Below are 142318 nucleotides of genomic sequence, written 5' to 3' on the forward strand. Positions count from 1 at the left end.
AAAGCTCAGACACCTGGACAAACTGTCGGACTGAACCTTTAGTTTCCCTCCTCACACTCTGAGCTGACGACAGGAAACAGAGCAAAGGTCAGGAGCTGCAGCTCTGCTCCAACCAGACCCCACGGAAAAACATGAGGTTTAAACAGCTGAGACAAAGAGGAGCTGCAGGTGAACAAGTGAGTGAAGGAATGAGTGAATGAATGAGTGAATGAATGAGTGACAGGTGATGGAGGGATGATTAAAGAGAAGAAATAAAAATGAACTCACCCATGTCTGAGCAGCTGGTCTGATCAGTTCCTGCAGGTCCTGTTGTCAGCCGGTCTGGGTTCCCTCAGACCAGATCCTGTGAAAAACCAGGAGGGTGGAGTTTAGAAGTTTTCACACCAGCCAATCAGAGAGGAGATGTGGGCCTCACACGCTGGTCGTACAACCTGACTGTTAACCCCGTGAGGCCCAGACAGAGTCTCACTCCTCAGTCTAAAGATGGTATTAAATGTGAATGCGGTTCTGTTGTTTGATCTGAAGAGCTGATTTTAATGGACTGTCAGTGAAGGGATCACACACACGCACACACACACACACACACACGCACACACACACACAGAGCTGAAGTTTAAAGCATGTGAAATTAAATTTATGTGACAACCTGACAATTCAGTGTGAGTAGGGAAACAAAACAATACAAAGTCCATCAGAATCATAAAGTGTGTGTGTGTGTGTGTGTGTGTGTATGTGTTTGTGTGTGTGTGTGTGGGGGGGGCGTTTGTCTTGCATTTAAAACAACAAAAGGAAAAGGAAGTTGTTCACTGTGAGATAAACACATTTTATTTTATCATTGTTATTACTACTGTCATTGTAATTTCAACTTCTTTGTAAGACACCCAACCTCCAACCTTCTCACCAAGATATCAGACTTTTAATTGTAATTGTAAATTGAATTCCTTTGCATTTCAACTACCTGAGACACCCAACTTCTCCCTTTCTCGTCAATAGTCAAACACTTTTGTATTTTAAATTGTGTTAACTAGACCTCTTTACTTCACACTTCAGGGGGTGTGAAAGCACACCATGGGTAAGAAGCCGACCCCACAGCAGACAAAGGACGTGAAACACATCCCGGGGGGGGGGGGGCCCCTTTTCCCTCAAGTATAAATGTTCAAGGTTCCCCATGCTCGGGGTCTTTCTTCATTTTGAACCGCTCGCATGTTGATTGACCTTTTCTTTGCAAAGAAAATAAAACCTTGTCGGCCAACGGAAGTCTCTATTTCATTCTTCACCAAGAGCAGAAAATTTCCACGACACTACTATTCCTTTATTCTTTGTTTATATGCTAATAATCAATATTATAATTATTATAAATTTTTAATATTTAGATAGTACTTGTATATGGGGGGGTGGAGGGTGGTACTGACAGATGATGAAGGATGTAGAGTTGTTGATTTTTTCCTGTTTGTTTCAGTTTTATGTTTAATAGGAAAACAGGAAAATGCAGAAGAGACGTGTGAATATCATGTTTATGTTAAAGAATCCACGTCTAATATTACAGGTGTGTGAAACAGCTGATGCTCTGCTGTTGTGATTGGTTTAACCTCCAGAAGTCGAGGGAAAATAAGAATAAAAAAACTGAATGAGGGTGTCATCAGCCTCATGAAAAATTCAATAATATTAATAAACTATGATAATAATTTCTTTATATTATTAATATCATAATTAACAGATCTAATAAGAGAATAATGTGACAGAGGAATCAGACTCAGCGGATCGTCTGTCTCAGAAGTCATGCTTTTACTGTGGAAAATGAGCTTTTCAAACTAAAACACGTTTTGTTTCCTCGTTACAGTTTCTGCATTAAGCTGGTCTCAGGTCAGTGATTTACTTTATCATCATGTGATTTATATCATCATATCATTTCAAATTAAAGAATCTGTCGTCACATTAAATTCACGTCTAATTATTTTAATTAAAGCATCAAGTATCTGAATTATGTTTTTATTCCCCTCCATAAGGTTTCATGTATTAAACAGTGTTGATGTTTAACACCCCCCCCCCCCCGGAAAACAAACAATGAAAACAACCCTGCAGATGGTTTGTGTTTTATTTCTGACAAACCACATCAGACATGTAGAAATCAAACATCTTCATCTTCATCATCATCATCAGCTGGACAGAAATAAAAACAGCTTCCTGTCTGGTCCGACATTCATCATCATCATCATCATCATCAGTTCAGGTCCAGGTTCTTGTCACATGACTTAAGTTTTCATTATTAAATGAATTCACTCACCGAAGCACCAACTAACTCCAGACCGGCCAATCAGCTTCCAGAACTCGTCTCCCGACAGTCCGACATGTTGTCGACGTGTTGCTTATAATTGTTATTATATTATATTATATTATATTATATTATATTGCTGGTGGAGAGAAACGGCCCAGCAGGTGTAAAACGTCAAACTCAGTCTCGATTTTTTTTTCCTAATCATTGATTCATTTGACGAATCATTTTCTGACTAAAACTAAAGTCATATCCTGGACATTTGAATGTTTGTCTGTTACCATCACAGACTCTCAGCCCGTCCACCCTGGGCATGCTGGGAAACCTCCCACAACCCTCTGCAAGTGTAAACATGTGTCTGTCAGACGGATGAACGAGGACGCTGATTGGCTGATTGGCTGCTCTGGAGGCGGGGCTTTAACGTTCTCCTGACTTGAAGATTAAGGCAGGAAAAAAACAACACAACTACAACTTTAAAACTACAGTTACAGCTGAGAGTGACCAGCTCCAGCTACACGATCGTCTCCAGTTTGTTCATCTGTGAAGATCAATGACACAACAAACCGTTGACTCTGGCGTCTCCTGAAAGTCCGTCAGTGACTGGATCAGGATGAGGAGATGACTTCACGTCATGTGGTTTCAGCCTCCATCTTTAAAATGAACACCAACTCCTGTCTGCTGGTTTCTGTCAATGTGACACACGATTAACTTCCCAAACAAGCAACGACCGGCGCAGCGTCGGTGCGTTGAGCTGCAGTTCCTCTGGTGTCCACTAGATGCTGCTGCGCTAAACCAGAACACAGAGTCAGAACATTAATGCAGCTTCTTCTACTGTCCACCAGGGGGCACACGCTTTCGCTTCACAGTCTGACCTACGTCCATGATTGTGGTACATAATCATATCTACATTATCACATCCACCCTCCACCTGGACCGGGAAGAAAAGGTGCGTTTATGGGCGGGTTTTCTTTGATTGACACCCTCAGCTTGGCTGGTTGCTGCTTGTTGTCCCCCCCTAACCACCCACATTTGGTTTTCAGGGTCCAGTAAATCTCAGATGAGACAAAGTCCAGCAGTAAACCCAAAAGTCTCTTCAGGGACGACTCAGGAGCTAATGGTCCTTTACAGACTTTAATCCAGGTCTTCGCCGTCTCTTCAGCTTTTGTCCATCCTGCCTTCCTCCTCTACGTCGGCCTCTACACCTTCTGTCCTGCTCTTTATTTTCCACTCGTCCCCTACTTCCTCTCCTATCACGATCCTGGTCTCTCGTCTCTCCTTGTTAGCCTCCTGATTTTCCTCCTCTGTCTCCTTTCCTTCCTCCTCGCTGTCCTCCTCTATCGTCTTGACTTCATCTTTTTTGTCCCGCTCCATGTCCTCCTGCCTCCCTTCCTCCTCTGTTTTCTTCCCTTTCTCTTCTGTCTCCTTCTTGTCTTCTTTCACCTCCTTCTCTGTCTCCTCTTTGTCCTCCTGTGTCTCCTCTGATGTCTCCTGTCCCCGCCCTCCTTCTTGTTCTTCCTTGGAGTCGTCTTCATCTTCCAGCTCCAACATATCAGGAGAAAAGGCTTCCAGAGCTTCAGCACCCAGCAAGGCCTCCGACAAGGTTTTGAGGAGGTCCAACTGGATCCCCTCTGGTTTCTGACTTGTCATCGCCTCCTCCTCTACCTCCTCTTTAAGAAGAAGACCCGACAGCCTAAAAGACTTCCTCCAAAGCTGAGGGACTTTGTTCAGGTGTGTCAGGGCCTCGACCACCCAGTCAACCAGCAGCTGGGCCACGTTTGCTTGGAGCCGGTGGGGTGACGTCTCCTCAAGCTCCTTCGGATTTCCGGCAGTGAACTTCGCCCAACGCAACAGAATGAAGCGCTGCAGAGCCGGCTTCACACAGACCTCCAGAGGCTGAAGACAGAAGGCGCAGCCTCCGGGAATCACTGCTGGGAGGGTGCCCGACCCACTGATGGAAGTGAGGAACTGATCTCCCATGTGTTCCCGGTGTCGGTCTGAGACCAGCATTGATTTACTGGGCTGGGTTAGACCGGACGTGTGCTGCAGCCAGACCTTGTTAGTCCAGAGGTCCAAGGCTTCTTCCACTAAGAGACTCTCTGGTCCGGCCTCCAGCAGGATGAACTTAGGCAGGACTTTCTCTGCCAGCTGCCTGTTGGCCAGCACCAAAGACGGCAGCATGGTCCCATCTGCCAGTACTGTAAGGTACACAGTGACTAGAGGTAAAGACCCCGTGAGCTCCAGGGCCTCTGAGCGGCGACACTTGTCCTGAACTAACCTCAAATCCACAAAAAGACACAGCTCGTCCATCGCGGCCACAGCGTTCTCCGACAGCTTGTGAACCTGGATGATCTTCTGGGTAAACTCCCTGAAAGACTTGACTTTGGCCTCCAGGGAGGCTGGCAGGGTGCGAGTCAGTGTGGCCGCCGTGCCGATGCTCCGCACACCCAGCCGGTGCTGTAGCATAAAGCTCACCGCCCAGTCGTAGGAGATCCGGAAGGAGTCGCTGAAACCTCCCTTCTTCTTCAGCGTGGAGGCTTTGTGGAAGAGGTTGCTCTCTGTGATTGGAAGCTGCTGCTCACGCATGGACAGCACCCAGGCCACCATGCGATCCTCTCCGTGGACCTGATGTTCCGCTTCAGTTCGCTTCAAACGCCTCTTGGCCTCTTTCAGCCACTTCCGGATGAGCTGGGCCTCGGTTGAAAAGACCCTCGAGGCTTGGCGGAGTCCGTCACACAGAGCAAACAGGGCGATCCTCAGCTGACGGGCGGTGAGGAAATCGTCGCGCTCTTTAGAGGCGGGCAAGATGGCTACCGGCTGAGTGTGGCTGTTTTTTGTTGATGGCGGGTGAGACGTTGGATGTTTTACTTCTTTGATAAATTCGTCTTTAAGATCTTCACTTCCTTCATCAATGTCATCCAGATCGTCCATCCTCTCGTCGTCAGAGAAGTCCTCCACGGGGGCCATCGCCTCATCCATGTTGTCCTCGACCTCGTCCACCTCGACCGCCCCACTGCAGCGCAAAGAACCACAGAATCAACACAGTAGATGAAAATCAATCAATCGTTCAAATCATTAGAGCCAAACCGTTAAAATTCAAGACAAAAAAGCAGAATTGAACATATCATATTTAGTGAATTACCTTATTCTGTCCTTGAGAAATCCGACTTTTGTTGGTCCTGTTAAAAACATCAGACGTGCATCTTTAATTATATAAAGTTTTACAGTGATAAATCAACTTCTGATCTGGATCTTCTGAAAGTACAAGATACTGACCTTTGTTCAGAGGTGAGAGGCCGTGATACTCCCAGAAGCAGCTCGGCTGTTTACACAGGTTGGCTTTACAGGTGATGCAGCCGTACACGCTCTCATGGCGGATGCTCTTCATGTTGCAGTTCTTGCACCTCTTGGAGATGGCGCTGATCTTTGCCATCCTGTGTCTTTGTTTAACCGGTTCATCGGCCACCTCCACCCTCATCCCGCGGGAGCTGGCGATCTCCATGGTCTCAAAATATTTCTGGGCGCACTTGGCGAGCTGGTTGCCCAGACGCTTGCGGAAGTTGACCTGAGTAAAGAGACCGTCTTGCACCCAAGCAGGTGGGTTGTCTTTGCGACTCTCCCGCAGCACGATGAAGGCGTTGACGATGCTCAGGTTCACCAGAAACCAGAAGACACTGCGCCAGTGTCGGTCCTGAAGGATTCCTCCCAGTGGGTTACAGGCCAGCAGCTGTTTGCAGATGTCCACCCCTCGCATGTTCTCCTGCAGGAGGCGGAACGCCATGGGGCGGTCGATGGGGTCCAGGCCGCCCACTTTGGTCTGAGACCTCCTCCAAACAGTGTCCATTTCACCTGGAGCCGCATTAGTCGACAGGCAGCCCATCTCCTTGGTGTCCCTCCAGCGGGTGGCCATCAAGGGGCCAAACTGCCTCTGCAGGAAGTCCCCGGGTTTCTCCAGCTGGCCCTCCTCCCACAGCTGTCTGGGCAGGATGGGGTTTTGTGGAGGGAAAGAGCTGGAGGCGTAGATGCCCTGGTCCAGAAGCTTCTGCATGAGCGGGACAGAAGTAAGCGAGCTGGCCAGGTAGAGCTGGTGGTGTTTGTCCTCCAGACCCTTCATCAGCTCTGGGACCACGGTGAAGCCCGGCTCCTGGCCCATCTGCTCCCCCACCTGGATGAAGAAGCGGTGGCAGTAGCCTGACTTGGAGTCACAGAGCAGCCACACCTGGGGCTGAGTCTTTGGGTTCCCTTTAGTTTGGCCGCTCTCCTCCTCCAGGCTGGGCAGCAGCGCCCTGTCAATGGTCAGGCAGCAGTTTGGCCGGTAAGCGTTCCACATAGCTCCACCCACGATGTCCAGCATCGGCCTGAAGATGTGCAGCGAGTCACTGGGGTTGTTGGTGCCGCGAAACTCATCTGTGGTGAAACTGCCCATGCGGACGTTGGCAGCAATCTGCTTGAAGCGTTTGAAGCTCATGGCTCGGTAGAAGGTGTAGCTGTTGTCGTAGTGACTCCAGGACCAGTAGTGTGACGGGTCGGGCAGGTTCTGGATCCCCATCAGAACCACAAGGCCGATGAAACCTTTGATCTCGTGAGTGGTGACGGGGACCCAGTCCGGGTGGCAGGAGCCCAGGAACTGGCAGGTCTTGGCGTGGGCGTTGGTCTCGTTGGTGATCAGCTCCACCAGCTCCGCTGGGAAGAGCAGGTTGAAGAAGTCGATGGCGTCGCTGTTCTTGGACAGGAAGTTACGAGGCCCACTGCTCTGCATGAACGGGATGATGTCGGACATTGTGCCGTCGCTCTCTGCTGGCTGTTTCCAACCCTCCGCTGACCTCCAGGACGGATCAGGCAGGTCCTTGTTCTGACCCGCCTCCTTCTCTTCTGGGGAACGTTGCTCGTCATCTTGGCAGAACTGGATATCAGGTTCAATGTAGGCTGAAAAGAAGCAGGAAAATAACTCTTGTTAACATTTGATTAAACAGTTTAATTAACTAAAAATTAATAATTATTTCTAGAAACATCAGAACTGGGATTTCTGGCTCTACTTCGCAGAGGAGGGGAAAAGAGTCACAATCTCTTCAGACTGAACAAACACTGCCGTTGTAACTTGGTGAGTTCGACCTTGTGAACAGCTGCTGCAGCCGGGTCCTGAACCACACCAGGAACCACAACGAAGCCGGGTCACCACGAGTCCTGCACTTTAAGCAGTAAACAACCAGGAGAGCTGAAGGACCGGTATCTGAGATCACTGATACGGTGGAGCCAAACTGTGTTCAGCCCTTAAAGTAAATATAAGGTTTTGTAATTCAGTCCTAAATGTGATTAGGCCAGAACCAGGGTCAGAGGGGTATCTGCAGATGTATTGATAAACGGATGATTGATTGGAACTGTGGAGAAGTGAAATAAGCTGAAGGACTGACGACAGACATTTTTAAAGATGTTTTACATGTTAATTTTGTCTCCGACTCTGGACCACTGAGATTCAGACTCACAGTGTTTGAGAGTCAGGAGACAGATGTTGGACTTCGTGCTCCTGAAAGTCTTGAATTTTAGAAGTCAAAGATGGGATCACGTTGGAAAACATGTTGATGTATAAACCCATTGTTCCAACACCGTCCCTCTGCTGTTTACACGTCCTCCGTTTCCTCGGCTCTGTCGAGGAGGGAGAATCAGGTCAGTTTTATTTACTTTGGCTCCTTGTGACGCCGGAGCGGGACGCTGTGTGAGCTGTGGAGCAACAGGAGGGAAACAGCTCTGAGGAAACCTCCAGCCCTCCCCGGGGAGACGTTTGATTTAAGAGGACGATGCAGAAAAAACCCTCAGCAGCAGCAGCTGAGTTTTTATTTACACAAGCAGAGAGAGAAACTGAGGAGACGTCACTTCACTGGAATCTGTGGATGTTTCACAGCGTCTGTCAGACTCGCTCTTTTGTCCTTCATGTTTATTTCTTCTTCTTTTAAATCATCTTTATCGGTTAGATTCTGAAACTCTGTAACACTGATTTGAAAAGTGCTGCACAGATAAACTAAAACTGTATTATACGTAAAGATGAATGCAGATTCAGAACGACGGTGGTGACAGAGGGGGGGGCTCTGTCTCACACCCGGGGGGCAGAGAGCAACACGAACGTGTCTTTGACAGTTGTCATTTTCCCATCCAGTGTCTACGTTGTTTAAATACCTGGCTTTTTAAAAGGGAATGGGAGATCGCACTCTGATTGGTTTATTGCACGTCATGCCTGAAACACTCCCATGATCAATTAAGAGATTAAGTTCTACCATTAAAATAACAAAGGTGATATGAACACACCCTAAATACACTGGCTCCTCCTGTGTGTGTGTGTGTGTGTGTGTGTGTGTGTGTGTGTGTGTGTGTGTGTGTTGTCTTACTCCTGGTGCGACAGGTGGCGCTGTGGTGCTCCGGGTTGCTGAGCAGGTGAGCAGCCATCTGATCAGCGGTCTGAGGCCTGAAGTCACAGTGAGAGCACTGCAGCAGGAAAACACTGATGGAGCAGACAGAGACGTCGTTATCACATTTATTTATTCACCCTAGTCTCATCATCATCACACCCAGATCAACTTTGGGCTTTTACTTTGTAGAACTGCCTGTTTGTTAATATGTTCCACTTGTATTTTAATTTTTATTTCTGTGTATTCTATAAAAACCATATCGTATATATACGTATTTTATATATACTGGGTATATGTTATAAACTCCTCCTCAGGTCATTGAATTCAGAGAAGCATCAGAGAGTCAGTCAGTGTTCTCAGTGGTTTCTCTCGCCAGATTATTTTAATAATATGATTTTTTTTATCTAAAATCTTGCTAAAATAGATCTCCGTCTGAGCAGCAAGTTACCCGCAGAATCACTTCCTCTTTAGTGATTTTTCTTAGAAAATAAAAGCACAAGAGAGACTGTCTTTTGTTGGTTTTTTGTTTTTTTTATGCAGCAATGCTTTATTAGCTTTTATTCTGAAAAGTTCTGACATGAAGTTCTAAAGGTTCTGTTGCACGGTGGAACTATGTGTGACATGAAGAAAATAACAGAGTTCAGTGAATCACAACTTCCTGTCAGGACTTTCAGAATAAAAATCAGAGCAGAAACAGAATGCAGATGATGAGCATCACTGTTAAACAGAGAGGTGCCTGTAACATGTTCACCTCCTCTAACTGTTATCACTGAGCGACACCTGCAGGTCAGACTCAGTCACTGCAGCACAGACGAGCCTCAGAGAACATGTGACGCTGTGATGATGAAGAAGAAGAAGGAGAAGAAGATGAGGAAGAAGAAGAGAAAGAAGAAGAAGAAAACAAAGAAGAAGAAGAAGAAGAGACTCCACTCACATGAATGAATTCTCTAACTCTGTATGAGCCTGTGTGTCTCAGCTGGTCACCTGGTCTCAGGTGTCTGTTCAGTGTTTGATTCAGCAGCAGCAGAAACAACAAGTTTCAAACCTGATCAGATCAATAAGTGATCAATGAGTCTCACCATGGTGGAGGAAGTCTGTGCAGAGGAAGAACTTTGTCTTTGGAGCGCGGCACGTGGTGACTGAAATTCACAACAAGAAAAACAACAATCAATCACAGTGATCAATCAGCAGACTCCTACTGTGAGTACTGCAGTATTGTGAATATTACAGTACTGTGAGTATCACTGCAGTGCTGTGAGTATTATAGTACTGTGAGTATATCAGTACTGTGAGTATTATAGTACTGTGAGTATTGCAGTATTGTGAGTATTACAGTGCTGTGAGTATTATAGTAGTGTGAGTACTGCAGTACTGTGTGTATTATAGTACTGTGAATATTACAGTACTGTGTGTATTATAGTACTGTGAGTATTGCAGTACTGTGAATATTATAGTACTGAGTATTGCAGTACTGTGTGTATTATAGTTCTGTGAGTTTTATAGTACTGTGAGTATATCAGTACTGTGAGTATTATAGTTCTTTGAGTATTATAGTTCTGTGAATATTACAGTACTGTGTGTATTATAGTACTGTGAGTATTGCAGTACTGTGAGTATTATAGTACTGAGTATTGCAGTACTGTGTGTATTATAGTTCTGTGAGTTTTATAGTTCTGCAAGTATTATAGTACTGTGAGTATATCAGTACTGTGAGTATTGCAGTACTGTGAATATTATAGTTCTTTGAGTATTGCAGTATTGTGAGTATTATAGTACTGTGAGTACTGCAGTATTGTGAGTGCTGTTCTTACTGGATCATGTGAGCAGCGTAGGCTCTGGAGCAGCAGCTGCTGTAGGGACACAGCAGACAGTGGACGTGGGTCGGGTAGTGGGCGGAGAAGTCGGAGGCGTCGGTTCCACACTCAAACACACGAAGCGATCTCCGTCGTACGGTGAAGTCCTGCAGGAGACGAGCGGGGACGCGTATAAACGTGTGACAGAGTCTCCTGTGTCTGATTGGACGTCTCAGACGGGTTCGGCTCTGCCTGTCTTACAACATGTCGTCAGACCGCAGCTGACCAATCACCGAGTGAAGAGGGGAACACCTGGACTCACCTGCTGACGTGGACTCGGCGGCTGACCGGTCTCTTGGTGGGGGACCGGGTGGATTTGGAGAGCGCAGGGTTTCTCTGGATCGGACGATTCTGCATCTCTGTCTTGATGATGATTGGCTGGACGAGAGAGGAGGGGGTCTGGAGAAGCCGCCCCCCTGCTGATGTCATCGGAGACCTGAGTTTCCCATAGGTCCTGATGGTCACCTGGAGACACGGGGATCAGGACTAAGGACAAAACGCTGACAGACAATTAAAATCACAGTACCAGACTGGGGGTCAGGAGCTGACCTTTGACCCCGGCGGCAGTCCTTCCAGCTGAGCAGGTCGACGGAAGCTGCGGTGGTTTTCCAGTTTGTGCTGCATCTTGTCTTTGAGGAAAACGAACTGAAGACGACACCTGTTACAGTGGAAGGCCTGGTTGATCTGAGACACAGAGGACGACTTCCATCACACACAGGAACACACAGGTGTGGGTGTGGTTACCTGTTGAGTGGGTGTGGTTACCTTATGTGTGGGTGTGGTTACCTTGTGTGTAGGTGTGGTTATCTTGTGTGTGGTTATCTTGTGTGTGGATGAGGTTACCTGGTGAGTGGGTGTGGTTATCTTGTGTGTGGTTACCTGGTGAGTGGGTGTGGTTACCTGGTGTCTCAGAAGGTGCTGCTGGTAGTTGGTGGGGTTTCTGGTCACCTTCAGACAGAAGACACACAGCAGGAAGCGAGAGTCTCTGTGGAAGCTGGCAAAGTGCTGCAGGATGTCTGAGTAGAAGGACGAGCGATACGAACACACCTGCAAGTCACACCTGAGTTAACACTGAGGACTGAGGACAAACATGAGGGAGGTCACAGGTCAGAGGTCAGACTCACCTGGCAGATGTAGGGCATCTCTCCTGGTTTGTGGTTAGACTTCATGTGGTTCAAGAAGGCCGGCTCGTTCTCAAACGCCCATTCACATATACGACACATACCTGAGACAGAGGGACACAGGTAAGTCCAACATTAGGTCCAGTGTTTCCCCTCAACTCAAGTCCAACAGGTACCAAGTCCAGACCCAAATCAAGTCAAGACAGGTAAGTCCCATGTCAGGTCTAAATTAGTTTGTTTTTCAGGTGTGTGACCAGGTGTGGTTCTTACTGGAGGAGAGGGTGGAACCATGCACCTGCTCCTGGTGGGTCTGCAGCTGAGCCGGAGACGAGAACTGTCTGTAACAGAACCTGCAGCACTTCCTCTCATCACCACCTCCTCCTCCAATCAGCTCCGAGTGCTGGAGCATGTGCTGCATCAACCTGCACACACACAAACACAGGTTAACACAGACACCACTGCACCTGCCCCCAGACCGCCCAGGTGTGCTCAGGTGCGTTCAGGTGCATTCAGTTGTGTTCAGGTGCTCAGGTGTGTTGAGATACTTAGGTGTGTTCAGATGTTCAGGGGTGTCACCTCAGGTTGTTCTCGGCCAGGTGTGAGCAGATCTGGCAGTTAAAGGTGGTGGTTTTGATTCCCAGTGGGTGTGGCTTCCTCAGACTCAGGTCGCCTTCAAACGTCCCATAGTAGAACTCCTCCACACTCATAACCACCCTGGGGGGATCGGCAAGTGGCGCTGCGGTCACGCTGGGCGTTGTGACAACAGAGGGGGCGGGACCAGGAGCTGCAGGACCAGGTGACACAGAGAAACGGTTAATGTGGGCGCACAGCATTGACTCGGCTGAGTGTGACGGTTGGGACCAGGTAAACTCAGCACTTCCTGTAGCTCCTTCACAATAAAGTTCTTCCAGCAGCTTCTAACCACAGACCATGGAATGAGTATTGATCCAGTATTATGATAGATTCAGTATTGATCCAATATTGATAGTTGACCTACTCAAGTTGCTGCTGAATGTCGTGACTCTGGTGACTCCATTGGCCGAGCCGGAGGGAAGGGCGGGAGAACCTGCCAGCTTCAGGGAGTTGGCCCCACACACCTGAGTCATCTGGAGGTTCACTGAAAAAAAAAAAAAAAAGATAAATCAATGAATCAATGAATCAGTACATCAATTGATGAATGCTATCAATTCTGATCAGACCCTTGTCCCAGTGTGTCTGGTGTACGGACCGGGTCCCGGCGTGCTGGTGCGGATGGTCAGTGTGGCCGGTAGCTGCATGGCGGTGAAGGCGGAGCCAGGCTGGGCGGGGCCTCCCGAGGGGTCTGGGACTGGTCTAGTCTGGATAGCCTGGCCCTGAGGGAGCACGGGGGACACACCCACACTGGGCCGTACCAACTGCCCCAACGATGAGGCTGCGGGGACAGGAAACATTAATGATCAGCTGGGATCAATAATCAGATCAGATTTTCTTACTGATTATTATCCGATGGAGTGGGCGTGTCTTACACTGGATAAGGGTCAACGGCTGGACCGTCTGACCTGGCTGCAGGTTAAAGAGCAGGGGGGTACCGCGGTTCATCACCGTCTGCATCGGGAAACCCTGTACAGGAAACATGTGACATCACAGTGACATCACAGACAGTGGACAGAGACTCGCCGTGTCGTGTTGTCCACTACTGATGGTAATAACTGAGGGTGTGTTTGTTTTCTTTACCTGGGTGGTCAGGAGGAAGGGTTGGGTGTTTCCTGTCCCGTGGGCTGCTGGGAGGAGAAACGTCCCACCTGCCGTCTGTGTCAGGATGAGGGGCTGGGCATGAGTCATCAGTGAGGCTGAGACAACAGGTGTGGAGTGGGTGGCGTGGAGGCGTGGGACAGAGGAGGGGGTGGAGGTGATGGAGGGAGGAGGAGGAGGAGGAAGCATCACTGAGGTGGTAATGATGTGAATAGGTGAAGCTGAGGAAGAAGAACACAGACATTAATGATCCTGAGCTGAAGAGGCATAGAGACTCTGTACCTGTATATCATGGTCCAGGACACCTGACACACACACACACACACACCTGTTGGGGCAGGTGTGATGGATGGAGGAGTTCTGGGGGGCGGAGTCTCAAAAGCTGGAAGAGGAGATGGTGAATCTTCCACTGGAGAGAGACAGATATTATTTTAGAGGATGTTGTGTGTGTGTGTGTGCGTGTGTGTGCGTGCGCGCGCATGCGTGTGTGTCACCTGGCTCGCTGTAGTTGTCAAAGTCCATCTCGTCTTCCTCCACGCTGTCGTCCACCTGTTGCCATGGCTCCAGCTCCTCCTCCTCACACTCCATAAACAGCTCTGTATCCATGTTGCTATGGAAACGAAAGACACAGGTCCAGGGTTACTGCTGGTTCAGTCGGGATGATTTGGAATAGAATAATTAATTATCATAACGCCACTATAATTAGTAGTTTCATTATCATTAAAATTTTTAATTGATGCAACCTAATAGATAGACTATAGATAGATTATTAAACAAATAACAAGTGATTCATTCATGTAAATTTAAACCGAAATCTTGACTTGTAAAGTGGCAGCAGCAGCAACACACACGCCTTATAACTGCCGTTACTGTCCACAACTTTTTAAAGGAAACTGAATTAGCCCTCTTTCATTCAACATCACGGATTATTTGTCTGTATTTATCTTCATTTACAGCTGAGACGAGGAAGGAGACCAGGACCAGCCTCAAACTGAAACATCAGTCCGACAGACTGATTCACTCCCAGTCATCAGCTGTTATAACACATGAATGTTGATGTGGAGATTCTCTTTGTTGTGATGATGCAGTCTGAACCATGATTAACACCTTAACACATCTCCTGTCACTGTGTGAACATCACCATGTGTTTTAAGCTGTTACACTTTTTATTTTATTTTAACGTCTTTGTAATATTGTAATAAACAAACAAACAGCACGTTTCTGAATCACCATGAAAAACAAACACAAACGTATTAGAATTAAATATCTGGATGAACTATGACGTCTTTGTTTCTCCTCAGTTGTTTTGTTTCCCTCGCTGTTGTGTATAAAGTTGGACAACAGCAGTAAACAGGTGTAACAGACTCAGACAGGTGTGTAGTTCCGGGCTCCGGCCGCAGGGGGTGCTCCTTCTCGGGCTTTCTGTTTCTTTAAACCCGGGTCAAGCGTCTCTGTCCCGGCGCGAGGAGACTTCCAGTCCGAGCGGGTCAAGAAAACTCACAGACACCAGTTAAACCAGAACCAGCTGGACCCGGGTCAGAGCGCACACGGACCCGGACTTAGCCCAGCTCGACCCACCGCCGCTCACACGGAGCACCGCGGTACGTTTGTTTTACTGCCTGTCTGCACCGCCCCTCCGCCAGCAGCTAACTGCAACCACCGAGCGCTTCCTGAGCCTTCCTGCCAGGCACTCGGGACGCGTCTGCGTGTTAACCCGGACCCGGACCGGGCCGGACCGGGGCTAGCTTACCTGCTGCTGGAGCGGCGGAGCGGGACAGCGAAGCACGGACGGGTTCTCACTGTTCTTCTCCAGGCGCGCTCCGGTTCGACGGGAGGCGGGGGCGGGACTTCCGCCTGCTTTCCGTGTCAGAGCCGGGGATTGGCCCACATCGGCTGCACGTCACTTCCCCTTTCTACAGCGCTGCCTCTCATTGGTCGGTGTAAATTTTTCTGGAGGAACTGAAGTGCGGTTTGCTGCGGGTTTTCAGGCTGGAGGCGGTGAAACGTTCCGTAGCGGCCGGTGTGATTCCGGTGAACCGGACTGACGGCGACAACGACCGCAGACAAACTAACAAACACAACAACAAGTCAACACGGAGACCGAGATGCACCAAAACAACGCACCAGTCTGACGGCAGGACGCCATTTTGTTTTTGTTGTTTTGTGGCGAGGCGGGGCTACAGAATCTGACGTCACAGGCGGAGGCAGGAACAAAAAAACAAAACAAAGAAAAACGCGTTAAAGTGAAGAAAACAACAGAGTGAAACCAGAACTTTATTAATTCACATGTTTCTACTATTAGATTTTAATATGTTGCAGCAAAACCCAGAGATTCAGACTGAAGACTTTTCAGACCTCTGAGAAACTAAAACCAGAGAATTCAGAATTTTACTCAAAAAAAAAAAAAAGATTTAAAATGAATAATCAATTATTGATATGGCTGTCCATTAATTTTAATCAATCAGCTGGTCAATGAATCGACTAATCCTTGCATCTCATAGGAAAATAATAAAAACAGTAACAAAGTTCTGTAACTGAGTATAATTTTTATGTACTTTTACTTCTAGTTTGATAACCCTCTTATACTGCTTAATTTTTATTCATTTAATTAATTATTTTTATTTTAAAAAAAGTTTTTTGGGGGGGGGTATTGTAGACTACTCTTTTTTACATTTTTACTATATATTATATTATTTATATTAATAATATATTTTACATCTAAAACTAACTACATGTTAAAAGGCGTTTAATTATTAGTGTCAGATTTAGTTTTAGCTGAAACCTAAACCTTGTTAGTTTTTATAATGACTGGGTCAGTACCAGACCTTTCATCCGACCTTATTACAGAAGTTATAACCTCAGAAATAGATAAATATAGATAGATTTGCCACTAATCTAAAACACATACTTTTCTTGTGTCCTGGAGAACATGTTGGAGATACCTGGTTTTCAGTGGACAGTGATCCTTCCTGTTTCTGACTGATCCCAGAGCAGCTCTGTGGTGGATAATCTGCTCTAATCTGTTAATCTACCTCCGCCTCCTCCGTCCCTGCTCGGCTCCGTCTCTCCTCAGTCTGTTTGGACCTGCAGGGATGAGAGCAGCGGGTCCGGGAGGATTCCTGATGCTGCCATGGCCCGGGGGCAGCGGCAGTGAGTCGGAACCGGAGATGGAGCCGGGGCCAGGGGAGGAGGGCCGGGGAGGCCTGCTGCTGAGATGTGGAGCTCTGCTGGGACTCACTCTGATCTGTAAGATCTCACCTCTACTTCATAATCATTAACTTCCGGTCTGTGGAGAGTTTTATTTTTTATTTTTTTACTTTAACCTCCTGCAGTGTCTGTTCATGTTCAGATTAATGTCAAACATTATTGATTTATTCTCTTTTGTCTAACTGCTCATCTACAACCCCCCTCTGTTTTACATTTAGATTAAAACAGTTCTAATAATAATTAATAACTTTTAGATTAAAACAGTTCTAATAATAATTAATAACTTTATTTATAGAGCAGTGAACACTAAACAGATTTACAAAGGGCTTCAAACTGTAAAATTGCAAATTCATCGGATTACAAAAATAATTAAAAGTATAATACAGAATATAACATAATAATATGAGCATCATTTATCATAATTTCTTTTCTTTAAATTCACTGAACAATCAATCGACTATTGAAGAAAACTGTCTGTTCATCACTGAAAACTTTACAACAAATAATCAAAACTGAACCAGTTCAGGTCTTTAAACCAGGTTCTGACAGAGTCTCTGCACGAGAACAGAGGACTCGTCAAACCTGACAAATCTGATTTATCAATTGATGTAAAACGATATGAGTAAACCTGGGACATCACGGGTCCCTGGTTCTGATTGTGTTGGTGCTCCATGATGAAGTCAAGCCTGAAACATTCCTCTAACGTTCTCCTCAAACTGAGACGGAGAGAAAAGAAGCTGCTGTTGCGGCGGTCTGAGTGCAGATGAAACTAGTGAAACTCAAAGTTCCCACACTGCTTATGACACTGAAGTCACATGTGCGCGCACACGCACACACACACACACACACACACACACACACACACACACACACATAGGTCAACAGTAATCATTATGAGACATGAACCAAATCTACAAACTCTGTGTGAAGCATGAAAACATGAAACAGAGTTAAAGCTGCTGCAGCTGATTATCAGAGGATTGTTATTAACGCCAAATTCCTGCTTCCTGCTGACTCGGCTCTTTAATGAATGAGTGACGTCGCCGCCTCTTTGATTCTTATTGGTCGGTTGGACCTGGTTGATTCTTCACATTCTGCCGGTCTATAGTTTTACATCAGCCCCATGTTTCCTGTTTTTATTGAAGTTTCAGCAGCTCAGTGAAAAATCTTCAACAGGTCAAAGGTCAGTGGTAAAAAAAATAATAATCTTAATTCGGCTGTAGATGTGACAGAAAACAGAAAACATCATCAGGATGAAGAAACTGGTGAACTGATGATGACAAACAGTGTCACTACACCCTGTGATCATCACCATGACAACACTGTACTGCAGGAAGTAGGACTGTGTCCTTCTGACAGAGTGGAGGGAGACAGACAGACTGGTCGGTCAGGACCAGCACAGTCTCCAGACCTGAACCACATGGAGCTGGATGAACTGGACCAAAGGTGGAAGTGACACGAGTGTGAACTTCTGAACGTGTCTGATTTCTGTGGTAGAGAGGACAGAGTTCTGCTGCTGCAGGAGTCAGACATAGAAGGTGCATTTCCACCGCAGGAACTTTCCCCAGGAACCAGGAACCTTTTGAGGAACTATCCGCGTTTCAACTGCAGGAACCAGGGTCCAAATTTAGTTCCAGGGTAATTGATCTACCCCTCAAAAAGTCCCTGGTCAGGGGGTAGTACTTTCCAAAGGTTCATGCAATAAAGCACGATCAACAGCAGCACAGGCTGAATCTCCTCCATGTTAACAGGCTGACTGTAGTGTCACACAACCGATCATGCCGGTCTTTTTGTGGAAACGCAGCTTGAGATTCAGTTTAGTTCAACAACAAGATTCAATCATTCTACAAAACACTGAGACACTGAATTATGTCAATTTAAACAACAGCTGGAAAAACTGGGCTGTTCTAAAATCTTTGACTTGGGGGTGAAACAGGTTTCTAAAATCTATGTTTGCTCGGTAATGCTCGGTCAGACGGTAATTAAAAGAATGATGTTCTGCATGTTGTGAAATAGACACATCAAACTCCACCTCCACCACCAGTCTGAAAGAAGTTATGTAACTACTGGTACCTTTTGGCTCTGATTTGAACCAATGGGATGGGTGGTGAACCAGGGAAGAACCCGTTTGGGTCAGATCCAGATCGTTTACTATGAATTTGAGGTTTTTCCTCTGAAGTCTGGCGTGTGTTGTTTGACACTGGTCCTGGTGGAAGTCTGTTCTCCACTGATCATGTGTTCTAGTTAAAGATTAGTTTAAACTGACTCCCACGTCAAACATCTGAGGGTTTAATAAAAGTTAATTTGACTGGACGTGAGTCTTTTAGATAATTAACAGCATCATCAGCGTAGACGTGAACATCCCCAACAGAACCAGACTCACTACGTACAATATGTCCTGCTGTTGTTGCTAATGGTAACAGCTGTTTTGTGTGTGTGTGTGTGTGTGTGTGTGTGTGTATACACAGGTGTGGCGGTGTTGAGGAAGTGGATTGCAGGTGGAGTTTGTCGTTGTTCGGTTCGTCTGGACGGAAAGACGATTCTGATCACCGGAGCGAACACTGGCATCGGCAAAGAGACGAGCAGAGATCTGGCACGCAGAGGTCAGAGATTGTGTGTGTGTGTGTGTGTGTGTGTGTGTGTGTGTGTGTGTGTGTGTGTGTGTGTGTGCAGGATTACTCAAACAGTCCTGAACCCTCTCCAAACTCGGTGGAGGGATGGGGGAGGGGCCAGAGCAGAACCTATTACATTTAGGGGCAGATCCAGATCATTAACTCAGAATTAGTTTTTCTCTCTGCAGTCTGGCGTGTGTTGTTTGACCTTTGAACCTGAGTGGAGGTCTGCGCCCTCTGAGTGCTTCTAGTTATTAGTTCTTTTCACCTCCATGTTTAAGTTTTCACCTTTCAGCAGTTCCAACAGTTTCATTTGACACATTCAACACAGTTGATTGTTTTTACAGTGTCACAGACTGGATTCTGTTTCTAATGCTTTGTTAATGTGACTCATTCAACACACACACAAACACACACGGAGGTCAGAGGTCACTGTAACGCTCAGAGAAGCTGAAACCATCTGAGCTGATTACAGGGATTACTAATGACTGTGTGTGTCGAATCAAACGCACCCATCGGGCCCCTGGAACAATCTGCTCAGTGACCTGGTGTGTTTCTTTTGTTGACCAGGGGCCCGGGTGGTGATGGCGTGCAGGGATCTGACCCGGGCAGAGCGGGCGGCAGAGGAGATCCGACGGACGACAGGAAACGGTAACGTGGTGATCAGACACCTGGACCTCGCTTCGGTTTACTCCGTCAGACAGTTCGCTAAAGACTTCCTGGACAGTGAAGACAGACTGGACATTCTCATCAACAATGCAGGTGAGTCGACCTGTCTGTCCCTACACCTGTCTGTATGTTCACCTGGCTGTTTACCTGTCTTTGTCTCTCCATCTGTCTGCAGGCGTGATGATGTGTCCAAAATGGTTGACAGAAGACGGCTTTGAGACTCAACTTGCTGTCAATCATCTGGGTCACTTCCTGCTGACCAATCTGCTGCTGCCAAAGCTGAAGAGCTCCGCCCCCAGCCGAGTGGTCAACGTGTCGTCCATCGCCCACCGGGGGGGTACGACCTCTGACCTCTGATGTTTGTTTATAATATCTGGAATAATGTTTTTACAGTTGTTATTTGTCGTTGTTTCTTCAGGTCGTATTGACCTCGACGACCTGTTCTTCAGCAGGAGGACGTACAGTTCTCTGGAGAGCTACCGACAGAGCAAACTGGCCAACGTCCTGTTTTCCAGAGAACTCGCCCGACGACTCAGAGGTCCCCGCAAACACCAGAAACATTGCTCATCACAATCAGAATAACTCAAAATTTGACTATTTTTGCACTAAAGGAATTAATTCACAGTAATTCAGCAGGTTCTCCCATTATAACTGTTCAAACATTGAACTTTTACGTACATTGTAGTGAGTTGACACTGACCTCAGATCGTCCTTGTCCTTCAGGTTCTGGAGTGTCGTCGTTCTGTCTCCATCCGGGTGTGATCCGGACTGAGCTGGGTCGTCATGTTCACGGCTGGTTCCCCCTGCTGGGGGCGCTGCTGAGCCTCCCCTCCCTGCTGCTCATGAAGACGCCCGCTCAGGGCTCCCAGACCACGGTTTACTGCGCCGTGACGCCGGGCCTGGAGGAACGGTCTGGACGATACTTCAGGTAGGCATTAGGGGGAGGGGCCTGGAAATACAAAAGCACACCTGCAGGGATGTTTGTGTATTTGTTTGTGTAAATAACTCACTCATTCATCAATTTGATGTCTTCATAAGTCACAGAGACGGGTTTATTGTGTTTGTCTTCAGTGACTGTGCAGAGAAGGAAGTAGCCCCAGAGGGACAGGATGATGTGGTGGCAAGGAAGCTGTGGGAGGAGAGCTCCCGATTGGTTGGATTAAAGGACACATGCTGACCTCTGACCCTGATGTCTGCGCGCAGTAGAAAAAGAGGAAGGGAAGGATCTGCAGATGATAGCGCCCCCATCAGATCTGACAGAAGAAGAGACGACAACAAGCATCAGTAAAATGTTCACTGTGGTTGACAACGACGAGAGCCAATCAGAGGCAGCCTGCAACAGAGTCCAGGATCTGAGCAATACCACTAATATTAATATTAATAATCAATATAGCTTTATTTCTTTGCATTAGTAAATCAATATTAGTGAGTGTGTCAGAGTTGTGTGTTATTGTTTGAAGAATTAGTTTTTTTCTGTCAATTTATTTTCCATAAAAACATGGAACTAAAACTTTATTAAACAGCTGTGAAGGTGTTATGTAAAGAAAATAGAAATTCATAGTGATGTTATTGAAAATACAGTCATCGAGTGACTGGACTGAGAACATGGTGTCTGACTGGAGAGTGTTTTACTGTGACCTTTGACCTGTGTGCAGGTCGGAATGATTGTTCTTTTATTTTGAAGATACAGCTTTCTCAAAATAAAATTCAAACACCAACATGTTTCCTTCCTGTTTTATCGTTTCCTTTTATCTTTCTCTTGATTTTAGATTTAGAAAAACGAAATAAGTCTATCTTGTGATGAGATTGTTAAATGATGTGAGTTAAATAAAAGTGATTGACTCAAACCAGAGTTAGATTAATTCTATATAAAGACAGACATCAGAAGTGTATCTCAGTTTGTTTTATAAATCAAGATATGTGAGGGTGGTGGTCCCCACAAGTATTGAAGACTGGAAATGTCCCCACAAGTCACTTAAAAACAGTCAGACTGCAGGTCTGTCAGTTAAGGGTTCAGGTTTAATTGAAGTTTAGTTCAGTCTGGTTCGACCAATGAGAAGAGTCCTCACATGACTTAACAAACACCTGGTCCCCACAAACCATAAACACTAGTCTGTGTGTGTGTGTGTGTGTGTGTTGGAATTTAAAGTCTGATCATAGCGGTTACCGTAGAGACCAACAGGTTACATGGGCTGTCAGATGTCAGAGGTTGCGCTGGTTCTGTTGACAGGTGGTTAGCATGGTGGCTAACTGCTGTTAGCTCCTGATATTATGCACACACAGCAGACAGGTGTGTGTGTGTTTCAGCTGTTGTACAGTCAGCAGAGTCGTCGTGGAGATTTCTCTGCAGCTGTTACACACACACACACACACACACATGCACATGCACACACACACACACACAGAGTTTTCATCTCACACACAAACTAAATAAAATCAACCAGGGAACGCTGTGAATGATTTTACATTGTTGAAGATCTTTCTCATATCAGATCATATTTTCATTCACCTTTTCGTGCACCTACGATAAAATATTTATAATTCTTACATCTGTCGACCGTAGCGAGGTCAACGAGTCTGACTGAACAGCAGCAGGATGTGAACGTGTTTTCATCCACACAGCTCCTTCATCTGAATGAATTATGTGACCTCAGCTGTCACTCCCTGTAGGAATATGTCAGGAGCTTCAGTCTTTATAGAGCTGAAACAATTACCTGATTAATCAATCAACAGAATACTCTGATATTGATAAATCCTTTAAGTTGTAAAAGTGTCTGTTTTTCACTGTTCCTCTCTCTACAACTAGACTCCACGTCGTGAGGTGTCCGACATCTGTTACTGACTAATGAAGAAAATAGAGCTGATGAGCCGATGAGTCAGCAGGTGGCAGCAGAGTCACTGTATCAAGGTAACGAAGGTGAGCGTCATGTGACCTGACTCTGTGAAAACCCACAGATGTTTCTGTTCCATGAGTCCTTGTTCCTCTTCAGACGCCGTGTCACAGGCCTGAGGAAAAACACCACGCCACATTTACGGCGAGGACAACGAGACGGATCGAAACACAGAGAGGAAACATGAAGCGAACTGATTGAGGAATTAATAACCAGATTATAAATCAGATTACAAGATGAGGATGATGATGTGCAGGTAAAACAGGTGTTTGACCAACAGGTAATCCCAGATGTTAAATCTGTCTCCAGGTAAACACACAATTCAACATAAAGATATGAAGAATAAATTCCCAATAATAAATTAACGATCAATAAATATTCACTTAGATCTAAAGGGGTCTTCATTTAAACCTCAATTCATTCATTTACACTGAGTCGTTCACATGTTCAGCTCCTCAAAGACATTTAGAAATTGATCACTGTCCAGAACCAGAACCAGAACCAGAACCAGGTCATGTGGTTCTGTCCAGGAAACAGTGTGCTGTGTGTCTTTAGTGAAGCGTGTCAGTAGATGTTGTGTTGTTGTTGTTGTGTCAGTAGATAATCTCCAGATCAGCCTCTCTCTCTCAGTCTGACCCAGTTTGAGTGAAACTGACTCCAGATCAGAGTTTAGCCTCAAAACATCTGCCAACATCCAGACCACACTGAACCGGATTACACTGATCCAGATCTGAGCTGAGGATCACAGACCAGCTCCAGACTGATCCACCTCATCCTCCACTCGAAGACCGAGGACAACCCCCCCCCCACCACCTCACCCCCCTGGTCCTGCTGCTGCAAACCAACACCAATCTGTTCCAGAACCACAACAGACCCGTAGACCTGATGGTCCAGGTCCAGCCCTGATGTTCGTCATGAGGCCTGGCTGATGTTGGATGGTGTTGAGCAAAGCTGGATCACCAACTGGGCGGAGTGGACAACAGCCCGGGGGTCCAAACCCCCCCAGATCCACTTCATACTGTACCATCATATAACAGGCTCTTGATCCTCCACCCTGAGGTTCTGGTCTCGTAGAGGACTCTCAAGATGTTCTAGTTTAAATTCTCAGAGAAAAGACTTTGTTCTCCCTGAGACCCAGACCCAGACCCAGACCCAGACTCAGACTCTGGACCTGGTTTTGTCTGATCAGCAGTGAAGAACATGATGATCATAATAAGATGGAACCAGTTTGACTTTAAACAGACTTCAGCGGTTAATAACTAAAATCGTTTTATTTAATCAATAACCATTTAATTAATTGCTGGTTCTTTGGTGTGGTGGGGGTCAACAGCCCCCCCCACCCCACCCCAGGAGGGTGGGCTGAGGTCAGGACTCAGACAGCTGATGGAGGGACACAGTCTGCATCATCATCATCATCATCATCATCATCATCATCATCATCATCATCATCATCATCATCATCCCTGTGTGCTGCAGTCGGTTTCTGCCGGTGGGGGACGCTGTGGGGCTGCCGATGAGCCGCTGAGCCAGCGGGGAGTCTGGAGGAGGAGGAGGGGGAGGAGGAGGGGGAGGAGGAGTAACCGGACACCGACTCCCTCAGCGGCTCCTGGCCGGTCAGTGCGCAGCGGAGCCCGGCGACAGCAGCACAGAGCAGCGGGGCGACGAGCGGAGTCAGACCGAGGATCAACAGCTGAAGAACGGCGGAGGCTCCGGTCTCCCGCCGGACTTTTACCGCTTTAACCCGCTTTTATCTTCTTCTCCCGCCGCTGTGCCGCGCTCTCAGGAGAAATAACGGAGTTACCGTGAAAGTGGGTGAAGTACCGACACCGGTCCGCCGCCGGCAGCCTGACAGCCGCCAGCATGAAGAAGAACAACTCGGGGAAAAGGGTGAGTGTTAACGGAACCGACATGGGCCACCGGCGGCTCGTGACGGTCGGTTTTCTAACGTTAAACCGAAGCTCGAGGAACAAAAGCCTCTATGATTACTTCTACGCCTTTATTCTGAAGGCAATAGCAGCAGCGAGTTGGCTGAAGACCCGACTTCCGCTTTTCAGAATAAGGGCGTTATTGATGATTTAAACGGTTTAAAGTGAGAAAAAGATTAAATATTATGGACAAAGATGATTGATGAGAAGATGGTGGGAATCTGACCGAGGATCTAATCATCCTGAGAGCCGAAGAGAAAACAGAGCAGATCCGGTTTCACTCCGTTACCGGGAGAGCAGCTGAACTCACGTTACAGCCGTTAAACGGACTCACACAACAAACACAAACACGATCAGACAACAGATGAAAACCTCTGAGAACAGAGGGATTACAGCCTTTTAACAGTTAACACGGTTTCATGTTGTTTGTCTGAACATTTAACAGCAGCACAGGAACAGAAGGAATTTCAAATTAAATTAAAAAAATTAGGAAATCACTTAAAAAAAATTGAATCTAATTCTATTATTTTATTAAAAAGCTAAACTTAAATCTAAAGATTTAATATATGATAAAATATACAAAATAATACTTGAAGTTTGAAGTTTAGCACAATGTACTGTTGTGACCTGGTTGTGACGCTGTTACCACTCAGTAATTAAATATGATTATATCACAAATAATAAAACAAATAAATGACTTAACAAAGTTCAGTTTAAAACATGTCACAGTCTCCTTTAGTTTGAGCTGAGTATTAATACTAATACTACTACTAATGATGATGATAATAATAACAACAACAACAACAATAAAAATAGTAATAATAATAATAATAATAATAATAATGAGTAGGAGGTGCAGTTGTATTGTTTGATTCCTGTCTGAAGGTCCAGACACAGTTTATTGTGTATTTGATGGTTTGTGTTTTTAGTTTCTGTTCTGACATTAAACTGATTTTTCTACAGAAAAAAAAACAGATTTTTTTTAACCTCTGAATGTAAATGAGAAAAACTCTGAATAAAACTGATGACGATTGAAATCAGAAAAACTGACAGTTTTCTGTCTTTACTGTTTCACACTCAGGATGAGCTCAGATGTGTAGATGTGTAGTTGTGTACAGAGTTGTGTAGTTGTGTATAGAGTTGTGTAGTTGTGTATAGAGTTGTGTAGTTGTGTATAGAGTTGTGTAGTTGTGTACAGAGTTGTGTAGAAGTGTAGTTGTGTACAGAGTTGTGTAGAAGTGTAGTTGTGTACATAGTTGTGTAGATGTGTAGTTGTGTACAGAGTTGTGTAGATGTGTAGTTGTGTACAGAGTTGTGTAGTTGTGTAGCGTGTTGTTGGTCAGGTGGCTGGAGACGCTGAGGCTGCAGGAATGTGATGAATCTCCATGACAAAAGACTCAAATGTTTGAGTGTGAATGAGAGAGAGGAGCTTTATTCTTCTCTCTGACTCACAACAACAACACACAACAACACACAAAACAAACACAAGTCTCAACTTGATCGGGATAGAGGAATATCTCCTCAGCAGGAGCCGTCTTCACTCTCACATTGTCATTAATGATCTTGTCAATAAAATTTGGTTCAGACTGTATCAGCTGATCTGGTTTGTGATTCTGATATTTAAGTTTGTTGATCAGAATCTGCTTCATGTGTAAAAACAAGCGTCACATCAAATGTTTCAGATATTTAGAACTAAATCGGTTTTTATTCCTTCACATTAAAAGGTGAATTTAGTTCAATCAGCTGATGCTTTGAAACAACAGTAAAATATTATTGAACAGTTTGAAGATCAAACTTTATTGATCCTCCGGGGGAACTGATGACAAACATGTACAGATAATAAATCAAATGTTAAAAGTTCAAGTAATTAAAATATTTTACAGACTTCATTTTATTAGATTTATTTTTGAGTTGTTATCATTTTTAATGTTTAATGTGTTTGTTTATGTTTATGTTTTATGTTGTATTTGTTTTATTTTCATTTAATTTATATTTATTTATTATTTATATTTAGTATTTTTTATTATTCATTGTATATTTATTCATTTGTATATATAAGGGAAATTCATTATTTTTATTATTATAATTATTATTATTGTTTGACATCAAACTTTTCTCTTCAGTAAAAAAAACTAAAGAATTTGGTGAAGATAAAAAACTGAGAATTTGCTCTCAAACGTTTCAACTAAAAAGACAGAAGAAGAAGAAGCTCAAGAGTCTGAGCAGCTGAAAGCACCGGCTGTTACAGTCTGTTTCAATAAAGGGTTACATTTTTCACCTGTCCTGACTCTACTTCCTGTTTCCTGTTTCCTGTTCAGGGTCCACAGGACTCGGCGTCGCAGAACCTCCAGCCAGATAAAGTGGGCTGGATCAGAAAGTTCTGCGGGAAAGGGATCTTCAGAGAGATCTGGAAGAACCGGTTTGTGGTTCTGAGAGGAGATCAGCTGTTCGTCTGTGAGAAAGAGGTAAGTAAGGGGGGGCTAAGTGACTCACACCTGCCACTCTGTCAGCTGACTGATTATTGATTTATTGTTGGAGATGATCAGCAGCAGATAACTGACTGCTGTCACCTCGTTAAGAGCTTTAATTATCGCCACGGTAACGAGTTGTCACGTGATGCTCCACATCATGTGAGATGATTTCTTTTGCCTGTTGTGCAGCCCTACTGTCAGAGTTCTAGTGAGTTCTCTGTCGTGTCTGTCGGGTTCCTCGATGTTCTGTAGTTGCTTTGGTTCTGACTTGAAACAGAAAGTTTCTCCTCGATTTTCTACAGTCGACGTTCTGCAGGAGTCGAGTTTCAGTCCGAGCTGCAGACACACAGAGAGCTCCGGTTTCACTGCTGTAACACAGGACGGAACGTCCTCACAGAACCTTTATCATAGACAGAGCATGCTGATAGAACCTTTATCAACTACAAAACAAGCTGATAGAACCTTTATCAAATACAGAACAAGCTTATAGAACCTTTATCAAAAACTCAGCATGCCGGTAGAACCTTTAACATACACAGAACATCCTGATAGAACCTTTATGTAACACAGAACAAGCTGAAAGAACCTTTATCAAACACAGAACATGCTGATAGAACCTTTATCAAACACTCAGCGTGCTGATAAAACTTATATCAAACACAGAACATACTGAAAGAACCTTTATCAAACACAGAACATGCTGATAGAACCTTTATCAAACACTCAGCGTGCTGATAAAACTTATATCAAACACAGAACATGCTGATAGAACCTTTATCAAACACTCAGCGTGCTGATAAAACTTATATCAAACACAGAACATACTGAAAGAACCTTTATCAAACACTCAGCGTGCTGAAAGAACCTTTATCGAACACAGAACATGCTGAAAGAACCTTTATCAAATGCAGAACATGCTGATAGAACCTTTATCGAACACAGAACATGCTGATAGAACCTTTATCGAACACAGAACATGCTGATAGAACCTTTATCAAATGCAGAACATCCTACTAGAACCTTAAACAGAACATCCTGTTAGAACCTTAATCAACTACAGAACATCAGAGAACGTCTCAGAGCGTCTCAGCTGCAGGAAAACGAAGCATCCAGATTTTTTCAGGAAGTGATCTGTTTAATTTCTTGCTCAGTTGCTCTCTGACATCACTCAGACCTCAGCGTCACATGACCATCGAAGATCTATGAAAACTGTCTCAACACCAAATACGGACTCGTCTCAGTCTCGTCCTCTCAGGTTTCTGTTTCTGTGAAGGTTTGATTCGTGTGAAGCGTCTTCCGTCACCAGATTCACTTCCTGTCCGACCAAGAATAGAAACTCTGTGTGAGACCAGAGAAACCACACACACACACACACACTCACACACACACACACACACACACACACACACACACACACACACACATGCATTGACCACGTTTGTTGTTCCTGACAGAATTAAACTTCCCCTTACAGTCGACAGTTTGAGGTTTCTCAAGTCTCTTCCTCTTCAGGCTTCAGCAGAAGTTTGAGTTTATTATTTATTTTTGATCATGTCATTAATCAACTGATTAGTTGACTAATTGTCTCAGGGCACTTTTGTCTCTAGTTTTTTTGTCCATCGTGATCAAACATTCGTTTCTTTAAAGGTGAAGCAGAGTTTTCTTTTCTTCAGCTCGTGTTGTCTTCAGTTTTAAACCGAGACGTTTCTTCACCATGAGGACACTGTCTCCGTCCTCACCACCTCACGTCGGTTTGACAGTTCAGATTTGGTTTTAAGGTTCCGGGTAGAAGCAGGGTCTGGTTCGGGTTCTGGTTCTGGTTCTGGTTCTGAGTTGGGGGCCTGGGAATGCTTTATGTCAATGAGGGTCGACACAAGTACAAGGAGATGTGTGTGTGTTGTATCAGTGTTAATTTCGGACTCATTTCCTGGGTAATGACATCATCAGTGTTAAAGAGTTCGTCTATGAAGTATGATTGTGACAGGCGAAGAGACGGAGACAGATTTTATTGATCCGAACTGTTTGAAGTTGCAAAAGTTTACAATCCTTTATCAATAAAAACCATAATGAGCCACAGACTTTCAGTCAGTCAGTGAACACACCTTAAAGGACTGCGGGTGTGGCTACTGCGTCTTTATCACCTCACAGGTAACACTGGGTTTTATCTGTGTGCAACGTTCACAGCCAACAGTTTGTTTGTTGTCGCGTCATGTCACGTTACATGTTGAGTAAAAAGTAAGAACGAGAAAGTGAATAAAACAGTATTTAAATAGTAATTTTAAATAAAAATGTGTAAACAACATAAAAAGTATTGACATAAAAGAATCATATGATAAATAAAACAGTTGACGCTCTCATCACTGTGGGTGTGTAGTTCAGGAACCAGGTGGCTTGTGGGTAAATACTCTCTGTACCTGCCAGTCCGGATGCTCCTGCACCGTGAAGAGTCTCTCAGTGAGGCCCCTCCCCCTGCCATCCAGGTCCTGATGAGAACACGACATGAAAGGGTTAAAATCCCCTCGTCTTACTGTCAGCTGTTGTGTGTGTCACATGGTGATGTAACATGAGTGACAGGTGGTCCAGCCAATCAGAAACATGAAGCCAGAAACACAGTTTAACCTCCGTCTGCTGAGGCTGCTAATCCAGTGTGTGTGTGTGTGTGTGTGTGTGTGTGTGTGTGTGTGTGTGTGCCATGTTAAGCCTCAGTAATCCTCTGTCAGCATCAGTGTCACACATGATGATGATATGTACATACATCTGTCTACATGTGTGTTACCATGGAGACGTCTCTACGGCCCATAATAAGCGGTGCAGGTAAAGTCACATGATAAATCCAGATTAGACTGATGTCCAAAGGTCAGAGGTCACAGACTCGTTATGTAAGAGGCTCCTCTGAGACTGAACTGAATATTGATTATTGATCGCCTGACTGGTGATGCAGGCAGAGTGACATCAGCAGGAGGAGGGAACAGCCCGAGGCGGCGACTGACCTCACTGTGTGGTGGGCGTGGCCTCTCTCCCAGGAAGTCTCAGTTTAAAGCTGGTGAATAATGGATGGTGTTTCCATGGAGATTAATGAGCTGAGGTTTACCTGCTGCAGGAGACACACCAACACCTGCTGAGTGTGTGTGTGTGTGAGTGTGTGCGTGTGTATGTGTGTGTGTCTATGTGCGTGTGTGTGTGTGTGTGTGTGAGCCATTCACCTGCAAACTCCAGATATCTGTCGATGAATCTTCAGGTGGATCATCTGGGTCAGTGTGTGTGACTGTTCTCAGTCAGCTCTGCTGGTCTTCCTCTCTGTGTCTCAGACCTAGAAACATGAACCAGAACAACCAGCTGATCCACCGCTCACTGTCACACACCTCCAGAATCCAGAATCCAGACCACGATCCAGAAAGTCCACAGAGACTGCCCAGAACCTGAACGAGAGAGAGAGAGAGAGAGAGAGAGAGAGAGAGAGACAGCTGAAGATGACATGTGTTGAAACCAAACCCCCTGTTTCTACCACACACACACACACACACACACACACACACACACTCCAGCTCTGTTCTTTTAAATCCGAACTAAAAACTTTTTAGTTGAGCTTCTTCTTGAATGGACAGACTGTGTGTGTGTCTGTTTACATATGTGTGTGTGTGTCTGTCTGTTTACGTGTGTGTGTTTGTGTGTCTGTTTACATGTGTGTCTGTGTATCTACACACAGATTTAGTATTTGAACGGACACAGTACGGTGGCCCAGACAGCTCAAAACACTGAGACTAAAAACACACAAACAAATTCAGAAAACATCTCTGACGATACGAGCTGCAAATACAATAACAAACAAATCCACAGACGCCTTGAACCCGGGACACGGTTGTTTCGTCTGTTTGCATTTTGTGTTCTTCGGTCACAGGGAGTTGAGCTCTCCGGGCCATCGTACACACTGACCCAGGAACAGGATGTCCGTCCCAGACTCGGATCAACGTGCATCAGTAGGAAAATGAGCCGAATGTTGTTTTTCTATTTAAATCTACTGAAGGACGTTTCCATGTCCGAGTGTTCTTCTACTGGATTTGACTGGATTTACATTTAGTTTGTTTCTTTAAAGAACCTGCAGCAGGATGAGGAAGGTTCTCATGTCTCAACACTCAGGACACATTTAGCTTAGCTTAGCATAAAGACTGGAGACAGGGGGAAACCATTAGCCTGGCTGACACTGATTAACATGTTTTATCTTGTTTGTTTGTTAAGTGTAAAAACAAGCTAGCGGTTTCCCCTTGTTTCCAGTCTTTATGCTAAGCTAAGCTAACCAGGAGCAGGAAGAACTATAAACCTTGAGCTGGTTCTACTTTTCTTCTTTAATCACCTTTCATCTCTAATATCTTCATCATCATCTTCATCATCTTCATCTGACAAGAAGAAGATTCATGTAAATGTTGAACTTGCCCTTTAATGAATTATTGTTGCATTTTTAACTACATCTCCCATGAGTCTTAGTGAGCTGGAGCTGTTGAATGAAAACAATGAATTGTTTAAATGTTGAAATGTCTTAGATATTGACAGAAAGCTCAGGAACATGTATATTTTCAGAAAGGCACATTGAGTGACAGAATCCATAGAAGAACAGGAACTCACCTGGAAGTGGGCGGGGCTTTCCTGCTCAGGTCAGATTAACATAAATTCACAGGAGATGTCTCAACGATGCTCCGCCTCCTCGCTCTCTCAGGACACCTGACTCAACTGTCATGCTGGTGAGCTGACCTCTGACCCTTTACCTGTGTGTGTGGTGCAGGTGAAGGAGCTGGGTCGGGCTGACGAGGTTCTGGACCTATCGGACTACGAGCGCTGCGAGGAGATCCGCAAGAACAAGAGTCGCAGCAAGAAGAACCACAGCAAGTTCAGACTGCAGCGCTGCAGCTCGCCGGGCAACACGGTACACCTGTCTGTCTACCTGTCTGTCTGTACACCTGTCTATCTCAAAAACACGACGGACATTGAACTGAAGGAAACATTTTCATTAACATACAATAGATATCTGCAGGCCCTCAAATACCCAGCATGCTCTGGGGGAGAGGATCGGGTGTCCTTCAGACTGGGTGGCAGTTTACACACATAGACATAGACACACACACACACACACACACACACACACACACACACACACACAGTATGTCTTTCTGTCCTAATGAGGACCTTCAATGACATAATGCATTTCCTAACCCTGAATCAAACCTTTCAAGGTCGACCTAAAACTCAGATTGGTCCTCACACACACACACACACACACACACACACACACACACACACACACACACACACACACACACACACACGGCCATCTGGTGATGTGTCTCCCACTGAGGTTTCAGAAACTGCAGTGTTGGGGGGGGCTGTGATAGGTCATCCAGTATTCTAATGTGTGATGTCAGCAATTTTATCCAATCACTGTTCATCTGTGAAAACCTGAAACGTGATAAAGAGTTTTTTTGTCCTTTTTCTGTCATAAATGAGAAGAAAAATATGAAATTATTTTAAAATAACATGTGTCATCAGACAACAACTACAACCCAAACTATTGGATGCTAACAACAAATAATCTTAACACCAAGATAAATGAGTGTTACAAATATCTAACACCTAACACATAATATCTATCACGCTATAACAAACTAACGAGGAGCTAGCATGATTAAAGAAGCTAACAACAATCAAATAACAACTTAACCACAAGCTAACACATGCTAACAGCAAAAAACAATATAAGCTACAACTAGCTAAAACAAAAGAAGCTAAATACTAAGAATCAATAGAAGGTATGATTCAAAGATGAAAACAGTAAAACAACAAGGTAAAAAAAGGTATCAAAAATTAGCCTAAACCTCTGAATAACAGAGAAACAATCTAAAAACAAGTTAGCAACAGGCTAAAACAAGCTAACAGCTATCTAGATAACATGCAAAAATACTTGTTAATAACCACAAAGAAACAAAAAAACAGAAAGTTATAACCAAACTCGTAAACAAAAACTACTTATTGGCAGTTAACACGTGTAAACAAAGCAACAAGCTAAAGCTAAACTATAAGCTAACAGTGGTGTAGCTGAGGGTTCATCTGTATGTGTTTGTTGCAGGTTCCTAACCTGGTCTTCCTGGCTGTCAGTCCGGAGGAGAAGGAATCCTGGATCAATGTCCTGAACGCTGCCATCACCAGAGCCAAAAACCGAATCCTGGATGAGGTACGTACATAAACTCATCTTCATCATCATCATCATCATCATCATCATCATCCCTAAGTGGCCTCCATTAGTCTGTTACAGCAGGTCTGAGGACTGACTGTTTAAAAGATCAGGTGTTATTCTACAGTTTTCTACTGTCAACAAATCACGTGTAACACAAAGTGTTTGTCCGTCTCTCGACCCTTTCTGACTTCCTGTTTGTCTTAATCGAACAAACAGAGGATTTGTTGGAGACTATTTTAGTCTGTCACTGCTGACAAAGTGCAACAGCTAACTTCCTGTAGTGTTGAACCACCCGTGGTTATGTTGCAGTTGTCTACATGTCTGTTTTTTAGAACGTGTGAGTTCCTTTTACTGCGGTGTTGTCGTGTTTATTTCAGTGTGTGCGGGCTGCCGTCTGCTAACACAACATTCAGTCAACAACCTTCCCCTTTTCCACCCGTCAATACTCCGATCAATAATCTGATCGATCATGTTTCTCTCTCTCTCACACAGTGTTCCAGGCTGAAAGAAGCCTCTCATGAACCTGTGCCACATTCATGTCGTATTGATGTTGTGGTGTTTTCCATGTCGACAGCACCATGAAGCAAACAGTATTAATATGTAGGTGAAGCAGCAGCTACAGCCTGACAACAAGATGACATAATCACCATGACAACTGGTGAAGACCATGTCATGCAGCTAAAAGCTCAGGGAAAAGACAGTAAATGAGTTTAGATTATTTGTCAGAGCTGACTTTGTACCTGTAGAAGCCAGAGTTTGATCCCAGCAGCACCTGGTGGACGTTAGAGGAACTGCAGCTGAATCATGTCAGCGGTCATCAGGGGTCAGGTCGGAGGTCACACAGCAGTCAGTCCCAGGCCCTTTAACATTCACAGGTCACGTTGTGAACATGTTTTCTTTGTGCTGATGTTCCAGGTGACAGTAGAAGACTCTCACCTGTCTCACCTGACTCGAGATCGAGTGAAGATTCCTCACAACCGCCGGCTGCCGACCAGAGGCCATCTGCTGGCCGTGGTCAGTATAATGCTCCTCTTCATCATCACCTCCTCTTCCTCCAACACTTCTTCCTTCCTCTTCCTCTGTGGGAAGCTCCTTCATCATAAAACCACATTACATGGTCTTCATCAGTAGATTCAGCACTCACCGGTTCATGCTCAACCAGAGAAACAACATCAACTCAAGGTCCACTTACTGACTCCCTTCTGGAGCGTTGGTCCTCCTGGTTGAGAGTCGTTTCCATGACAACCGAGCAAACTGAACATGTGGACATATGATGCAGATTTATTTATATAGTGTCGTCTGCAGCAAAATGATCATATATCGAATCATCTAATTAAAGAGCCCAGTGGTAACTAGAGCTGGGATCATTAGTTTAATCAATTTATTGATAGATTGATTGACAGACAAATAATCTACTTAAACTGTTTTATAATCAATTATCATTAATTATCAAAAATACTGAAACAATTAAAATATTCTCTGACTCAAGCCACTGAAATGAGACGAAAATAATAAACTGATCATGAATAATTGAGTTGCAGCCAGAATAACAACAGTCCAGAACAGAGCCAGTCAGTCCAGAACAGACACAGACCCAGTCCAGAACAGACCCAGTCCAGAACAGAGCCAGTCCAGAACAGAGCCAGTCCAGAACAGAGTCAGTCCAGAACAGAGTCAGTCCAGAACAGACCCAGTCCAGAACAGAGCCAGTCCAGAACAGACCCAGTCCAGAACAGACCCAGTCCAGAACAGACCCAGTTGAGAGTCAACAGTTGTTCATGAGAACCAAATAAACTGAACTGAAGCACAGATAAATTCATGTTGAAGTTTCATACAAATGTCTGAACGTGTTGTTAGTGATGTCACTTCCTCCTCTTCCTCTGTTCAGGCCTCGACGTCCTCCTCAGACGGGATGCTGACTCTGGACCTGATCCAGGAGGAGGACGCTCTGTCTCAGGGAGCCAACAGCTGCAATGGTTTTAGGGCCGACCTGGACAAGTCCCACCTCAGTCCAGACTGTCCCAGGTCCAAAACTGATGGTGCTCTTTCTACCAGGGCCGCTGAGGCTTCTGGGAAATCCCAGAGCCTTCCTCGTGAGGTGGTGGTGGTGTGGGAGAAAACGGGTCCTGGACAAACACCTCAGCCAGGAAGAGGTTTGACGACGGCGGAGAAAAACCGCTGCGCCTCCATGGACGAGATCTTGTCACACTCAGAAACTAAAGCTGCTAAGAACAAGAATACGCCACTGACCCGTTCTCCGGCCTCGACACCGCCCGGCGCCACAACCCCCATCAGCCAGCTGCAGGAGCTCATCAGCCAGAAGCTGGAGAAGACAGAGCAGCTGCTGACGGAGGTGCGGGGGGAGGCTGACGGGGAGCACGGGAAGGTGAAGCGGAAGGAGGCGGCTGAAGTGGCGCAAGGCGAAGTGGAGAGACTCCTGAAGGAGGCGGCGGCGGCCTGGAGTCAGGCCCGCGAGGTGCTGGAGGAGGTGAAGGAGCTAAGGGCGCTGTACCGACAACTGGACTCCTCCTCCTCCCCCCTCACCCCCTCCAACAGCACCAAACTAAACCCAGACCACAAGAGCCTGATGTAGACCGGAGGTCCTGACTCACTGGTACGACCCGGTTCACGGTCTGGTCCCAGACTTCACACGAAGCTGCTGAGAACTTGACAAACCACTTTTAAATTATTCGGAAAAATGCAGGTTTAGATTTTCAGGAGGAACCAGGACCAGGACCAGTTTAGCTAAAGCCACGCCCCTGTAGGAACCTTCAGCTAAAGCCCCGCCCCTTATAGGACCCTCATGTAGCGTCTCTTTCAGTTGCACAAAGGAAACACTTGGTTCCTTCTCAGAAACTCTGACGTCTCTGATTGGAGGGATGAAAATGTGCCAAGGAGAGTCAGAGGATGAAACCTTTAAATACTTGATTGTTTCTGTTCTTTTTCTCTGGATCCGTTTTATTTTTCTCAAACATTCACAGTTTCTCTGTGTTGTTGTGTCTGTAGAGAAGTGTACAGATGTTTTATGCAGCTGGACTGAAGGATCAGATGACGGTACTGATGCAGGTTCATATGAAGGAGGACTGATCTGGGTGAGACGGTACACGACGTCACTTTCGTCCAGAATCAGCTGATGATTCCTGGGATAAAACTGTGGCAGGTCTCTTATTTTGAAAAGACATAAAAGAGATCAGCTGAACTGATAAGAGTCGGGAGCGGGGATGCAGTGTGTATTAGGGAATAAATAAATGTGATTAAATATTCAAACCTTTAGGTTCAGGTACTACCTTTTTCCAGAGCTTTTGACTCTATCTCATGGCCTTCTTCTTCCTGCTCAGTTGTGATTAATGAGTTGGCTCCAGCTTTGTTTGTGCCTCACCTGGTTGGTGCCTCAACACCTGGTTTCTGGTCTGGGGTTCAGTTTCAGGACCTCAGACCAGAACCAGAACCAGAACCATCTGGAGGAAGATCATGGAGGCCGTCCTCATCATCAGTTAGCATCTCCTGTTAGCATCTGACAGCAGCACTATACCTAAAGACACATGAGGAAGATTCAGTGAAGAAGACAGTGAGATATGGTTGAAAGCTCTGGGAAAAGCTGGTGAGTAAAGGTGTTGTGCAGGTTTGTGATCAGCAGGATCCACAGAGACCCTCAGACCCCTCGTCAGGTCGACTGACAGCGTGTGAACCTCCTTTACTCTGTCTGATCAGGATCAGATTCAGATTCAGATTCTGGACCAGGATCTGGATCAGATTCAGGATCTGGATCTGGATCAGATTCAGGATCTGGATCAGGATCTGGATCTGGATCAGATTCAGGATCTGGATCTGGATCTGTCAGTCTGGAGGTGTGACAGTAGGCGGGGTTTGAAGGTCTCTCTCAGACTCTGTTTAATCACAAACGACGATGTCATCATCAGTGATCTGAGCTCCGTGGATGACATCATCATCAGGTCTCCTCTGAACCTGGCCCCTTTGGTCTGTGGGTTTCGTTTGGGTCCAGGTCTGGTTCAGTTGGGGGTCCAGCTGCTCGGGTCCACTCCTGCTCAGATCCAGTTTGTAAATACAAACACACACAACAGTTCGTTTACAGCAGGTGACAATCTGTCGCTGAGCAACAACATCCAGCAGCACAGAGGCTGGTGATGTCAGCAGAGTCCGGTTCGCCGGGTCCATTAACTGCTGGGCTTCGTTCAGGTTTTGGTCTGAGCACAGAGATCAGACCTGGTTCAGGTACGAGGTTTTGGAGCTGATGAATTCCAACAGCTGCTGTTTCCTTCTCAAACCTGCAGAACCAGACCTCCTGGGTCCAGGTCTTCTTTGTGAGTGTGAAGGTTTTGTCAGACACTGAGGTCTGGACTCGGGTCTACCTGAGAACAGGTGACAGCAGGTCCTGATGAACGAGTGTCACCGCCATGGTTTCACACACGGATGAACATCATTGATTATTGAACCTCCATCAGGTCTCTGATCATGTGTCGCTGTGTTTCCTGTTTCTGGGTGAATCTGGTTCTGAAGGATCTGATCTGAAGTCAGTGAAACCTGAGGATCAAACTGTTTGTTACAATCACTGACTTTAATGAGGAGACTTTTATTTTTTTAAACCAGACTTTTGTACTGAACTGGTTCCTGTTCTGTGTCGATGAAGATACTGAAGGAGACACACACACACACACACACACACACACACACACACACACACACAGTATTTTTGTAACTGATGTTTTTACGGTGTACAACAGACATCCTACAGATGTTCTCAGCCTCTCCAGATGTTGCTATGATGCAGTTTGAAGAAGAAGAGATTTACCTGTGGTCCAGGTGTTGGACTGTGACTCTTCATGGTCTTAAAGGAACAGTTCAACATTGCGTGACTCCTCCCAGTCAGGTGTGAACCCGCCTCAGGTCCATGTCCAGGTCCAGGAGGCGCGGGCAGTCCACCACAGACCAGCACCTGTAACCACCACAGAGGGAGCACAGGTGTAAGACCCCTAACCCCGCCCCCCACCTCTTAAATGAATTCACACATCATGTTCCTGTGTATGAACTCACTTGAAGGTCATGAATCACCCAATCAGAGTAAAGTGTTGTTGCCATGACAGCAGGGTTCTACCAATAATCTAAAGTGATAATGACTCAGACTGAGTCAGGTCTGGTTCTTGCTCCAGACCGGCTGTCTCTGTAGAACTGGACCAAAACCACAAATTTTGAGTTCTTCTTCAACTGTTCCCCCCTGTGTACAGTCTTTATGCTAAGCTAAGCTAGGCTAAGCTAAGATAAGCCAACCATGCCCTGACTCCAGATGTGAGTCTTTCTCTACATGTTGAACTGTTCCTTTAAATCACAGATAAAGAGTTTCTATTCCACTGATCACAGATCTGCTCTGTGGATTCTGGTCTTGTTGATCCCGACCGATCTGGTCCGGACTTAAAATGGTGGATTGCTTCTTTAAATGTTTTATTCTCAGTCTTCCTGTTTTTCTGTGGCACTGAACAGCTGCTGTAGCCTTAAACCAGAGTGGATGCTGGGGGATGTAGTCCAGTAGTGATGTGAAGCTGGTGATCAGTTCATGTGCTAAAATAAAACCTGCAAACTGAACCTGGATCAGTGTCTCATTAACCAGGCATTAATTAGACACTCTGTGTGTGTGTGTGTGTGTGTTGTTGCTAGGCAACCAGGAGTCCTAAACTGACACTCAGCTGAGGTGTATGACATTTTCAGTTCACACCTGCAGACAGAACACTCACCTTTCTCTGTTAAAGGAGCAGTCAGCTACTTTTCTGTCGGTCCGTCTCTCATCGTCCCCACATCTGTGTCTCTCAGCTCTGAGCTCATTGGTTCCTACCGAAGACATGAATCTTTAAGACAAGCAAACGCACGCACACACACACGCACAAACACACGTCGTAACTGTGCTTCAGTCTCTGGTTCATTGAGAGATTTACCTGTCGTCATCTAATCCAGGCGTTGGACTGTGGACACAGGTCTCTGCTGAAACCACCTGGACGCAGCCTGAAGGCGGGAAACAGAGAACCTCCAACAGAACAACAACAATAACAATTATAGCTGCTGGCAGCAGTTATCTGGGTCCAAGCAGCTAGCAAGCATTTAAATACCACATGCTTTAATTGCATGTTTGCTCTACACTTTACTTTTAAAAGTTTATTTTAGATTAATAAGATAAATAACTTGTCATCAGCATTGTCAGTGGATGATTTAGACGGAGTTCCATGAGCATCAGATGAACTTGCACTAGTTTGTTTTGGGTTTACGTTTAATCATTTGAAAATGGCTCAAAGAGCAAGTGTTTTTAGAGCAGAAGAGAGAAGATGCAGAAGATTTTAGAGATCAAAATGACTAATTAATTTTGGCAGTAGTTCAAGTTGTTTCGAGAAAATTGCACCAACGCATATTTCACTATTATAGCGCCACCTATCGGACAATTAGTTTAATTTTTGGTGCCTGAGTAGTGGGTAGAATCTGCAACCAATCTGACAGTTTTGATGAATTTTTCTCCAGGAGTTTTTTACAAACAACTTTAGCAGAGAAAGAAAGAAAAATACTTTCTTTGCTACTTGGACCCCTAATAATAAAGATTCTACTACTGAGAGTGGGAGTAATGATAATAATAATAATAATAATAATAACAGTATCAGCAGGTGATGAGCTGGATCAGGGGGCAGTAAATGGTCTCGTCTCAGATCCAGAGACCTGCAGAGAGGGACAGGAGGAGAGAGAGAGAGAGAGAGAGAGCACAACACGGACAGGTAGAGGGGGCGGAGCTTCAGCGCCTGTGTCATTGAGCTTTGTGTTTGTTTGTCTGCAGCTGATTTGTTTGTCAAATCAAAACAAAAATATTTACATGAAGAAGAGAGGCTTCGTCCTGCAGCTGTGATTTACTCTTCACTGACACTGAGCACTGTGTTAGGAACAGAGTGAACAACCAGTGTTAGTGAGGTGTTCCTAATAAAGTGATCACTGAGGGTTTCTACAGAACTACCCAGTACTGAGGTTTAATACTGTAGTCCTCAGTAGTGTGTGTGTGTGTGTGTGTGTGTGTGTGTGTGTGCGAAGCCCCGCCCTTCACAATCTTGTACTTCCATATAAGGAGAAAAGAAAACCTCACACACACACTCCTGCTGAACATGTGTGTTAATGACAGCAGCTGGTGAGGAGTGTGTGTCATACTGACTCTCTCTCTCTCTCTCACACACACACACACACACACACACACACACACGTCAGTACATTTACAGCACGGATCAGCGACATGTGTTGCTGACTGTAGCAGAGTTTGAGCAGAGACATTGAGACTGATAACACTGATTGATCACTGATCACACTGATCAGAGGGATTCACCAGGTTCAGTTTCAGACTTTTGTCGGCAGCTCTCAGCTGAATATCACAATAATTAAATCTTAATCATTAATTGACCTGGATTAACAGCTGAGATGAATCACATATGAACAGAACACATCAGCAACTCTTCAGCTGTGATCAATCAGTTTGATTAGCTCAAAACACTGATCAATAACCAGATTCACTTCAACTCAGACGTTAAAGGATAAAATATCTGAGTCACATGATCTCTGAGCTGATGACCTCAGAGTGAAGCTGCTTCATCATCGTCAGGGTCAAAGGTCAGAACAGATTTTATTGCTAAAATATTAATGATTAATGATAAAAATAAAATAATAAAAATGATCTCTAACATGTGGAAACGTTTACACACAAACTAAATAAAAACCAAAAGATAAACATTTTTGATTTAAAAAAACTAAATGTTTAAAGTCAAATTAATAAATAACTTCTGAAATATGATCAAACTACATTTAAATAAATCATTGCAAAGAAACAAAACTTTCACATATTCAACAATTTAAAAAAAAGACGTTTGGTTTGAAAGAAAAGAGGAAAAATCAAACATCAGCTGAGCTGCAGCGCCACCGTGTGGTTCACACAGGAACTGCACCTGGAAACACTGATCAAACTGTCAGTGTCATTTTACATAATTTATATTTACTTTGGTTTAAATGGAACGAAAATTGATCTACAACTAATACATTTATATTGAAGTGTTTTTGTTAAAAAAAAAATCAGCTGATCCTCATTATTTTCTCTGTAAGAAACATCAGCTGATCCTGAGTTTCTGTTCCACTTCCTGTTCAGTTCTCACATCAGCTGATTTTTATTTTTGCTTATTATATTGATAAACAGGAAACTACTGTCTGTCTCTCTACTTCCTGTTTCTGAACCCATTCATTTCTGTGTCTGATATCTTCCCACCTGAAATCATGATGTCACGATGACATCATTAAGTGTTTGTTACTGATTCTGAATCAAATGTTTTCTGTCTGTAACTGAATCTCTGGGTTTTGGACACATTGTGACAGTTATAGACCAAATGATTGATTATCAATAACTAATCAAAATGGCTGCTGTTAATTGACGAACAACAGAAGAAGAAGAAACAGAATTCAGTTGTTTTTATTCAAAAACACGACACAGCAACACGATCAGAGACAGGAATAAAAAAATAAAATCCACTGAGGACGAGCGTCCGTCAGTTTCACGTCTCAACTCAACACGACACCACGAAGACCTACACAGACCAGTTCACTTCTATTTACACAGACCACAGTCAGGGCCCACACAGACCAGGATCCACAGGACCGGAGAGACCGGGAGGAGCCGGGCCCGCCCCGAGCAGAGGGCCGCAGACCGACAGGTGACAGGTGAGGGGGGCAGGGCTAAAACTAAGAGCTCATGCTGTAACAGTCATTTTTGTTAAAAAAACAACCAACAAAAAAAACATGAACAGCTGTAAAAGTGATCCAATCAGAGAGCTGCAGACTCTCCCTTAGCAACAGCTGCTGAGGCTCATGGGAATTGTAGTATTTAGAGTCACAGAACAAACTTAAGAAATTTTTCTACCTGAAGTTCAGGTTCAGAAAACATCAAACCCAGGAGAGGAAACATCTGGAACATCTGTTACTACCTGTCACTGATCTGCTGCAGGTGAAGCTTCAGTGATGTTAAATCCACAGGTTTGTATCTGACCTCATCCCCGACATCAATACATACGAGGTCAGAAACATGATGAGATCCAATCAAGGATCAATGAACAGATCATACACACGTCTCAAACTCGTTTCTCATCATGTGGTGACATCATGGAGCTCACACCTGCAGCCTCATCACCGCTACACCTGGACCAATCAGCTCTCAGCATCGGCTTATATCAGCTGAGTATTGATCACATGTTACCAGGTTGGTGATGACATCATCAGTGTTGTTGTGGAGGACTGACCCTGGACCTGGTCTCACTGCTGTGTCTTTGTCTGTCTGCGGCCCAGGGGCGACACCCGGCGGGGTCAGAGGTCGGAGGTCACCGGAGGAGGGAGGAGGGAGGGGGGGTCAGGTGTTACAGTGTGTGAAGGTGGTTTATCTATTCGTCGTCGTCATTGTCACCTTCATCCTCTGCATCTCTCTTCCTCTTCTCCCCCCGAACGCCAGCTCCGTCCTCATCTGATGAAAACACACAGATCAGGTTCAACAGACTGCACCTGAACGCCTCACAACCTGCGTGTGTGTGTGTGTGTGTGCGTGTGTGTGTGTGTGAGAGATCAGTTTCCCTCAAGGAAAATAAAACCTCACAATAATCTTCACCTACCTCCATCTTCCTCTTCCTCCTCATCCTCCTCCTCCTCTTCAACATAGTCTCCATCATCTTCTTCATCCTGAGGAAACAACAACACATCAGGAAACAACGACACGTCAGTAAACAACACCACACTGGTGGCTGATTGTTAAACTGAGTGAATGGCGCCTCCTGGTGGTCAGAGTGGAACAGCTGATTCAACATGAAGGCTTTTATTGAACATCAGCTGGGCCCTGAACACACCACACACACACACACACACACACACACACACACACACTGGACAGCTTCTTTCTACTGCTGCATCACCTCCAGCTGATCATGTCCCTCACACACACAGTCTACAGATGAAAAACCAGCTGACAGGTGACTCACCTGGATCCCCTCCTTCATCAGGTACGACAGGCCGACCTCGTCCCCTTCAGAGCCGTCCTCGTCCTCCTCCTCGTCATCATCATCATCATCGTCATCGTCATCATCGTCTCCAGGTGGGCCGGCCTCATCGTCCTCATCTGGAACACAGTCTCAGGTCAACACAACAATTCCTCTGGTCAAGACTTTAATTAACAACACTGAACGATTAACGGGCAGACAGCTCCTCCCCCTCCTGTCTGGTCTGAGGGACCTCACCGTTGTCGTCCTCGGAGTCAGGGACCTCGTTGTCCTCCTCGTCGTATCCGTCCAGATACGTGAGCTGAGGCAGCAGCTCGAAGATGCTCTCTCTGTAGTCGTCCAGCGTGGTCACCTCACAGCTGTACAGGTACAGACTCTTCAGGTTCTTCAGGTTCTGCTGCAGGGATAGACCAGAAGACAGGAGACCAGTCAGTCTGAGGACCAGGTGCAGCTCAACAGTCCACACTGACATCACAGCACGATGTTCAGTCTTTGATAAACCAGGAGGTCTAGACCTGGACCTGTTACCCCTCAGGTTCCAGAGTGAGTCCACGAGTCCAGTCATGGATCAGACCAAAGAAAATGATTCCGATTAGAAAATAATCATTGAAGTTATTGTTCAACAAACAGCAGCAGATGAGATGGGACCAGGTCCAGGTCCAGGTACATGGTCTTGTGTTATAATGAATGAACCTCTGAGTGTCGGACAAAACCGGAAATTCAAGCACGTCACACTGGATGTTTTATAATCCCAACAAACATTAAACAGGAAACAAACAAAGACTGAAAGATAAACTGGACCCATCAGTGGCGAGCAGTCAGACAGTAACTAGAACCACCTCCTCATGGTTGTATCCCTCCGCCACTCAGACTAGTTCCAGGTCACATCCTGTTTATCTACAGTCATTTAAAATTGTAACCATTTGCTGTGTGGAGTGAGTTATGACTAAAAGTGTTTTGTGAGGTCACAATGACCTTGACCTTTGACCACCAAAATCTGATCACTTCACCCTTGAGTCCAAATGAATGTTTGTGCCAAATTAGAAGAAGTTCACACAAGCCGTTACTGAGATCCTGTGTCCACAAGAATGAGACGGACAGACAACCTGAAAACAAAACGGCTGCTCTGACGCTGAAAATGATGAAGTGAATGTTCTGCTCGTTGTAGTTCTACCATCAGGTTTCATGAGAGACAAACGGCTGCCGAGCAGAGACCAGGACCAGCTGACGTGTTCCCGCCTCAGCAGCGGAGTCTCAGGGACTTACCAGAACCTCGATGCTGCTCAGCTCTTTGATCTTGTTCCCGCTCAGGTTCAGGTAGGTCAGGTTGGGACACTTCTCTGCCAACGTGTCCAGACCTCCTGAGATGGTGTTATCACTCACCTCCAGCTGAAACACAGGTGAACACACAGCTGTTAGTGGACAGGTAGCCACACGCCCGTCACAGCAGAGGAGAGACTGAGACAAAGAAATGACTGAGTCCAGGGTCAGACCGATGCTGGTGGACCCTGCTGGACTCCAGAACACAGTGAGGGACTGACCTTACGTAGTTTGGGCAGCGAGGGCAGTTTGGAGAGCGAGGTGAGGCCGACGTTCACCATGCTGAGCATCTCCAGCCCCGAGTACTCGTCCGTCAGACCTTCAACCTCCCCGTCACTGGAGCGACAGTTATCCACCACCAGCTCCGCCACCTGACCACAACAGACCATGGATGACGTGTTCACTGACGCTGGTTTAAAACATGTCTATTATCTGTAACATGTGCATCCACACTGTGAGTACAGCACAGATCTGTCTGACATGTCTGCACCACATCAACAACATGAGACTGAGGAATCTGGGGCTGGTTTCACTGATGAAGCTGCTACTCTCAGTTTAAACTTGAATACGACAACATTATTCTCAACATTGTTCTACTACTGCTCTGTGGTTCATAATGTCACAGTTGTGTTTGGTCTGAATGTGTTAAACTGTCACCATTTTATCCTCATCTCTTATCTGCACTTTAGAAGTCTGAATGTTTGTCTAAATGTTGTGAAGCTGCTCTGATTGGACCAGTCTGAATGAATGAATGAATGAATGAATGAATGGATGAATGAGTCTTCTACCACTCCACTGTTTAAAACTGTTCATATCTGTGAGGTTTATTCAGCTGCAACGATTATTCCATCAACGGAAAATTAACCAGCAACTACTTTGATATTCTAATAATAGTTTGTCATTTTAAGCAGCAGTGAAATGAACATACACAAAACAAGACAGACTTCTTCTTTCTACTCATTCTTAACATTTTCTACAAAATAATTAATCAACTAATAAGACAATAATCTGCAAATTAATCAATAATGAAAACAAGTAGATCAAGGTTTAGGATCAGCACTGAACCGGAAGGACGAACATGTGGAGTGATGCTTCTCCTCCAACAAACACACTTTGATCAACTGCCGTGTGTGGTTTCGCTCGCGCGCGTACACATACGTTGGTGTGCGTGTGAATTAACAGAACAAAAAGCCGACAGATAAACATCTGTCGTTACGACCCCAGCGGTCGTCTCGATTACAGCGCCGTGTTTAATAATGGAGGGAAATGCCCCCGATAAATAACTCGTTATTAATCAAACTGGTTCCGTGAAAACGTCAAATCTGGATAAAACGTTCCGCCAGTCGCTCCAGAAAAAACCGCTCGACTCTCCGGCGTTTTCTCAATCGTTACATGCCCTTCTCCTCCAGGTAAATCTGCCACACACCGACCGACGTAACGTAACGTGGACTTTGGAGCCGTTGTACTGTGCTTGTATCCTCACCACCAAAACAGAGCTGAGTGGGCGGGAACGGCACAGTGAACCAGCCTTAAAACTTTACAGTCTAACCCGAAGGAAGCAATGTTATTGTGTTGAACGTGAACCGGACTGACCTATGATACCTGAACAATTGTTCAACGACGTTAATCGCGTCGAGACTGAAACGCGTTTTAGTCCATAAGCAAGTAAACTTATAAATCCACGGTTTCAGAATGGAGTCTGGCCTGACGCGCCATCAGATAACAAGCATAGTGGATAACCAACTATTTAACACTGAAGGTTAAAATGGTAGCCTGCTCGGCCGCGCGCTGAACCATGACCGTTTAAAACTGAACCCGAATCAAACAAACATGCGCGGCTGTGCTCTTTCTTTACCGCCGTGTATCAGCACCGACCCCCCGGCCACCTATTCTCTGCCGTGTGTCTCCATTATGAGGGCTGGGCACTCGCCAGGTTAGCTCGTTAGCCTGTGTGCTAACGGCAGGAGGCTCGCGCGAGGCTCCGGGGAGTCCTCACGAGCGGGCGAGAACTGAGAGCGCGAGAGAGAGGGGTTGCACGCGGCGGGCTGCTCCAGGACCGACCGCGGGAGTTTCCTCCATGTTGGAGCGGTTAGGGTTAGCGAAGTTGTTTTTCTGGGTCAAAATGTCGGAGCTGAACGGCGGAGACTCCGCGGAGAAAAGTCGACGTTTTCAGCATCGTCATGTCGGTTTGACTCCGCATCCTTCATCATTTCTCCTGGAATTAAATAAATTAAATTCCGCGCTGCTGTAGTTACACACCTCCGCGGGGTTCTTGTTCCTCAGCTCCAGACTGATCCTCTTCTTCATCTCCATGTTGAAGCCGAGCGGAGTCCAAAAAAATTAAGTATATCAAAGGAAAACTGAAAACAAAACACGGTTCGGCGAAGCGCCCTCCTTCTCCAGCGGATACCAGGCGATAACTAAACCTCCATGTTCGCCTGCGCCCGACCTCCACCAAGAGACCACGCCCCTTTAACAATGAATATTCATGTATTTCCCGATTCTGGTCTCCTATTGGTCCAAGGACCAGTCATTCATCAAACCCATCCTCCTCGAGCACATTATGCAAGACTCTTCTCTACCATTGGCCAGAATTGCAAAGGCGTTGATTTACTTTGACCAATAACAAGGCGAACATGAAACATTTAAACTTTACAGACGCTCACTCTTTGTCCTTATTGGCGCCATGTCTTACTGATACCTTCAAGTTCGCTCGGTCTTTCATTCATAAAGAAAGAACAACAGCCTCGAGTTTATTATTGTTAAATTAATTAACAGGTGATTGTAGAACACGTTCTGTTTTAGGTTCCTAAGGAAAATTTAAAAAACAAACTATCAGTCTTATATTGATCTTAGCTAAGTATCGTATTAATAAATGTAAAGTTACCAAGACTGAAAGAGAATAAACATTAGGGTAAACATTCTGACAATAAAATGGTCCTGACAGAAACATCCTTAAAGTGTAATGTCTGAATGTGAAGAACAAAGAACAAGAACAGTCATGTATAAAATAAAGAAGCAGTGATTGTTTTATCATAAAAGTTTATTTTGAATAAACAGCAGATGTTATAGAGTTATAGACCTTTTCAGTATAAAAGCCTTTAAAATGTAACGCCATAAAAAGATGAAAGAGAAAAAAACCCGACGACAGAATAAATAATCCGACAGATCAGAGTGAAGCTGAATCACAAAGTAAACAGTATATGATGTCACTAAGAGCAGGAAATCAATCTTTGGTGGATAATCAATAAAATGAAAATAAATAAACTGTCAGCGAGATGTTAAAGGAGCAGTCCCACATCACTGTGTGGAGACGGCTGCTGCTGAGCAACAGGTTAAAGAGTCAGTTCAGTCAAACTACAAACAATAGATTTTCTCCCTCCTGTTAAATTATATTGTGAATATTTTTGAGACTCAAACAGTGATGTCTCTCAGGTCCGTTGTATATGTCTTAAGATTCACTGCACGTCTGAAAACTCTGAGCAGCCACACTGAAAGATACAAAACATGTGACTAATTATGATCCGCCATGTTTAGTTTGTCTGTTTGTGTTTTATGCTGCAGTGTGAAACCAGGGTCATGGTTTGTCCAGTGTCAGCACTATAATCTATAGCCTGTCAGAGAACAGCATTTTTAATATTGATTTATTTTTGATGTACTGATGTATTACTTTACAACCTCCACAACTGGATGGTAAATCTGATGAAATAATAAAATCGCACAACAAAGCTTTGGTTTCATGTGTCTGAGTTCAGTCCCTGTCACTGTGAATGTCAGACTGTGGGACCAAGAGAAATCTGCAAACCTGAACAAATAAAAGGAAAATCATCTGTGGCAGTTAAGTGACGACAAAAGGTTTGCAGGAAACGGGGCGGAGTCAGGCTGGATCAGGACTGTGGCTTAGATCTGGTTCTGCTCTCACGTGTTGAGTCATGTGACTGAGGACAGCTCAGGATTGATCGTTCTGTCGTCCCTGTTCGTCCATACGTACAATTTTCTCCTTCCTGATTTTGTGTGAACTGACCCTTTAATGGATGCTGGTATCCGTGGAAACTCATTTGATTGAGAGCAATGAGATGCCGTGATTGGCTGATTGTCTGAAGCTTGGAGGTCTGTACCTTACTGATCGACCAATGAGCAGCGTTGTGTTTGTTTAGACAGGTGTCTGTAGGAGGACTGGGTGGGTGGGGCTTATCAACTCTGACAGCTTAGATCATTCAGATGACATCACAGCTGTGGACGAATCCTCTTTTGACTCAAACACACTGCAGCCGACAGAGAAAACACACACACACACCTGCTGCAGTCTGTCAGAGTGTGTGTTCTCGTGGCGGCAGTGTGTGCAGCACCTGGTCGAGCAGCTGCAGCGCTCGGTGCAGGTGAACCTCCAGCCAGCAGGGGGTGTCTTTGATGCTCTGTCGTGGGTAATCACACCCCCAACCTTTAACGAAGCTCAGACGCACAATACACAACCTGCGAAGGTCGTCCACCCCGAGACCTGCCGCTGAACACACACCTGTGACACACAGTGAGAACACACACCTGTGACACACAGTAACCTCCATACTGATTCACAGCAGACAGACAGGTACCCAGGGAGAGGGAGAGAGAGACAGGTGGTACTCACTGACAGCAGGGGCGATCCCTCCCACACTGTTTGGTCCGGGAATCGCACCGGCAACTGCAGCCGCCTGAGTCGCTACAGCTGCCTGAGCTGCTGCTGCCTGCTGCTGCATCTGTCTGTGACACTGCCGCAGGTCAAACACCTGGAGACACAGACAGGTGAGAGAGAGACAGGTGAGAGACAACCTGAGATTCAGACAGCGCTTCATGTCCGTGATGGACAGAGACGAACAGCAGAGAGTTGTCTGCGTATCAACACACTCACCTTGATATAAGCTCCGGGGTAGATCTTATGGACTCCGTCTCCAGGTGCTCGGCCGGCCTCTCGGTCCAGGTAGAAACTCTGAACGAACACCGAGTGGTCACTAAGGCAACGCATCCAGACGTCCCCCTCCCCCCGACACTCTAGCTGAACCCCCCGACCGATGTGGAGCCTGCAGGAACAATTTCAAATAATAAAACTATAATGACATTACAACATACCGCCTCCTGCTGCCGCAGTACTCTTACTGGTCAGACTGGTCAGACTGGTCAGACTGGTCAGACTGGTCACCTGGCACGGTGGCTGGCAGCAGTACGGTGGACATTGCTCAGCTGTCCCAGACAGAAGCGATCTCCTCCTGAAGGATCCACATATCCGTCCACCGTCACCAGAGGACAGCTGGACTGGACCTTAAACATCTCCCCGACCTGAACATCCAACTCAAAGTACGAGATTGAGCACCAGAACTCTGGACCTGAGAGACCCGGAACAGAGTGAGACCAGAGACATAGAGAGGCAGGTAAAAGGACATTTTTACAAAGTTTTAGAAAGTGGAGACATTTATTTTGAAAGTTTTAGAAAGACAGGGCATTTTTGTTAGTGGGGGGATCCTTGAACAGGTGTTTTACCTGGGTGGTTGGACACCGGCTGTGGATACGGAGCGGTGCTGTGATGCTGTGACCCTGCAGGAACAAACAGTCAGACTCAGTGTGATGAACCACCTCACAGAACTACACTACTTTCATTTCACACGAGGTCGTACAGAAGTGAGTATTGGGGGCGTGGTGATGATGATGTAATGGAGGCTGCTGGTGGCTCCGCCCACTCTGTTGAGGTCCTGCAGGGCTGTAGGGGGCGGGGCTGTTGCCTGACCAGGTGGCTGCAGAGACACACACAAGGGTAGTGAGGTCACCATCACAACATTTGACACAAATTGAACCCCTCCCAGTTCTTCCACAGTTCATCTCAGTACAGGTACAAACCAGTTTTGGGGGGGCTGCTGTACTCGGGGTTCTGCTGATGTGATGAGGTGGGAGTGGGAGGGTGGGGAGGCTGAGGGGTGTGGGGGGGGTTCGGGTGAGGCGGCGAGGCCTGAGCTCCATGGTTCTGAGGCGGGGCGATCTGAAGGAGACCTGGGCCCTCGCTGCTGACACCCCCACCGACACCACCTCCACTCCTGCCACAGACCCCTCCCCCTCCGCTGGCGGACAGAGCTGCAGGCGTCATGGAGCTGCTTCCTGCGGACAGAGTCAGGGTCAGAGGCCATCTTTACAACACTTTAATTAATTAGAAAACATACGAGACAGAGACCTGGAGGAGACAGAGGCATGCTGGGATATAAGCTGACGGGGTGGGGCTGGTTGTAGGGGTCGGGATGGGGGGGCAGGTCGATCTGCAGACAGTCCTGAATGAACTCCTCCTTTATGAGAGACTGAGGACCTGTGGAAGACAAGAGCTGTCAATCAACAGGTGTGTGTATACGTTATGTCGTAGACTCATGTCACATGTGAAGCTACATGATGTTACTTTACGCAACTTTACATAACTGTATGTAACTGTGTTACTTTAAGTTGTGTGTGACTTTACGTAACTACACAACTTTACAATACTTTACGCAACATAACGTAACTTAAGGTAATTATGTAAGTTTATATTACTTTTCGTTACTATGTACCTTTATGTAAATTTTTTCAATTTTATGTACCTTTATGGTACTTTACGTGACTTTATGTAACTTCGCGAAACTTCGCAACTTTACTATACTTTATGCAACTTTGTGTAATGTTATGTTACTTTACATAACTTTATGTTACTTTACGTAACTATCTTACTTTATGAAACTTAATATAACTTAATGTAACTTTACGTAACTTTATGTAACTTTACGTAACTTTACATAACTTTATGTAACTTTACGTAACTTTATGTACGTTACATGAAGCTTGGTTATGTGAGACCATGAACACCGACGCCATCTTGTGTTGCCCTGTGTGATGCTGCAGTAATGTGCTGGTCAGTCTGTTGTCAGGTGCACCAGGTGTTTCCTCAGGGCGACTCATGAATATGAATGTGGGTGTGGAGAGTGTTTACCTGTGGGCGGGGACGCCACCCTCTCGTAGTGGTAGGGATTCACACACACGCTGTCGTACTTCAGGTCGAAGGCAAACTGACAGAACTTGACGTGCTTCAGCTCGTTCTTATGGAGGTCAGGCCAACGCCACAGACGGGCATAGATCACATGAGGGAAACCTTTCCTACCTGCTACCTGTGGGCAGAAAGACAGGTGAGAAACAGACAGACAGGTGGGAGACAGACAGACAGGCAGACAGACAGTCAGTCAGACAGACAGGAAGAGCAACAGACAGTCAGAGAGGAAACATCCTTCATGGAAATTTAAATAAACTCTGTGAGAACAAACTGAGTCACGGCGAGTAGAGGTTACCACGGAAACACTGTGTGTGTGTGTGTGTATGTGTGTGTGTGTGTGTGTGTGTGTCTGTCTGTCTGCCTGTGTGTGTGTGTGTACAAGGTGATGCAGAGTTAACCCATCAGGCCAAACCACGACCATGACATCATGTCTGACCTGTGTGTATGTGTGTGTGTGTGTGTGTGTGTGTGTGTGTGTGTGTGTGTGTGTGTGTGACTTCAACACACTGTGAAATGATCCTGGTTGTTTTCTAAAAAGCAGCAGACTGAGTCGAGGGTGTGAGGAAACAGGGGCGGGGAGTCATATTCTGTAAAGATTGTTAAACAGTAAATGAGTGATTATTGATTATCGGGCTGATTAGATATTTGATTTGACTGATCCACTCGTTGCTCTTGTACAGTTCAGGACGTGACGTTCAGTCCCGGTATCAGGACTCATGTTGACTCAGTGATCTGGTGACGAGTTGATGTGACAGTGATGATGCTTTTACTCTTCTTCATCACTGCAGCTCAAGTAACACGAGGAGACTAATCCAGATGACGACCAGTTCATCTCAGTGGAGACAGACGACCCAGACAGAACCAGACAGAACCGGACTGATCCGGACTGAGCTGAACTCGTGGTCTGGGTCCCTGAAGTTCTCTATGTAAATGGATCTCAGACAGTAACACCCAGTGAGGTCAAATCAGAATCAGAGAAGAAGAAACTAGAAAAACTGTAGAAGAAGATTTGACTTGATTCATGAAGAAAGTTGATCTGAGTCATAAACAGGTGATTTTTTTTTTACAGTGCAGACACTGAGGCAGCCAATCAGAGCTCTGTGTTCTGTGTGTGCACAGGTGAAGGGCAGGGATAAGACTCTGCAGACAAAACATTCACTCACACACACACACACACACACACACACACACACAGAAGAAAACATCCATCTCTCAGTCAATCAGCTGCATTTCTTTCTTAAAACCAGAAAAATGTATCTTGAAAGAAAACTGATTGCAGAGGATCTGACGATACACCTGACGACACACCTGACGACACACCTTACGACACACCTGACGACACACCTTACGACACACCTGACGATACACATACTGACATACTGAGGTCAGTCACAAATATCAAACATGATTAAAGCTGAGAGCATTAGTTTACTAATCGATTATTTATTGATTCTGAGGATTTGCTCTGTCTTTACTCATTTGACTCATGTAAACTAATCACTCTTGTGTTTCTAACCTGTTCACCGGACTAAAGCTCTGACGTCATCTGGACTTTATTCACTATTTTATTTCATGATCAAACATTTAACTGGGAAAATACCGTCAGATTAATTTATAATAAAAATAATCTTTAGTTTCAGCTCTGAACATGTTTAAAAAATCTTTAAGATGAGAGTCAGACAGAATCACACACTATAGGATTTTATCTTTAACATCAGCTGACCCAGACTGTTAATAAACCAACAGAACCAGAACCATGGTTCTAAACAGGTCCAGGTTCTTGAAGCAGAACCATCTGTCATCGTCTGATTCTTTCCTTTTAAATAAAGATCTGATTTTTAAAACTCAGGAACAGACTGAAGGAGCCATTTTTTACAGTGTACAGACTGTGTGGTTTGTGATCCAACGACAAAACTGAGACGTGTACACATTCCACACACACACACACACACACACACACACACACACACACACACACACACACACACACACACACACACAGTCTGGCTTAACTCTTAACCCAGCCCCTTTCCTGTGTTTCAGACAAAACAAGCCAGCCTGCCCTTCCTCCTCCTCCTCCTCCTCATCCAGGCGGAGAGAAACACACACACACACACACACACACACACACACACACACACTTGTACTTCTGTCTTTGTGAGGACACTCACTGATATAATACAGTCCCTCTTTACCATGACCCGAACCTGGTTTTAACCTGAACCCTAACACCAAGTCTGATCCCTCACACAGCCAAGCTGTGAGGACAACACACACACACACACACACACACACACACACACACACACACACACACACACACACACACACACACATACAATGTCTGTCTGACACTGTAACATCAGAGTTTTTCTGTTTAGATGTGGAACCAGCCGAGGTTCTGCAGGAGGTTCTACTGATCCGTTAAAGACCTCTCAGGTTCCTCTGAAGATGTTCCAGTTCTCAACGAGGTTCTCAGGTTCTCAAAGACTAATTTATTCTCTCTGCTCTCTCGTCAGAGTGAGGATCCACCTGGTGCAGTGGAAACCACATCAGGTTGGTGGTTTAGAACGTCTCATGAAGTCTCTGGGTTCTTTGATCAGGTTCAAAGGGCTCATGTGGAGTTTTCAGGGTTACTTAAGGTCGTTCTCGTGGTATCAACGAGTTCCTGAAAGGGCTCAGGTGTTATTGATAGAGGAAGAGCTGATGAGTTATTAATGGGTTTAATGGATTATTAAGAATCCAGAAGATCTTTTAAAGGTTCTGAGGGTTCTGGAGGATGTTTCAGGATTTGTTTGGTTCCCAATGAGAGTCTTTATGGGCTGCACAGATTTTTGTTTTGAGTTCAGGGGGTTCTAGAGGTTCTTAAGAACTGCAGATGTTCTTCGGGAGGTTCCAGGGTGTTCTGGGGATCTTGTAAAGGTTCTAGGGGTACTGGAGGAGGTCTTAGTGGTTCCTCAGGCCATTTTCAAAAAATGTTTTGGGTGATTTCTGTGGTTCCAGAGAAGGGGTTCCTAAGAGGTCCAGTGGGTTGTTGAGAGGGATTCAGGGTTCTGAGTGATTCTTGAGAACATTTCAGAGGTTCCTGGGGAATCACTTCTTTGGTTCAGAGTGTTCAGGAGTTAACCCTGATCCGGTGCTGGTGGCCTCAGATGAGCTCGGTCAGTCCTTAAAAAGGTTCCTGGGGTTCTTGAGGTGGTTCCGGCGGGTGGATGTAAATCTGAGCGGAGGTCTGTAGAGACTGTGTGAACGTGGGTCGGTGTCAGCTGAGAGCAGACTGAAGTGTGATCCATGTTTACGTCCTCTGGTCTGATAATTACTGAGTGACGGTCTGAGACACACCCAGTCTGCTGCTCTGTATTATCTGAACCACAGGCAGCAGATACAGGACACAACACCACTGAGCACCGGACCTGTCGGAGAACCATCAGGACGCGTCGTCATATCAACACATGAAAGAAGAAAATCATCATGTGACTCAACAGGTCGAGGAAGTAAAACGCAGCAGCACAAACAGACAAACATTTAAACTGTGTCCAAATGAATCAGTGTGAATGTTTTATGTTCATGTGTTTTGTCTTCGAACATCTTGGGACAAAGTAAGAAACCAGTGTTTTCACTTTTACATGTCGTGTGTTTTTTATGATGTCATCACTGCTGCTGCGAGCTCCTGGTCTGTTTGAATCAAACTAAACTGACAGCTGATCATCAGCTGCTTTAACTCAGCTCCACCTGACACTTCAGCTCCTTTCAGCTTCACCTTAACATAAACAAAACTTCTTCCACTCCTCAAACTCACTTCACTCCAGCTGACGTCTTCTCCCAGTCTGAACTGAAGCTGTGATAAATTCAGCTCCTCTTACAGTCAGTCCTGTCATGTGACCATACCAAACCTCACATCAGCAGCCCGACCGTCGCCTTCCTGTGAGCGCTCCTACCTGCAGCCGTCCGTCCAGCGTCCTCTGGATGGTCACGCACTTGCTGGGGTGGACGCCATTGGTGGTGACGGCGGTGATGAGCGAGTCCAGCTCGTCCTTCTTCTCCTTCAGCTTCTTCACCAGGCTCTCGATGGCGCGCTTGGCGAAGCCCTCGTTCTCTCCGCCCTGCCGGTGGCACATGAGGCTGTGGACGATGCTGAGGCAGGCGTCGCTGCTGCTGGGGGCGGGGCTGAGCACCGACATGGTCATCTGGGCGCAAATGAAAATATTATTTATGAGCCCATTAGATAACTGAAAGAAAATTAACAGGAAACCATTCAGATAAATTCTTTGTTTCAGTTTCAGTTTAACAACTTTTAAATAGTTTCCTCTTCTGTGACTTTAAACTGAGTATTTTTGGGTTTTGCACCTAAAGTCAACATTAATCCTTCACAGTTTATAGACCAGATGATTCATTAATTAAATAAAATAACTATAATAATAGGTGTAAAGAAGAGGTCATTGGCCTGACGGACACTGGACTGGTTTGATATTCAGGTGTTTTGATTGATTGAACGGCTGAAATGATTTTTAACAAACAACTTGATTCGGATCCTTTTGATTTTAACTAACTAACTGACTGACTAACTAACTAACTAACTAACTGACTGACTAACTAACTAACTAACTAACTGACTAACTGACTAACTGACTAACTAACTAACTAACTAACTAACTGACTGACTAACTGACTGACTAACTAACTGACTAACTGACTAACTGACTAACTAACTAACTAACTAACTAACTAACTAACTAACTGGCTGACTAACTAACTAACTAACTAACTAACTAACTAACTAACTAACTAACTAACTGACTAACTAACTAACTGACTAACTGACTAACTGACTAACTAACTAACTAACTAACTAACTAACTAACTAACTAACTGACTAACTAACTAACTAACTAACTAACTGACTAACTAACTAACTAGCTATAGAGGGTGTGGCTTCACAGACATAATAAAGACTGTTTTGAATGAACCAGTTATTGATGAACAGATCTGAAGCTCTTTCACTACATTACATCATGTCTCTGATCACTCATCTGATCTCTGTCTGACACACACACACACACACACACACACACACACACACACACACACACACACACACACACACACATTTAAGATCACGTCCTGGTTTATAGAGTTCGCCTCTCCTGACAGATCCTCTCATTGATCAGTAATCAGTGTTTAATTAGTCTGTGACCCAATCAGACTTCACCACATCAATCACTGATTATTTCCTGTTCATTGATTTATTAATTTATCATAAATCTCACTGCAGCTGATGATCAGTCAATACAGGTACACAGACAGACAGACAGACAGACAGAGAAACAGACAGATACAGACAGACAGGTACAGGTAGACAGGTACAGACAGTCAGACAGACAGGTACAGGTAGACAGGTACAGGTAGACAGACAGACAGGTACAGGTACAGGTACAGGTAGACAGACAGAGAAACAGACAGATACAGACAGACAGACAGACAGAAAGAGACAGACAGAAAGACAGGTACAGACAGATAGACAGTCAGACAGGCACAGGTAGACAGGTACAGACAGATAGACAGTCAGACAGGCACAGGTAGACAGGTACAGACAGATAGACAGTCAGACAGGCACAGGTAGACAGGTACAGGTACAGGTACAGGTAGACAGATACAGACAGACAGACAGACAGAGAAACAGACAGATACAGACAGACAGACAGACAGGCACAGGTAGACAGGTACAGACAGATAGACAGTCAGACAGGCACAGGTAGACAGGTACAGGTACAGGTACAGGTAGACAGATACAGACAGACAGACAGAGAAACAGACAGAAACAGACAGATACAGACAGACAGACAGGCACAGGTAGACAGGTACAGACCATCTCTGCTGCATCAACAGTTGTCACATATAAAAACCTCCGGACAGGTTAAACCCTCCGCGGGCTCTGGCAGCTCCACTCACCGGGACTCGGATCTCTCCACTCGGCTGTGATCCGCTGCTGTGACGGTGAGACCGGCTGTCGGTCTGCGGGTCTGCGTGTTCTCCGTCTGATCCAGACTGTGTCTGTCTGCACACCTGTCTCTTATACACATCTTCGATATCTAGACTTATAAAATAAGAGCAGCGGGAGACAGAGACGTGTCCGAGTCACAGTCACGTTACTGTCGCTTCGACTCAAGGACTTTACTGACGCCACGAAGACCGTGAGAGGTGGTAGAAGGTTCTTACGGTTCAAAGTTCACTGTTGAGTCCTACAGTCTCAGCGTTACTCCGAGTTTATTCATAATAAAACATTTGATCTACAGCTGAGACACACACTGGGTTTAACAAGGTTTTACTTTTATTCCTCTATTTTCGTATCTATAAAAGAACACGATGTTTTAGACTGAACTCAAAACACTTTGATATAAAAGTAGAACTAACGGAGGAAATTAAAAGTTAAACTGCATGTAAACAAAGGGTGGTGTTAAGGTGATGGTCTAACAATAATAATAATTATTATTACTATAATGATAGCAGAAGAGTTCAATATACATTTCACAGGTGCAGTATAATGATGGTAAAACCTTGGGGTTTCACCTTGGGTCAAATTAAACTTTGGTGAAGCAGGAAGTACTGAGACCTATAGTAAAAGTACTGCATTCAAAAAGGTTATGAGTACCGGCATCAGCATCAAAAAAGTACTTAAGGTACTAAAAGTAAAAAGTAAAATGTTCCATTTCAGAATAATATATATTATTATTGTATTATACTTTGATGCGTTCATGTTCATCACGTTAATGTTGCAGCTGGTAAAGATGGGTTGACTCACTTTACTGGGTTCATTAATCTCTAGTAACCTCGTAATTAATTAGTTGAGTATACTTTGTGGTAACTGCAGCTGTCAGATAACTAATCAAACTTTACTTCCGTCTGAACCGTAGTGGACTCCCTCCCTCACGACTGTCCTTGTACTGAGGGAATGTTCTACCACCTGAACCCGCCTCATACTAAAGTTGTGTACTTTCTGCACAAGTTACAAGTTCAGCTTTTATTTTGAAGAATGTGGCCGGAAACACATTTTCCGCTGTTTATTTTGACATTCTGTTAAAAAAGTTTGTTTGTGCGCGTGACTTCTGTTCAAGTGTGAGAGCCAATCACACCTCTCCTCTCCGCGCGCGCGCGTGCGTGTCTCCTAGTTACCGGGTGATTGACAGTCTGATTGTCACCAGACAGACTTTAGCGCCATCTCGTGGTGAACACAGCGTGGTGCCTTTTTTTCAGTTAGTCAGGAAATAATAATATAATCTATAATCAATATTCATGCAGGTGTATTTAGTTAAATTTAAGATTTTTAAAAACATCTTTAACAGCATTTATTTGAAACCCGTTTCACAGTCAAACCAGTAAAATCATGGATGTATTATTAGAACTTAGGTCTTATAGAAGATCAATGTCTCTACTGGTTTTCACTGTTCTTTCTTTACATGCACTCAGTGATTCTACTCAATTTACTAACATCAATTAATCATTAAACATGACCTGAATAAACGGCAAAAAATTAATGGATTAATCGATTAAAAATAACCAATTCACCCTGTAAATAAATTAATTGATGAAACAAAAACAAATATTATTACTGATTATTCTGTAACGAATTAAACTGCTGTTATCTGATCAGTCTGTGATAATTAACCTTTAATTTAAAAACACTTTAAGTCTGTTTTTTATATATATATTTTTTATTCAGTTCATCTGTTCCTGTCTGAACTGTCCATGTAGTTGAAGCTGGAGAAACGGCTCCAGGAGAGCGGCCAGGTGGGCGGACAGGTGGTCAGGGTCTCTTGCCTTCAATTAGATGAAGGTGTTGACAAGACGGCGGGCACGTGGTTTAGTCAACGTCTGCTAACGAACATACCCTGGTGCATTTTCACAAAGTTAGCTTGGGAAACCTAAACTTGTGGCTCCGACAGCCTTGTGAAGCCACTAAGCTAAGTTTGGTTTGGCGGGAACACTGCAAAGAACAGGTTTAGTGAAATAAACGGTAACACACGTTTATAACAAAGAACAGCTAAAGCTAGCTGATTAGCATTGCGGCTAGCAGCCGTCATCGTGTGACACTGAGGCCGTCAGCAGGTGTGTCCGCTCGGAAGCACAGGTAAAGTCACTGCTGCTCATATTTATACACATTTTAATCAGTAACAGCTATAAACGCGGCTAACTTTAATAAAATAATATAATGTTACCTTGCCGCTCACGAAACAAACCACATGTTTAAGCTAACGCTCGCTCAAAAGTGAAACGGCCGCTTTTGTAGGAAAACAAAATGGCGGCGAATCCTTTTTAAAAATTGGTGAACCTTAACGTTTCGTGTCTTATCGGCAAATTAAAAACACTTCATAGACTAAAGTTTAGGAGCCGTGAATCGTCGTGGTCTTCTCTCAGCTTCGGCTGTTGTTTAAACCAGAAGCAGCTCTGATTTTTAACTTAAAATCTAACTTTAACTTGACTCCCGCTGCCGCCCGGTACAACGGACTGATTTAGGAAACTGACGTATTTCCGTTAATAGTTGGTGTATAACGAGTTGAAAACGTCAGTCAAGTTTGTGAAGAGTCTTCAGAAATCATGAAGCAGGCCGAGGTGAATGGAGTTTTAACAGGATGTTTGTCTCTGTGATGAAGGAGGGAGTTTGTCTCTGTTAATCAGTCCCCAGGTGAAGCAGGTTCGGCTCAGCTGGATCTCATCAGCTCAGTTTGCGTCTTTATGGTCAATGAGTCCGAGAATCCGAAAACAGATGGAGTTTTCAAAACCTTTTATCCTGAAGAGCACCTCAGCAGTTTCCCTCCATGAGCGGTGAGACACACACATCACTCTCCATCAACAGCAACATAAACTAAATGAGATAGATCCATAACTAAAGATATTAAGATAAGATATTGTTATACAATGCTTATTCAATACTTTTTGTTATGTGAAGGCTATCACTTATTTCTGTTTGCACATTATAGAAATATCTTTGTAAATATCTACAAATGCAGGTATTTATAATGTACATTCCTTCTTATTTATAGTTGGCTAGTTATTTTTCTACTTAATCTATTGTTATACTCGTTTTTTTGTTCTGTGCTCTCTGTTTCTGTCTCAGCTTCTCTCAGGTTCTGGTGGACCAGGTGACCAGGTCCAGGGTGGTGACCTTCGACGCCATGCTGCCACAGCAGAGGAGGGTGTCCGCTACGCTGCCGCTGGTCCTGTTGGTGAAGAAGAAGCCGTCGTCACTGCTCCGCCTGCAGGTGAGTCACAGAGGGTCGCCTCTGGACTGGATCCCACTCAGGTGATGTAGACTCAGGTGCAGTGACGAGAAACCAGGCTGTAAACGTGATGCTGAGTCATGACGTCGGAGGTGGACTCAGAGGATTCAGGGTTACTACACCTCAGCAGGACAGGTGTAGAGATGGCACCTGCACTTGGAGTCACTGCCACATTTTGCACAAACCAGAAATACAAACAATATCCATCAATTAATATCATTATCCATATAAAATATATAGACACACTGTAAGTCACTGAGTCAGTCTGATCATCAGTCCTGTGTTAACTCTTCCTCAGACAGGTGTTGACTCACCTGTATGATCACTGTAGTCTGTGACACACTGAACAACCTGAAGACTATTTATCTTCATATGGAGCTGTGGAGATTTACCTGAGGAACACCTGAACACCTCATATCAGCTGTGACTCCAGTGTGCAGGTGTACAATGTGACATCATCATAGTTTAACACCGTGTACACCGTGTTCAGTTGACGTGATGACATGAGGCGTCCATATTTGTTAGGCCTGGTCTGGTTGTACCTTCACTTTCTGGACCGGTGTCTGTGTTTTAGGCCCCTGGCGTTTCCCAGAGGGCGAAGTGGCGTCTGACGAGGAGGAGGAGCGTCTGGGAGCGACTCGGCTGGTGGCGAGTGAATCGTCATCTCCCCGCCAACAGACTTCGCGGCTTCTGGAGCTTCACAAACAAATACAGAGGGAGAGCAAGGTTCACCTCCACCCACAAGAGTGAGTACCTGGTGGTTCTGGTTGTGGTTCTGGTCTGGTTCAGATTAAACAGGGAGGCCACACCTCCTTCAACAGACTGTCAGATGATGATGATGACGATGTGGCAGCTGAGAGGAAGAGGGGCAGAGTGAAACTTCAGATGTGGTTTAAACACTGAACCTGTGATGTCATCACACCTGTACCTGTGTGGGTGCTTCCTCTGCAGGACGAGGTCACCTGCAGAGTCGCCTCGGTCAGAGACGTCTCCTGACGAGGACCAACGTCCAGAGACTGACAGCAGGTGAGTTCATCAACAACTTCACCTTTGAACTAACAGGTCACATGACAGACGTGAGTAACACCTGAAGCTGCTGTGGTGGTACAGTCTCTGTGAGCTCAGGTGAAAGCGTTAAATGTACAGTACTGGACAGGTGGTGTGTTCACTGACCGTGGTTTAGTATGATAAGCTGATGATGAGCGCTTCACCTTCACATTTATTCAAGTGACGGACAGGTGAGGAGGAAGTTCATGATCACCTGACACAACAGACACAAAGCTGCAGGTGAACCAACACAAACATGATCAACAATCACTGAGAGACGGAGAACAGACGGAGAACATTCAGACAGCAAACACACTGAAAACAGACAGAACAAACGGAATAAGGACGGAGAACAGACAGATGTAGAACAAACAGAACAGACAGAACAAACAGACGTAGAACAAACAGACGTAGAACAAACAGACGTAGAACAAACAGAACAGACAGAGAACAAACAGACGTAGAACAAACACGTAGAACAAACAGAACAAAACAGAGAACACGGGAACGATCCCGAAGGTTCCTCTTTAAGAACTAAGCATGACACTTCATTACAGATGTAGTCATGAACCTGTTTTCTCCTGCAGAACCTCACCTGAGTCTGAACCTGAAGAGGGGCGGGGCCACAGCGTGGAAGAGATGCAAAGATGACGTACCAACCAAGAGGCAGCTGGACAAACAGCTGGACGAGTACATGTCCATTTCCAAGAACCGACTGGACAAACAGCTGGACCGCTACATGTCCATGTCCAGGAGCCGCCTGGACGCACAGCTGGACGAGTACATGTCGATGGTTGGAGAGACGCAGCTGCAGTGGGACTGAGGGGGGGGCGAGGGGGCGGGGCTGAACCGGCAGCTCGTTTTCTTCACGTTTTATTTAGTGACTGAGTGAAGCTGCTCTCACTCAGACATCACAGTTTGATTTGACCTCTGACCTCAGACGTCCTGTGGTTCCAGGTAGAGAAGCTCCGACTTTAGTTTGGCCTCAGGTGAGTTAAAGGGGCGGGGCCCTGTGATGTCATTGAACAGGTGATTTCTTAGAAGAGTTTGATTTCACCAGAGTGTGAAGTGTTCTGTTGCTTTTTGTGTTTTCTGATCAGGCCGTGTGTACTTCACTGACCTCTCTGTGTGTAGGAAACTTGTGTTACTGAGGCTCCAACTTTTGTTCCCAGCATTTAAATAACTTTTAATAAAAGATGTTACCTGTTGAGTCTCTTCAGGTGTTTCTGTGAAAAACTTGAAACTTAAATACTTAAATAAACATTCAAATAATTGCACAGTCACTAACTACATTTACTCTGAGGTACAGTTTTCAGGTTTTGGTTCTTTACTAGAGATAATTATATATCATGTTCTTTGTTTCTACATTTAAATATAAATAAATGTTAAATTTAATGCAGAGTCAGATTTATTAATTCAAAATAAAATCAACAAATGATGAAACATTATTCCAGGTGAAGATCAGACCCAGCAGGACATGAACTCGTTAGAGGGATGAACACATGAACGCCTCAATAATCAGAGGAATACATATTCATATGTGAATGAAGGTTTACTTCAGGTACCCTCCGTAAGTTTTGACACCGACTAAAATACTGAAGTGACAGATCGGAGTTCTTCTCTATGGCAACACCAAAAACTGATCACAGTGAGTTTTACTGAAACTGTTTAATGTGGATCCATCAAGTCCAGCTGGTCCCTGGTCCACGTCATTAGACCAGTACCAGTTTAAACTGGACCAGAACCTGGACCTGGACCAGGACCAGGACCAGAGGAACCAGTGACAGAACGTGTTCTTGCAGACACATAGTTTCAATGAGGCATCACCTGACTACAGTGTGAGAGACACTGTCCTGATGCATCATGGGAAATGTAGGATCCAGTGTTTTCAGGAGACAGAGGTTTGGTCCACTGAAGTAGAACATCAGGTCCTCAGTCCTCCATGTTGGAGGGACTAGCAGCGACCTTCATGATCAATACATCTGACAATTAATAATCGATGGATTGATCAGTGAATAAAATATCTGTTTTTTGACGTTGAGACTCAGAGAAGCTGCTACAAGTTTAAAATGATTGATCGATTATTAAAACTGTTTTCATTGATGAACTCATCAACTGAAACTGGTCAGTGGGGGGGGGGGGTCAGCCGTTGATGAGTCATTGATAGATCAATAACATGATCAGAGGTCTGAGTGAAATTATTTATTACAGAATCAAACATAAAACATGGAGACATTAAAAATCTGTTTGGGGTTCACATGTTGTCATGGTAACACAGAGCTGATCAGAGTTATTGATCAGAAATCAATCACCTTTCAGACTGAATGTTTCATGTTGAGGTGTGGATGTTAACCAGCCAGATGTGATGTCAGCAGGTGATTGATGATGATCAGACAGTGATCAGTTATTGATCAGCTGGTGGTGGGTTGGTCCTGAGGGTGGTCAGCTGATCAGAGGTCAGAGGTCACAGACCTGTAGGAGGAGGAGACAGACGGAGGTCATGATCTGTAGAGTCAGTCCATCAGAACCAGACCTGATCCAGAACAGACCTGATCCGGATCAGGTCTGTTCTGGATCAGGTCTCTTCTTCATCCCTCTGACCTGTGTCTGCTCTCACCTGTCAGCAGGTGGTCCTCAGCTCCGCCCCCCATCAGTTCCAGATCTGATGGACAGCCAATCCCAGGAGGAGCAGCAGGGTGGGCTGACCAATCCCTGCGGCCTGAGAGAGGTCACACAGAGGTCAGGAGAACAGTCCCACCACATCATGACATCACTGTAGAGCCGTCCACATACTTTTGTCACAAATGAGACTGTACTGAGACAAAGCTGCGTTCAAGTTCACACTCGACATCCTGGTGAAACACAACGTCAGTGTTTAGTCTGAACGTTTGTCATGGAACTAATCAACCCCCCACATCAACTTCACAGACTGGTATTTATTTAATTTATTATTGATTAGTTGATTATTATTGATTATTTACCTCCAGCTGAATTTCTATGACAAAATGCTCCATTTAAACCTCAGTTCATTCATTTAAACTGAGATGTTCACATGTTCAGCTCCAGATGTATAGCAACTGATCACTGTTCAGAACCAGAACCAGAACCAGAACCAGATTATGTGGGTTCTGTCCAGGAAATGAACTGGACCTGAGAGTGTGAGAACATGTGACTGACAAGAAGAAGAAGAAGAAGAAGAAGGTTTCTCACCCGGTTCATGGGTTCATACCAATCTGCAGGAGACACAGACACTGCTCTTAGTACCATCATACTCTTAATACTGCTGATTAAAACCATTAAAGTTAAAGATCATGGAACCTTTGTAGTCGTAGTAAGATATTGACCAGTAGTCGTCGTAGGTGGCTGTGGCTGTGAGGAAGTCGTTATCACCTGTGGTCAACTCTTCTTCTTCATGGTTTCCTGTGTCTCCTGTGGAGGGAACAACAACACGATGAGACATTAACACAGAGACAGACAGTGATTTGTCTTTATTAAGACACTGAGTAAAGCTGAAGCTCTGACATGTTCTTCTTCTTTGGTTCTGTTTCTCTGCTGTTCTCTTTTTTTTTGTCATTAAGGAAAAAGGCGTGTCGGGACTCAGAGACATGAAGGATCAGTCTGCTGACACTCACTGCAGGTTTGAGTCTGTTCATGAAGAGAACCACCATTTAATCCTTCAACAGGTTTTAAACCTGAACATTGAACCTGGATCAGAGCTCCATCATGTTCTCCACATGTTTCCATTGTCTGAGCTTTAACTGGATCTGTTAATGAGCTAGTTTTCTTCTTCAGTGGTTTAATGGAGAATCAGCTTCACCACCAAATTTAATATTTGCATATTGGTGCTGGAGGAAACTTAAATGAATTAATTCAAGTTTTCACAAACTTCGGTTCAGAGTCAGTCCTAAAACCTGGAGATTAGTTGCATGTTTGACTTCCTGTTCCCTCATTCTGAAGTCTCTGGTTTGCGGTTGATGAGGCTCTGTATTTGGAGGGAAACTTGGTTTTAAAGAACAAACTGGTCTCTGATGTTGTTTTAATTGGATCTTTGAAAAGGTCACCAGGACCAGGTCTCAGGATCCTCTGGACCTGAACTGAGCTTCTCTCAGAAACCTTCAGAGCTAAAATACAAACACTGATGAGTTTTAAAGTTCGGACTGATCTCACGTTTCTTTTATGGTTTTCTCTTCCTCTTAGTTTTGTCTCCGTCTTGTTCGTGTCAGAGTCATGAAGCAGCAATAAAACCACAAGGAGAGTGAAAGTTTCATTTCTCCGTCTGAAACCAGGACCACATCTCAACACTGCTTCACTATTTCATGACAACAGTGAAGTGGGTCGACACCGTCTTCAGGTCTCCGGTTCAGTTCTGGGTCTCACTGAACTGAAGTGGATCAAACACACATCCAACATCAAAAAAACAGGAAAACATGGCTCATAATTTGTGGTTTGCTAAGAATGTAACGGAGAGAAAGAGAAGAGAAACGCAAAAAATTTCTACAGACGCAGCAGATTTTTCTCTTCAAGTAAAACGTCCCTGTAACTGTTGAAGTTTTCCTAAAGACAGACGTGTTCTGCTGAGGGGGAACGGAGCTGAGCGGCTGCATGTGCCGGAAAATCTCAATTTACTAGATTTACTTACTTTATAGAACTAAACTACCTGATGAATTCAGACTCAGTCGATCTGAAGTCAGACTGTTTGTTTTATCTGAGACAGTCAGAGTCTGTCTGTGTGAAACAATATCAATCAATATCAATATTAACAGTCTCAGAGGTCGGAGGTCACTCACCACAGCAGGTGGGCATCAGCAGAACAAACCAGAGAGAGAGAGAGAGCAACATGTTCATCCTGGACGAGAGACACACACTGACTGAGGAGAGAGAGAGGGAGGGAGAGAGGGAGGGGGAGAGGGAGGGAGAGAGGGAGGGGGTGTGTCCTCCCACAGTGATGATGCCACATGTTGACAGATGACATCATATATATTTCCCGTATCGACATGAATAGAATATAAATCAGAAGGTTCATTAAAAGATAAATAACAGGTGTTCAATAATTTGTGTATTCTGTTGAATAATCAATAAAAGGTGGAGATTAAAAATGATCATTTCCAATCAGTAGGTCCTCACTGTTGTATTATTGATCTGTGTCCAGCAGGTGGGAACAGCAGTTCATGAGTCATTGATGGATCAATAACATGATCAGAGGTCTGAGTGAAATCATTTATTACAGAATCAAACATATAAAACATGGAGACATTAAAAATCTGTTTGGGGTTCACATGTTGTCATGGTAACACAGAGCTGATCAGAGTTATTGATCAGAAATCAATCACCTTTCAGACTGAATGTTTCATGTTGAGGTGTGGATGTTAACCAGCCAGACGTGATGTCAGCAGGTGATTGATGATGATCAGACAGTGATCAATTATTGATCAGCTGGTGGTGGGTTGGTCCTGAGGGTGGTCAGCTGATCAGAGGTCAGAGGTCACAGACCTGCAGGAGGAGGAGACAGACGGAGGTTAATGATCTGTAGAGTCAGTCCATCAGAACCAGACCTGATCCAGAACAGACCTGATCCGGATCAGGTCTCTTCTTCATCCCTCTGACCTGTGTCTGCTCTCACCTGTCAGCAGGTGGTCCTCAGCTCCGCCCCCCATCAGTTCCAGATCTGATGGACAGCCAATCCCAGGAGGAGCAGCAGGGTCAGCTGACCAATCCCTGCGGCCTGAAAGAGGTCACACAGAGGTCAGGAGAACAGTCCCACCACATCATGACATCACTGTAGAGCCGTCCACATACTTTTGTCACAAATGAGACACTGTACTGAGACAAAGCTGCGTTCAAGTTCACACTCGACATCCTGGTGAAACACAACGTCAGTGTTCAGTCTGAACGTTTGTCATGGAACTAATCAACCCCCCACTGACCCCCCACCTCCCCCCCACCCTCAGGCGTCTCCAGTCTCAGACATGAACAGTGGAGACTTTATTTTGTACAGGATGTGGTGATGGTGATGGTGATGGTGGTGATGATGATGATGATGATGATGATGATGATGAGTCCTGTGAACTGGTTGATCATGTCTGATCATGTTGTTGTTTCATGATGTGTTCAGGTACCTGAAGGTCTCTGTATTTTACAGGTTTGTTAAAAGAATCAAGTTGTTTGGTTTTAACATGAAAAACAGGGACAAACGTCAGAGACTTATTCTATGTCTTTAGTTTATTATTGATTAGATGATTATTATTTATTTTATTATTATTGATTATTGACCTCCAGCTGAATTACTATGACAGACTGCTCCATTTAAACCTCAGTTCACATGTTCAGCTCCTCAAAGACGTTTAGAAACTGATCACTGTCCAGAACCAGAACCAGATCATGTGGTTCTGTCCAGGAAATGAACTGGACCTGATGAACCTGTGACGTGTGGACTGAGGTGTCTGTCAAAGAGACTGAATCACTGCAGCTGCTCAGGTGTGTGAACATGTGACTGATGATGAGGAAACATGAAGAAGAAGAAGAAGAAGGTTTCTCACCTGGTTCCTGGCTTCATCACGTTCAGTCACTGCAGGAGACACAGACTCTGCTCTTAGTACCATTATACTCTAAATACTACTAATTTATACTCTTAATACTGCTAATGAATACTCTTAATAGTGTAAATTAATACTCTTAGTACTGCAGTTACCGTAGTAGTATTCGAAGGTGGCGGTGTAGTCGTAGTCGTAGGTGGCTGTGGCTGTGAGGAAGTCGTAATCGCCTGTGGTCAACTCTTCTTCTTCATGGTTTCCTGCGTCTCCTGTGGAGGGAACAACAACACGATGAGACAGTAACACAGAGACAGACAGTGATGTCTGTTTGTCTTTATTAAGACACTGAGTAAAGCTGAAGCTCTGACATGTTCTTCTTTTTCTTTGGTTCTGTTTCTCTGCGGTGAGAAACTTTCACTTCACTGTTCAGAGAAATGTGATTTAAGTCTGATTCTAAAGATCTCCAACTGATGGAGAATCTCACGTACAGGATGAAAATGAAGGAAGATTATTTTGTAAAACGCTGCGGAAAAACTTTTAATATGTAAATCAACAAAGGAATAAATATCACTGACAATTATAGAATGAAAATCAGATGTAGGCGTGTTCCTCCACACGGGGTTAGGGTTTGTTTTTTGGGTTGGTTCATCTGTAAACAACCATCCCATCATCAGACTCATTCTGTCTTCTGTTCATATTGTTCTTTAATTCTAAATCAGAACAACTTTAGTTTTCAGAAAACAATGTTGTATTTTGATTTTCCTTCTTCTGTGTCGGTGTCGGTGAGAAATCAGGAGCTTGTTAAGATGGAAGTTTCCGTGTTGATGATTCTGTTATTTACCAAAATAAAAATATAAGAAAAAAACTAAAAAAAAACTTCTTGTTCGTCAGAGGAAAGTTTCTCCACATGTTGGAGTGAGTTCAACGTCTGAACAGACTCTAGGTCGTGACCTGAGCTGCTGATAAACTGAGAATGTTCAGCTCAGGTTACACACACACACACACACACACACACACACACACACACACACACACACACACACACACACACACACAGCTATAAAACATCATGGGACCTATGGGGGTTCCTGGTAACAAGATCTGTATCCTGTCCTGTGTTTTTAGGACCCTCACTCTCTCTGAGTAACAACATGATGAACGGGACAGACGGAGTCTCACAGTGCGAGACCGGCTTCTGTAAAACCTCCCCCACTGCAGCAGCCAATCAGGAGAGAGGATTCTACACCTGAGCTATGAGCAGGACGCACACTTTCTCTTCCTCTACTCCTGTTACTGTAGCGCTCAGGAGCATCAGACCAGAAACTAGAATCACCAGCTCACAGTCGTATCCCTCTGCCAACCAGTCAAGTTACAGGACACGTGGTCGCAGTCTCTCCTTCCTGAGCTACGGTGTTGAATAATAACAGAACATTATGATGTCACAGTGAAGTTGACCTTTGACCTTTGGGAAATAAACATCATCACTTCATTTTATCTTTAACTTATAGACATTTGAGTTAAATTGTATGTATATGCCTCCGACTGTCACCGGCAGAGGAATAAAAAAAACTTAAATGCAGGAGCTGAAAAACGTCACTGAGAGAATTTAAGTTCACCTGAGGCTCCAGATCATTCATAACAACCACAAGTCTTTCAGAGTCAATCAGCTGGAACCAGCAGATCTGATGTCTGATCTGTGGTAAAACTCTGAGGATGAAGACTGACTGAGGCGTGTCAGGACTCGCCTGCAGTCTGAAGGAATACTCTGCCAATACTCTGTCGACAGACCACCAACGCACGGCAGGTTTGAGGAGAACTACAGAACAGTTTTATCCTTTCTGAAACCTGAACATTAAGCCTGAGAGAAACTCCAGAACCTGAGCTGTGACTGAAAGCTGTCAGCAGGACTGGTGAAGGTTCAACCTGCAGACACGACTCAGGGAGGTAAAAACACCAAACACTCCTCTGCAGGTTCGTCCAGGAGAAGAATCAGTTAATGACGTTATTAAGAAGCCAAACGATGACGCAGGAAATATTTATCCCAAAACGTATTGATTACACCTTCTGGTGATTCCCTAATATCTTATTTACCAGATTAAAGGCAGGGAACAGCTTTCACATATTCAGGTCAGGTCTTTTTGAGGACTCGGACTCGATGTCCCTGAGTGAAGACCTGCTCTCCACGTCTGACTGAATAGAGAATCCACCTGTTCACAGACAACACAGCTCTTTACCCCTCCGATGTCATCAGGCTGTAACAGGATTACTGCTCTAAACCATAAAAACTGACCTGGTGCTCTTTGGACTCTCAAGATGTACGAGAATGTACAGAGTACATCACTCAGTCGTAAACCTCCTGTGAGGGTCTTTATGTCTTAATGAGTACTGGTCATATCATGTGGGTTATTTACAGTGTGACTTCACTGAGGTTATTTAGTCATTTAAGTTTTTATTGGTCTGTATATTTACATTTTGAAGATTCTACTGACGCGAACATTTGGAATAAAAAAATAAAAAAATAAAATAATGGTGATGAACGCTGCAATCTGTCAGATCATCTGGGGCGACACGTTGCAAGGACAAGTGAAGTGAAAAACCCTCGCCCACCATCATCTGAAGAGTGGGAGTATTTTGAGCAGGGACCGAACAACATGGTGCTCTACCGCCACGCTCGAGGGGTTTTATTTCGGAGAGATTTTATATCGGACTGTAAAACACAGATTACCAGTTAAGACTGGGCTAGTTTGTAGGAGTATAATGACTTTGTTTGTCACATTTGTTTGTTTTAACCCTCTTTAGCTCGTGGGAGCGCAAACTTCACGTTCTCTGTAGAGCGTCATTGCTCCAGGACTGTTTGTACTAGAGGTGTGCCGTTTTTTTCTCCTTAAACTAGACGATCGATGCTTTCAATCAAGCCCCTGATCGTCCGTGTGTCATCACTGATTTACATCGAGACACTAACATTGAAAGTTACTGGAGCAGTTTTACAGTTTTTCTGGCGCGTTGCTGCTTCCTGTCTGTGTGTTTATTGGTCGATTCTGATCTGGATTCTTTGCCAGTGATGTTTAGCGACAAAAGTTTTTAAAAGTTATTTTGGGTAAATTTGTTGTTATATTAATTGAGTAATAAAAAAAAAATAAAAAAATTATAGTTAGATTAATCGAAACAATAATCTATAGATCAATCGATTGATAAACAAATAATGGTTAGGTGCAGTCCTACTTTGAATTACAAACAGTCACATCATTCATTAATTCATATAGAAAACTGAGTGACACGGAATAAGAAAAGAGGCGAGTTTCTTCTGGTTTCAGGCGAGTGTGAGATAAATCATTCGTCACGGAGAACAGTCGAACTGTTGTCTCTGGTTCTGCTCAGTGAAGAACATGAAGACTCTTGTTGCTGTTGTTTGGTATTTCGAGTATAAAGCAGAGCGGCTGTGTCTCTGTCTCTTCACATCCGACGGATAAAGTTTCATGATTCAACACAGAAGGAATCTGGAGGGTAAAGGGGAGTTAGATCCAGGAGGGGGGGGGGGGTTTCACCATCTGAATCATGTGAGATCAAGAGGCTTTAACAGGATGTTGATCCTTAAAAGTTGTGATTTCATCATTAGTGATAGTTTCTGTTTCGAGCTGACTATTTATTAATCATTTATTTTGAAAAGCTTTGTCTTAGAGTCTTACTTATTTGTCGTCAGGATTAAATGAAGTTGTTGCTGCAGGATAAGTATTTAAAGTTTGTTTGAGTGTGTTGTGGCGGCCTGAGGTGAAGGTGAGGCGAACACTGTAAAAACAGTGTTACAGGTAAAAGACGGAGCCAAAGTATCATCAGAGAAATCAAAGTAAAAGTCAGTTTGCATCTAAAGAAGCAGCGTTATTATTGTAGCTGATGCAGTAACATGGAGGTTACACTGTCACTGTGGAAATCTGAACACGATCTCTGTCAGTGAAGGTGGAGCAGAAACAGGAAGTGATGATGAATCATGAAATCACCTGCACCTACGTTTTTACTGCAGCTATTGATTAATGAAAGCAGCTGATCATCACTCTTCTCTTCATGTTAGTTTTCATGACGACAGGAGTGACGATGAGGAGGCCGAACCTTCCTCACATCATGTTCTCCACATGGCTTCATCGCCTGAGCTTCATCTTTTAGTCAGGTCGTCTTCTTCTGTCTTTTAATGGCAGCGACCCGAGAATGAGCACCACCTGCTTTTCATCTCTATCTACCAACAAATTTAATATTTGCATATTGGAAGTGAATGGAAAATTAAATTCATTAATTCTGTTCAGCTTCATTTGGAAACTTGGTTCTAAAGAACAAACTGGTCTCTGATGTTGTTTTAATTGGATCTTTGAAAAGGTCACCAGGACCAGGTCTCAGGATCCTCTGGACCTGAACTGAGCTTCTCTCAGAAACCTTCAGAGCTAAAATACAAACACTGACGAGTCTTAAAGTTCGGACTGATCTCACGTCACTCTGATTGTTTTCTCTTCCTCTTAGTTTTGTCTTTGTCTTGAGTCACGAAGCATCGATAAAACCACAAATATGTAGAAGGGTTTCAGTTCTGCTTCTGAAAACCAGGCTCCACATGCACATTCACTGCTTCATTATCACATGACAGCAGAGAAGTGGACCGACACCGTCTGCAGGGTTCAGGTTCAGGTTCAGGTTCAGGTTCGGGTCTGGACAGGACAGAGGTTTTCAGCTGCTTGTCTCACATTCATCTTCATCTCAACGACACGAGATGAATCACGTGACTCCTCTGTGGTTCAGATCTGGTTCAGGTTTAGAGTGGCATCATGGTCTAAGATTAGTTGTCATGGTTACAAGGAAAAACACTCATACTGAAACTAAAGTCACTGAAACGTAGTTCTCCTCACTCTGTCTCTGTGTTTCTAAACCTGGAATCCCTCCTCTGTGTTCTGATGATGGAGAACATGGAGAACGTGAAGAACGCTCTCTAACACATCCCAACAAAATCCAACCGAGCTCCTGAAGAACCCTGACCCACAAGATCCTGTCACAGAACTGGAATCAATTAGAACAACAACAACACAAACAGTGTGTGTTGTTGTTGTTGTTGTTGTGAACCAGGTTCATTCTGACTCATTCATTTTAAGTGTGTAACACAAACAAGAGAAAACAACACAAACAACTCTACACACAGCTGATCACATTATGGATCAATATTAACAGTCTCAGAGGTCGGAGGTCACTCACCACAGCAGGTTGGCATCAGCAGAACAAACCAGAGAGAGAGAGAGAGCAACACGTTCATCCTGGACGAGAGACACACACTGACTGAGGAGAGAGAGAGGGGGAGAGGGAGAGAGGGGGGGAGGGAGGGGGAGTGTCCTCCCACAGTGATGATGTCAGAGTTAACCCTTTAACAAACACACAACTTTATTTTAGATCCCAAAGAACCAGATCTGTCAGTGTGAGTTCTGACCTGAGAACACGGAGGTTCTCACTCATGACACACAACAACCTGTGTGTTCTAAAGGTGTCCTTTTTTCAAACTTCTTCCTTCACTTGACGTTCTGCTGAAGGTCGTGGAGACAAAGTTGTTCAACCCCCAAAAGAACCCTAAGATCTGTTACAGACTCATTCTCCTCACTGACCACTAGAACCTCCTCACTTACCACTAGAACCTCTAAAGAGACATGTAAACCTTATTTGCTGACCACAGGAACGGCCTAAGAAACTTGAGAATCTCCTAGAGACCCCTAGAACCTCCTGTTTGTCCAATAGAACCTCCTCAATGATCACTAGAACCTTTTAGCTAATCACTAGAATCTTCTTGGTCACCGCTAGAACCACTAAAGAGACCTCTAGAACCTTATCGATGGCCACTAGAACCCCTAGAACCTCCGTTTGTCCACCAGAAGATCCTAAATGATCACTAGAACCTCTTAAACCTGCTTAAGGGAACTTTGAAACCTTCTCAATGGCTGCATGACCCATAACTTTCTCAGTGACAACTAGAACTTCCTTTGGACCTCCTCAATGGCCACAAGCGCCTCAAGAACCTTGTCATTCACAACAAGAACCTCCTAGGGAACCTCTAAAACCTCTTGGGAGACCTTTGAAACTTTTTGATGATCACTCGTACTTCCTACAAGACCCCTAGAACCTTCTTAGTGACCATTAGAACCTCCTACACAAATAAAAGAACCGGGACGAACTGACACAGAATCTAAAAGTGTTATTTTTTTACAGTGCAGTCAGTCCATCATGAAGAAAGTGAAACTTCAGCAGGACAAATCCTGACATGCAAAGAGAGTGTGTGTGTAGGTGTGTGTGTGTGTGTGTGTGTGTGTAGGTGTGTGTGTGTGTGTGTGTGCGTGCGTGTAGGTGTGTGTGTGTCAGCAGGGGTTTTCCAACATGTCAGTCTGACAGAAAAGAGCTGGAGGCAAACATCAGGTGTGTCTCTCTGTGCAGATACCATCATGTGTCCCCCAGCAACAAGGTGTGACCAGAGACCAAAGCCCAAAGACCAGAGACCAAAGCCCAAAGACCAGAGACCCAAGACCAAAGACCAGAGACCCAAGACCAGAGACCCAAGACCAAAGACCAGAGACCAGAGACCAGAGACCAAAGACCAGAGACCAGAGACCCAAGACCAGAACTTTTACTGAAGGAGAAGTGTTTTATTTGCTTGGGCAGGGGGGGCGGAGTGATGGATTGACCTGCTTGTCAGCAATTCTTCCTACTGTGAGACACACTGTATACACACTGTGTGTGTGTGTGTGTGTGTGTGTGTGTGTGTGTGATGTTCGACAGGTCCTGGAAGATATTCCAGGAGGCCTTGAGGATGTTCAAGGACTGCTAATGGAGTTGCAGATGGTTACCTGCAGTTTAAGGTAAAAAACCCCAGACAGCCAATCAGAACACAGGATGTATCGATGAAGAATGCCTCGTAGACCGTCACATGTTTTGCGCCCTCTGCAGGAAAACCCTGTCAATGCCATCGATGGCATTTTTTTTTTAGGTTTTGTTGTCTTGGTGATGTCAGAGTGATGTCAGACACACGTTATGTGCAGTTTCAGACTGAAACACAGAAACATCAGAAACTCTGAATCTGTTTTTTGATCCTCGAACAGTTTGACACGAGCACGTCAGTGACTAGGCGTCACCGTGGTAACCAGGCAGACATCTGAAGCCGGTTGGCCGCCGGACCGATCGTAAAAACACGATGCCGCTGACGGACATGGGAATGAGGCAGAGCTGTGACCTCTGACCTCTGTGAGACTGACTCTGAATCTGTAACGACTTCTTCTTCAGCTCAGGGTCAAAGGTCACGCCGACTGTTTGTCTTTCTCGTTAACTGCAGCGAAGGTTCCCACACTGAGGTCTGAGGACCCTCCAAGGGACCTCAAAGACCTTCCACAGGTCCTTGAGGGGATTCAAGGAAAACAAGGACGATGGAAAAATTCTTTCTCCATATTTTCTTTGAAGCAGAAGCGACGTGACGTGTCGTGTTTGTCGTCACATCTGTTGAAGCCTCGAGTTTCACATCAAGAACAAATAATAATCAACATTTTCCCCAAAAGCCATAAAAACATAGGAACACAAACAAAAACCGGCTGGTCCTGGATCTGAGTGTGTGTGTGTGTATGTGTGCGTGTGTTAGTGCGTGTGTTAATGTGTGTGTGTGTGTGTATGTGTGTGTGTGCGTGTGTTAATGTGTGTGTGTGTGTTAATGTGTGTGTGTGTGTGTGTGTGTGTGTGTGTGTGTGAGTGTGTCCAGTCTGGGTCCAGGAGTCAGACTCCCTCTCTGCATCGAAGATCACTGTCCTCTGTGATAAAGCTTGTAGTTAGACCTGGATCAGGTGAGTCCTGAATCGGGTCTTAGTGATGCTGCTAGAGACCAAGACTGCTGGAGGAACTCCCATGATGCACTCCCACGACTACTCAAGACTCATCACCATCATTAATCATTCACTGTTATTAATAATAACACCAGCAGTTTCCTTGTTCCTGCTGTTTCCACTCCCACTTGCACTGTGTGTGTGTGTGTGTGTGTAGTCAGATCTGTTTAATGTTTAAAGACAATGAGGAAGTGTACTCTGATCTCAGGTGTTTTTGCAGCAGAAGTTGCTCACAGTCTGACTGGAGGTGAAACGTTCACTGGAGAACCCGACTGAAGAACCTCCTGATGACTGAACAGAACCAGAACTGATGAGACTGATGAACAGATGTGACGAGAGATGAAGCTGGAGGTGAAGATTCAGCTGTTGAAGTTCTTCTCTGCAGTTTTCAACTCCCTCTTCCTGGTGAGGAAACTTTACATTTTATCTTCTGTCTTCAACCGAGACACAGAGACAGAGACAGAGACAAAGAAACAGAGACGGAAACAAAGAAACAGAGACGGAGACACAGACACAGAGACGGAGACAAAGAAACAGAGACACAGACCAGAGACAGAGACAAAGAAACAGAGACGGAGACCAGAGACAGAGACACAGAGACACAGACTAGAGACACAGACCAGAGACAGAGACACAGAGACACAGACCAGAGACAGAGACAAAGAAACAGAGACAGAGACCAGAGACAGAGACACAGAGACACAGATACAGAGACACAGATATTGAGACAGAGACACAGATACAGAGAAACAGAGAAACAGAGACACAGACCAGAGACAGAGACAAAGAAGCAGAGACGGAGACCAGAGACAGAGACAGAGAAACAGAGACCAGAGACACAGAGACAGAGAAACAGAGAAACAGAGACCATAGACAGAGACCAGAGACAGAGACACAGACCAGAGACACAGACCAGAGACAGAGACAGAGACAAAGAGACGGAGACCAGAGACAGAGACACAGACCAGAGACAGAGACAAAGAAACAGAGACGGAGACCAGAGACAGAGACAAAGAAACAGAGACGGAGACCAGAGACACAGACTAGAGACACAGACCAGAGACACAGACCAGAGACAGAGACACAGACCAGAGACAGAGACACAGACCAGAGACACAGACCAGAGACACAGACCAGAGACAGAGACCAGAGACAGAGACACAGACCAGAGACAGAGACCAGAGATACAGACCAGAGACAGAGACCAGAGACAGAGACCAGAGACAGAGACCAGAGATACAGACCAGAGACACAGACCAGAGACAGAGACACAGACCAGAGACAGAGACCAGAGATACAGACCAGAGACACAGACTAGAGACACAGACCAGAGATACAGACCAGAGACAGAGACCAGAGACAGAGACACAGACCAGAGACAGAGACCAGAGATACAGACCAGAGACAGAGACCAGAGATACAGACCAGAGACACAGACCAGAGACAGAGACCAGAGACACAGACCAGAGACACAGACCAGAGACAGAGACACAGATACAGACCAGGGATACAGACCAGAGACACAGACCAGAGACAGAGACACAGACCAGAGACAGAGACCAGAGACACAGACCAGAGACAGAGACACAGACCAGAGACAGAGACCAGAGACAGAGACACACACCAGAGACCAGGGATACAGACCAGAGACAGAGACCAGAGACACAGACAGAGACAGAGACCTGGACACCTTCTGGAGTCACTGGTTCCTTGTAAAATGGATTTTTAGGATTAGGATTAAGGCGGGAAAACAAGGCCCCAGTTCACAATGAACATCAGAAAACATCTGTACAGTGACATAGTGAAGACAGAGACTGTGTCTGACCTTTGACCTCTGTCTGCAGGCTCTGGGTCTGAGTGTTGCCGGCTGTGCAGTTTGGATCCTGTTTGGCAAAGGAAACTTTCTGACCGTCCTCTCCTCTGGTAACTGAGTCTGATCCACATGTTGCATGTTGTTAATCTGCTGTCGGGGGGGCGGGGGGCACATGACCATGAAAAACACCTCTGAACCTGCAGCTTCAAATCACCTTCACTTCTTCATTTGTTTGTTACTGGACAGAAGTTACACAGCTGCTTCCAGTCTTTGTGCTAAGCTAGGGTAACAGTTTCCCCCTGCTTCCAGTCTTTGTGCTAAGCTAGGCTAACAGTTTCCCCCTGCTTCCAGTATTGTCTATAAGATTTAATTTTGTGTATTTGTGTGTATTTGTGTGTGTGTGTGTGTAGTGGAGTTGACTACAGTAGCTTTCGGGCTGTTGATCATTGGTGGAGTGGTGGTATCAGTCAGTGTTGTTGGATGTATTGGAGCTGATGGAGAGCACAGATTTCTGCTACTGACCGTGAGTCACAACACCTGATATAACACCTTTCAACACCTGATGTAACACCTGATATGTCACCTGATATAACACCCATAATACCTGATATATCACCTGTAACACGTAATATAACACCTGATATATCACCTGTAACACATGATATAACACCTGATATATCACCTGTATCACCTGATATAACACCTGATATATCACCTGTAACACCTGATATAACACCTGATATATCACCTGTAACACCTGATATAACATCTGATGTAACACCTGATATATCACCTGTTACACCTGTTATAACACCTGATGTAACACCTGATATAACACCTGATGTAACACGTGATATAACACCTGATATATCACCTGTAACACGTGATATAACACCTGATATATCACCTGTAACACCTGATATAACACCTGATATATCACCTGTTACACCTGTTATAACACCTGATGTAACACCTGATATAACACCTGATGTAACACCTGATATAACACCTGATGTAACACCTGATGTAACATTTCATATAACACCTGATGTAACACCTGATATAACACCTGATATAACACCTGATATATCATCTGTAACACCTGTACCACCTGATGTAACACCTAATAACACCAATCAACATAAGCCATGACATGAGTCCTCCAGACTGACTGAACTCTGCTGGTCCTCCTCAGTACCTGGGCTTCCTGATCATCCTGGTCCTGGGCCAGCTGTTCGTCACCCTGCTGCTGCTCATCAGCAGGAACAAGGTGAGAAGACTTTTATTTTGGTGGGAAGGGTGTTGAAGCTGTGTGTAACTCAGAGTCTGTGTGGTGTCAGATTGAACAGAGTCTGGACGCAGCAGTGGATCGGATCATCCTTCAGTACGGAGGCAGCAGCTCTCAGGACGCACTGATGGACAACGTGCAGCACTATGTGAGCGTCTCTGCTGTTTGAGATTTTTAACGTGAAACTGCGTCATTGTGTTTTTACCATTTTAATCAGGTCTGTTTGTTTTTGAGAGGAGAAGATCTCTGAGGATCAGTTTTTAAATAACCACATATTCTCCCCCAACTCTGCGTGTGCAGAGCCTCTCCGCTCTGATCAAATACTTTTTTGAGAAATGTTTATTTTCTTTTTTGTATTTTGTATTTTTATACTACAGCAGGCCAAGTTTACCATCTTTACTTTAAATAAAATCAATATAAAAGGACTACAGCCTTATCTATATGTGATAGCCATGTTGCCCCCTCACCCTTCTGTGTGCCTGTATGTTTGATTATTTAACTTTATTTTAACTAATTGAAAGATAATGACTGATCGACAGGGGAAGTGCTGCGGCAGGACGGGGCCAGCTGATTGGCTGAAGAACTCCTATATCCAGAGTCTGAACCTGACCAGACCAGACGTACTTCCTTGTTCCTGTTTCAGCTCGTATCGTCGCAGCTTTAACTTGTCCTGGTGCTCAGAGCTGCTGAACTACACCGAGCCGCTGTACGGACGAGGAAACAGCTCGTATGACCAGGTACGTCTCAGACGCATCGTCACATATCGAGTTACGCATCGTGTTGTCTGCTCATTGTTGTTCAGGATGCGGCGTGTGTGTGTGTGTGTTGTTGTTGTAGGGCTGCAGGCAGACGCTGAGTGTGTGGCTGCAGGAAAATGCTTTGACCATCCTCGGTATGGACGTCAGCCTCGTTCTGATCCAGGTCAGAGTCTCCACAGAGAGCAGTTGCAGCAGTCAATGATTCTGTTATACTGTGGGGTGTAATGACAGTGGCAGCCTGTAGGGGGCCTCTGTAACACCTGATATAACACCTGATATAACACCTGTAACACTTGTATCAGCTGATATAATAACTATAACACCTGTAAAATCTGATATAACACCTGATATAACACCTGATATAACACCTGTAACACCTTTAACATTGAGTTCACTATAAACAGGTTTTTACTGCACTGACACTCTGTCTCTCTCCAGGTGCTTCAGTTTGTGGTCATGGTCTACCTGTACCGCGCGGTCGGAAGGAAAGCCTCTTTGAAACGATCCAATCGGCTCATTGACCCTGACCACGCCCACCTAGACCACGCCCCAGCAGAAGACCCCGACTATGGGGAGCAGAACGACGCCTCCCCAGACCCCAATGGTGGTTATATACACACCGCTTATCACCATGACAACCAGAATCACAACCGGGTGTACATGGAGCCGGCTCAGGGCTACAGCTGAGGTGATGTTTGGATCACAGCTGAACTTCATTAAATCTGTAATTGTAACAGAAACATAAACAGTTCTGAGCTGTTTGTTCATTTTCTATCAGTTTGTAAGAAAGAAAAGTTTATTAATGTGACATGGAAACAACGTGATTCACAAACAGACGATAAATAAAGATTTGAAAGAAGGAGAGAACGTTCATTTAGACAAAGAACATCAGGTAACATGAGAACAGCTGGCTGCAGCTGGAGAGATTTCACAGGTGTGTGCTGCTGAAACGTACCTGACAGGAACGTTGGGCCAGTTCATCCTGTGACGTACTGGGAGCCAGTGTCAGGACTGAAGTGTGGTCAGTTCTTTTGGTTCTCATTAGAACCAATTTGTTTGGTAAGAGCTGAAGCTGATGGATGAAGAAGGAGGAGGAGACTGGAACAGTCGTCAACCTGCTGGAAATAAAAGCATGAAGAAGCTTTACATGCGCAGAAAAATGTCCTTTTGGAGCCGTATTTTCCTCCTGTCACCACGGCTTCTCTGACCCACAATGCCACGGTCATACACTTAGCTAAACTCTGATCATGTGACTCTTACTCTTCAAAATGACATACATGAAGGGCATCTAATTTACAACCAAAAATTACTTTAAATATTATATTTTTAATTATAAAAGTATTTCAAACAAACGTTTTACCCTTATATCCTATTCATTCAAATGATCGTGTATTTATATGAAACGGAAAAAATAAACATGTCAATGAAATCTGTCCCTCAGACAGTAACTCCATTGTTAAGTTGAAAAACACAAAAGAACTTTTATTCCACACAAGCAGGTCGACTGATGTTTCTTTGTTAACTCAACATGACAGGACACGGTAAGAAAACCATATGACTCCACAGTTATTCTAGCCTCCACTAGACTGACTCATTCCACAGCTCAACTGGAGTAAATGTGCACTCTCTTAAAGTGACAGTACCTGAATAACATATTCTACACATAAAATATAACTTAAAGTCAAATTTAATAAAATTATGATTAGTTTTTTACTATCCAAAAAGGTATAACTCAAAATTTACCAATTTGAATATTGTAAGAAATAAATAAAAATCGAGCTAATCCTTGTCTCATACAGATGAGTACTGTCACTTTAAGAAAAGGCCGTTAACCCGCTCAGCTGCTGCACAGGGAATTATTACAAATTAAGGCAAGAAATAAAAATGCAAATTTAATGAGGACAGTCTTCTTCACATTCTTACTGACGGCTCATGAGACCCAACGACAGGAGGCTCTGCAGTTACAATCCCATATCACCAAACTGAAATATTCAGACAAACTTCTGATATCCGAGACCAAATAAAGTCCTCATTTGCAACGCTTCTGTATCAGCACTCACAAGTCTCAAGTTTATTGTGCTTGAGGGTAAATTACAACACATTACAACAGAACTGCATTGTAAACTAGAGTGAAACCATCAGCATATTGTGGTTGTTTTTACAGTTGTAGAGCTTTGGTCAGTGCAGCTAACACACAGACACTGTGAAAGACAAAGTGCTTTGTGTAAAACTTGATGCTCAAAGTTCCCACAGTGTTTGACACTGAAGTTACAAGTAGAGTTTTGAGCCTATTTTTACACCTGAATCTAATTGGACAATGACGGTCCAATCAGAGGGCAGGTGGTTCTGTTGTCGTCAGATCCTGAAACGATTAGTTTAGTTTTCTGCACAAGCACATTTTTTTTTTCACATGTAGAAACTTCTCACACAGATTTATTTTACAGGTTTACAAAGGTTGATTTACAACTATAAACATTGGGATTATTTGTGATCATGTCACAAGCTCAAAATCATTATGACCCTAAATGGAGCCAATATACGTATCTGGTGGAGTCACGCGCATGACTTACCATTTCTGGCTGGTTGTGGCGGACCTCAGTGTGGTTCTGGCCTGATGTGGATTCTGGCGTCCCTATGAAAACAGATAATGGTAAATGTATTAAATAAGTTGACTTCTGTAAGAGAAACAAGACTTTGTGAATAAGACTGAACAAATGAGATCAGAGGTGACGTAGCGCAAAGACCCTGTGAAAGACAAAGAGAGCAGATAGAGTCGAAAACTGTAAAACTTGATGCTCAAAGTTCCCACAGTGTTTGACAGTCGAGTTACAAGTAGAATTTTGAACCTATTTTTACACCTGAAAGACATTCCTATCACAAAGCAGAGTCCAAACTCTTACCACTGAGTCTTCAATTCAATTCAAAGAGCTGGATGTTGGTCTGAGCCGTCAACCTCGGGCCGGCCAGCACTGCCTCTCTGATGGCCACATAATCCTTGAGAATGAATGACCAGCGAGTCCTCAGGGTCCCTCTGGACCACCTGGCCACCGGGTGAAGATCTGATATTCATAAGAGGAAACAGTGATATCTGAAGTGAATCTCACCTCTAGAGAATCTCCTTCCCAGGACAGGAGGCGTTCTTCCCTGTTGCTGCCTTGAACTGTCACCTGTGCTGCCTCTCCTGGTCTCTGGGAGGGAAGACAACTCGCTGTTTGTCTGCTCTGTCTGGCAGGTGTTGTCAGGAGCTTGGAAGTACTTGGCACTGGCTTGAGGAAAAAGGTTTCATGCTGGAATGAAAGGAAATCATGGTCTCCAGGACGATTTCAAAAAATTAATGAATCTAAATAAAACTAAATGGTAAAAAGTGCAAAAACACCAGTTTTCTCCTTCAAAACTCTGAGACGGTTGAATACTCTGTCCCTGTGGGACGTCCTCCGTCTCCGTCAGGCTGCAGTAGTAAGAAGCAGCTGAGCACCAGTTGCTTCTTTCTAATATCCAGTAAAATTTCCCGGACTTCTAAAATTTCCCGGACTTCTGCCTCCAGCACCGACACTGGAGCTGTAACTGCCCAGTGACTGAGCTTCAACTGGAGCCAACAGAGACACTGAGCCGCTGGCAGCAGACTGTAGAACTGGATGTTTTAGCTCTGATAAAACATTTCTTTATCATGGTGCATTTTCCAAATTATACCATCAATACTAGAGTGATTTCATATTTCACTTCATCTGACAATGACAATCTGACAATCACTTGCATCCACTTTCCTATCATCCGGCACTACAAGTACGATGCAGGACTGTACTGACAGTAAATGTTATGAACTTATATTGTTGTATTTGCCAAATTCAAACACTGAGCTAAAAGTAATTTCTCCAAGCTGTTGTCTGAGCTTTCCACTGTTTGTTTTCAGCTGTGAGAAGCTCCTGTGTTTGTCTTTGTTCACAGCTCTGTGGGACGACAGAGTCCGTCAGTACCGCGCTCAAACACGCCATCATTCTGTGTGAGTGTAACATGTTTTATAAAGATGGAGTTGGTCTATATTGTGTAACAGAGTCTCTGGAACAACAAACTCACTTTGAGACGAGCAGAAAACTTTTGCTCGTTCGCGTTCAGACGCCAAAAACTGGAACACTGACCCCAGGACTGTGGCAGCAACATTACAAGAGGACGGTTATTTTATTTAACCTAATCACATTTCAAATATTGATCAATACATGGGGATAAGATGGAACTTTTATACTTTAAATTATCACCTCATTGATTTCCATTCAGGTCAGTCTGTGTGTCCTGTACATCGCTGATTATCATACTGACTGTGATGTATGATGTATGCAGACCTGAGCAGCTGAAGGCTCCTTATTCAGACATGTATGGATGAATAATGAGACACGGGGCAGCAGGTATGTCCGGCTCACAGTCTGATGCTGCTGTAGTTGCTTCAGGAGACGGACGTCGTTGATGAGTGGTCAGCGGGCCGGGAGGACGAGTCAGCTGCCAGGAGATCCAAACATCTGCACAGATGAATTTAGTTGATCATTAACATCCCGGGCTTAATTAATCAGATTCTGTCTCTCTGTATATATCTCATATTAAGACCTTCAGGTGCATGTTTTAATAGATTTCACCTCTACATTCTACGTTCCTGCAGATCATCATCTGTTTTTACATGGATTTCCAATATTTGTGCAAAGGTATCTGTGAAAAAATTGTCTTGTAAATTCTAGAAAATTGCTTAAAGAAATTGAATCCATTACAGTAAACAATTATAGTGCTGTCATCAAGTGGTAATGTAACCATCAAATCAACCAGTGAAGAGATAATTAACCTGTGATCTTAAGATTATGGGTGAAACATGAAATATTGGTTAATGAAATACGTTTACAAACAGTCAGACTGTCATTCACCCATTATTTCTACATATATCATCCAAAATCATTATATTTGTAATAAATAATGATTCAGCAAAGATAAATTAACACTAAATAGAATATAAAACTGAGACCTGAGTTTATGTTCGTAAATATCTCTTATTGTTTCATTATGCTGGTGTGAGGCAGACCACATGGTGGCACTGTGGGAGCAGGAATGTGTGCTGTAAAAGTGGAGCATCTTTTTAATTTCCATAAAGTTTTATTGAGGAAAAACCAGTCTGTTGCCTAGCAGCAGCATCTGAATGGAGCACTCCCTGCAGTTCTGTATGGAGGGTGATTAATGCCGCGAGCGCTGGACGAGCCAAACCAGAGAGGTTGTCATGGAAACAACTTTAAAAGTGAGCTGTAAGGGAAATCTTATTCCTATAATTTTAGTTTATTCATTTGGATTACTGAATTGAGACTGAAAACTGAAAAACAATTTGAGGAATTACAATGTTATGTTTTAATTTTATTTCAAAAGACAAAGTTGGAATATTCTAAACTTTTCTTATTGTCAAAAATCCCATGAAAAGTCCAAAGGCAGAAGCAAATGTATAAATGTACCTCAGTCCACTCACAATGTTGTTTATTTTGACTTAATCTGATACAATCACCCTGCAACCCCAAATACTCTCGAGCATCAAATGTGGATTAATCCGCCACTGAAAATAGTCCCACAGTTTGTTTGATAAAATTTAAGGTGAGCAGCAACTATTGAGCCTTTAAAATTTAAAAAATATATATTTTTGAGGTGTTTTAGAGATTTATATTTTCAGTACGAAACTGTGGTGAGACAACAAATAAATTGCTGGTTTTGCATTTTCATGAGATTCGATTACTTTCAGAAAAATAAAGAATTACTCCTTATTCATGAAGGCTTCAGTCTCTGTAGCTTTTTTCACTATTTCCCCTCTGTACTTCCTTAAAGTCTACCTTGTATATGAAATACAGCTTCAAAAAGTTTCTCCTATTAAAGATAATATAGACTTTGAAATCTATATTTATTTTATTTATTAATTTCTGTATTTTCTTTAAACTTTTCCTGTCACCAAAAATGTTTTAAATTTACTGACTCATTAGCATTAAAGAGACGAAATACCAAGGTAATAACATCTAAGTTTGAACAGACAGAAAGACTATTAACCTTCATACTGAACGTCTTCTTCAGTGTGGCATTAATCACTCCTCATACCTTCCACCACACTATTTTAAAACCACACCGCGAATCCCAGAGAGCATAGAGCTGAGGCTCCAGGAGCTGCCGCCTTCTGCAGCGTTGATGAACCGATGTGGAGACTTTGTCCTCTTCGAACAAGGACAAAGAAAACTTTCTCCTCTGTCTTTCTCATCATGTGATCATTTCTAAAAAAAAAACAAACAAAAAACTGACCTTTCTCAGGATTTTACTTCGTAGGATTCGTGATAATGTGGAGTTCACATCCAACAAAGATGCTGAAGACTCTCTTCATTTAGACCAGGTAAGAGTCGGAGATTCACCTCGGTTTGTTTCTTCTCGTGCAGCTTTGAGCTGAGAAGACAAACACACAGAGGAACATCTGTTAATAACATGTGTCTCAGCTAATGATGAGAAATCTAGATCCTGTTCGATGTAGTTTTGTGAGATGTTTGTATGATGTAACTCAGTGCAGAAAATATCACATCTCTGACAAATAAGTCCAATAATAATCTGTTACTTTTATTACAGAAATCAATGGGGTGAAATCTGGTCTCAGCATTTTTCAAGAACAGAAATCCCCAAAAGATTAAAACCACGACACCGAACTTCTCTGTAAATGTTAAACTGAAATATAATGAGCTTTGTCCTAAAACAGAGAAACTAAACGGAGGGAAAAACTGATGAAATCATTTCTACAACATTAATGTGTAATTAAAAAAATCCTCAAACGCCAGGAGGACTGAGTCTGACAGTGGTAATATGAACGTTAAAGAGTTCAGTCTGTCCTTAAATAACATCAAAAACATATTTACAACTTATTACTTTTGCTTTACAATGGAAGGAAGCAGAGAGCAAATAGAAAGTAAAAACTGAGCTGATTGTAATGTTAAATTATCACCCAGTTCAGAGTCAATGGTGTCGAGTTCTTTGTCTGAGGAAACTAAACACACTCAGTCACAGACGACAGGAAGTGTCACCTATTTAAATACAAACATCTCAGGCAGTTTAACCTGACGAATGTACACGTTTAAATTTGTATGTTTCTTTCTTTTGCTTAATGTCGGTGTCCTGTAAACTCAGCGTGGCCTGAGGACCTTTTGGGTGTGACATTTAAGTATTAATTAATTAGTGAATACATTAAGTGTTTATATAAAGTCAGTGGTGAAGACACATATTTCCTCCAGCTATGACCTTTAATTTAAAACATAATGTTTAATGAATTCATTCTTCACATCACTTCTAGTTACTGATGAGTTTTCTTCGGCGGAAGGTTTAAAGCAGTTTACAAAGTCAGATTTACTTTCAGTCGCCACAGAACAATTAATTATTGGATTGGAATCGCGAGAGAGTTTGGTTATACTTTATTTCCTGACATTTTAGTGTTTGTTATTTTTAGATGTTTCTGAATGTGTGCACATTAAGATCATTTCTACACTTAAAAATTAATTTCATCAATATGGAATGAAGCTAATTCCATCAGATTCCACTAAAGAATTCAACATGTCACTCCATTCAGGTCAGTCCATGTCACTTTTGCGAAATATTGCTTTGATTACTCTGAAAAAACATTTTTTATTTGTGTCAGTTACGCAGGTTTAGGGCGGGGCAGACAATCACAGTGGCGGGAAACACACGAGGGCAGGAGCTGAATCTGAGACGAGAGGGAGAGTTAGAGTTAGTGATATCAAAATAAAACAAGAAGTGTTTAAAAATGACAAGACGTAACCAAAGAGCGGTAACACCACGATGTAGAACCAAAACCAGAAAAGATTTTCATCATGTGACCTGTGCTGGTTGGGGATACCATCACGGTCAAACAGGAAACATGTTTATATTCTCACACAGAGTCAAACCCCTCAGGCTTCTTCTGCTGCTGTAACTGAGCCACACATCAGCTCTCTGTCCATACAGGCATGTTCCAGAGCACCTGTTCAGATCTGAGCTCCTGAATGATTCAGTGCAGCCGTGCACGACCCGTCCACACAACCTCAACATCAGTTCAGTCACACCTTGTCGCCGCAGACCAGCTTTATGTTTGTTTCCTCTTGCTGACCTGAACTCTGCGTCTGTCCGTCATCACACAGCCTCTGCACAAATGGCCTCATGTAAAATTCAGAGTGTAAGAATTAGTGAGATGACAGTGTTAGACAGAGGCACCTAGCAAAAAGGGAATGAATGATCACAGGAATAGTAGCGTTAGATCTATTAATTAGGTAAGCCAGCTAAAATATTTAAATATGGCAGCAGCTAGAGATCTGCTACAAGTAGGACACTGCCCGGCGCTTTGTCTCCGTCCTCCCTACATCTCTGTTTCTCATTTTGGGAAATCAGCTTTCTTCTTCTTTCTCTCTGGTTGTCACCCTCCACCGCTCTGTGAGTCCGTCTTTTTCTCTTCCCTTTGATTCATTCTTGCTGTGCTGCTATAACTGCGGTTCAGTGAGGATGTTCTGGAAAGAGCTCCATGAAAACATCCTTCCTAACAACAGGAGTACGACACTACAGCTACCACTGCTGATACTTATATACGACACTCAGGTACAAATCTACCTGTAGAGATATAAAGAATAACTAGAATCACCTCCCCGTGGTCGTATCCCTCTGCAACTCTAACAGGTTAATTGCTGTAAAGTCTTGAGTAACGGCTAAAAAAGTCTTTTGTGAGGTCACTGTGACCTTTGACCTTTAGCAGCCACTATCTAATCAGTTCATCTCTGAGTCCACATGAATGTTTGTGCCAAATTGGAAGAAGTTCTGTCAAGGCATAAACATTAAAGTTGAGTAATGTGTTGCCCTTCACCTCTCCACCAGCTCCTCCACCATGAGCCTCCCCTCCTCCAGCTTGATGGCGGCGGCGGAGTTCTACAGCGGCAGCGCCTCCCCGGTGTCTCTGGACTCCAGTGTCTTCTTCAGTGAGACGACGGCGTCCTGCGTCAGAGACCCACTCGACTTCTTCATCATCAACGTCGGAGGAAGTCGCTACGTGCTTTCCCAGGAGCTGCTGGCGTCTTACCCGGAGACCCGGCTGGGGAAACTGGCCTGCAGCAGCCGTGACTCGGCTCTGGAGCTCTGCGACGACGCCGACTTCCTGGAGAACGAGTTCTTCTTTGACCGCAACTCGCAGACCTTCCAGTAGGTGGAGCCACCTTCTCCTCTCTGAGCCATGCATGATGTCCTGTTGTAGTAACTACTCCGTAACTTATGATGGTCAAAATATTCTAATGATGCATCAGAGTTAAAAATGTCTACTAAGCCTCTAACGTTGACTTCAAAGTTTCCTTAAAGGTATTCATTAACACGAATGTACAGGGAATACTGGATTAGCTTAAAGCTACAACATGCCAATTCTGGAAACCAAGCTAATGCTAGCATCAGACAAGCCAACCACACCCTTCCCTCCTATCGATCTGAGAGGTCTGGAAGGAGCAGATTTCCCAGGTTGTTCGACCGTCCGACAGGTAGCTGTGATGAAGGTATGAACTACTTTTAGGAAGGAGGTGGTTCAAAGTTTTTCACTTTGACGCACAGTCTGTTGTTTACTTCCTGACACAGTCAACTCTGCTTTTAAACCATGAACACAAACGTGCCTTAACCATAAACAAGTACCACTGAAGTGACTCAAAAACTATTAGATAGATTACCTTGAATTTTTGTGAAGACATTCATGATTCCCAGAGGATGAACGTTACCTACTTGGTCATCCCCTGAAGTTTACTGCAGCACCAACAACAGGTAAACCTTTGATAGATATTTATGTTTATCAGGCACAAACTGGGAAACAAACTTTCCAGTGGAAATCCATCAATGCATCAACCTACATAACAGCATTTACATACACCATCAAAGGATTTATGGTTTATCTGATGCCTGAGCTGCAGGAACTGAACTTGTGTGTTCACCTGATGCTTCTAGTGTGTTTGTGCCTCGAGTCAAACATTTGACAACACCTGATGTTCACACCGGAGGTCGTCGTCACAGGTGTGCTGTCAGCTCTCGTTAACTGATGATGTCCTCATGGAATTCAACACTGTTGTTGCCGGCGGCATTGTTTCTAAAGAGTCCGCAGAAGCAGCTCTGGTGTATGAACGCCACCACTCTTCGCAGACGAAGGGCCCGTCTGAAGGTTTTTGACGGACAGGCTGAGAAAGCAGGTGCCCTTTAACTTTGGACGGATGTCATTACACCTGGCTAAAATCAGACCAGAGAACCAGACCAACACGAGTTAAGTCTTGACCGATCCATTTGCAAGCTGATAGCTGAAAACCCTTCCTTGGTCTCACCCCAAAAGGTTGGAGAGATGAAATAGAGCTTCATCTTACAGACTGATCAAGATAAACCACCTTGAGTTGTAGTTTACAAAATAAGCCACACTATCGTCTCTATTGGAGGGTTATTTGTTTCCGTTTGTGAGTTATTTTGTCAATGACAGAATGCTACCTGTCTCTTTGTTTCTCAGGTATGTGATGAACTACTACCGGACGGGTCACCTGCACGTCAGGGAGGAGCTATGTGAGATCTCCTTCCTGCAAGAGATCGAGTACTGGGGCATCGACGAGCTTCGTATCAACCCTTGCTGTCGTGAGCGTTACTACCGGCGCAAGGAGCAGAAGGAGACCCTCGATGTTCAGAAAGAGTTTGAGGCTGATGATGGTGATGAGGACTTTGTGGGCGCCGCCTGCCCGGCTCTCCGCCGGCGCCTGTGGGACCTTCTGGAGAAACCTGATTCATCACGAGCAGCTCGCACCTTCGGCTCGCTGTCGATCTTCTTCGTGGTGGTGTCGCTTATCAACATGGTGCTGATCTCTCTGGACCTAGGGGAGGACTTTGGTGTGAGTGACGTCGGCGTTGGTGCACCGTTGCTGTTCGATGCCCTGGAGTATGTGTGCGTGGTGTGGTTCACGGGCGAGCTGGCGCTTCGGTTTCTCTGCGTGAGGGATAAGTGTCGCTTCAGCCGGAGCATTCCCAACGTGATCGACCTGCTGGCCATCCTGCCGTTCTACGTGACGCTGGCGGTGGAGAGCCTTCACGGAGGAACCACCGAGCTGGAGAACATGGGCCGCGTGGTGCAGGTCCTCCGACTCCTCAGGTCCCTCCGCATGCTGAAGCTGGGACGACACTCGACAGGTAAACACATCTAGACATGGACGTATTTAAAAAGATTCACTGAAAATACTTTTTAGAAATTGAAGTTTAGAAAGGAAAACTTTAGGTACCGAAGGTAAAGAGGTAACTGACACACGGCAATGCCAGACGACCTTCATTAGAGGAACCGAGTGGTCGAAAGGGAGCATCAGGCTGAATGACTGAGTCACTCTGAAGGCAGCATTTAAATAAAATGGCGTCTTATGTCGGTCATGGTTCGCCCTGACAGGACTATTTCTGCCGACTCTTTATGTTTGGACTTTGGTTGATTTCCTGATTTATTTTGAAACTATTTCTCTTAATCGTCTTGTGGTTATTTTACTTCCTGTCTTTGTCCTGTTTCCCTCTGCTCCGTGTTCAATCCCCCTCACCTCCTTTATGTGTCTTTAGTCTCTGAGCTCCCTGTTGTCTGGGTCAGTTCGTCTGTTGTACTTAACTTTGATTTGTGATGTTTCCCTGTGTCTCCTAGTGTTTATGGATTTTCTGTTCTTCTTCTGTTTAGTCTGTTAAGTTCCCAGTGTCCTAGTTTTCTTTGGATTGGTCATAAATGACTTTGTTTGTCTGCGTTTAGGTCCGTAACACTTCAGAACCAGACAATATCTTTCTGTTTTTAAAATCATCAATTCAACAAACTGACATGTAAAAACTACAACGACACAACGGACGCACAATGAACCCCTTGCTTTCATGTGGCCATGCAGGTTGTTTCTAAAGATAATAAACAAGAACAAGATCTGGGTTGTTGTTTAAAAAAGATGTGAAAAAGTTCAGACACGACCTCGTCTGAGCAGGTGAATCGCTCAGCTGAAGGGTTCACGATCAGCAGCAGCAGCTGACGGAGACGACTGTGTTTTCCATTCACTCTCCCTCCACACGTGCTTCCTGCCTGTCGGGGGGGTGGGGTGGGGTGGGGGGGGATTTCAAGTACATGATGGGAACATGATCCACAGAGTGAAATTCTCCTCGGTGAGAAGCTGCTGCTGTGAGATTACAGCCGGGAGGTTTTCTGAGGACAACAAAGACGAGAGAGGAAAAAAAAATATATATATTGATTCATACTTTGGCAATTTCCTTCAGGAGATGGAGGGAAGAGAGAGAGAGTGTGTGTTTGAAAGAGAGGATGTGTGTGTATATGATTATACTGTATATGCGTGAGTGTATTTGTGTCAGACTGGGATGTACGAGCGCTTTGATCTGGGTGATTTTGGGAAGGATGATGATCCCTGAGCTCAACTCATGAATAATAGAAGAGAACATGGAAAGAGTTGGAGGGTGAAGGAGAAAGAAAAGAGGAGGAGGAGGAGAGAAGACAAAGACTGAAGTAGGAGCGTGAAAACAAGAGATAGAATGAGGTTACAAACATGAACACGTTCATTCATGGAAACTGCAACATGAGGTAGTTGTTTTTTAAGTTTTCTAACTGCAAAGAAGATGGAAGACGCTCGACTTCAGTTAATATTTGATATCGAATATCACAATGTTTCCCGTCATATATGATATTTTAAATATATCCCATATTTTACACTTTCACTGTGTTTTAAGTTTTAATGTTTTATTTGTGGTTTTAAGAACCAAAACCCAGAAAAACATAAGCCAATCAGAAGACAGCCTCCGTGCAGCCAAATTAATTTAAGGGAACTAATGGGGCGATTTGAAGGTGGGAGTGACTCATCTGTTTGAACCTGCGAGCTCTGAGAGGCTGAACAGATTCAGTGTGACGCTCACAGCTGCTGACAAGCTGCTTTCACTGTGCAGATGTGCAGACAAGATGTTGGAGAGTTCAGTCTCTCTTCTCATCTGTTTCCATGAATATCAGATCATAACAACACATCATGTTTTAGCCTGTCTTCTCTCAGCAGAGCCAGACTGAGGCTCAGCACATTAAAAAAAAAAACATTTAATAAAAAAGAGAGAGCAGGATGTGATGTCTGGACAGGAGCCCAGAAGGACAAACTTCAGACAGACCTGCTCAAACACAGGAAGAAACTGTATTTATTGTTAAATGTGTCCGACAGACTTTTACACTTTAAATCCTATTGTGAAAATTGAGTGAAAGCGAACTGTGACACGCTGATTTACTCTGACTCAGTTTTCTCCAGATGCAGTAAACACTCTCCGTCCTCCAGCCTGAAGAAAACCTCCTCATGAGCTCAATTCAAATCCTCTTTAAACTCAGCACCAAAGCTCATTTCTTCCTCTCTCTCGCAGGAGAATAGAGAGATGACAAGTCATGCTGGGGTGTGAACGCCGGCCCCCGTGAGCGGCTCACCTCATATGTGGGTGTATTTATAAATTTGCTGTTTGCTCTCTCTCTATCTGCCGCTCGTTATTTCCTCCTCGCTGAGTCGCTCCGGTCCTCAGACTCTTTTGGGCTTTTCACGTGTTTGAAGGAGAAAAAAAAAAAAAACAAACAAAAGAAAGAAATGAGGACGATCACACGCTGTCACTCGCCGGCGACCGCAGGGAAATACAAATTTAAGACAATAGAGACAAAAGCTTCTGCTGTGAACAGAAGACTGTGGATCAGCTGTTATCTGACGTTATGTTTCCACTTTCACTAATTATGGTTTAATATTAAAACAGCGAATCATCATTTTCAAACAGCAACTTCTTAAGGAAAACTATATTTGTGGACTCGTGTTTATTCTTTTCTTTCTGTAACTGTGCGGTTGGATAAATGATAAATGAATTTTAAAAATTGAATTCTGTGTTTGAACATCACTCATTATCAGCTCCACTCAAAGCACTTCACACTTTTAAATTGCACTTTGAATCTCATCATCTTTTATGAAGAAATTAAAGCCTGGGGTCCCTGCAGACGGCCCAGTTCATTAAAGCCACAATATGAAAGTGCTGGACAGAACAAACAGTCTTAACTCTCTTCTATCAGTTGTGGAGCTGAAATGTAAAGTTGTGGTGTCGGTGGAGAGGGTTTATCCTCTGGGAACGAACGTCTTAATCAGAGACGGAGTTGGTGAGAGGAAATGTGTGGGAGAAATTTTATGTCTCAATAATAAATAGGAAATCTATTTTCTTCATTTCTCCAGTACCAGAAGCAGAAGCAATAACGCCGGAGCTTATTGATACCCCGGTGTTTAAAGATTTCGCCCTGGGGGCCGTTTAATACCGGGTTTCGGTACCATCCCTACCCACAATGCTTTAGTTATGGATGTCGGCCTGTCTGAATCTGCATGGAGGAGCTGCTCTCTCCTCCTTGTGTTGCTGCTAGCATTAGCCACGTGTGCTGTACAGTCACTGTGTTATCTCTAACTTCACTCTGTCCACCTGCCATATCCCAGACTGACGGCTGATAACTGAGGAGGTTCACTGGGTTATTGAGGCTTTTTATGTCTCTGCACCAGCGACAGTCAGAGCGGCAGCCATTTTGTTTTCCGGTTGTCTGTCCGTCCGTCTCCTTGTTGTGGACATCTCAGTAACGCCTTGATGGAACTTCTTCAAATTTGACACAAACATTCACTAGGTCTCAAGGATGAAAGATTTGATTTTAAAGGTCAAGGGTCAAAGTTTAAGGTCACGGTGACCTCACATTCTTGTGAAAGCAATATATCAGGAACACCCAGAGAGAATTTCATCACTGGTACACTGTGACCTCACAAAACGTCTTTGGCCATAACGCACAATTTAATTCACTAATTGTGACACAATTTAACTCAAATGTCTATAAAGGACAAATTATATACCAAAAGGTCACAGGTCAACTTCACTGTGACATGATAATGTTCTGCAAAATCACTTCTGGTCATTATTGAACGCTGTAGCTCAGGAAGGAGAGACTGTGACCATATTTCCTGACACTTAGCTGGAAGAAAACAACCACCAGGCGTCAATTCTAGTTTCTCAGTAACTTTATTAAAAGGTTTTTCTGTGTATGACTCACAGCCTGTTTTCAAATTAACTGAATAATACAGACATGTCCCGAAGGGGTTGGATTTTTTTAATTGAACTGCTCCACCTCTGATGGTAAAGGCCTTCAGTCTGTTCCTACCTCCTACACACATTCAAAAATCAACCACCTTCCATCAGCTGAGGGCAGAAACATTTTTGACCACTGAAGTGTTTCAAATCTGAACTTCAGCAAACTGATTTTCACAGTGGAGAGAAAATATCTGGCTACAAGGAAAGAATAATCCTAAAAACTATCACAGGTAATGTCTGCTCACCTTTACTCCTCTGTCCTCCTCTCTGTCCAGGTCTCAAGTCTCTGGGTATGACCATCGCTCAGTGCTACGAGGAAGTCGGCCTCCTCCTCCTCTTCCTCGGCGTCGGCATCTCCATCTTCGCCATGGTGGTCTTCGCCCTGGAGCACGACCTTCCTGCCACCACCTTCACCAGTGTGCCGGCCGCCTGGTGGTGGGCGACCACCTCCATGACCACGGTCGGCTATGGCGACATCCGTCCCGACACGACCGTGGGGAAGGTGCTGGCCTTCCTCTGCATCCTGTCCGGGATCCTTATCCTGTCGCTGCCCATCGCCATCATCAACGACCGCTTCTCCGCCTGCTACTTCACCCTGAAGATGAAGGAGGCGGCGGTGCGACATGGCGAGATGCTCAAGAGGCTGGCCCGCGGCTCGGTGGCGGAGACGGGGGAGGGAGGGGTCAGGGGAGGCCCGAACTTACGGGACGCCTACGCCAGGAGCGTCCTGGAGATGTTGAGGCTGCACGGGCGCGAGAGGGCGAGCACCCGGAGCAGCGGAGGAGAGGAACTGTGGTGGTAGAACCAGGAAGTGAGACTGGGACCGGACCAGACCGGGTGGTTAAAGTGACCGTCCTGTGTGGCGGGAAAGTCACAGAGTCGGATGGGTTCATGACCTCTGCTGTAACAGCTGATGTTCCTGAACGTCCCAACATTCCTTAAAATTTAAATATGTTTTTTTCTTCAGAGAAACGTCACAATAATTTCACTCCGAAATAAAGAGGCAATGATAAGTCGATTGATTAGTTGATTGATGGAAAATTAATCTGAAAATATTCTGATAAATGATTAATCACTTAATTTTTCATCAGGGAAAGTGAAAAGTAAAATAATAATAATAATCTGTGACGGACCAGGAAATAAAGTCAACGTAAGCGGGCGGGACAGGAATCATAGTTCTAATATGAATAAATACCATTTTCTTTATTTCTAGTATAATGTAAGTCATTCTGCTCTGTCTCCGCTCTGGTTGCTGATTGGCTGCAAGTAGTCACCTGACGTGTGGATAAATGGTGCGAGGTGCAGCCACTAAAAATCAGAGAGGCTGCTCCCTGAAGAACCAATGAATCTCACATTAGAACCTTATTTTACTCTTTTCAAACTAAATGCACGTCTGAGCTGCTGCTGCAGCGACTGAGCACCAGAAGCTTCTGTGTGTAGCTGCTAGCTAGCGTCCACCTGTTGCCTGCATGTGAGGCGTTTAGGGAACATCTGTAAATGGTATCATTTCTGACAGTCTGCATGTGAGGCGTTTAGGGGACATCTGTAAAGTATAGCTACAGAAAATAATCTGGGTTACAGCCTCACCCTCTAAACTGCATGAGTCTCTGCATGCACATCGGTCACACGCCGCCCCTCCCACCACCACAGGTAAATGATCAACCTGTGGGAAACACAAAGAAAAGGACAGCAGTGAAAATCCTCTAATACACAAACATACACACCTGCACTGTGGCTAAAAGTCCTGAAGTTAATGATGAAGTAAATGAACTTCATCTCAGTTCAAATCCAAATTTCTATCATCTCAGAGTTTGTCTCTGAGGTGGAAGAACAGTTGGTTGAATAATAAATTGGTTGACAGGAAGTTAATCAATCAAATAACAGTTCAGTTATTTATCAAGTCAAAATGTCAAATATAGAATTTATTGCTCTTGTCTTTGGGTTTTGTTTTTGGTCAGATAAAATAAGACATTTTAAACTGTTACTTCACTCTCTTGGACGACCTCTCTTCATGTCAGATTCCTGTTTTTTGAGAAACACTTTTTGACGAGTTGAGTAAGGGAAACTTTTCACCCATGAAGCCTTTTCTACCTGTAACACTGAAGCTTTAAATCAGTGACAGTCACTCGCCCTCTATCTCTCTGCTGTCAGACTCCCGGAGCTGTCAGAGTGATTTTCTCTGGTTGTTTGCATTTTTCAAAACTGTCTTTTTGAGCTCCTCGTCACGACGACCTCTGACAGTCTGTTTCCGCGTTTCACTAACTGTTAGAAACTTCAGCAGGTTAAACTCGGATAACAAGACACTGTTAGTGTTGAGTAACTCTGACTCACTGTACATCCACTTTCTTCTCTCTGCGTTCAAACAGAAAATCTGGTGCTGAAAATATCTAGATGTCTGGTCCTAAAAATATAAAATGAACCATTTTGAAATGCAAGATTAATTGTAATTGATTAATCAAGAAAATAAAGGCAGATTCGTTGATAATTAAACTAATGAAATGCAGTGTCATATTAGTAAATCTGTGTTAGTTGCATTCTTCACTGAATTAATACATCCATGTACAGTTTGTTTCAAATGGTTATTTTAATACAGCTGTTCCCTAAAAATGACCTTTATTAACTACTAGCAAAGCATCTATCCAATAGCATCCAGATCAAGAAGAAAAGTTTTTAGTAACTGCCTGATTGATATCAACCGTGAGCTGCTGCAGGAAGCAGGTTTGACACGTGAGGGAAAGTTTGTCATCTTGGTTAAATACTGAAAAAGTCAGTAGTGACATGAGATAAGATGTGACCACTTTTTCTGTACATATGTAACAGAAACCTCCATCTTTACTTTTCATCTACACTGACCCACACACGGGACCCAGGACCCAAACCCCAGTCTCCAGTGTCAAAGTCTTGAACTTTATCCAAATTAGACTCCCAAAGTGATCATATCTTTTTACACATTGTGACTCGACTGTGGGTAATGTCAGGAGACAATTAAGATGACCAAGATTCATTACATCATGTAATTCTGCCTGAAACACAAATGAACAAGAACCAATCAATGGAAAACTAATTGTAAATACAAAGTACTTGTTTTATTGATGATGATCATTATCTATGTGGCAGTTATATTTCTTCTGAAATGTATCAGGCCAAACAATTTAGAATTTCATAAACTTAATTTTAAGGCGACAGTGTTGACGTGTGTCCTGTTAGAAAAGAGATTTAAGTATTCTACACACTTTCATTAAGACACAGCTGCATTTGAACGTGCTGTTTCTTTTATACCTGCATGTTGTGTAATGTACAACTTGTTCACATGATATGTTGAGATTTGGGGTGCACCTCCGTGAGCCTTTGCAGCCGAAAGTTACCCATAACACCCTTCTCTGTGTAGGTTAAAGAGACATTTACATGAAGCATAAGCAGATTTAGACTGTAAGAGGGCTGATTGTAGCGCCCCCTGTGGGTCAACCATTTCCACACTTTGTGTCTATGTCTGTGGGCTGGGTGCAGAAAAAAAGACGTAATCCTAACCCATGCATTCTCAGACTTTTCCCACAATGCACGGTTTGCTGTAAATGATCAAAACACAGGATTTATTGCCACTTGACTCGGTGGAAAGAACTTTGTCTGTGCTCCTGTTGTCTTTAACATTACCTCCATGCACCACCTTAAAAAGTACATGCATTAGTGAAGTATTGTGAAGTCAGTAGAAACCCTACAGGCTGTTTTCTGGTATTTCTGCCCTCTCGTGTGTTCTCTCTGTTATCAGTCTGTGACTCAGTCATGCAATAAAGAGCCTCCTCCTGTGGGTCAGAGTGGTCTTTTCAAATATCACAGCGCTGGCCTGGAGGTCTGAATGAAGACACTGACCTGGGAGCAGCTTCTTCTTCCTCACTTCTCTTGTTTGCAGATTAGATCTGTTTTCAGGTGTTTTCTCTTTCCCATAGGTTTTTTTCAACATGTTGGAGTTTTCCTTTAATCGCAGCTCAATTTCAGAAAAGGACAGAAAAGAACCTGAGGATGAAAACACATGCAAGCTACACAGATGTAGACTTGTTTTTGTCATTTACTTTCACTTACACTGATTCCACGAAGACTCACAGTAACCCAACCTTAATTAGTGAAGCAGACAGGCAAAACAATGACTAAAGCATGAGAGTTTCAGCATATAATCTACATACCCCAAGGTTTTATTTCAGATGTGAAGGCTATTTGTATCTGACCTCTGGTGACCTTGAGAGTTAACTGACCTCAGCAATGCATTCCTCCAGTCTTTGTCCCCATCCTCCATTATAATCATGTATATCAAAATTGCATAAGAGGTGCTTATTTGCTGCTGTGGCCGTGAAACATAAATTTCCTTAGGGCACACATTTTGCCAGGGGGACTGCAGACCCCCCCCCCCATTTTCAGGTGTTAAGGTAGCTATAGCGTTGTTAAAAAACGGTGACAACTTCTGCTGTTTGTTCTATGGAATCACGTGACTAGCTGGCACATTAGCAAACACCCTAATTAGAAGCTAACATGCTAGTTTGGTCTGGACCACAATCATTACTCCTGAAATGACTCCATGACTGAAAATAAACTTCATGGTTTATAGAAACAGAGGAGAAGGTTTCATGCTTTAGTCATAACATGTACAATAACCTTCTATGTACAAGCTCATCTGCTGCACTAAATCTCCCAATAACCACAACAGTTATTACCCCCAAAAATATAACAAGCTGCTTTCAACCTAAAATCTGATTTAATATTTCAAAGATGTGATAGAGTCGTAACTTTGTGAGGAAACACTGTGATATGAAAATAACAAAAACTGGTCACCTGTAGTTACTGTGCACCAGGTGTGGTGACTTTTACTGATAAACAAGCAGAGCCAGAATCGTGTATTTACCTGCCTCAGTGTTGTTAAGCTTTCCCGGCTCATCCTCTGGACTGATGTTGAAGCACAGAGGAGACGCAGGAACTTCGGTCTCGAGGAGCCGGAACATTAATTAACTGACAAACAGCTACACTGCTAACTGCTAACTAGCTAGCTAACTGTCCGCTCCGGTCGCTAGCATCTCTCTCTCTCTCTCTCTCCCGCTACGGACACAACCTACGTACCGAGCTATTCCTGAAAGGAGCTGCGCCACTTCTGGAACAATATTCTGTCTCAAACTTCTCAAACTTCTTGCACAAAGATGATAAATCAGTACATTTTGCTCGTTTACTTGCTACTGCTGCATCATAACATTAATAACGGAAGTTTAGTTTCGACGCCACACGTCTGCGCATGCGTAAAATCCTGCAATATTAAAACTGATCCCAGAACGGTAGAAGCCAGGACTCTAATCACCCGCCAAAGATTACATACATAAATAAAGTGCATAATATAAAGTGTGCATGTGCAAACCTCCAGGAATTTATGTGAGAGTTCTAATATTTATCGATTTTTTCATTTTTCTTTTAATTAATAATTAGATATAAAATAAACATGTGGTATTACTTCCGTGTAATTAACAAGATTTATTCCATGTAATCAAGGATAAAATCGTTATTTCCTCAGTAAAAATCTTAATAAAATTTTAAAAAATCAATAAATGTTAAACACTTGAAAACCCAAATAATAGACTGCAGTAATTTGACTGTGGAGAGACTTTTTGTTTTATTATATTTTATTTTAGGTTATTTTATTTTTATTCCACAGTAACTACACACAGTGAAGTCTGTTTTTAGCCTAATTAGCATCCATTTGTTTCACTGTTTTAACAGACACGTCACCTGCCGGCTTCAGGTGTCATCTGATGAGGAAAAGGTGCAAAGAAATCAGCGGAGACAGTGACCTCGAACCAGTGTCATCTGAGCTCATGTGTGTGTAGATAACACAACCTTTTCACATGCACTTTCAGACACTAAGCAGCTTTGAAAACATCATTTACACTCCTGATGTGACACGTTTATTTCAGGCGCTCAGGTGAGGCCGAGGATTGATTCACGCAGGTTTCTGAGGAGCTGAATGTATAAACCTGTCTCATCTGCTGCTTTTAACTCTGCAGTTTTATTATGCAATAAAAGATCTGTATCCAGACTTTGTCCATTAAAAATTAATATTCCAGTGCCTATTTTCTTATTTTAGCAGTTTTGTGTTTAGAACATCATCAGTTTTACTAAAATTTAATGAAGATCATTTTATTTATTTAGCAGAAACTGTAGAGCAGCTTTAAAAGGTTCACTGGGAGAAGTATCAGCTCTCTGTTTTCTAAATGAAGAAGGTTTTTATAACAAAACCCTTCACAGACAGTTTTATATTTGACACTAATCTGTCAGGTGAAGTTTCCTCTTCCTGCTGCATGTGCAGAATATTTTACGGTTTCACTTTGATGTTTCTCCTGAAACAGAAAAAAAGAAATCATTAAGTTTAGACTGCATTGTGTTGATGCTTTGGTGTGTGTTTTCCTCTCAGCACTGAGCTGATGGAAACCTGCTGAGCTCCGATTAATGTCATCATTCACACAACATCGGTGGGATTACCCACAAGTCTGTGTTTTGGAAAGTGGTGAGTATATCAATTCTGAATCTTAACAATGACACTTTGCTTAATTTATTTATTTCTGACACATGCAAAAAACACATTTGACATGTTTTGATTTTTTATTTATTCAGCCAGAAAATATCAACGTTTTATTTTGTGAATTAAACACTTGCATTGTTAAGATGTACTGTATGCAGCTTCTGTATTAAACATGTACAGAACTGTGCAAAAGGTTTTGTCACTTTAGAGGTCAGACTGTTTTCCACCATCAGTCTCATCAGGAAGCGTCTGATTGGTCCCAGATTCGTCCTGTAGAAGGACAATGAGCCCAAACCATCGACATGACTGATCTGATGCAGGATCTTTCTGTTTTCTGCACTTTATATTAAGTTAATTAATAGATGAAAACAATTCATGGCTTTATTTTGAAAGAACACCTTTGGACAGTATGACATGGACATATTGTGTGACATCACGTGTGTGTGCTGCTGTATAAGCTCTGACTTTAGGCAGTGAAGTGCAGAATGGAGAGAAAGAGAGAGAGTATGGATCCTTTCACATGTGTCTTTACGTGTTTGTTGTTAATTCATTAACAAAAAACTGTATTTATCAAGCAGTTATTTTCTACATTATCTGTAATATTCTTGTTGTTTGCATGAAAGAAAACTGAAAAAATAAACTACACACTCATCACATGATGAATGAGTCATTTATACTTTATCAAAGAGATTTTTCAGATCTTAAATGCATGAATGAAATAAATGTGCGGTTCTGTTTGACGACTTCAGTTCTTTTAAAGACTCTTTATTTGACTTTAGTTTTTTTCTGCATTAACCTTCATTAACTAACTGAGATTATTGTCTACGGTCACGAATCCTGTCAGGGTGTTGTGACCTTTGACCTCCTGAGCACTGGCTCCCTCTGATGCTGGTGAAGCTGAGGTCTCCTGCCCTCACTGTGAGCTCTCTGGGGAACAACCTCTTTTTTTTCTCCTCAGATAAGTAAAATGCAAATGTGATGTTCCAGTTTTTTTTTTTCCCGCTGAGCAGCTGGAGGCATCAAACAGTAAATCCAGGTCAGTCATGGAGGCAGCCAGGCAGCAGATCATCTGATGTACCTGTGGTGATGCTGCTGATGAAAAAGTAAGGAGGGACTGAGTTTCACAAAAACAGGACACGAACCTGCAGAAAGCCCGTTTGGACCAGGATGACCCTCGTCAGTCGGCCATTCACTCTGATTTGAGATGGACCCATGTCGCGCGTGTCTCTGGATGAAGTGTGGGATTGATTTTGATGTTGACGTGTGTCTGTGGATTTGTCTGTAAAGAGCTCAGTATCTGAGGAAAAGGTGAAACTGGGTCTGAAAAACAGGAAAAACCAGGTCAGGAACCAGAACAGCTGCTTTAAACTGTGTAATGTTGATCATGTAAATACTGACAGAGTCAATATGTTTGGAAATAATTACAGATCAGACTGAAAACAGAAGTGGTCAGTGCATAAATTTAATGAGCAGTTTATACTTCTGCATAGACTCGACAAACTCTTTGTTTCTGTTGCACTGAGATTCAGAGGAAAACCTTCTGTCCTACTTTACGCCGTCTCAGCTGAGACAGACTCGTTGTTATCCCCTCAAGTCTGTTATGGTTCCCCGGAGAACCCTCCTGTTCCACCAGGCTACAGCTCCACTCACCGCTCCGTCTCCTCTCTTTATTCCCAGATTCAGTCAGACGGCAGAAAACGCATCAACACCACGGGGTAGAAATCATTCTACAACACTTCCTGTGTCACACAGAGACTCTTCTTACTGAAGGAGCAGGAGTGTGAAAAGACACAGAGCCACTGGAGAATAAGAAGTTTGTTAATTAAAAGCCTCATATGTTAAATACAGTCATGTGATAATGGAAGCGGCTGTTAATTAAAGTAAAGAACAGGATGTTTGTCCAAAGAGGAATCAGATAATCTGCCTCAACCTGACAAAGCATTCAAATAACCGGCAGCTGCAGCTGGTGTGAGAAAGTGAAGAGAAATTACACAGGAAACTCCATCTGAATCAAAATCTGACAAAGTGAAATTGTCAGATCAATGATTCTCTGACTGAGGCCACAGAGTCGTTGTGTTTTCACTTTCATTTTAATCTCAGATGTGAACGTCGGAGCATCAGAGACGCTTGAACAGACTCCATTAACCATTCAAAGTGTTTTTTTTCTCTCTCAGGCCTTGTGATGATCAGACGCTTTGCTTGTCATAACAGTTTACCTCCGGTGCTTCCTCTTCCTCTTCCTCTTCCTCTTCCTCTTCCTCGGCTCTGATGAAACTCCGTCGTAACAAAACACAGATTCCTGAGCTGAAGAGAAGGGGACGTCAAACCGACCGCACTCTCATCTGCAGGATTCACGTTTCAGCAGATTCTGCTCTGAATGTTAGCAAGGACGTTAAAACCTCAAGTTTATGTAAAATAAACTTCATAAATTGTCAAGGTTGCTAGGCGACAGGAGCAACGCTTTGTGATGCGATGGTAGACCAGTCCGTCTCATTTCAGTCTGGCCTTTGCGGTCTGCGGCGGCTTTCGTCGTCCGCGTCCTTCCCCCGGTTTGCCACCGGACAACACATGACTTTACTGTTCTTGTGAATTAAACATATAAAGTTTGTTCGAGGGTTTCGCTAAAAAAGAAAAAAAAGGGGTCATGGGGTCACGACGTGCACGGACAGATCTCTTGGTTTTGGTTAATTTGAAAAAACGTATTGTGTAATGTGAACTTTTTAAACTGATAAAACCCTCAAATAAAAGTTCTGTTTTTATGTTTTAAATTCTTGGTTTTGAGACTTTTTGTAGAATATAATAAAATCCTTGTTTTTTAAATATGAAATGTTCAAACTAGAGTGAAGATTAAACTGAAGACGCCTCCTCTAATCGTCACCTCGTCTGCTCCTGGTTCAGTCGTCCTCCTGCGATGACTCGTCCTCTGCCCGCCGACGTGTCCCGTCTCCGTCCTCTCTGCTTTTAAAACCAGCTTCCTGAATATATTTAGCTGCTCTGAGGCCTCTCAGGTTTTCTCTGAGTCTCTGAGGCTTTTTCTAAACAAACACACGATGCAGTTTTGTTGCTGCAAATCAGAGTAAAGACGAGTTGGTACCTGGTCCGCAGAGACCTGGACTCTACCTGAGGACGTTCTGTTTGAGCAAAGCTTCATTTGACAACATGCGCAGCGACATAACAAAATGACTCAGTGTTTAACATTACAGCGCACCTTGAGGCTCAGAGGAATAAATCTGTTTCATCTATTATAAACAGAGAATAAGGAACTTTAAAGTCTTTGATCCACATTAACAGACTCTTATTTCTATCTGATGTTCCTTCCTCAGACTTTTATTGTGAAACCAGCTCAGGATAGATGGATACAGGTCATGTGACTACATTTTGGTTGGTTGTAGGTATTAAAACCACTTAGTTAAGGTCAGAGGAATATGGTGTTCATGTTGTGAACACCTTTGACTGTTGGAAGCAGGATACAAACATGAATCTCCAATGTCAAAGTCACATGTTTTATTGACCTCTGACCTCTGCACCAAGGGTGAAGGTTTGTATTTACATTTCAATAAGCTATACGCAGTAACAGATCAAATATTTAAAGTAAACCTTAAATGACTTGTTGATGGAAAAGAGAGAATCATCAATCAGCTACAACTTTAGAAAAGCTGCTAACCCAGAGACGCATCAGTATAACAATCTGTTAATGTGAGGCTGCTAACGTTAGCTAGCTAGCTAGTTTATTGGTGACATGACTGTTTGTGACGAGCGTCCCAACCAGGTTCATCACTCTTCTATGTCCCCTGGAAACACATCCGTTGTCGTCTGTGCTACTTGCAGCGTATTTCTGAATGTGTTTGTGTCTATGTGTTTCAGTGTGTTGAGCTCTCAGGGCCACCGTAGTTTTGAATTGTTGGTCAAATAAAACAAACAACAAACAAAAACACTCGACTTTTTGTGAGTAAAATATGATAAATGGATATGATAATGGAAATAATCACTAGTTGCAGTTTGGATACAGTCATTTAGTAGAAAAACATAATACAGATTCAGTGTTTTGTCTTTTTATTCATTCACATTCAAACACTCATCAGATGATCAGCGCTCAGAGTTTCACCTGTGCTGCGTTCACACGTCAGCTGCTCAGAAATAACGACCACACCAGAGAGCGAGGGGAGGGAGCGACACTCCACTTCCACTTCCATGTTTCCTGCTTTCCCAGAATTCCCAGTGTGGGATTAGCATTAGCCCAGTTCTGTTGAGAAGGAAGACGGTGGAGGTGGATGGAGATCGTTCCAAGGGCAAAGCAGCAGGTGTTCCCAGCTGTGACGGCAGGTGAGGGGAGAGGAAACGAGGCCAGGAGCTGCTTCTTGTCTCATCAGGACGTCCGTGGTTACAGACGGAGTCCTGCTCAGTCTGAAGTGGGTCACACACACACACACACACACACACACACACACACACACACACACACACACACACACACATCCTCTGAGAACCATGAATATTCATTGTCTCAGTGTAGTTTTACATCTCCTCTCTCAGGCTTCTCTCTGGAGCTCTAGTAACAACAGGTCGGTGAGCCAATCAGAAGATAGGACGCTCTGAGCCTCTCTTCTGATTGGCTGACTGTTTTCTGAGTGATCCAATAAAAATATAGCAGATTTCAGGTAAAAACACTCAGAGAAACCAAATCCTGCAAGGTTTGGATGGTGGGTCCAGGTGGGCGGGGCTTGGTGACTACTTTGTTGTGACATCACAAAGTTCCAGAAGTCCTGACGGCTGGTTTTAAGGCTCAGTTTCTGAATACAGGCTGTGTGCATTTCTCTGTGGACTGAGGCTTTGATACTTTCACAGTATTAATATAGAAGCTAGACCTGATCTATAATCACACTACACATGGACAGAGACCTTTACACTGGAGGAGTGTTAACTGTTTTAATGGAGAACAGCGCAGTGAAGGTTATAAACTAAATGTTCTGCAGGATAATTTTTTAAAACAGTATTTCTTCGTTTTAACACATTCTCAACACTTTGCATTTTTAGTTGTTGACCATCTGTGATCATCCAACATGAATGTGACCACAAAGAGCCGAAAGTAAAACTTCATCAGTGAGGAGTTTAAAAACTGGAGCTGCAGCTGAGTTGTAATTGTTGAAGGTGTTTGGAGGCTCCTGCTTCATCTTGTGTGTCGCTTTCGGCTCTGACACCTGACGACCAGGTGAGCATGGTCATCTGCAGCTGACGAGCGGCACTGATTTTAAACAGGAGCAGCTTCTTTTCATCAGCTGCGTCTGAGCTATTTTCTCATCTGGTCCACACACACACACACACACACACACACACACACACACACACACACACACACACACATATACACCATCTTTGATATGAATTAAAACTGAAAAAAAGGATAAAGAATCATGAATCGACTCCAGTTTCGTCATCACTTCAAACCTCAGGCAGAAGATTTTTAGCTTCTATTTTTGTTGTGTCTATTTTTGTAGCAGCTGCAGTGTTGTGACATTTTTATCTGCGCTGTGTTTAAATGAACGTGGCTGTGAGTTCAGAGACAGAGCGAACTGCAACAAATACACACCATGAATTATACAGTGGTAACGTCGATTATCCTGCTACTTTAATTACTCTTTAGAGCTGTTTTGTTCCACAATATTTATCTTTAACGAAGATTAATGTTTGTAAATGAAACTTCACCCTAGTAAACTAAAAGACAAACTAACACATATACACAGGGGTTATATACAGAGTTTGACACGATCAAATACAAACTGAAAGTGGTACAGTAAAAAATATATCTAAAACAATAATAAACATATTAATATTTTAGATCTGGAGCACAGATTGAAAGTTTTCACAGTTTGCATGAGGTAGATAATGTTCCTTCCACGTTCAGACGTCTCTGTGTGGGATTTCTTTTAAATCTTTGGCATGTGAGAGAACTTAACAGTGACCTAGATTAGTTAAATCAGTTATTGATCAGCAGTAATCTTGATAATAAGTAACACAAACACCGGAAGCAGCATCAACGTGTTGTTTTAACACTGATCAATAAACTACAGAACATCTTGTCCAGGTTATTTCCACATTAAAAGCACATGAACACACTGAAGTCAGCAGAACGATGTCCTAACTCGGGTATAGAAACATCCGAGGAGCACCTGAACGCAGCGAGAGTTCTTCTCTAGAGAAAGTGAATCAGGTTTGAGTAAATGACACAGAGATAAAATACAAACAAAGAGAGAGCTGTGCTGCTCCTGCTGCGTCTCAGTTTGCAGTGAATTAGCTGCTATTGTCAGCGGCTGCCTCCAGCCTGTGAGTGATCAGATGGAAACATCAGAACCAGCAGCAACCGACAGACTGATGATGACGCCCGGCGAGCGTCACTGACATCACACCGCCACCTGCAAACATAGAGGGTGAATGAGACTTAATGAGAGCGAGGAGTAAAAGACCAGATAAGAGGATGAAGGAGGGAAATGTGATGCTGAGGGATGATGATGATGATGATGATGATGATGATGATGATGACTCTGTTCTTCCTGTAGTTGTGTTGTAACATTTACAACATCTCCTGTCAGGAGAGTCAGGTGTTCACACTGACAGTATTTAATGGATTAAATAAAAAAAATCATCAAAGTTTATTTTATAAATAATTTGCTTCTCAGCTTCTTGTGTTTTAGTTAATGACAGTAACGAGTGTCTGTCTGCCACATGTTCTACAGTCGTTACTGAGTTTTATTATCTTTCATTTCTCTCTTTCTGAAAGCCTCATCTACAAATGAGTCTGTCCTCCTGTGCAAAACAAGCCCACAGGTCGTTTGTGCAGCAGGTTATTATGACATCATAGTTACGTTTTGTTGCTAGGCGACATCTAGTGGTCGTTGTAATTATGACAGGAGCAGAGGGAAAAGTGTCAGTGACGTAGTGTAAAGAGAGAGGGTGATCAATCTGTTGTTTATATTGTTTCTATTATGCACGACCGTTCGTTGTTATTATTGTAACCACGACAACAAAGATCGTCCGATGTTGACGAAGTAATTATTTTAACCCTAAACCCTGACCGAGTAGTTGTTGTGCCTAAACATAACCAAGCAATGACCGTTAATACAGTAACCACGGCAACGTTCGGTAGGCCGCTCCTGGTACCGTCGCGTGTTTTTTATGGTAACCATGACAACCGAGGTCTGGTACACATGCCGCCGTAGGGGCGCTATTTCAGCTGACGCCCCTATGGGTCGTATATCAGAAGGTTGAAAAAACGACCTATATGGTTGTTTAGGTTGGAGGAGAATACAAACACATCACAAACACACGCAGCCCTGTACACACGTGATATATATCTACATATATTTAATTTCCACAAATTAAATAAACCTTTTTTTTATTTTATATGTAAGTTGCTTGTTTTAAATCGCTCACTGACTGAGAACACCTTTACTTACAAAAATGGATTCTTTGATTAAGTCGTCACTTGTTTTCAGTTCCTTTAGCTCATTAACACGTAGCATTAGCGTGTCATTTGATTTTGTAGTCCTATGGATTTCCATCGCTGATTGAATTTGATTATGTCGAGGCTGAAAAGAAGAGTGGCGGTTCAGTTGGAGGTCGAAGCGTCTTCCTTCCAGGTTTTCTCACGGTTGAAGGGGAAACCTCTGGTGTGATTCTGCATTGACTCTAAATGGCGGATGTGTCTTTAAATGTGTTTTACTACCAGCTTGTGTTCAGACCTTTCTCCACGCTGTTGTGTGACAGTCAGACTGAAGCAGTGACATTAGACATGGTGTAAATTTAACCTCTCAGATTTCCATTTTAACCAGCCCTTCAACACCAGTGAACCTCCCTCTCTGACGTGGGCTCAGCCTGCAGCAGAAGCTTGTGTTTATGTGTTTATGAGTCATCGGGTAAATATTAAAATCATCATAGAAATAAATTTCACACACAAACATCTTTACGCCCCCCAATCTGTTTTCCTGCCGCTGGAGACGTTTTATAATCTGCTGTTTAATGAGATTACACATCAGTTCAGAGGAGATGAGCTGTGTTCGTGATTGAATTCTGATCTCAGTTTATCATCTTTAACTGCAACTGGAGGTTTGAACCAGTAAAACTTCAAAGTTGCTTCATTAGTATTTCACAGATTGAGTGTAATGATTAGAGTTTATCAGGGCGACAGAGAGGGGGGAGAGTGAAGATGTCTGGTCAAAATATTTTGAGAAATAAAAATTAACTAAAAGTTAAAGAAAAGAAACTTTCTTGTTATTCTATGACTTTATTCTCACATAATGACTTTTTCTTGTGACATTATGATCCATCCTTCTCTCTCTCTTGTAAAAATAATGGTTTATTTTTGTGATGTTGTGACTTTCTCTTTTAAAATTATGACTTTAATTGTAAAGCTACTTTATTTACAATGTTATCAAAGTTATTTTACATTTTTACTTTTAGTTACTTTTAATAGGGTATAGACTGATGTGAGTGGGAAAGTGAACACTAGATGGTGCTGTGCTGCCCTCTAGAGGACACGCACCGTCATTACACCACAGAGTCTGATCAGGATGTCCAACAGTCAGATCATCAGAGGAAACCTTTGGTCTGGTTTCCACTTTTAGATGCTGAACTGCCTTTTGTTGTTGCGACACTCTGAGCAACACCAAGTATCTTCTAACCTAAAGTGAGATTCAAAACAATCATAGAGAATAAATAAGTGTAAATAATCATAATTAATTCATATGAAACATGTAAATTATTCTGAGTATGAAAAAGAGAATAAGTTCTATTTAAATATGTTTCATTATTTCTTCATTTGGATCTGTAGCATTTTAACAGCAAATTGAATGACAGTCAAATAAATGAATAATGGTTTAATCAGTGTTTTTAAGATTTATTACAGTTCATTTTAGATTTTGATTTTCTGTTTTTTAGGTTCTGATGTGCTAAAGAGTTTTAAGTAATATTATTAATGGAGCTGTTAGTGGAACGTGAAGTTGTTCTCCTGTCCATATGATCACATTTAAGGGGCTTACTAATCAAAGTTAACCAGATAACTAGTCTCTGTTTTCCTGTTGATCCTCAGTTTGGATCAACACGAGCTAATGATCAGCCAATGAGTGTCCAGACCCAAGAGAGGGAACACCAACACCTGAAGGACGCACCTACAACCTGTGGACAACCTGAGTGGACCAATCACCTGCAAGATCCCGGAAGAACATGGCACTGTGGGAGGTGAAGAAAAGAATAGACACAACAGCATCGTCATTACGTCGGTGTCTGGACAGTTTGATGGAGTGGAGTCACAAAAACTTGCAAAACAATAACTGAATGTGCAACACTCATCCATTAGAGCCATGTACGATACAGGAGCTCACCTTGAAAATATCATATAGCTAGCATAGCACTATAGCAAGCTAGCTGCTACTAGGGAGGTGGTTAGCTTGACCCCACGGTGTCCTGGGCCTAGCCAGGAAGCTAGCTGCCAACATGCTCCCCCGAAAACCTCTATAGGTTCAAATTAGGGTCAAAATGATTTAGAGCTTGTAAAGTGTTTGTTCACACATAATTCCAATGTCTGTAGTTGTAAAGCAACTTTTGTAAACATGTAAAATAAATCTGCAGGAGAAATTCAAGTTTATGAAAGTGGTGAAGAGATTTGTATTTGTTTAAAAAAGACAATGTGAATCAAAAACTCTCAGAGTGTCACTAAGATACCATGGTCACAAGGTCAAAACTGTGACTTGTGAGGTCACCACGACCTTAACCTTTGATCTTTGACCTTTCACCTTTAAACACCAAATTCTAATCAGTTTGAATCCTGGTTAATTTTCTTCTGGCAAATTTGAAGAAGTTCCCTCAAGATGTTATGGAGACATTGTGTTCACAAGCCAAAACCATTATTTTGTGAGGTCACTGTGACCTTAACCTTTGACCTTTGACCTTTAACCACCAAAATCTAACCAGCTCATTCTTGGGTCCTAGTGAACATTTGTGCCAAAGTTCCCTCAACGTATTACTGAGATATCCACGAGAATGAGATGGATGGACGGACAACGTGAAAACAATATGGCTGCTGCTCTGACTGTCGCCGGCGTGGAGGAATAAAAAACATATATCATATAAATAATATACCTAGTGATACATGATATATATAGAAATACACCTAAAAACTGAATCCATCTGATAATGTCCTGATTGAACTGAACGCTTTAGAGTTTGAATGTTTCTATGTTGAAGCGTCCTGAAGGAGACACAGTATGACTCAATATGACGGTGGAACAATGAAGAATGTTTGAACCTGAGGAGAACAAACAGTTGGACTGCGTCTGCAGCTATCTCACCTGATGATGTCACGCAACATGACGTCGGATACAGGAGGGGAGGTGTCGCCTTTGTGTTTTAAATACAGTGGCTGCTTTGCTATTTTTACCTTGTAGTTTGTGCGCCGGTTGCGTCAGGGATGCAGCGGAGCTGAGTGGGAGGCCGACCTGAAGAATGAAGCTGCCGCCCACACACACACACACACACACACACACACACACACACACACACACACACACACACACACACACACATCAGCTCGCTCACACTGGAAGTCTTTGAGTCTCAGTTTGCCTCATTTCACACAGATTCTGGATGTTTGTACAAGTATCGCTGCAGAAGCTTTAATCGTCTCCTTGTGTTAAAATGAAGTGGATGGATGTCATTACTTTGCAGCCGTTGGTGCGGGTTGATTAAATATTCCCTCAGCAGTCAAACACTTGATTCATTCATGCTGGGGGCAGACAGAGGAGGCAGTGCAGAGAGAATAAGATTGAATTTTACATAACGGGTCGAGACCGAGTTTTACAGCTCCACATAAAATCATTCTTACTCATGAGTGAGAGGAAGAGCTGATGAAGGAGGAAGAGGAAGAAAGGAGTGAGTGTAAATAAAGGAAAGCGGATCAGCTGATCGTTAAATCACGTTTCTGGTCTTTTTTTGTGAAAATGAGAGAAAATGTTGAATCGTTTATCAAGATAAAACGTCATTTTTCTTGTTCCAGTTTCTCCAGTGTGACGATGTAACATCTATCTATTGTTTTAGATCATTATTATTATTATTGTAAACTGGATATATTGGTTTGTTTTTTCATTAGTTTGAGAGTTTAAAATGCATTTTCCACTAATTTCTGACTACTGCAGATTACTTGAAAATAACCTGTATATTTCACTTTGTGATTAATGTTGATAAATGACTCAAAAAATGAATCAGTTATCAAAAAAAGTTGAGTGTCTCTATTTAATGTCTATGTATTTAGTTTTATATCATTATTATAGTAAATAATAAATAAATAATAATATTTTTTTTGGTTTTGTGTTTTTTCATTAGTTTGTGATCGGGGGAATTCAAAATGCATTTTCCACAGATTTCTGACTTTTTCTTTAAACTAAATGTTTAATAGATGACTGGAAAATAACCACCACTTTATTCAGTAATGAAAATAACAGTTAGTTGCAAACCTAAGTATCAGATTAGAGATCCTCCTGCAAAATGATTTTTTATATTTGAATACTTAATTAGTGCTGGAACAATTAGTCGAGCTGCACAAAAATTAATCTACTATTTTGATAAATGATGTAAAAGACAAATCAGTTATCAAAAAGAAAAAGTTGAAATCGTTCTTGTTCCAGCTTCTGTAAAGTGACCATTTGCTGTTTTTCTGTTTTATATCATTTATAAACATTATTATATTAATGTTTATATAAATGTTTTTTAATGTCACCTTCGGCTCTGGAGCTTCAGCTTACTGTTCTTCTTTCTTTCTTTCTTTCCTTGTGTAAAGCAAAAAATGTGCTCAGCTGTGCATGCAAAGTGTGATTTGATTGAAGTTTAGCTTAATTAATGATGATAAGAGTTAGCTGCTAAATACTCAATACATTTTTCATTTAATTGACTAATTAATTATTGGAGGAAATGCAGATTTTTGCTGGCATAAGAAATTATTCAGTTGAGAGAAGACCTGAAAGACAGCAGCAGTCTGTGTGTGTGTGTGTGTGTGTGTGCTTATGTGTGCATGTGTGTTTGCACCAGGTGAGTGTGTCCTGTCTTAACCTGTGATCCGAGGCTGAACAAGGATATGTGTAACCTTTGAGATCACCCGGAGGCCAAACATCCACCCACAGACCCACAACATGTTGTCAGCTGCCTCTGTCAGCTCCGTCTGCTGCTGCTGTGATGGATGAAGACACACACACACACACACACACACACACCCTCAGTAACCGAGCAGCGACAGCAGAGGGAGCCGCCATAAACAATGTGTAGGACCTTGACTGGCTCAGAGCTCAGCGGCGAAGCCACCAGAGCAAAACATGTTTTTCAGCGTTGGTGTCATGCCCGCCTGCTGTGATCCACTGAGGGGGAGGGGGGTATTTATAGGCCGATAATGAGCATGTGTCCTTCAAGACCACGTTGTCCGCACTCACAGGCCCACAGGAAGCAGAGCAGGGACACACACTTTCACATGTAGGACAAGTCAAACTACTGACAAAACAAGTGAGGGAAGTTTCCGGAAAGACTGCAGTTCCTCCTTGAGTCACCAATAAAACTCTACAGAGGTTTGGAAAAACAAACTGTGTTTATTAAGACAACAAAAAAAAGGCCCTGAAAACTCAGGAACATTATCAGATACTTCGTTACGAAGCAGTCATGGCGATTTTTCTTTACACAGAGAAGAAACAAATAAAAAACAGACAGAACTCCTTGCAGGAATTCCAACAAGGTGAAAGCACCACAGAAGTGTTGTCATGTGATGGCAGACCCCCCCCCCAGCATTACAAACATACAGTTACACATCATCCAAAGCCCTGTGGGAAAAGGGCGTGTTTTCTCTTCTTTCCCATGCCCCCCCACCCGCTTCTCCTCCACATGTTTGATGTCCATGTTCCCCCTTTGAAAAGATGTCTAGAGGAGAAATGCGGAGCTGCCGGTGACAGAGGTACAGAGTGTTGTCAGTGGGACCCTGAACACACCATGTGGCATTTAAAGTCAAAGTGTCGAGAACAAACCAGCATCTCTGGAGCTCATTTCACTGATGTGTCTGGTTGAGATTGAGGAACCCGAGGGCAGTTAAAGGACAACCCACTGAACAACATAACAATAATAATAGAGGAAAAAAGACGGTGGTGGCTTCCTTTCTCTTCTCTGTGCAGCGGCTCTTGCCGCCCAGCATTAGATTGTAAACAAAATGGACTACTAAACCTCCCAACCCCCCCATTATAATGGTCTGCCAGAGCAGGGAATGGCTAGTTTACACTTCAGCCATGAGGAGCCCTCCCCTCCCCCTCAAAGAAATGAACAAACCCCGGGATGCAGTGGTAAATAAAAAATAAAATAAAATGAATGAGCCAGGACTTCCTGTCACTGTGACTCCATCATCCGTCAACTAGAAAAGAAAAGCCATTGTTCAGGAATCACTCGACTCCATCTTCACACACAAACACACTCCATGTGATGCGTGTCTTCATTATACATCAACATTAGCCTCTTAAAAGGTGGAAAAACATCATTTCCCGCCAAATAAAATGTCGACAAGGTGGATTATTTTTGGTGGTTTAAACCTCCACTGCATCCCTACCCCCCCTCCCTACCCCGAAAGTCTGACCCACAAGGAGACATTCAAACATAAACAACACGGCTCATTAGCCGGGTGGCTAGCGAGTCGGCTAGGCTGACTGCTAGCCAACGTAGCGTAACAAACGTTACAGACAAATCGATGAAAAAAATTGATGAAATTAGAAAACATAGCTACCAGTCCTGTGAAATTTAATTTGAAACAGTCCGTGTGAACAGTCTCAGTGTCGGTGTTCACCGCTGCGGCGGAAACCCCGTCCACGGTTCGTCCGTTACGTTATCAGCACGGCACGTTGTCCGCCGCCTTGGGGAAATCTCCACAGTCTGCGGCGGAGAACTGCAGCCTCCTCACGGCCTCTTTAATCAGGTTCCCCGATAAAATTAACTCCTGGAGCAGCCGGTGAGGATCGTCCTCCTCCACGCCGATCCTCTTTTTGTTCCACGGTTTAATTTGGTCCCAGTCCTGGTCGCCGTTAGATCCAGGGATGTTATACGGGCTTGCCCTGCTGCTCCCCCGGTGTCCCCGGTTCCGGAGCCTCATACAGCAGCCGTTGCGTTTCTGCGCCGGAGCACCCGTGCTGCCGTTGATGACAGTCGCCGGTTTCACCGCACCGGCGCTGCTGCCGGTGAGCCCGTGCAGGCAGGACATGGACACGGACACCGTCTTCTGGTGGCCGCCGCTATTGTTGTGGAGCTGCAGCGCTTCGCCGATCTTCGTCACCAGCGCGTCCACTTCTTTGGAGTCGACGGTGACGGACTGCTCCAGAAAGATGTAGTTCTCCTTCCGACAGGGCATGGTGGCGGATACTCGTTGCTCTCTGGGTGGACGTGTCTGTGTTTTGTTATTGGTATGAATGAGAGCCCCGGGGCCGCTCCTCGCTCTCAACACGCCGCTTGGCACTAACCAACAACCCGAGTTGATTTGTAAACAATGGGTGACGCGTTGTGGACCGTACCATATTCCTTGCAACAGGGGGGGGTGGTTTGTAAACCAAAATAAATGACGTTGGGATACATACGTACGTGACTTACACAATAAAACATCAAGCTAACATTAAGTAAAGCCACAAAATTATTTACGACACAATAACTAAACTGTATCACTTGTGCGCGCGGTTTTACAGGTGCTCCGATTTCCCGCCTCAACCTAACCACGCTCCGGCTTTGGACTGCTCCCTCCAAATGGACATTACATAACTCCTAACTGTCTGCTGCTGTCTGTCCACACAAAACAAACAAAGCACATTTTTTTTAATGAAACAAAATGATGAAACCACGTTGAACCTAACCACAAAATGGCCTCTCGTATTTATCGTACAGTCCAAGCCTGAACAAACGAACGTATTTGTGAACAAACCAGAATATTATGTTTAAAATAATCAGAACACGTTGTGTAACCACAGTTCAATGTTGCACCAAAATCTGTGACCCATTAGATAAATTGACCCAATAGCATTTGCAGCCATGTTGTTGTTTATATACACCTATTACATGCTTTATTTTGATAGCTGCTGATAAAAATAGTTTCTCATGGATAGAATTGCACATTTTGATAGCTATAAAGAAAATAATACTATACTACACTGTTTGGTTAATTTTGATAAAAGGAAATGATCAAATAAATAAATAGGTCGCAAAATATTGTGTAACATCTGTATTATAGTAATAATGCCTCTTTTTTTGTTTTAATAAACAGTTTTAATCTTCATTCAAATTTCCAGCACACTGAGCATATACTGTATGATGTAATAAAACTCTCCATCTTTGCACTGGAAAATCAAAAGTAAAAAATTAGATGACCATAAACTATATCTAAATACATTAAGTTGAAACAGTTGGCTGTGAATTTGATGAGTGAATGTATAGAGCAGCCGCTGGCATCCAGCTCGTATACAGTGACAATAGCAGAGCAGGGAGGGTGTGTGTGTCTGTTGGAGAACACGGTGTACATTTCTGTTTCTGAGAAACAGCAGCCGGGCTAAACCTGATGCTCCAGTCAAAGAGAGAGCCCTCATGACCATAAAAGGAGCTACTATCACTCTCACCACGTGGTATGTGAGCCAATCGGAGGAGGCCGGCTCAGGCTTCCTGTGTGTCTCAATGGCAGAGGCAGCAGGAGTCCAGTCATACTGGAATCCAGTGAGGTTGTAAAAGTTAGGTGTGACAGCAAAGAGTGAAACCGAGATAAACTGTCAACACTTCTTGAAACATTAAACAGCAACACTTACTTAATAACCCACTCCAGGTCAAAATACAGGAAGCAGATCATAACATACAAATAAAAAGACATGTTTAAATTATTTTATTTATTTACATACACTGTGCTATGTATGTACATTAAAGTGTAAAAAAGTAAAGCCTTCATACAAAGTGCAGTAAAGAGAAAAACCTAAGTCAGGTCAGTGTTTGCTGTGACCCCTCCAGTTCTCCTCACAGTTCTTCAGGTTCTTCAGGTTGATTGTTCTAGCATCCTGGAGAACCTGCCTCAGTTCCTGTGCGGATTCAGACAGTTTTCAATGTCTTCTGAGATCAGGACTCTGTGGGGTCCAGACCACCTGTTGCAGGACTCCTCGACCTTCTTGTCTCTGAAGATAGTTCTTTATGACTCGGGCTGTGTGCTTGGACTCATTGTTCTGCTGCAGGGTAAATGTGGGACAGATTAAATGCTGGATAATTATCTAAACATCTAAAGAATCTAAAACCTTTGCACAGTCCTGTATGAGGTTCATCTGCAGTGCATCTGAGATATACGACATTTCACTTCTGTTATCTGTGTTTATCTTCCCTTTATGCTGGTTGCATAAGTGCAAAAGAAAAATGAAATAAATAAATTACTTAAGTCACTTTAGGTGAGTGCAGTTTTAAGTGAAGGGAAGACTTATAATACAGTAAAATATTCAAAGATTACTGCACATTGAAATTCTTAGCTCGCTGTCCCCTCTGACTGTCGACCATAAAAAAATATATATAACAGGAAACAGATGAAAACAAATCCCTCAAATAGATATGAAAATAAATAAGTATAAAATGACAAAAGAATATAATAAGTGTAAATGTTTCTGGTAGAGGAGCAGCAAAGAAAGACAACAGGAAACTAATGGACACCAAAAATAAGATTCACCTGTTAATAAAATTCAAAGGAGTTGAGTTAAAGGAGCCACAGGTTGCATTCAGGGGTTTGGTCTGAAGGTTGGAATACACAGTATTCAGTATTTGTTGTTTGCTCTGATGCATTGAACAACTTCTGCTCCACATCCACGCCACAGAAACTTGTTTGTTTGTTCCTCCTCTCCCACCAACTGTCCGTGTTTTCGTCTGACGGCGACCATGATCAGTTCTCAGTCTTAACCGAGCAGCTCTGTGTCTGAACCTACAACCAGAGACTAACCAGAGCGGGAGGAAGCTGTTGGACAAACGACTGGTGCAGTCAGGTCATGTGACAACAAACAACATGATTTGTGCCTTCGTTTTGGACGAGTTGAGTTGAGCTCATTAAGGCATTTTAATGCTTTTTAAGCTCATTTGTTAGCCCAGTGTTGGGCTACGTCCACACTACTATGTTTTAGTTTTAAAACTCATCTCTTTTTCCTACGTTTCCTCGTCCCATCCACACGACTCCAGATTTTTTCAGTTCCAAAGAAAAAAAAACTCTGAGGTTGTGTTTTATTTTGAAAACTCTGGGGTTGTTTTGTCTGTGGACGGGCAGAAACTGAGACCTTTGTAAACCATGAGGTCACACCCACGGTCTCTCCTGATTGGCTCTCATCAGCCTGGACTACCAGTGGTGAACACAACATGATAATGAATGACAGTGTTACCGACCTTGTTGTCTTTGCTAGCAGCTGTTGTTCACTTACATTCCCTGTTTTAATGCTACAACTGTCTTTGTCTACTTAATCTACTTCCTGTTTACACCTTGCACATGCTCAGTGTAGGGGATGGTCATGTATGTGTGTGATAGTATCGTAGTCATGTGGACGTTGCTTTAGGGTCTTTAAGTAAATGTTAGAGACCCTAAGACACATCTCTTACCACAGCGGATGGACAAGGGACGCAAGTAACGATTATTTTCATCATTGATTCATTTGCTGACTATCTTCTGACTGACTGAAATGATCAATCAGTTGACAAAATAGTTGCAAATTAATTTTCTGTTGATTAACTGAGTAATTGTTGTAACACGAGAAACCACAACGTCTTTAACACAAACTCACAAACACGAGCTTTAAGCTGCTGCACTGGACAGAAGTGGATGGTGTTCTGTGTGTGTGTGTGTGTGTGCGTGTGTGCGTGTGTGTGTGCGTGTGTGTGTGTGTGTGTGTGTGTTAGTGTGTGTTGTTGATTTTTAACCCATGATCCAGTAATAATGAATCATAATACAAAAACACATTCAGAACACTGCAAAAACAACTCCACACCGTCCACGTAAACAAGACAATCGAGAAAAGTAATGAGTCAGTTGAGTCATGTTATACACCCCCCCCACCCCCCCGATTCTTTGTCTTTACGCTGAGAAGTCGCTGCAAAACAGGAGGAAGTGAGCTGGCAGAAAACTGGGTCACACATTTCCTCAGTCTTTCATGTCTTCCTGTACGTGAGTCAGCGGCAGTGTAAACAGCCCCGCCGCCTTGCAAATACAATTCCTGTTTGCCTGTAGCAGCAGCTGCCGCTCTCTCACACATTCCCTGAATCGACGGCAGTGTGACCTCATCATCCGTCTTTGTTTGAGCATGTGTGAGACCGTCTGTAATCCTGCAGTGTGAGAGACAAACAAGGGAACCGAAAAGGAGATCGTTAAACCTCAGAAACAACAACACTCAGTAGAAAACACTGCGCTGGTCTCCTGGTCCATGTAGGGGAGTCCTGGAGGACTCGAGGCCCAAAGCGGCCCCTCCTCAGACTGTCACTCAGCATGAAGTCACATTCACAGCTGTGGAGGTTGCTCTGTATTTAGAGGTAGGGGTTTAAATAAAGAAGTAGACGGTGGAACTCACATTCATGGCACCTTCAGACCAACAATAGCCCTCCAGCTGGTGGTGACACACAGACCGCAGAGTCCAGTTTGGAGGCTTATAAGGCTTATCTCCTGAGTCTGATGCTAATGTTTAAACAGGACTCAGGCTACGTCCACATGGATGCGTACTAGTTTTAAAATACATCTCTTTTGCTATGTTTACACCTGCCGTCCACACGACGCCAGAGTGTTTGAACGACTAAAACAGAGACTTTACTACTGGACTACCAGTGGTGAATACAACATGATAATGTGTCAGTGTTACTGACCTTGTTGTCTTTGCTAGCAGCTGTTGTTCAGGTAAATTCAGCATTTTAACTCTACAACCGTCTTTGCTGTTCCTCCACAACTAATCAAGCGCAGAGAAGACTATCTGCTTCCTGTTTACACCAGTGCCCAGTGTATTTTTTCACGTCATTTTCAGATTCAGACGAGACATTGCAACTATAATGGAAGGAGTCAGTTTTATGTCATGTTGCTGGTATGATGTCACTATGACATCAACAGGTGTTTTCTGTCTATTTTTGCTGAGAGACGCGTCACACGTGAAAAACAGGCGAGAGGCCGAATCTCTAGATCATGTGATGCAGCAACAGGGTGTGTCACGCAGACATTTTGCCCGCCCTGACCTGTTAACATGCGCCGAAATGCGAACCGAGATGTTGGGAAGCCGTGACGCACACGCTACGCAGACAGTGTGTTCCTGGTGTAAGAGTCTACAGACACGCTAGCGGCTCTGTGAGGCTGCACTGAGGCACAATGATGCTTTCGAGCTAAACGCTAAATAACATGATTTTGATATATTATTTTACAAATTAGCATATTTTCCGTATTTTATACAGGTTTTTGACAACATTTGGACAATTAGCCTAAAGGATTAGATTAGATATTCTGTACTTTTGTTATTTTCAGCAAATCCAATAAAAAGACCAAACACTGAATGTCTCCTACTGACAAGAACAAATTATTCCTCTGAGTCATAGAGCCCCATTGTTTCTAACAACTATTAAAACACATCATTGTTGCTCTGGGTGACATGTTCCTTTATCACCATGAACACACACACTGTAGTTTATTTAGCCTCAGTCCCACACACACCGTCCTGCTGCCACAAGTACTCAGGAGAGCACCAAATGTGGATTAATCCGCTGCTGAAAATAGTCCCTAAAAATGCCCTATTTCCTCCTGTTTGAGCAAAGCTTCATAAAAACTACAGTGACCAGAAAGTTGGGTCTTTTCATGGGATTTGTTGACAGGAAGAAACTGTCCTTTAACCAGGGGGAACCACAACAGTTCCTAAAGTTTATTCCTGGAGGTTTGTGAAGCTGCCGGGCGCTGTGACTAATTTTGGGAATGTGTCTTTAAATTCTGATCCACGTCAGCTGCTGTAAATCCTTTAAACGCTCCGTCCTGTGATGATTATTTTGACTGTCCGCGCTGTACTTTACAGCGGGCCGCGGTGCCACTGGAGCTGGCCGAGCTGAATGGAGAGCGAGCTGAAAAGAAAACAGGCCTTTCAGCCAGAGGATCAACTTTGATAGCAGTTGGAGCGACGCCAGCAGCTCGGGTTCACCGAGTTTGTTTCCCCCATTCAAAGAGAGAGAGAGAGACGCCATTTTTACACCGCCTCCCCCCCTCACTCTCTCTTAGACACACCTCTCTCTCCCTCTCTCTCTGTAACAGGAATGTGAGGGGGTTGCACATGGCAGGAAGTAATATCAAAGGATTTATTTGTTGCTGAACCTGCAGGCCTGTGGGGGCCGTGTTGTAAACATGCACAGAAACATTATCACAGCCTCAATTACAAGCAGCAAATTGAATAGAAAAGTTATTGAATGTGCCGTTGGACCACGTCCCTGAGGGTCACTCAGCTGACGTGGAGAGTTCCCACACAGCACTGAATGTCCCATTTATACGATGGCAGCGATTCTGTCATGTGCTACATGCTTCATACTAACTACCCTGACTTACAGTTAAACATAGACATTAAACATAGAGATTCTGACACATCGTTTATATTCGATGCTTCCCGATCGATGAGCAACAGGAAACACAACAGATGATGAAAATCCGAAGGGAATTCAACCCACATTTCAATATTTAATAACCCGCTAGCTACTGTTAGACAACAGCTAACGTTAGCATTCAACCACTTCTTAGCTAACATTACCGTTGGCTAGTGCCACATGATACAATAGGAAAGAAAGATATTAATTCTTAAACATCAACGCAGATCTCAGACACGTTTATTTCAGCCAGGAAGTAAAACACACTGGATGTAATCAAGCTAGCGATGAACTTCAGCTAGGTGCTGTATTGTTGTATAGTTCACATTATGAGTCACTTTACACTGTGTTTATATTGTTCTTTGCTTTATACTTTAATTTCTAGCACTTTTTTTTTTTTTTGCATTTAAAATATGAAACTGAATTTTACTCTGAATTCATCTCTTGAAATTTTCACTAACTCATTTCACTTATTATTTTTCAACGTTCACAAATTGACAATGAAAAATTCAAGCTTTAAAAGATTTGAATCCTACATATTGAGGCTGCTCAAATTAAACAATCGATCCCGTCTGAAATCGAAACAACAATCAACCAGTCAAGTTACGCTCCATTGGTCATGTGACTGGCTGAATTTTTCATTCTTAAATTTTTGAACATGTGAAACAGATTTGTCATGTCACATTTCAGTTATTTGATACAACACAAAAACAATAAGTTTACACACGTCTAACGTACTTTAATAGACGAGATAATTGGTTTTACTTCTTGTTCCATAATGTCACAACCACAGACCCCAGATAAAAAGGTTTCCAGATGTGAGGTTTGCAGCTGGATCCGTCTCCCTGCTCTCAATTTTCCTAATGTGAAATGCTGGAAAATGATCCTGTAATTAACACGTGTGACCTCACAGTGAAAGTTAGACTGAAACTAAACTAACTAAAACTCCTGCTTCACCTCTGACCTGCTGTAGGTTTTGTGGGCACATTTTCTCCAACATGTCAGATGTCTTCATTTTCATTTTCACCACCTGACTAATGTTAGTGATGTGGAGCAACATGCAAACAAAACCCAGGTACAAAAAAACCCCTGAATACCCCCATGAATCAAAACCCTGAAGTTCACCTGGAGGTGAAACAGTTTAATCATTAATAACAGAGTAAACTCACTGAGGATCAGATTCAACAGTTTTATACTGTAAAGTCACTTATTACATGCACTCCAAAAACAAGTTGTACAACTCAAAGATTCTGTTCTTTCACTGTTTTCTTTTTATGATTTGACGTATGCGTTTAAAGGAGACACTACAACAGCATCAATCTCCAAAGTCCGACTAAAATATGCTTTTTTTAAATTAACATATAATTTAATATAATAATATAATTATATGAAGCTTCTTCTTTCTTCTTGTGTCTTTCCCTTGTGGATGAGTCGTGAGTCCATTGAGTCAAATCTATAAAAATATGTAAAACAAAACATCAAACATGTGAACTGCTTCATCACCAGTTTACATTTTCAACATTACATAACTGAACGTGTCCTGAAGTCATAGAAACAGAAACGGACACCATGTGCTGTGTGTGTGTGTGTGTGTGTGTGTGTGTGTGTGTGTGTGTGTGTAAACTTGTGCTGACTGGTTGTTTTTGTTCACAGCCGCTCCCACCCTGAACACACTGACCAGTTTTCTTAATCTTCATAATCTATCAAGTGGCTGCTTCTCAGAGTTTCTGTGTGGAGCATTTTTCACCCTGGCAACTCGGTTGTTAACGATCCAACACGTTACGTTCCTGAAACACTGACACTCCTTTATCCTTTTACATATATGACCTGTGTCCCAGTTTAGAGGCCACGTGGCCCCTGGATCGGGACACAGCTGCAGTATCTGCAGTGTGTTTAGGATGTGTGTGAACAAAAGTCTGTAGAATGACAGTAATTATCTGTAATTAAAAATGTAGCTTGTTATTATAAAGGTTAATGTACATACGAACAATTTAAAGACTTTCTCTGTAATTTCAGGGTAAATCTTATTAGTTTTAAAATTTATGTGACTTCTACATTCAAACTTTGTAATTCTGGATGAAATGTGTCAAACTTTTTTTCATCACATCAAACATTCAAACAAAAAAGTCTGAAGTACTGGAATGTATCCCAGCATGCACTGGAAGGAAAGCAGGAAAATGGTTTTATCACACAACAACACACACACACACACACACACACACACACACACACACACACACACACACTCAAAGCTATGGACAAAATAACATATATGTGAAGAGTAACTTGTAATGTTATTGTAGTTGAAGTTAGCATGTGTGCTAACGTTAAACTGTGAAACCACAGTTTAAAACGTTCTCTAACACTAAGACTGATGATGAATAACGGCTCCTGGACTTTTTGCACCTTCCCTCCATCACTTATGGACGGCTGCAACAGCTTCCAGTCGACCTGTCAGACTGTTGCACCGTCCTCACTGAGCTATGAAGTATTATTTTTACATTTCTATTGTGATTTATACTTGTTACTAAATAAGATTTATCCACCTCTTTATTATGCAAACTTGTCTTGTGACAGTGAAGTTCACCTGTACCTTCATTCATAACTGTATTCTAGTTTTAATTTGTCAGTTACAGTTGATAGATTGTTGAAATTAATGCAGTTTTAATCTGAAATTAAGTTTTTTATGAAGCTTTGTTGATGGTTTTTATGGAGCGTGTCTGGTATGAATTTTAACAGTAGCAGCAGCACAGTATAGAAATCACAACACATTAAAGTTTTTCCTGAATCCGTAATTAATCAAAGACTTTCTATGTTGCTTTAATCAACAACAAACATGATAGAAATGTTTAAATGTGTCCGTCCTTCAACAGTGACAACACAGGATCTAGAGATAGATACTAGAGTTTGTGCTTTTCTACTTAGTCTTATGAATTTACCAATTTAAGTAATGAAAACACTAATTCACCAAAGTGACCTGTTAGATTCATCATGAGGCAGATGGTAAATATGAGAAAAACATACTCAGTACAATTTAATCACAAGTTTATTTATTAAACACCTTTTCAATGACAACAATGAAGTTGTGAATAAAACTAATGAACATGAGCTGTACTACACTGACAACTGCTTCACAATCTGAACTGTCAATGTTCAGTTCACACTAAAGAGTGTGTGAGGTGAACACATCCGTCTCTGAGGTCACAGCATCACATCTATGAAGAGTCTGGTTCTGGTCCAGGTTGCAGTTCTGGTGGGTCAGTTCCATCTGTTTCCTACTGAACACCGTTTCATGTTAAACTGGTCGATACTTTCACCTGTGAAGGTGGTGACTGTGCTGGAGCTGAACACATTCTGCTCTTCAAATGTTACTATCATCTATCAACAACAGTAGAAATGAAGTAAAAGGCAAGAAACTGAATCTGTGAACACTGAGGACAGAGAATAATAAACACAACTAGAAAACTCCTGGAGAACTTTTGAACGTTCCTGCTGCTCGGTGCGTGAACTTCACACAATGCTAGCTGCTAATACTAGCTCGCTAGCCCCGCCCTCTCTTCTGTTCAGTCCATGTTTTTTTCACCAAGAAAAAAAAAATGCTAACGAAATCAGCGGCTAGCTCACTCAATTAATTACAGTTTTAAAAATGTGGTACAATAGCACATAGACTAGATAAAAGAAGCTTGATGTAAACCACATCAAAATTAAAATGCTGCAGTTAAAACAGATAGCATTTCTTAATATTACACATTCAGATAACATTCTCACCTTAAAAAATTACATAATAATAAAACACGGACGGAAATATATCAGTCAAAGACACCTACTGTTATTGAGCTTTACATGATCTCCATATTCTGTTGTGAACTGTAGATACAAATCTTACAAATCTTAAAATGATTCTTCTCACAATAAAAACCCTGAACGCTTCATTAAACCCAGAAGAATCTCTGTTTGTTTTTCAATGAAGTGTTAAATCATTTTATTAAAATGTAAAACCCTAATTTACATAACCTGATTCATCAGTTATCAAGAACGACTCCCTCCAACACCGTCAGACCTGTCAGCCTGTTCTCCAGCGGAGCCTTTAGTTCCTAGTGCTGGCGTCCCTCCAGGGACATGTTTGAGTGTTGCGCCACAGGGGAACTCCTCCCCCCCTCTCTCTGAGGAGGATGTTCGTAACGAGTGAGTCACACCTGTATGTTGTCTTTGTTTGATCAGAGGGTTCTTTGTGGAGGAGTCGAGGTGCAGCGGGTCCTGGACCGGATCCAGTGTCTTTACTGACATCCAGAAAACAGGTTTAAAGAACAGGTTTGTTTCTTTGGGGCAAAATAAAACAGAAACATCTGAAATACAACATGGAACAGACATGGAAAGTTTTATTACTGAAGAGGAAGTTGCTTATCGGACACACCGACAGAGATAAATAATAAATCTGTACGAATATAGAGCTTTAGTCTTATCGACCGCTCAAAGTGTTTTACATTACAAACCTCCTGCACACCACCAGTTTTACATCAAGGGCAATTTGGGTTCAGTATCTTGCCCAAAAACACCTTGACATGCGTACTGGAGGAGCTGGGAATTGAACCACTGACCTTCTGATCAGTGGACAACCCGCTCCACCTCCAGAGCACCAGACAATCGTCAGGCCTCTGCTAACATCTATTTTTCACTCATTAGAGCAATGTACCCGACGGTTCAACAACACTGTCCACGCAGAGTCGACCGTTTATTAAATCATAACGAACATTATCTCAAGGTATAAAGGGTGAAAAGTATCGGTCCGAGCACAGAACCTTGTGGAACTCCATGACTAATTTCTGTGTGTATGAAAGAGTCATTATTAACATGAAGTCTGACAGGATAGTGCTGTTCTTCCTAAACCTCTGTCCCCAGATTCTTCAGCGCAGAAGCCATGTTGGTATTGAGTGAGGTCGTCTTTGAGTTTTATTTTAGTTCTCCATCTGAAAAAGTTTGAGAAACACAGATCTAACTTCCACTTTTAAGAAAAGCTGAAATAATATTTTCAGGGGAAGTTTGTAACAAGAAGTTTGTTGAGTGGCATGTCAAAAACACTTTACAGTCCAGGTCTGAATGTTTATGAGGGTGAGTTAACTAACTACAACACTGAAGTTAATATTTTACTGTGGGAGCTTTGAAGCTAAAACCTCAGTGAGTTTAGTTTCAGTTTGAGTTCAGTGAGAGAAACAGAAAGTAAGAGGAACCGTCGGAGCTTCGGTAAATGTCACGTCGAGGTTATGAAGATCGTTTGGAATCAAATCAGTAAATGAGCTGCAGCACGAGGAGAGAGAGCGGCTGTTGTTTTCAGTCTGTACTAAATTAAATCAGAATATACGACTTCCATTAATAGCACTTTAATAACTGAGGAGATGAGGCTGAGGTGAGAGAGGGACACTGACGTTTCCATGAATGTTTGAGCTCCGCAGGTCGCTTGTCCACGGAGACAGTTTGATGAACTCGAGGACACGTTTGTCTTCCAGTGAACAAACAGCTGCTGAGCTGAGCACGCTGAAAACACTGAGGTCAGAAGTGGTGTGGTTTGGCTTAATATAGCACATTCAGGACACACACACACACACACACACACACATATGAAGACACACACTCTGCTGCAGCCACTGCAAAAACTCTGCAGCAGAACTGGAGCTTTATTACTTTCTGACATTTAATTACATTATTTTATGACAGTGTATGCAGTTAAATGATAATTAGCAGAATTATGATCACACACACACACACACACACACACTGCAGTAAAGTGATTAGAGCAGGTACAGTGTGTTCTGCTGAGCTGTAAAACGTCCTGTCTTTCAATTTCTGTTGTTATCTGCAGTTGAACAGTTGGGCTGTGTTTGAACACTCCTCTGAGACACACACACACACACACACACACACACACACACACACACTGACTAAACCACAGTAGTTTGAGAAAGACAGTACATGTAAGCTGAACATTTGAGACCGATAAGGGTCATGAAAAGCTGAAACGCCAATAAATAAATGATCATTTACCCCGATCAGCTTCAACTAGAATCACCTCCTCGTGGTCGTATCCCTCCGCCGCTCAGACTAGTTCCAGGTTACATCCCTGTTTATCCAGAGACATAAAATATGAAACCATTCGTCTGAAATTTTGTCACAATTGCTGTGAAGTATTTAGTAATGGCTAAAAAGTGTTTTCTGAGGTCACACTGACCTTAGACCTTTAGCCATCAAAATCTAATCAGTTCGTCCTCGAGTCCAAATTAACGTTTGTCCCAAATTTGAAGGGATTCCTTTGAGGAGTTACGGAGATATTGTGTTCACAAGGCGAAAACAGCATTTTGTGAGGTCACCGTGACCTTTGACCCTTGGCCCCCAAAGTCTAATCAGTTCATCATTGAGTCCAAGTGAATGTTTGTGCCAAATTTGAAGAAGTTCCATAAAGGCGTTACTGAGATATCATGTCCACGAGAACGGGACAGACGGACGACCTGAAAACAAATTGAAATAAAAATGCAGACTCTACTGAGATCGGCGTACCTACTTTCATCGTCATGGTTACTGTAATAATAGTCATGGGGTGGTTAGGTTTAGGAAAAGATGGTGGTTTGGGTTGAAATACATACTTCCTGAACCTGAGACGATCTTTGTTGTCATGGCTACAATAACAACAACGTAGTTAACTTTGTCGAACCGCCGTGGACAATAGAAACAACATAAACTGCTGGTTTCACATGGGAATCGAACACCAACACTTTTCCCTTCCTTCCTGTCATAATAGGGTTAGTAATACAACCACTAAATGTTGCCTAGCAACAAAACCTAACTATGTGTCATAACAACCTGCTGCACAGATGACCTGTGCGCTCGATTGAACCACAGTCTCTGGTCCATATGAGACCAGCTGGCAGTGACATGTTGGGTGTTCCTCAGGGCTCGACCCTCGGTCCTCTCATGTTCTCTGTTCACTGTTTGGACACAGTTCATCTCTTATTTTGTTATTCTGATGACTCACAGCTTTATCTTTTAATTATTATATTACATTATTATTATTAGTTGCTGTTATAGAGGTTTCTTCCTGTTGAAGGGTTTTTCCTCTCCACTGTCACCAAGTGGGAACTGTTTATTGTGAGGTCTCGACTCAGACTGTGAAGTACCTTGAGATAAAGTTTGTTTTCATTTGTCGATGTTCAAATAAAGTTGAATTGAAAAATTTAATTGAATCAATCGCAATAACAGGATGCAGCTTGACACCATTCAGACATGTATTAATGCAATAAATCATAAATAAACTGAATCATTTGTAAAACAGAACAATTTTGGTGAAAAGATCGAATTATAGAAGAAAAATTAGAAAAATAAAGAAACCAAATAAACATTAAAACTGTGTAAAAACTTCTTTCATTGTGTTTATTTCTGGTATTAAGGCCTGTCACTGTGATAAGGCAATGATAGAAACTTTTATGTTGTTCGTATACTTGTTTTCTATCTCAGTCTGATTGTGCACTAACATATCACATCCATGCAAGCAACAGGATCAATCAACAGGAAGAGTTAAGAGACAGATGATGAGGTGATAATACTTAGATGTGTGTCGTGAGTTGGAAAAGGTCGTGAACCACTGCCATAAATCATAGATGATTAATAATGTTCTACAGCTGAAATCTGTGTTTTGTAGTTTGATGCTGAATCACAGTTTGAGCTCCGGGTGAAAACATCAGTTCAGTCCTGCGTCTTCAGACGGACTCAGACACGTTAACTCGTCCACTGACGTCCACGTGTGAGAGTGTGTAACCTGAAGAAAACATGAGGCAGAGAAAACATGTTCACACACACAAGATGAGTGTTTTTGTTATTTTGCCATTCGGCGTATTTGATCCGTCTTTCTCTGTGAGTCGTTGTTGTCAAAACACTGAGCAAAAATCTGCCAAGTAACCTGGGGGATAATCCTGCATGCACACACACACGCACACGCACACACACACAAACACACACACACACACACACACACACACACACACACACACACACAAACACACACACACTCTCTCTAGGGACTGAATACAACACCCTTTGTGTGTGTGTGTGTTTTTAAATTCAGCTCCTTATGTTCTTATATCCTCTGCAGGAGTTTGAGCTCATAAAGATTAAAGAGCAGATTTGCCTGAAAAACACCACAAAGATAAAACTCACTGCAGACCACTTTGTTTTTATATTATATATTTATATTTATTATTATTATGCATTTTAATTTACCGGTGGAACTTTAATATTCTCTGAATTGAGAAAAACAACTCGACCTGATACAGATGCAACTATATTATTATAATTATTATCTTTTTCAGCTCCGTATCCATGAATGTAAATATGATTTTCAGGTTCAGCCAATAATAATAAAACAGAAATTCCTACAGGAAGTCTTATTGTTTAGTGAGCCTACATGATTATTATGGGAGGATCTATTTGCTAAGTTGATATAAACCCAATCAGGGTCACCACAGCACAGACCCCAGGTAGAGCAGCTGTTGCACTGTGACAGCTGACGAGGATCCTAATAAACAATAAACAATAAACAATAAACAATAAACACTAACAGGTGGTGTTATGTTGCATTATTTTTTCCAAAATAAAATAAAAAATCTGATGTTTATCTCTGATGTGACACGTCTCCGGTAAAGATGAAGAGATTTAGGAACAAGTTTATCTTTGGATTTCTGATGTCGACCTCTCAGAAGGAAGTGAAGTCCTCAGTGATGTTACAACCTGATGATGTATGTAGATAAAAACTTACAGAAAGAATTATTGAGTAATTATTAATTAATAAGGTCTGAAAGCGTTTTTTTTAAATACTCTACAGGTGTTTCTTCTTCCTGTCCTTGGTGCAACAACATCATCGGTGTAAAATGTTTCCAGCTTCCTGTTTGTGTTTGTGTTGAAGCTTCAAATGAATTTCCTTCTTCTGCTTCTTTAAAATGAAACGACCTCTGAGTGTTTATATCGCCTTTCAATCCACTGATCCCTGTGTGTGTGTGTGTGTGTGTGTGTGTGTGTGTTATACAGTGGATCAGGGTCACAGCAGGGTGCGGCTTGTTGCCATGAAATAACAGCCGTGAGCCTGGAAATCAACCAGCAACCAGCTATGATCACAGCCAAACAGATGTGTGTGTGTGTGTGTGTGTGTGTGTGTGTGTGTGTGTGTGTGTGTGTGTGTGTGTGTTTGTGTGTGTGTCTAAAGAGAAAGAGAGGGAGGATTAAGGGAAACAAGGCGTTTAACTCCATGTCTTCCTCAGCAGCCAGATTCACATGATAACATGAAGTTATATATTAATAACAATATTAACAACAATAATCATTAAAAATATAATAAAAATAAAACGTAAGACATAAAAACAAAGCAATAAAAGACAGAGAAAAGGCAAAATGTCAATAAACATGTCAAGTGTAACGGGGGAATTACAATAATAAACAATAAAAAAATAAACAGACAAAAGAGAATAAAATCTAAAGTAAAAGTATTGAAATCAAAAATTAGAAACTGCTTTTTACAAGTGTATGTTTGAGTTTTGATCTTTTATATTGGGGAGATGGTGAAACCTCTCTGATGGTTGAAAGCTCTTTAAAAACACTAGTAAGTGGACTTTAGTTAATATTTATTCGTCAATACCCTGATCAAACAGAATATATAATTAATAAAGTCATATTTAACTTCTTTAAAACTTATTGTCAGTTTTTAAAAAGACAGAAAAACAAACAATCAGCGTTTTATATTGTTGATTGATCAAAGAAAATCTGATTTTAATAGTTTGTTTATATAAAAAACGTCTGTTCAACATGAATCAATTCATAAAGTGGATATAAACCAATAAAACACAAACAGTCTCTTCTTCACTCTGAATAAATCACATGAGGTTCTGATAAACACAACATCAAAACAAAACCCAGGAGGAGCAGAGGATCATGGGAAATACTCCAGGGAGGAGAGAGGGGAGGGAGGGTGATGACTAATGGAGACAGAGGAATATCATTACTCACATCTTATCTGCTACAAATACTATGTGTGTGTGTGTGTGTTTCCCCCTCCCTCTTGTTATTGTTTTATGACGGCTCAAGTGTGTGTGTGTGGGTGTGTGTGTGTGTGTGTGGGTGTGTGTGTGTGTGTGTAAACCTCTCAGCTGATCAACACTCAGTGGTTTACAGCTCTGAAGGAAAACAGTTATAAAAGTATAAACTACATGTTGATGTCCTGCAGGAAGTGAACAGTCAGAGCGGCCATATTGTTTTCAGGTTGTCCGTCTCTTTCTCGTGGACACGATATCTCAGCAACAACCCGACTGAACTTCTTCAAATTTGGAACAAACGTCCAATCAGATTCAAGGATGAACTGATGAGATGTTTGTGGTCAAAGGTCAAAGGTCACGGTGACCTCACGTTCTTGTGATATATCAATATATATAGTGCCCAGAGAGAATTTCATCACTTCTGTCACTGTGACGTCATAACTCATGAATTCATTCACTAATTATGACACCATTCAACTCAAATGTCTGTAAAGATAAAATGAAGTGATGACATTTTCGTATCCAAAAGGTCAAAGGTCAACTTCATTGTAATGTTCTGTCATTACTCAACGCTGTAACTCAGGAAGGAGAGACTGCGGCCATGTGTCCTGTAACTGGCTGGTCGGTGGAGGGATACGACTGTGAGGCGGTGGTTCTAGTTTTACCTCTGTAAAGTTAAGATTAGAGAATATGAGGGAAACAAGAGGCTTGTCTCATTATTCTGTTCTGGTGTTTCAAAATGACTAATAATGAATATTACACTTAATGTGTGTGTGTGTGTGTGTGTGTGTGTGTATTTGTGTGTGTGTGACCGTTTCTCTGACCTGCAGATCTGGACTTCGTCTCTGTTTGTCTGTTGGTGGACGATGCACTTGTCGCAGTCAGTTACCATTTCTGAGAATTTGCCCCCCACCTCTCACCCCCTCACCCACCTCTCACCCCCTCCTTCTCCTCTTTCCCTCCCTCTCTCTTTCTCTCTCATGAAGCTCAAAGGCCCCATGGTGTTGTTGTTGTTGAGTCTGGAAGAGAGAGCAGAAGGGGGGGGGGGGGGGGGGGGGGGGCAGAGCTATTAGTAATAATAACAGTAAATACTGTTTATCTATAAATCACAACACACCAAGGCATTTGCAGCAGTGAAAGAGATTTTACAGCAGTACAATTCTACTGTTTCCATGGAGACTGTTGATTTGGAAGTGGGTAACATTAAAGAAGCTCTCCTCTGTCTCATCCTCCTCCAACAATTTAAGTTTGAGTGATTCCTTAATATAAGGCTAAGATGAGGAGAAAACCTTTAATACTTAAGTGAATATTTTAAGGAAACCTCAAAACTTAAAGATAAACCTTAACTCAGACTTTAAGGAAATGAATGAACCCAAAACATATTGGAACATATGAACCATTATTCATTCATTCATCCTAGTTCAACCTCTGGTTCTGGTCCGTTTTTATTTTTTTATTTAATGAATTAATTCTGTTTTTTGTTTTTCTCATCTCATTAATTATGTGAGAGAGAGAGAGAGAGAGGGAGAGAGAGAGAGAGAGAGAGAGAGAGGGATGGACCTGCTGCCCTCTGATATTTGATCGACCGTCAAGTCAGCAGCCAATTGGCTCTCGGCCCTGACTCTCCTCCTCACTACATGACCCCTGCCCCCTCTGTTTCTGAGCCGGGTCCAGGTCCAGAGTCTGACTCTGGTTCTGAGTGTGCGAGCAAAAGATGGACGACAAAGTCCTCGTCTCAGTTTGTGACGTCCCCTCTCTGAAAAGGCCCCTCCCTGCATGAGCCTCCTCAGGTGGATTCAGCTCACCTGGTCTGGCTGAAGTATTTAAGATGGTGTCTCTCTCTCTCTCTCTCTCTCTCTCTCTCTCTCTCTCAATTCAGATCATGTATGATTTCTCAAGAGTAAGAAACGTAAAGTGGACAGTCGACAGATTCTAAAAACATTAAAACCATATTTCTACTCTGTGTTTTCACAAAGATATTAATGGAAACATCCGTCGACCTCAGAGGGTTAAAGCTACAGCTCCTTGTTCGCTGTGTAACTTTCATTTAGAAACGTAGTCTTGGACGTGTCTCTCCCCTGTTTGGTTTTGTTGTGTTTTGTTTGTCTTTATTTCCTTGTTAGTGTAAAATAAATAATATTTTTAGTTGTAATCGTGTGTGCTCTTCCCTGGTTGTGACAAAGTGCCTCGTGCTGAAGATAAAGGTCTGTTCAGTTGTTTCTTTGCTGCGACACTAACACGCCGGTGTTTGTAGACGATGCTAAAATTAGGATTATAGTTCAGATTACGGCAGGTGATAACGATGATGAGGCGTCTTGAGTTCACACGTGTGAGCGAGCAGAGCGACGGTCGCTGCTAATTCAGGATCCTGCAAAACAGATTTTTTGGATCTGTAATATGGAAACGGATCAAAGTGGTAACAGATGCGTCGGAGCTGGAACCTTCAGGGTGAGACTCACCTGACATTATAAATTACATCCTCAAAGAAACCTTGTCTCATTCTGAGTTTCCTGGTTTAAATCAAAACAAAGTTGGATTTACTTGAAGAGAACATAAATCAACCTGCAGGCTTCACGGCCTTTAGAGCTTACTACAGCCGTGACCCCCTCCCCCATCTCTGTGGGGACCAAAGACCTCAAACAGACAGCACAGAGCAAACAGTGACTGAGCGTCAGCCGCCATCGACCCGTCTGGTTTCCACGCAGCGGACCTGATCCGATGCTATTTCTGTCCCTCGCCCCGTCTGCGTTCCTTCTAGGAAGCTGGCAGCTGGTCACGGCTGAAACTTCACACTGACTGTTTGGACTCTGAATATAGAAGCTGAGCATATTCACAACGTGATGCTGCAAAGTCCGTCCTCTTGTTTGTTTGGCTGTGTGGAGGTGAAGCCTGAACCTCGGTCACTGACCGCTGAGGAACAGTCGGAGCTGCGGAGGCGGTGTTAAGAATAGAAACATCGTCTTTTTATATACACAGCTAGCTAACTAGCATCCATAAAAACAGTGAGATGGCATCAAGCTTTAGCATTGCACTTCTACCAGTGTCAGATATCAGCTGGGTCCAGAATCACTTCCTGTTTCCTTTTTACAGTCCACTGTTTTAGTCAAACACTAATCACATCTGTAAACTGTTTATTTCTGCTGTAAAGTTGGACATTTTAACATGGGAGTCTATGGTGACTGACTCACTGTTGGAGCCAGACTCTAGTGGCCATTAGAGGAACTTCAGCTTCTGGTTCTTCATGTTTCAGTCTGGAGGTTGATGTTTGGTTTCAGCTCATTGTTTTGGTTTAACAACCTGTAACTTTACTGTTTTTATTCACTCTCATGTTTTCATCAACCTCTTTTTCAGCAGCTGTTTTAAGCAAAAAATACACTGATGAGCTAACCGTATGCTAACGGTTCGCTAACTGTCTAGCACCAAATTGCTGCTGGGCAAAGTTAGCAACTAGCTAGTGAACGTAGTGGAGCATTTAGCAGCTAAAGAGTCTGTTTCCTTCAATATTTGGCGAGGAGCAAAACAAAGCTAAAAGGAGAGAGAATATCCAACTTGCACTCATCAGGTAGACAGATGCTAATGTTGTGTTAGCATGTTTGATTGGGGAAATTGTTGTAAACAAAGCTGTGGACGGGAGCAGTGTGTAAAGTCAGAGACTGACTGCAGAGGTGTGTGAGGAGATCCTCTGCACTGACTGCTGCTCCGGCTCAGGTGCGTCTCATGCTGCTGATTAAACTCCTGATTAAACTCTGCAGCCCTCGAGACGGAGCAAAGCTAACGAGCACAACGTGTCCGCTGAGTGTTTCCCTCCAAGATCACACCGTGGAAGAACAAAACTTTGCTGCTAACAATCCCACAATGCACCACTCTGCAGCTGTCAGTGATAACAATGATTATGTAACCTTAATTATTGTACACATTTGGGTTATTTTAATTATATGTTTGTTCCACTTGATTCAGATTATTACCTGGATCATTGCCTTGTATGTTATTTATTTATTTATTCTTTTATTTACTTATTTGTTTGATATTTTTTGTTTTTTTTATTGTTTATATATTTTGAATTGTGCAAGTAACTCAACTTATTTACACTTATTTTTGTCACTTATTTTGATTCTTGTCACCTTAAATTATATGTATAACTCAATATTGAAAGTAATGTTAAGTTTTATTTTTAATTTCAGTCAGAAGCTGAACTGAACACACACACACACACACACACACACACACATACACACACACACACACACACACACACACCACACATCTGTTTGTAGCTAACGGCTAATGTACAGTTGCTACATCGGCTGAATAAACACAAACAGTTCAGTGATTCACATGAATTTGTTCCAGTGTGTGTGTGTGTGTGTGTGTGTGTGTGTGTGTGTGTGTGTGTGTGTGTGTGTGTGTGTGTGTGTGTAGATGGTGATGTATAGCCGCAGCAGAAATGTTCACTATGTTTGGTATGCGAGTGAACCAGATGACCCGCTCCTGCCATTACACAGAGGCAACACACACACACACACACACACACACACACACACACACAAAGTGAGTTTTTATAAACGTTTCTTTATTAAAACTGTTCAGCGACACATTATTATATTATTATATTATTATGATTTGATGAGCAGAGGCTGAATACCTGCTGTAAGGTAATTAACACAAGAGTGGTGTCTTATGTAACAGGTGACCTGCTGAAGGTGGATTTATTTATTTTCCTTAAACTGTCCACTTAAGCATTAAAGGTTTTCTCCTTATCTTCATAAAACACCTTAAGTTTTCTACTTAAATCTGACACGTAATGTTTTATTTCTGCTTATTCATTTATTCATTTATTTATTTTTACTCATGTAATTTGTCTCCCTTCAAACCAAACACACACACTGAACAATTAGAACTGAAAATATAAAGACAAGAATGAACGTGACAGAGAAATGTTTCTGTTGTTTATGTGTGAACTGATCCTTTAAACTCTGAGGAACATTGCAACACTTCAGCTGAAACGCTGCAACAGGTGTGTTCACACATGTCCGTGCATGTACACACACACACACACACACACACACACACACACACACACACACACACCACCCTGTATCTATAGCTGCAGGCCGTTACAGTACGTACTGTACCACATGTTTTTATTTGTGTTATCTAATCTATCTGTGGTATACGTGAACTCAGAGCCCTTTCACTGAACTCAGCTCTCTCTCTCTCTCTCTCTCTCTCTCTCTCTCTCTCTCTCTCTCTCTCTCTCTCTCCTGTGCGTCACCACAGTAAGACTAAATGTATGGTTATTTTGTGAAATGGCACAGAGCTGATCAGTGTGATTATTGGTTATTATTCTGACCACATCAATAATTTATTATAAACTAGAATCACCACCTGATGGTCGTTTCCCTCCAGCAACCAGGGAACAAGGTCAGTCTCTCCTTCCTGAGCTACAGCGCTGAATAACATCCAGAGGCGTTTTAGCAGAACATTATGATGTCACAGTGAAGTTGACCTTTGACCTTTTAGGATACAAAATGTCATCACTTCATTATTTTATCCTTATAGAGATTTAAGTTAAGTTGTGTCATAATTAGTGAAGGAATTCATGAGTTATGAAGCCAAAAACATGTTTTGTGGGGTCACAGTGACCTTTGACCTTTCATCTTTGTCCATCATATTTTTCTTGTTCTTGTTTCTGTGTCTCTTCTGCTCATTCTGCTGATGATCCTGCTTGAGTTTCCTGTTAAGTCTGTCTTCAGGTCGTGGTTTAACTGACTTTAAGTGATTCCTGAAGTTTAAGAGATAAAGAGAAAACCTTAAATACTTGAGTGAACATTTTAAGGGGAAGATTTAAGGGTGTTTTGTGCAGTTTCTTTATTTTATTGAAACCTTAACTTTAGGGGAAAATCTTAATTTAAGGTGTTTTGTGCAGCTGGCCCCGGGAACATTATTATTTCCAGGTGTGTGGAAGTGTCATGTGACCTGTTAACTGACTCAGTCTGTGTTCTCAGGAGCTTCCTCCGAACACGACTGACCTCCAGGTAAGATAATTATCAACATCATGACTTTATAGAGTCATAAAAGCCTGTTTTGTATTATGTGATAATATTATAAACCTTCAGACACCACAAACAACAGACAATCAACCAATAAAAACAGTCACAGATTTATTATATTTATTACATAAAGAGTTTTGTCTGAGTCTGACACACACACACACACACCCACACACACACACACACACCTCTGAGGAGCTGTTGTAAACATTAACACATCTTCTGACTCACATAAACACACACAGTTTACAGTAGCAGCTCGTACTGCGCTCTGATTGGCTGCTTGTTCAAACCTTCCTCCAACATGATTGGCTGTAACAGGGAAAATGTGTTTGCTGCATGTGCTTTGGTCATTCTCCAACACACACACACACACACACACACACACACACACACACACACACACACACACACACAGAGTGCTGGTTACAGTTTCTAGTTGCAGAGACTGTTTTTAGATGAATCTCATATATTTTATCTGTGTATATAAAATGTCTGTTGCCTTGATGTTTCAATTGTGCAAAAAAAACTGTACATTACATATATATATATATCTACTACTACTAATAACAATTGTAAATCAATATATTTATTACTGATAAACTAATGATAATAAACTAAAAGTTGACTCAGCAGTACCATCTGCTGCCACAGGAGGGCAGCACGAGTACATGGAATGTGTGTGTGTGTGTGTGTGTGTGTGTGTGTGTGTGTGTGTTGCCTCTGTGCAATGGCTGCAGTTTCTTGGAAACTCTTGGTACAGTGACTGATGCTGTGTCTGCTGCACTTACACTCTGTTATGTAACATGTTAAAGCGGGTCTATTCTGTGTGTTTATGTGTGTGTGTGTGTGTGTGTGTGTGTGTGTGTGTGTGTGTGTGTGTGTGTGTGTGTGTGTGTATTTCTATCCATGTGTAGATATGAAATCTGACTAGCTTCACACTGTGAAATGTTCTTTATTTTGACAAGACAGAGAGATAGAAAGATTATGTGTCAGAGCAGCTGAGTTAAAGACAATAAATACAGTAAAACACAAAGACAGAAACACACAGGAGAGGAAGATGAATGTAAATAAAGTTTATAAATATGGACCAAAGTGACTGAAGATCATAGCTGAACTAAACCAAATCTCCAAACATCTAGATTATTAAACCATTAATAATTAATGATGTTGTTTGTCATCTATTTAAGAACAGAGCGATAAAAGCAGAAACATGGATGATGCAGCCGTCTGTTCACATGTGACACTTTAAATGAATCACAGCTGAGTCTGACGGGACGAGAACCCGGCGTCCTCGGAGCTCCAGTCAAGATGAAGAAAAACTCCCAGAGAGACAAAGACGAGAGTCGACATGATCCTGAAGTAAAGAGGATTTATTCATCTTCATCTCTCCTCCATTAGATATTTATCATCTCTGCACCGTCCAATAAGATGAAGAGAAGAATTTGAGAACTTTTATTTCTTAAAAATATTAAAAGTTCAGTCAAAGATACTGAGTCATGATGTTAAATTTAAATGTGTTTATCCTCCGTCCTGCTCCAGGTTTAAAGTGTCTCATGTGGACGTTGTTGTGTCAGAATAAACTCCTCCTCTCTCATGTCTGAAAGAGTTTTATTGTGAAGGTATTGTGAAGGAAATAAACACGATGTGTCTGCTGAAATCTGTGTTTTCTGGTCTGAAGGATGAACGTGACGAACACGGCGTGACGCCCTGCGGCGCTCTGACCTCAGGAGCTCACGTTTATCTCAGGGTCACTCCAGCAGACGCCGAGCTGCAGCTTTGATTCACGCGTCGAGGCGGCTGAGGCTGCGGCGAGGTTTCCTCTCCTCTTCAGGAGACGTGACTGCTCTCCTTAATCAGTTTTACAAGCAGCTCTCAAAGCCTGTTTCATCTGGACGTGTAAATCTGTCTGAGTGTAAACGTGTCAAATAAAAGCAGCTGTTGGTTCAGCTGTCCAGATGTTTACTGACCAACACGCTGCAAAGTCTCCAGGTTTGTTCATCTGAATTTAAAGGAAGTTTTTATAACTGAATATTTTAATTTCAATATTTTGATTCGTCCATTAAACGTAGACGTTAAAGCCTGTATTCAGAAACTGAGCCTTAAAACAAGCCGTCAGGACTTCTGGAACTTTGTGATGTCACAACAAAGCAGTCACCAAGCCCCGCCCACCTGGACCCACCATCCAAACCTTTACAGGATTTGGTTTCTCTGAGTGTTTTTACCTGAAATCTGCTATATTTTTATTGGATCAGTCAGAAAACAGTCAGCCAATCAGAAGAGAGGCTCAGAGCCTCCTCTCCTCTGATTGGCTCACTGACCTGTTGTTACTAGAGCTCCAGAGAGAAGCCTGAGAGAAGAGATGTAAAACTATATTGAGATGGTTTTTATATCTTCTGATGGATCAACACTTCAAATAAAACACAGAAGAAGAAGAAACATGGAGCTTTAACATTTCACTCAGAAAAACATCAAAGAGCTTTAAATACACTGAGACTTAAACTCCGCGACCTTTAACCTCTGTGAAACCAGGTGTGCAGTCAGATTAATATGGAGCATTAGACACAGTTTTTCTTTTACTTCAGACTAAAACAGAATCTAATGTTGGAGAAGTGGAAGTAAAAACAAAAGTATATTTAGTTTAATTTTGGATGTCAGACCTTCTCAAACCCAGAATTAGACTCTGTCCTTTAGGATCACCTGTATTGGTTGAGGACACGCGCCCTCTAGTGGCTCATGTAAGTAACACTGAGTTTCTCCTGGAAACATTTTGTCTGAATGAAACTAAACTGAAACTGTGAAATGACGAAATCAAACTGTAACAGCACAAGCAGCAGAAAGTCTTATTAAAATCTCTCGTCTGCTCTGGTTAAACTGTAAACCTCAGCTCAGTGACCTGTGGTGCGCTGCAGCCCCCTGCTGGGCCGCGCAGGTGTTGCAAGTGGTTCCACAAGTCACATTTAAAACAGGAAGAAAGATGTTTAAAAACATTAAAAATGATTAAAAACTCTTGTCATTGTTGGATATATGGAAACGGAGGCAGATACTGGAAACCTGTCGTCATGTTTAGGAGGAGAAAACTCATCATCTCTCACTGGAAACACACTGAATATTCACACTGTGCTCGGTCGACTTCTCTATAATTAATCACTTCTATTTTCCATAAAACTTCAATGGAAACTCGGCCACTGTGTTGCTCACATTATTTGGCCTGCATGTAGTTACGGGGTCGGACGTGGGACGTGAGCTGGAAAAGGAACCACTGGTCCAGTGGTTCAGCTGATTCCTAAACTGTGTGATTGTGTTGCAGACGACACAGGTTTGAACTTTAAACTGCAGCTGGTGACGAAGCAGCAGAACTCCACAGATCTCCGTCAGTCTGAGAGCGAGTTCAGCCTCCTCCTCTCCGTCCGTCTTCTTCTGCTTTTTAAAAAATCATGTCTTCACTTCTTTAAAGCAGCGACTCGCTCGTCCATCGTGTTG

General features: G+C 43.1%; 10 protein-coding genes and 7 long non-coding RNA genes across 21 annotated transcripts in view; 7 read left to right on the forward strand and 10 right to left on the reverse strand.

Moving 5' to 3' along the window:
• selenbp1 (selenium binding protein 1) overlaps positions 1-358 on the reverse strand; it is an 11630-nt gene extending 11272 nt beyond the window's left edge. Inside the window, exon 1 of the mRNA XM_023393646.2 lies at positions 268-358. Coding sequence (XP_023249414.1) covers positions 268-271 — 4 coding nt within the window. The 5' untranslated portion in view covers positions 272-358. The remainder of the gene's footprint in view (positions 1-267) is intronic.
• LOC147817554 (uncharacterized) lies at positions 347-1252 on the forward strand. The gene is made up of 2 exons (XR_015436266.1): positions 347-486; positions 1051-1252. It is a non-coding gene; the product is annotated as an uncharacterized LOC147817554 (long non-coding RNA).
• An 825-nt stretch (positions 1253-2077) lies between these two features.
• Positions 2078-14823, reverse strand: pogzb (pogo transposable element derived with ZNF domain b). Its single transcript, XM_087170272.1, is given in 20 exon segments — positions 2078-5282; positions 5412-5448; positions 5546-7195; positions 8650-8762; positions 9750-9809; positions 10482-10596; positions 10599-10630; positions 10786-10988; positions 11073-11207; positions 11424-11570; positions 11648-11748; positions 11915-12066; positions 12221-12428; positions 12642-12761; positions 12873-13055; positions 13150-13243; positions 13358-13596; positions 13704-13784; positions 13870-13985; positions 14741-14823. Coding segments are annotated over 19 exon segments (5637 nt in total). The 5' UTR covers positions 13982-13985; positions 14741-14823; the 3' UTR covers positions 2078-3427.
• A 689-nt stretch (positions 14824-15512) lies between these two features.
• Positions 15513-21581, forward strand: crdhl (cone RDH-like). Its single transcript, XM_023393666.2, has 7 exons — positions 15513-16621; positions 19051-19185; positions 19765-19956; positions 20039-20200; positions 20282-20401; positions 20587-20791; positions 20935-21581. The coding sequence occupies exons 1-7, from the start codon at positions 16468-16470 to the stop codon at positions 21038-21040; spliced, it is 1074 nt and encodes a 357-aa protein (XP_023249434.1). The 5' UTR covers positions 15513-16467; the 3' UTR covers positions 21041-21581.
• A 2762-nt stretch (positions 21582-24343) lies between these two features.
• On the forward strand, positions 24344-38971 carry plekho1b (pleckstrin homology domain containing O1b). The gene is made up of 6 exons (XM_023393665.2): positions 24344-24641; positions 26998-27144; positions 31928-32068; positions 33266-33370; positions 34289-34387; positions 35262-38971. The coding sequence occupies exons 1-6, from the start codon at positions 24615-24617 to the stop codon at positions 35964-35966; spliced, it is 1224 nt and encodes a 407-aa protein (XP_023249433.1). The 5' UTR covers positions 24344-24614; the 3' UTR covers positions 35967-38971.
• LOC147817556 (uncharacterized) lies at positions 28097-31932 on the reverse strand. Its single transcript, XR_015436257.1, has 2 exons — positions 30354-31932; positions 28097-29633 (listed from the first exon to the last, which is right to left on the reverse strand). It is a non-coding gene; the product is annotated as an uncharacterized LOC147817556 (long non-coding RNA).
• A 2874-nt stretch (positions 38972-41845) lies between the features above and the next one.
• On the reverse strand, positions 41846-47169 carry LOC111644706 (acidic leucine-rich nuclear phosphoprotein 32 family member E-like). 4 transcript variants are annotated; one of them, XM_023393662.2, is made up of 7 exons: positions 47008-47169; positions 44970-45119; positions 44695-44817; positions 43666-43825; positions 43411-43547; positions 43048-43114; positions 41846-42902 (listed from the first exon to the last, which is right to left on the reverse strand). In XM_023393662.2, exons 1-7 carry the CDS (start codon positions 47059-47061, stop codon positions 42823-42825), a joined length of 771 nt encoding a protein of 256 aa, XP_023249430.1. In that variant the 5' UTR covers positions 47062-47169; the 3' UTR covers positions 41846-42822. The 4 variants fall into 4 exon arrangements, with proteins under 4 accessions (XP_023249430.1, XP_023249431.1, XP_023249432.1 ...); XM_023393663.2 differs by lacking the exon at positions 47008-47169 and adding an exon at positions 46604-46739; XM_023393664.2 differs by lacking the exon at positions 47008-47169 and adding an exon at positions 45827-46190.
• A 604-nt stretch (positions 47170-47773) lies between these two features.
• On the reverse strand, positions 47774-57829 carry LOC111644705 (SMAD family member 4-like). The gene is made up of 11 exons (XM_023393661.2): positions 57731-57829; positions 55720-55968; positions 51725-51899; positions 50945-51073; positions 50617-50871; positions 50397-50513; positions 50263-50316; positions 49925-50108; positions 49637-49805; positions 49376-49514; positions 47774-49264 (listed from the first exon to the last, which is right to left on the reverse strand). Exons 2-11 carry the CDS (start codon positions 55966-55968, stop codon positions 49059-49061), a joined length of 1677 nt encoding a protein of 558 aa, XP_023249429.1. The 5' UTR covers positions 57731-57829; the 3' UTR covers positions 47774-49058.
• Positions 57830-60435: 2606 nt separating this feature from the next.
• LOC111644721 (uncharacterized) lies at positions 60436-62926 on the forward strand. The gene is made up of 5 exons (XM_023393683.2): positions 60436-60601; positions 60894-61038; positions 61631-61802; positions 62008-62082; positions 62691-62926. The coding sequence occupies exons 1-5, from the start codon at positions 60519-60521 to the stop codon at positions 62924-62926; spliced, it is 711 nt and encodes a 236-aa protein (XP_023249451.1). The 5' UTR covers positions 60436-60518.
• Positions 62927-67306: 4380 nt separating this feature from the next.
• LOC147817557 (uncharacterized) lies at positions 67307-73961 on the reverse strand. Of its 2 annotated transcripts, none has more exons than XR_015436261.1 (5): positions 73860-73961; positions 68792-68902; positions 68640-68668; positions 67724-67825; positions 67307-67593 (listed from the first exon to the last, which is right to left on the reverse strand). It is a non-coding gene; the product is annotated as an uncharacterized LOC147817557 (long non-coding RNA). The 2 variants fall into 2 exon arrangements; XR_015436262.1 differs by having other exon boundaries at positions 67708-67825.
• Positions 73962-76719: 2758 nt separating this feature from the next.
• LOC111644692 (CD82 antigen-like) lies at positions 76720-81115 on the forward strand. Its single transcript, XM_023393640.2, has 8 exons — positions 76720-76915; positions 78355-78433; positions 78734-78846; positions 79519-79593; positions 79664-79759; positions 80151-80348; positions 80449-80532; positions 80808-81115. The coding sequence occupies exons 1-8, from the start codon at positions 76850-76852 to the stop codon at positions 81054-81056; spliced, it is 960 nt and encodes a 319-aa protein (XP_023249408.1). The 5' UTR covers positions 76720-76849; the 3' UTR covers positions 81057-81115.
• Positions 81116-84124: 3009 nt separating this feature from the next.
• Positions 84125-92457, reverse strand: LOC147817558 (uncharacterized). The gene is made up of 3 exons (XR_015436256.1): positions 92377-92457; positions 86673-86810; positions 84125-84880 (listed from the first exon to the last, which is right to left on the reverse strand). It is a non-coding gene; the product is annotated as an uncharacterized LOC147817558 (long non-coding RNA).
• kcnv1 (potassium voltage-gated channel modifier subfamily V member 1) lies at positions 89269-96517 on the forward strand. The gene is made up of 3 exons (XM_023393687.2): positions 89269-89588; positions 90913-91580; positions 95810-96517. The coding sequence occupies exons 1-3, from the start codon at positions 89278-89280 to the stop codon at positions 96334-96336; spliced, it is 1506 nt and encodes a 501-aa protein (XP_023249455.1). The 5' UTR covers positions 89269-89277; the 3' UTR covers positions 96337-96517.
• Positions 96518-114684: 18167 nt separating this feature from the next.
• gbp (glycogen synthase kinase binding protein) lies at positions 114685-116608 on the reverse strand. The gene has a single exon (XM_023393629.2). The coding sequence runs from the start codon at positions 116492-116494 to the stop codon at positions 115979-115981; it is 516 nt and encodes a 171-aa protein (XP_023249397.1). The 5' UTR covers positions 116495-116608; the 3' UTR covers positions 114685-115978.
• A 1377-nt stretch (positions 116609-117985) lies between these two features.
• On the reverse strand, positions 117986-120157 carry LOC147817559 (uncharacterized). The gene is made up of 2 exons (XR_015436265.1): positions 118820-120157; positions 117986-118334 (listed from the first exon to the last, which is right to left on the reverse strand). It is a non-coding gene; the product is annotated as an uncharacterized LOC147817559 (long non-coding RNA).
• Positions 120158-131978: 11821 nt separating this feature from the next.
• LOC147817560 (uncharacterized) lies at positions 131979-133787 on the reverse strand. Its single transcript, XR_015436259.1, has 2 exons — positions 133610-133787; positions 131979-133452 (listed from the first exon to the last, which is right to left on the reverse strand). It is a non-coding gene; the product is annotated as an uncharacterized LOC147817560 (long non-coding RNA).
• Positions 133788-138061: 4274 nt separating this feature from the next.
• LOC111644728 (uncharacterized) lies at positions 138062-140432 on the forward strand. Its single transcript, XR_002759807.2, has 3 exons — positions 138062-138206; positions 138791-138820; positions 140026-140432. It is a non-coding gene; the product is annotated as an uncharacterized LOC111644728 (long non-coding RNA).
• The last annotated feature ends 1886 nt before the right edge of the window (positions 140433-142318 follow it).

The sequence above is a fragment of the Seriola lalandi genome, unplaced genomic scaffold (assembly GCF_002814215.2).
Source record: "Seriola lalandi dorsalis isolate HSWRI2012SDOR001 ecotype SW California unplaced genomic scaffold, Sedor1 jcf7180002054941, whole genome shotgun sequence".
NCBI lineage: Eukaryota > Metazoa > Chordata > Actinopteri > Carangiformes > Carangidae > Seriola > Seriola lalandi.

What these genes read in the sequence shown, in the direction of transcription:
- crdhl (XM_023393666.2), top strand. Translation starts at nt 16,468, where the DNA reads ATGAGAGCAGCGGGTCCGGGAGGATTCCTGATGCTGCCATGGCCCGGG. An exon ending in CAGAGATCTGGCACGCAGAG is followed by an intron (nt 19,186 to 19,764) that starts GTCAGAGATTGT and finishes TTTGTTGACCAG; the next exon opens with GGGCCCGGGTGGTGATGGCG. An exon ending in ACTCGCCCGACGACTCAGAG is followed by an intron (nt 20,402 to 20,586) that starts GTCCCCGCAAAC and finishes CTTGTCCTTCAG; the next exon opens with GTTCTGGAGTGTCGTCGTTC.
- plekho1b (XM_023393665.2), top strand. Translation starts at nt 24,615, where the DNA reads ATGAAGAAGAACAACTCGGGGAAAAGG. An exon ending in AGAACAACTCGGGGAAAAGG is followed by an intron (nt 24,642 to 26,997) that starts GTGAGTGTTAAC and finishes TTTCCTGTTCAG; the next exon opens with GGTCCACAGGACTCGGCGTC. An exon ending in AAAACCGAATCCTGGATGAG is followed by an intron (nt 33,371 to 34,288) that starts GTACGTACATAA and finishes CTGATGTTCCAG; the next exon opens with GTGACAGTAGAAGACTCTCA.
- LOC111644706 (XM_087170262.1), bottom strand. Translation starts at nt 45,954, where the DNA reads ATGTTTATCTGTCGGCTTTTTGTTCTGTTAATTCACACGCACACCAAC. An exon ending in CGCTGCCCAAACTACGTAAG is followed by an intron (nt 44,818 to 44,969) that starts GTCAGTCCCTCA and finishes CCTGTGTTTCAG; the next exon opens with CTGGAGGTGAGTGATAACAC. An exon ending in TGAGCAGCATCGAGGTTCTG is followed by an intron (nt 43,826 to 44,694) that starts GTAAGTCCCTGA and finishes CTATCCCTGCAG; the next exon opens with CAGAACCTGAAGAACCTGAA.
- LOC111644705 (XM_023393661.2), bottom strand. Translation starts at nt 55,968, where the DNA reads ATGACCATGTCGGTGCTCAGCCCCGCCCCCAGCAGCAGCGACGCCTGC. An exon ending in CATGCCTCTGTCTCCTCCAG is followed by an intron (nt 50,872 to 50,944) that starts GTCTCTGTCTCG and finishes CTCTGTCCGCAG; the next exon opens with GAAGCAGCTCCATGACGCCT. An exon ending in CAGCAGCCCCCCCAAAACTG is followed by an intron (nt 50,514 to 50,616) that starts GTTTGTACCTGT and finishes GTGTCTCTGCAG; the next exon opens with CCACCTGGTCAGGCAACAGC.
- LOC111644721 (XM_023393683.2), top strand. Translation starts at nt 60,519, where the DNA reads ATGAGTCCGAGAATCCGAAAACAGATGGAGTTTTCAAAACCTTTTATC. An exon ending in GTTCACCTCCACCCACAAGA is followed by an intron (nt 61,803 to 62,007) that starts GTGAGTACCTGG and finishes CTTCCTCTGCAG; the next exon opens with GACGAGGTCACCTGCAGAGT. An exon ending in CGTCCAGAGACTGACAGCAG is followed by an intron (nt 62,083 to 62,690) that starts GTGAGTTCATCA and finishes TTTCTCCTGCAG; the next exon opens with AACCTCACCTGAGTCTGAAC.
- LOC111644692 (XM_023393640.2), top strand. Translation starts at nt 76,850, where the DNA reads ATGAAGCTGGAGGTGAAGATTCAGCTGTTGAAGTTCTTCTCTGCAGTT. An exon ending in TTTTCAACTCCCTCTTCCTG is followed by an intron (nt 76,916 to 78,354) that starts GTGAGGAAACTT and finishes CTCTGTCTGCAG; the next exon opens with GCTCTGGGTCTGAGTGTTGC. An exon ending in TCAGCCTCGTTCTGATCCAG is followed by an intron (nt 80,533 to 80,807) that starts GTCAGAGTCTCC and finishes GTCTCTCTCCAG; the next exon opens with GTGCTTCAGTTTGTGGTCAT.
- kcnv1 (XM_023393687.2), top strand. Translation starts at nt 89,278, where the DNA reads ATGAGCCTCCCCTCCTCCAGCTTGATGGCGGCGGCGGAGTTCTACAGC. An exon ending in CGCAACTCGCAGACCTTCCA is followed by an intron (nt 89,589 to 90,912) that starts GTAGGTGGAGCC and finishes TTTGTTTCTCAG; the next exon opens with GTATGTGATGAACTACTACC. An exon ending in GCTGGGACGACACTCGACAG is followed by an intron (nt 91,581 to 95,809) that starts GTAAACACATCT and finishes CTCTCTGTCCAG; the next exon opens with GTCTCAAGTCTCTGGGTATG.
- gbp (XM_023393629.2), bottom strand. Translation starts at nt 116,494, where the DNA reads ATGCCCTGTCGGAAGGAGAACTACATCTTTCTGGAGCAGTCCGTCACC.